Here is a 139,328-nt window from a genome sequence, read left to right as displayed (position 1 = left end):
CATCCCTGCTGAGTGAGAGCTGCAGGAGCCCTGGCTGTGCTCACAGGGCACGGACCACGTCAGTGATGTACACCCAACTGCTTTCACCTTAATTCCCAAGTGATGTACACCCAACTGCTTTCACCTTCATCCCCAAAACATGTTCACCCAACTGCTTTCACCTTCATCCCCAAAACATGTTTCAGCCTGACTGACCTATTTCTTCAAACCCTCTGAGAAAAAGGACAGAACCGGGCTCCTTCCACACAGTAGCCACTGGAATTCACCATCCAACAGCTGTTGTGTACATTGCTGGTGCAGGTGAGGAGGTTGCTGTGTCCATTGGGCTGCTCATCGAGGCCTCTGCCCTTCTCTCAAGCCCCACCAGCCTCATTTACAAGATTACAGATGCCCTGATTGATACCAGTGGGTCCAGTGGGAGAAGGAAGGGTGACAGCCCTCAGCCAGGGCAGGGGCTGCCAGAACAGGGGCAGTTTGCTGGGGTAACACACTGGTGATAACACCACTGCACTGCCCTACTGAAATATTTCCTGGAATTGCTCCTGTGAGTCCTGCTGTGCTTCCTTGGAGATGTTTTTCCTGGGCAGGCCTCTCTGATTAAACTTCAGTGTCTGGAAGTGAAGGGCAGCACAGCAGCACACACTGAGCAGGTAATTACGAAGCCGACTCTGTAGGTTTCATAAAAGCACAGAGGAAGTTTCAGGTCCATTTACTCCCCCGGGTTTCATTCCAGGCATTGCAATGTGCCTCCCTCACCTGTCACCATCTTGCTTTAGCAGATGTAGCCCGGGGGGATTTCAGAGCCTGCATCCTCAGCCGGGGTTGAAGTGGCTGCTGCTGACAGACGGAGCCGAACCTCAGCTCGCAGGCGAGGATCATGGAGTTAACTTTGCCAAATTAATTCAGAAAAGCCCTGGTTGAAAGGGCTCTTCATTGTAAAATGGTGAAAGACATAAGCACAGGTAGAAACCCCTGAAGCGCAGGGGCAGAAGGCAGGAAGCAGCCTGGGGTTTCTGACTCTCATGGATCTGCTCATGTTCAGCTGATGGCTGCCTGGGATTAAGGCATTGCAGAGAAAATGCCCTTCACACACAATCCTACCCAAGGCCAGCCTAATTTCCACTGTAGTTAAAGGGCTGGAGACCCCTTTAGAGCTGGGAGGAGCTTAGGTTTGCTGAAATCCATGCCAGCAGGATCCTTGGAATTCCATCAAATCAGTTTTGATCTCCTATATTTTCTCCTGTCTAAGCACAACTGCTGAACAGAGATTCACTCATCAGGTTTCTTGTAACTCTGGCTGCCTAAAGATTTCCCCTTTCCTGCTTCATACCATCCTCATCATGGGACACTTCTCCTGGAGATGCCCTGGGGATGTAGCTGACAAAAAAAATAAATAATTCACACGTCTCCCCAGCCCAGCTCCAGCACGGACAGCAGAGCTCTCCTCAGGGCACTGGCAGGCTGGGGGCTGTGGCATCTCCCTGCTCTTCCAGTAGCCACAGCAACCACTAAACATTTTGTAAGAGATTCACACTCCTGCCTCTGTCAAGTGCAGATCCAGGTGCCTTTTCCACTGTGATTCCAGCATCCCTGCTGAGTGAGAGCTGCAGGAGCCCTGGCTGTGCTCACAGGGCACGGACCACATCAGTGATGTACACCCAACTGCTTTCACCTTAATTCCCAAGTGATGTACACCCAACTGCTTTCACCTTCATCCCCAAAACATGTTTCAGCCTGACTGACCTATTTCTTCAAACCCTCTGAGAAAAAGGACAGAACCGGGCTCCTTCCACACAGTAGCCACTGGAATTCACCATCCAACAGCTCTCTTTTGTAATGCAAGAGCTGTAACCACCGACAGCAACCACGATTTAGGATACACAGCATTCACCAACCATTTCATTGAATTGAGTGTGTACAAGCAGCAAAAGGAAACATCAACAAATTCCAGATGCAGAATGTAATTATGTTTGGATGGCAGAATGTTTCATATTGTTTTCTATAGGAAAAAAAAAAAAAGTCATCATTAAAGCAGTGGAATTTCAGTAAACTATTTTTTGGGTTACAGCCCAGAATAGTTCCACTTGGCAGTTCAGAGGCTTGGGTAAAATATTCCAAGGTTCATAAATCCTTGACTTTAATTTGTAGATATAGGTTACAGCTTTAGTATCACTGCAAGGGGGTAAATCATGCTCCCACCTCAGCAGCTGCCAAAGGGCACCAGCCCAAGCCTTTGGCTCGATTGGGCAGCGTTTAGGAAAACCACTCATCAATGTCTGTCCCGTTCCCATGGCACTCAGATCCTCTGCGCTCCCAGAAGGTTCCTTGGCTAGAACAGGCTCTGCAGCACCTACTTTTAACTCACACTTTAGATGGTGGTGTCCTGTGAGGGAAAATGATACCTGGAGGTGGGCTAGACATGGACAAGGTGATTCCTCTCTCACATCAGCTTATACCAAGTGTCTCAGTCCTGCAGGCAGTTTGGGACTCGGAGGGATTAATTCATAAACCCAAAAATCCAGCAGCATTCCACAGCCAATAAATAATTGCATTTACCTTGCATTCTCTGAAACAGGTTAAAGAGTTCCAGCAGTATTGGTTTCTTCAAAACATTCAAAGTGACACGTGTGTTAACCTGGCTCTCACACAGCACCAAATTTCTGCAGAAAGGGAGTCTCTTATGATCTGGCCAGACTTGCTTTGTTCTTTCCATTCCTGCTCACCCACAGCAGCTCTGCAAATACAGTCTGAGGCTGAGCCAGACTCCTCCAAGCCACCAGTCCTGCCATTGTCCCAAAGAGCACCAGGAATTTGGGTGGCTCACCCAGGGACTTTGTCTCCTTGCTGCTTGTTTTCCCTGGCAGCCTCCTATTAAACTACAGCAACATGTCCACACAGCAAACATCCAATAACCAGGTCACCATCTAACATGCAGAAATTAGAGAGCAGCTCCACTTCCACTGCTGAGCCAAACCCCAAAATGAAGTGCTGGCCCAGATTAAAAATTCTCCCAGAAAGGGAGAAAATTGTGGCCTTGTGTCTCAGAGTCTTGCTGTGGCTCTGTTCTGGAGGCTTGTACTGGGCTGTGCCAGACTGTAAATCTACAGTGGAGACAATCCTGCTTCTCTAGAGAGATCTCCTAAAAGCAAACCCCAGTTGTCCTGCATCCCAGCCTTGCCTCTCAGGCCAAATGCATCTTCTCCAATAAATGTCCCAAAAGAAGTTGAAAAATAAGTAAAGACATTTCCTATAAATCCAGATTTATATATAATATATATTAAACTGCAGATGGCAGAGGAATGTAAAATGCTTTGCTAATGGAAGAATTCAAGGAAAAAGCCAGAGTTTTAACATGCAAAGAATGCAAATACCCAGCAAAGTGTGCAGATCCATGGCCTGAGGAGTGGACAACCCCAGCTGGGTGTGCAAAGAACGTGTGGAAACCCATGAGCTGTTTGTACTTTTATGTTACTGACTCCCTCAGTGACTATAATGTCTCACTCTTTGGGTTCTCCCAGACCCAGATTCTCCAACATATTCAAATCTGGGAGGCTGGGGACTCATCTTGATGATGCACAGCACTGCTGGTCATAAACCAGGCACTGAAACTGTGCTTTTCAAAATGACAGGTCTGGCTCCAAAGCCTGTGTTTGGAACAGGAAAAGAGATGGATACATACAAACAGGCAGGAAAAGGCAAGGAAATGTTTCCATTTCAGGAGGATGGGCAATACTGGCAACTCAACTTCATAAACCCAAGCCAAACAAGTCCACAAGCCAACAGGAGCTGGGCCAGGGACCTCTGAGATCACCCAGAGCACCATCCTGAGAAGGTGGCTCAGCTTCAGCCATCCTGATGATATTCCCAGAATTCCAGACTGCTTTGGGTTGGCAGGGACCTTACAGATCACGTCACTCCTCCTCCTGCCATGGGCAGGGACATCTTCCATCATCCCAGGGTGCTCCAAGCCCTGTCCCACCTGGTCCTGGACACTCCCAGGGATGGGACAGCCACAGCTCTCTGGATATTCAACAACCATGAGGAGCCAAGCAAAAATTGTACATGGCACAACGAGGGAGTTTGAGTGACTGTGCCTGCAAATCCAGGCAGGCATTGGTACAAGCAAAGGTCAAAAGCAGGACACAAAGCATTGGAAAAGGTTTTTGCATCTCAGTTCACATCCGGCCTACAACAATTTCTTTTTTGTATCTTATTTACATCTTCATCTGAATAGAAACACAGTAAATGAGGTGAAGTTAAAATGGTAAACAAGAATTTCAGCTTTAAGCTTTGATTTTGATGATCTGCTTTCTGATAGTGCTGATGTGAATTGTACCCCTCAGTTATTTCTGGAGGCAGAGTTTATAAACAGGTAATGTACAACAATGTTTCTTAATCCCCCCACCCACTTAATAAAGTGAAGGATCACCTAAATTTAAAACAATATATTTAAAACACCAAGAACCATTTCCTGGAGTGTTGCCTAGTTTGTTTTAATTTTTTTTTAACAAAAATAAAAGAGAAGTCCAAGCTGTGAATGTTAGTTTACTGCTTTTATGTTTCAATTGTACTTATTTCTGTGCTCGTACAAGTGGAAGCACATAACTTTTATTTTTATAACAGCCTTTTTAAAAAGGGAAGTCACTTCTCCTCCCAATTGTGTGTGTTTTCAACTAAGGACCATAAGATATGAGAAAGTGGACCACAGAATGGTAACAAAGATTAGTTTTAAAGGTTTTTCTGATATATCCTAATGAGTAACTTGCAGTCATGTTTAGATATGCTTGATTATGTGAAGCACATGATGCCCATTCCAATTAAAAAAAAAAAAATTCAGACTTCCCTAAATTCTTAAATTCCCTAATCAAAACGTCTGGAGAGTTTAGAGTCTACCTCCCACTGCTTCCCCAGGGATATTTCCTAAAGCACTGAGAATGGAAAGATAAGCATTCCTCAGTGCTCACACTGTTTGCTGCATTGTTTCATTTCCCCCCAATTTTCAAAGAAATCTATATGATAATGGCAGTGCCGGTCTCTCATCAGGGAGAACCCCTGTTCCCATGGACATGGATGGTAAAGCAAGCAAGGAAATGATTCCTGGGGTATCTGTGCAGGGCCAAGGATCTGACAATCCTTGTGGGTCCCTTTCAGCTCAGGACATTCCATGTATAACACCCAAACCACACCACTCCCAAACTGTGTTCAGGGTGCAATCCTGAGTGTTATGATTTCCAAAGTATTTACAGTTTGCTGCCTAAAATGGAACCCCAAAAATCAAACTCAGTTTCTGCCATACCTTCACCTAAGACCAAAATTATTTTTTAAAGGTTTTTCTTTGGGATTTAAAGGCAACAGATGTAAAGCTGTGCTGTGGAATAAGGAAGAGATCAGCAGGGATCGTCTCTCCCTTATGATTCCTTCAGCAGATGTTCCTTCCCTGGCATGGAGGACTCTGTGCTAAGCTCCATGAAGACCCTCCTTCCTCTAAAAGCTGTTGAAAAGCAGCTGTGGTTGGGCCACCTCTGCCATGAGATTGACCCCTGCCCTGCCTGCTCTATCCAGGCCCCGTTCCCCAGGGACACGCGGCGCAGGGTTGAGTTTCCCGGCTGCCATTCCAAAGCAAAAGCCAGAAATCCAAGAGTCTTTGCTCAATAAATAAAATTCCAGCACTATTCAGGACGCTGGTGGCTCAGTTTACAGGGAGAGTTGACAGTTTGCTTCTTGCTCGGGCTCGAGTGAGTTACGGCGATGAAGGAAGACCCAAGAATGTTGATTAATAGATATTGCAATCTCCAAAAAGGAGGCCCAAAAGCCAGGGCTGGAAAAGCACAAGGGCAGGGCTAAGAGGCAACCAGAGCTGCAGCAATGTGGGGTAGCAGTGACACTGTGGCCAGATCAAGTAACACTTTGTTCTTTGCAAATCCAGGAACGACTCATGGTAGAAAAATTCTAAATATCAGCACTTCCAACTGCACTGAGACAACTTCCAACTTCATGAGCTGCCAGGCACGTGCCAACTTTGAGGCACTGACCAGAAGCAAGATGGAAATTACTTATTGTTCCATATTTTTTCTCTCAAACCCATTAGCAGAAGCATTAGTGAGGATTCTCGTGGGTTTGGTCCCAGAGTCACAGAGCTAAAATAGGAAAAAACAAAATTCTGCCAGGAAGCTGCTGGAGCCCTTGGGACACTGGGTGAAACTGTGGTTTGATCCAGCTGGGGAGACCATGAACTGTAACCATGGGAGGTTTGAGAACGGACAAACAGCTGTCAAGAGTGATGTTGGTGAAGGTGATCATTGCAAAGGACTGGGAGATCTTGTGAGGAACTCCCCAAGCTTCTCTTCCTGCCCCTGAGCACTTTCACATCACCAGTCCTTTTGTAAAGCATTGGAACAAACTGCCCAGGGACGTGGTGGATGTGGCATGTGAGGACCTGGTTCCTCATGGACATAGGGGTGGTGCAGGTGACAGTCAGACCCAATGATCTTAAAGATCATTTCCAACCTCAATGACTCTGTGATTAATTTGATTGTTATTCCTATGTAACTAATTTAACAACAAATTTATATCCAGCATCCACAAGTTCACTGATTATGACACACTTGCTAATAAATCTTCTAAAATCCAGGTTTCTCTCAGCTGACACTGGCAGTGAAGGAGGAGCAGGACACATCTAAGCCTGTCAGAAATCAGCTGTCAGCCTCAGGCAGCCCAGCAGAGCATCCAGCTCTCAGCGAGCGCAGATCGCTGTGCAGAATCTCAGACACGAGTATGAGGAGCAGTTTTACAAATTCCAGACAAATGCTCCTTCTGGCACCATGACAATGCAATAAACACACATTTCAAAGCCACTTTTGTCAGGTTCCTCTGTTGTTCACTGGACAGCTGCCAGGAGAAATGAAAATGTTACCCAGGGGTGAGCTCTCTGAAGGCATTGGAGCTGAGGCTGAACTGTGCTGATGGATCTTACAGAATCTCAGTGAGGAGCATGCTGGATATTCTGAATTCCATGTTAGATTTATGGAAAACAAGGTGATACTTTAAAAAAAATATATTACTAGATAAAGAAAAACATAATTAATGCTCCAATACTGTGATAGGAGATTTCTCAAAAGGGGGGGGGCTGGATATTCTGAATTCCATGTTAGATTTAAGGAAAACAAGGTGATACTTAAAAAAAAAATATATTACTAGATAAAGCAAAACATAATTAATGCTCCAATACTCTGATAGGAGATTTCTCAAAACGGGGGGGAAAAAAGGAGCCAGAACTAAACCAAACCCCAAGGAAGAAGTAACCATCAGTCAGCTGTTAAATAAAACCTGTTCTTTCTTTCAGATTAGCTACTGTCTAGTGGTCCATAATTAATATTGATTTGAAGGCAGCCTGCCCAAGGGATCCAGAACAAGTGAGTGCAGCAGATGCTGACAAATGAAATATCATAATGGTCACTTTGCAGCACGCCTTGAATGAGTATCTATCAGTAGGAGGGGGTTTTCCCCCTCAGACTTCCAAAAGGCAACATTCTAATTTGACCAGATTTCAGACACTGGAAAATGGAACTGATACTTGAGGAAACTGGAAAGTACTGCTCTATTTTTTTACCTACTTTAATCAGTTTTTCATGTCAAGCCCAGACTGCGTGTCTCGGGGAAGGAATTCCTGAGTGAAAGTCCATGGACTAAAGGATGGCATTAAAACTTGAATTCCTGGGTGGGTTTTGTGTGAGTGCTCCATGAGCAGGGACCTCCCCTCCCTGGGACTTTCCCCAGGGCAAGAGGTCAGGGTCTAACCCAGGGTTTTAGCAACCTGAATTTAATTTCTTGGCCTGCCACAGACTTTCTCTGAAACGGGGGCAATTCTCTATCTTTTTGGGGCTTACTTTCCCACCTGTGATAAGGGAGTAACAGGATCACCTCATGGAGGCAGAGAAAGGATAAAAACCAAAGAGCTGAGAAAAGTTAGGCCTCTGATCAAAGTGTGATTGGCTAAAGGTTTAGAAGACCACAACCTTCTGCAGCCAACATTGCCTGACACTGAGAAATGCGGTGGAGGGACCAACACTCAACACACTGAGAGGTTTCAAGCAGTGTTTTGATTCATAGATTCATAAATGCAAACATTAATCTCCTCAAAGGTAAAACATGAGCGGGGAGAAAGGGTTTTGAAGTCTTCTCCCCCAGAGCCACACCAAGGGGCCTCTGGTGGGAAAAAGCAGCGAGTCCTCCTTGCTGCCTTCTGTCCCTCTGCAAGGGGAGGGTTCAGGGAAAGGGTAGGAACGTGCTTGGGTTGAGAGCAGCCTCAAGTGACAATTAAAAGGATAAACCAAAACTTGATTGCACAAGGAAAGCAGCTGCTGTGTGAGAGACCTCTTTCCACTCTGCACTGGGCTTTCTTTCATCTCTCTAATGACTCGTGCAAGCACCAGAGTTCAGTGCAGTTCCTCCCCACAGCAGAAAATCAACTCCTGACGTGCAGCTACTCGGAGGATGCAAGACACAGTAAACATTACATCATTCAGTAAAAGCTGTGCTCATGACCAGGACAGGAGCTGGAAAGATTTCCTATGTTTCCATAAAACATCCCATTTCCCTCTATACAATCCTATCTCAGGAAATAAACACAACAAAACAAAATCTATTAATTCTAGGTTCTAAAGAAGGAAATGACAAGTTATATTAAGAAAAAGTTGTGTGGCACTTTAAAAGAAAAACCAAAATGTCCCCAGTTACTAAAAGCAGTTTTGTGTGTCCCCTTTGGTACTGAAGGAAAACTGAAACAATTTTAGAATTACTCCTTTTTCTTCAATTTATTTTGAAACAAGAATGCTGGATGATAGATAAAACTTAACGAAAAAAATAATGAATCATCCCAGAAATCATTAATATATTTCAGTAAGATTATTTAAACTCCTTAAACTGTTTGTTTCCAAGTCCAAAACAGTTAAAGTTCACTGTGTAAATACTGGGCTTCTGAGCATCCTGCTGAACTCAACAGCACAGAAAACCTTCGGCATCATTAGAAATAACACATTGTTTGCATTTTTCATAAAGACATCAAGTGTATTTCATCCCCCTGAAACACGATCTCCCCCGGGGAATTATGGATGAGCAAAGCCAGGACAAGTGGAAGTTTAATTTTTTTTAAATGCCAAGAAGCCAATGGGTTAAGCTCTCAATTTATCTTTGTTTCTCCAAAGATACAACACTCTCACAGAGACATTAAGAGCGAGACCACACCTGTGTTTCTTTAGCGGTGGCCTGCTGAAAATATTTGTCAGGCATTGTGTCAGGAGCCAGAGCACATTCCTTCACTTTATGATTAACCATTGGAGAGATTACGTTGGGAAAAGGCTCAAAGTGACATTCAGAGTGAATTAACGGCGCTCAGGCTCAAGGCTCTGCCCTTGAAGCTGCCGGTGTGTTTCAAACAAAGCCCAAGTCAGACGTGGGGTGAGTGTCCAGAGGAAACAGAACCCACAGTCAAGTGCTGAAAACGAGCCAGGAGCATTGTGATATTTGGGCAGTGGTAAATTCAATACTCCAAAGGAAAAAAAAAATTTTAAAAAGACAGATGAGAGAAATCTGAGCCTTCTAATCAGATCTGGTCACAGGGACGAGCAGAGCAGCTTCAGTGGAGTCAAACCTGACCAGAAGCGGGGCTCACACTGCGAGCAGATCCACATCCCAGCACCCCAACCATCTGTGACAGGTTCTGCCATCTCTGCTGGGCTTGGCACTGCTCCCAGCCGTTCCTCCTGACAGGGTTTGCTCCCTGGATCCGTGTCAGCTGGGGCAGCTCCAGCCTTGTTTCATTGAGAGTTTATCTCGAGACTAAAGCAAAAGTCAGAGGCTGCCTGAGTCTGGGCACTCGGCCAAATCTCCAAAGACAAAGAACTTTGTCCAGCACAATGCTAATAAATGATTACACCCTCCTTCTACAAAACATTAATTCACTTGACTCGGGGCACAGGATCCCTTTTCCAAGTGTACAGTAAGGGTTTAAAAAAAAAAAAACAAACCCATGGCAAAGCAACAGCAACAAGTCCTGACCAAAGAGATTTTCCTGCTGTACACTGCCCAGACACCCTCGTCCCACACCAGCGATTCCAGGCAGAAATGGAGTGGCAGGAGAGACACAGGAGTGAGGGTGACCCGGGTGTTTCAGTGCCAGGAGCAAAGCTGGGTGTGTTCCCCATCCCAGCGGGATCCCTCACTCAGCCAGCTTCATGGCTGTGCTCGGCTGTCCTCTCTCAGCGCTCTGCCTCGGGCCTTTGCCCACGCCACGCGCTTTTCCCTCCGAGCCTGGATGCAGAATAACTCCAGGAGAGCCAGGCCAGCTCCCAGTGCCCGGGGTGACAGGGCTGGAAGCAGCGGCCCTGCAGAGCTCCGGGAGGAGAACATTCCGTGTTGTTGAGCACCATCTGCTGGTGCCCTGGCCAAGGACACACGTGCGGCCATCTCCACCTGAGGCTCCTCTTCCAAGGAGGACAGGAGCTCCATCACCCCACCAACTGCTCGTCTTGCTATCTTCCCTTTCAATGTTTTGTTATTCTTACAGCAGTGCTGCAATGCCAGAGCCTGACACGGTTTTTCAGGGTGGCTGGGGTAGGTAAAAGTCTTTCTGCGTTGGTCAGTACCTGTCTGAATCCAGCTTCACCTTTATTTGAAATTTATTCCATCAGCTAAAAGTCCATCACTTGAGGATGAATACTTAGCAGCCTAATCTCACACAAAAACCAGACAATGCCCCTCCTGAGAACAAGGACTGCTCTAAAATCTCCTGGCAAAGGACTTCAGGACAACCAGAGGATGTGTAGTTTCATCCCCATCCCTCTGTATAATTCCTGTTGCTTCCTCATGAAAGGCATGAGGAGGACAAGGGAAATTATACAGTTCACTACAGTAAATTTTCAATACTACTTTGATACAAGCTTTCTTCATGTGATTGAAAATAATTCCTTGTCTTCATTATTAAAAGACCTGTGACAGGGATTGGCTTGAGAGCTCCAGCCTCTGCAGTCTCAGTCCCTCCCAATGTGCTCCCATTTTCCATAGTGCTCCACAGCAGTTTGCTTCTGCCCCTGGAATGCAGCGAGCTGGCAGCTACATCCCTGCATTTATCAGGAGTCTGTGAGCTCCAGATGGGAGCACAGGATTAATCCCTGCGTGTTCCTAAAGCATCAGATATTCAGGAACATCTGGGATTCCTGCAGTGTCCCACAGTGCAGATCTTTCCTACCACCAAAGCATTAAACTCAGCTTTCCCAGGTGGAAGAGAAGCATCCAGGACACTGGGACTGTCCCCAAAACCCAGGGATGAGGCTGGAAGCCGTGGGGTTTGGGAGAGTTGTGGGGTTTTGGTTAATCAGAAAGACTTGATACCAAGTAAATAATAGAATTTACAGGCATTCTTTCCTTGTTAAGGGACTTCTCAATTCTTGGACTTTGAGGTTGTTTCTGTCAACATCAAGGATTTCTGGGGTTTTTTTTTTCTTTTTTTTTAATAAATTCCAAAAATCCTTGAAAAACACTAAGACAAAGGCATGACTCATATTCAGAATTTCCTGTTGATTTTTTTTTTAATAACCAGGATGTCATTGGACAGATTGTCCTAAAATAAACTGATTACAATGGTTTTAAGAGACATGGGATATAGAAAATTTAAAGCAGCAATTCTGCCTTATGAGCCCCTCTCACCAGCAGTGCTGTGAGTGAAACCTCCAGGGCAATCTCTGGGACTTTTGCAGGTACAACATTCCCAGCAATTAGAGGTCCAGTTCTCACCAAAAACTGACAAAGCTGTTCCTGTAAACCGAGACTCAGCAGAAACAAAACCCAAAGCCATGTCCAAAACCAGAACTGCACTTCCAGGTTTGTCCTCCTGTGGGATACCAGCACAGCTGGGAGGCTGATAGGGGCACCAAGGGCTGGGTAAGTTCCTCTTGCCCTGGACCAGGCACGCTGGGAATGGGGAGGAATGGCCAGCCTGGATCACTTTTCCCATGCAGCAGGGCACAGACAGCTCTGCCACGCAGCACCACGGCCCTGTCTCCATGAGCAGCATGAGCTGCTTTCTCTCCTGGGCTGCCAGAGGCAGGGAGATGAAGACAAATGGGAGGGAAGCACACTAGGAAAACATTAAACAGAGAGGAAGTGGTTTGGGATGGCACCTGGCAGTGGCCCAGGAGCACAAGGCTGGCCTGGGTCCTGCTGGAGCCCTGTGGAAGTTGATCACGTTCCTTACAGGCATATTGATCAGAAAAGGCAATTTTGGGGTTTTTCTCAGGCTCTCACCTTCATCCAAAGCATTCCTCTCTTGGAAATGCATTCTATTTGTTCATTAGATGAGGGAGATGTCTGCTGACCAGAAAGCCTGAATTTGAGTGCCACATGCTCCATAAACCCAGCCGGATAACGCTGATGAGCTGTGAGTTATTTCATTAGCATCATGCAGCTCTAAAGGGGGAGAGGCCACAGTTAAACTCCATGAAACTTTTTGAATCCTCTGGAGGAAGGGTGATGGGGAGAGAAGGAGACTCTCCTAATCCAAATAACACATTATGAAACTCGGTTTTGGTCAGGCTGACAGGGTTTGCTGGTGAGAAAAGCTTTCACACACGCAGATTTTGCAACTGCAGAGGAAAGCCTTGGTACAAATTACAGAAGGTTAAAAGGCAAGAGAGCCTGTTCCTTGATCCATTCTGAAGTGGGGCTGATCCCAGAGCATGAATCACAGAGCCAGCTGAACACAGGATGCTCAAAGGCAGGAGGAGGCTCTGGCTTTGCACCGCTCTTGATGTGAGAGCAGCAACAAACCGGGGTGGGAGGTGGTAAAGCCTGGCTTGGGAGCACAGCCTGCATGACTCATTCCCCAAAAAGCATCTCCCAAAGTCTCACAGCTGAGGAGCAGCCAGCCAAGAGACTTCTTGCTATTCAGAAATTTAGTATACAAGGAATAAAAATTTGTTATGGACTTACATATGGCACTACATCTGCAAATATTTTACATTTTCAAATGTTTAGAGAACTGCAGAAATACTAACTTCTCCAGCCTCCTGTAAATGTTCTGAACACATTTTATAGGAGCAGCAGAGGCAGGAAAGTAGCTTTCTCCAAACCAGACAGTTGGTAGCAGTTTTGAGGAGATCCAGAGCTAAAAAATACTGCAGAATATTTAAGAATGCTCATTTCATGGAACACACAGATTTACTACAACAGCATCCACCCCCACTTTTATTTTTACAGTTTGGGATCATGATAAAGTTTTAATTAAAATTCCATCAGATATTTATGGAAAGGAGGTTGGTGGCACCACCACCCTTAATAAAGCAAATAAAAGAGAACCCTTTACTTAATTTTAGGTCCTTATCTCTGCATACATTTCATGACCCACCCTTACACCAGCTATGATAAAGCAAATAAAAGAGAACCCTTTAGTTAATTTTAGGTCCTTATTATCTCTGCATACATTTCATGATATTAATGAATATTGACAGTGAATGTTGTGTTGACAAAAGCAAGGACTATGTGGAAGATTGATAATGAAACATCCAAGCAAAGGCTCCTTTTGGATCCTGATTTAACTCTTTCTACTTATAAATTCCCAGACAGCCTTCCAGGATGCAGAATTTAGTTGCTCAGTCAAGTACTGCACGTACAAAACGATGGAAGAAACAGAAAGCAAAAAGTTTGGGAACATCTTACAGGCTTAAATCTGCTCCCAGGAAAACAGTCCTGCACAGATGACACAAGTGAACCAAGAAAAATGAAATTCTGCTAAAAAACAATCTATAAAGAGGAGAAAAAGTCAATAAATTACTGAGTGCAGGCTGTGCTCAGGAGGGGCTGGCTCCCATTCCCCAGCTCTCACTGGTTTGTGCCACACGAACTGCAGCTGGAAGAGGCTCAGCTTTGGGTGTCCTGGTTCAACAAAAGGCTGCAGAGCCCGGGACTGGCACGGTCCCAGCCAGGCTTTGGCATCCTCAGCCTGCAGCTCTCCCCTCCCTGTGCACACCCCCATTAATAAACACGGGCTGTGCCCTCCAGGGAACGGGCAGAAAACTCCAGAGGTGACCTGCTGTTATTGCAGTGAGCTGGGATGGACCTTTCCTCCTCCTCCTCCTCCTCCCTTTGACTCTCCTCACGCACTCTGAGCCCAGATGGCCAAACCCAGGCGTGGTTTTAGGGACTTCCACTGCTGCACTCCCATGTAAGCCAGTGTTTGTCTGTTTGCAAAGGACACAGGAACTGATACAACACATCTGCTCCCACAACACTATTTCTTTCATCTGTTGGAGTTTTGGCTTCTCGGAGAGGAAGTAATTGGCTGTTAATTATGGGGGCTGAGAACTGGTCACATCACAGAACTGTGTTTGTAAGCATGATTCATGACAGCATCATTTCTCAGCAGCTGTCAGCAGTAAAGGCTCAGCACTTACAAGAAACTATTATAATATTATACCAGCAAAGGATGAAGACAAATGCTGTGCACAGCTGAGAAAGCAGCAAACAAAATATTTTTCTTAAACCTTTATTCGATAGAGAATCAACTTGAAGCATGCTGTTTCTCAGGAGAGATAAACAACAATGCTGCCAGCACGGCTTCCCAGACCGTGAAACTGAAATCCAAACTCTTCAGATGTCCTCCCCAGAGCTGGATGAAAAATGAAAGACCTTTTCTCATTAATAGCTGGAAATTTTAAACTTGTTCTTAATACTCCCCAGACTGTCTCTGTTCCTGTGTCTTTCTTGTCTTGTGCTTAAATTGTTTGCTCCTTGGGGAAGACATTTTGATTTGTTATCTTCATATAGGCCCCAGGAGATCTGGCCAAAATCCAGCCCTAAAGTATTTAAAAGCAGGAAAACAATCAACCTGCATCAGATCAGAAGTCCATATAGAACAGCATCCTGTCTCCAGTGGCTCCCAGCAGCAAACGCTTTGGGGCAGAAAATGCAAATATCAGAGCATTGTGGACTGAACTTCTTCCTGACTGCATTTTCCCTGCTCCCTGCAGCTCAGTAAGAAACAAACAATAAGAAATAAAATGGGCATTATGGCTCTGGTGCATAACAGAGAGATCTAAATGCCATTTATTGTTGCTGTCTCTGTGGATTCTTCCTTTGGCAAGCCAGGGGAAGGTTGTCCTGTCCAGTGTCACCTCATCCCTGCAGATCCCATCACCTGAGGCAGCTCCAGAGCCTGGGAGAGGTGGGCTGTACCCACTCCATTTTACAGCCTGAGCAGTGATGAAGTGCAGTCAGTGGCAGCTCAGGTGAAACTGCTGGGCTGCAGACTCAGGTGATCAAGGAATGCCTTCCGCAGGGTCCCACCAGCCATCCCTGCTGAAGTTGCCCACACATAGCACACTAACACTTTTATCCCTTTAAACAAAGCCCAGGCTTGAGAAATTTCTTCCTAGAAACCAAACTTTAGTGCGCTGGTCACTGGAAGGAGGAGTTGCACACAACCAGTTTGTTATAATCTCAGTTCTAGGTTGGGTTTCTACGGCAGAAATAAAAATGAGAAATTCTACAGAAGCTGTGGAGTGCTCTTTTCTCCCCAGCAAAAACCATGAAGATGGCAAAATGGGCATCACCTCTGCCATGGTGAAAAACAAGGTGGCCCAAAGACAACACACACTGAGGAACAGGGGCTTGTACAAGAAACTCAAATACTTTTGTATGGGCTTCAAACTTTTTGGTGTGGTTTTACATCCGCAGCTCCCTTCCGGATAATTGATGCTGGGGAAAAGTCTGGTTTGCAGTAGGCAGGAGAAATTAAGGCTTCATGTTGTTTGTGGGCTAAACCAAAATACCAGGACTTGTATGTAAAACACAAATGAGAAGAAAGGAAAAACAATGTTATAAAAATCCCTCAAAGGAATTTAAAGAGAGCTGACAGATAACGACATCTCCACAAAGCCCTGAGCCTTTCTCCCCACTGAATTCCTGAGACTCTGGAGGAGAAACTGAGCAAAATGTTTGTTTCTTAATAGTCAGGAAGCTTTCATTTCAGGACTACTTATATCAGGAAAAGGGGAGCCCTAGGAATTTGAAGATAATGATATACTGCCCTCGAAAGTCTGATTTTTCACATCAGAGAAAAGCAAGACGTTTCCTTAATTTCATGAAAACCGGCTCTCCCTGGGATTAGATACAAAATACTGCAGCTTTATTGATGGGCAAGTGACTGCCAGAGAAGAAATCCTTTGTGCAAGGACCAGATAGTGAGTATCAGTAAGAAATTCTTCAATAACTTTTAAGGTTCCATGAGGGCAGAGCTGTGGTTTCACAGTGCCATGTAATGGCTATAGGGACAACACCCAGAGCATGAGCAGGTCTGTAGTTCAGGCTTTGTCTCTTGGTGAGTATGAGCTAGAAAAACTGAAGGTGCTCTCAGCCCTAAAGAGTCAGGGTTCACTCTCTAATACCATCTGACTGAATTTAATCCAACAGTGACCAGTTCCTGATTCATAAATCTCTGTGTAACTCCTCAGGTCAAATTACTCAACTCCAAACCCAATCCCTCTGCACCATCCTTGAGTCTGGCCAAACCACTGAGCACAGACACAAAAAGAAATAAAAAAACCACCTCAGACATCCCTGTCCTCACACCTGTTCAACATTCCCAGTCCCAAGATAAATTAACCCAGGCCCTGTTGCCAATGTTAACAAAAGTTACTCAAAGAAAAACAGTAAGTCCTGAATCTAGAGGTTTGGAGGGCACCAGCCTCTGTTTCTGCAAATTTTGCAGAACAGACAAATAGTTCTGATGATAGTTGAGAATTTAGTCTGCAACAAATGTGCCACAGACCATAGAGCACAAGCCCCCCAAGAGTTAAAGGCAGCATTACCTGACTGACCAAAAGCTGAGTGGTGAAGCTTTTCAAAAGCATCTTCATAATTCCTGGCCCTTAGAGACATCCAGAGCAGGGTGAGCTACCCAAAATTTATCACCCACAAAAAGATTTCCAAGCTACTTCTGCCCCCTGATAAAAGCTCGTCAGCTCTGTAAGGGTTTTCAGCTGGCACCTATAGACTAATAACGATTCTGCCCAAATTGGCATCACCTGTGAGGATTTGCCCCCCAGCCTGCCCCTCACTGGTGCCACTCAGAGCCATGTGCTCCAAACAGGCTGGTGTGAGAGCTGAGCAGGAGCTGGAGCTGCCCAGCCGAGAGCTCACAGCTGTGCGTGGCTGCTGCTGTTCTCACAAGCTCCCTCCCAGCACTGGGACAGTTGGTGGCTTTTGTTCCACAGCCACAACTGGAGCCATGCACCCTCATGTGACTGCAGTCAGGGAGCCAAAAATCTGCCTGGGAACGGCCCTGTCTCACAGAGCTGGCAATGCTGGCCAAAATCCCACACGGATGGTCTGTGCCAAGGGGTTCTGATCCAGTGGGAGCTGCACCAGCCAGCCCCAGCAACAGAGGGTGACACACAGGCAGAGCAGCTGATTGCCCAAGTCATTCCTGGGGTGTTCTCCCAGGGACACCCTGAGCTGGCTTTGCCATCCAGGATGAGGATTTTGGGTTGCACTCAGTCTCTGGACAGCCCTGGAGGCACTGCCTGCCCACCCAAGGTCCATTTCCAATCCACTCCTGGAGTCATGCTGAAGATTCACCTCAAATCCAAACATCTCAGCTGGGGAATCTTTAACCAATTCATCACAAAGAAAAACAGCATCTTTTGCAGGACTCGGAGGAAATGTGGACAGTTCCCTTCTGCACAGATTTATTGGAAAGGTTTTCATAAACACAGATGTTGGGAACGGATGGCTACTGTGTAATCATGTGCAGAAAAAGCCAAAGGACAAAATATCCCTTAATGAAGACCCACATACCATGCAATGTTACAAAACAAGGGAGGAAGAAATATGGGTGGTGTTACAAATACACAAATTGCAAGAATCCAGATGCCAATATTTTTCTTTAATTATTTATTCTCCCACTCTATTTGTAAGCAAAAGAGCCCAAAAAGACCTTGCTCTGAGCACACACAAGGCAGCTCAAGAGACCTACGTGGCATTTGGGTCAGTTTTTAGAGAATTATGCCCAGTTTAAAACAACAGCATTGAGATGGGAGATAACTCTCACTATTTCTGATATCCTGATTTAATGCTTGCAAGGACTGCACACACATTTTAATTGGCATTTTAATGTCACAGTTTATTTGAAGAGCTTTTACTGGATTTTATAGAATCACAGAATGCCCTGGGTTGGGACTTTTTTGGGCAATTTAAAGTTTTAGTCTGTTTTGTTTCAGTTTTTAGAGGTATAAAATAGATTAAAAATCTTGATGAAAATAGTTGAGGCAATGAACCCTTGCCCTCTGCAATTCCCAGTAGCAGCACTGATTCTGCTGTGACCAGAAATAATCCTGCATTAGCACAGAAGTGTTCACCTTTCCCAAAGAAGAGAAAAAAAATAATTGGACACTGAAGCAAATAGAAAGTCCAAATTTCTGGCTTTTAGCAGTTATTAGTGCAAAAACATGTATTTTAATTTTTACAGAATATCTCCATAGCATTTTTAGGGAATTTCACTCTCCCTTCCCCCTCCTTCATTTGTGACTTTCATTCACTAATCACAGCAAAATAGTATCCAAGGAGAGAAACTTATTTTTGCCAGTCCAATATTCCTGTTATGCCAGTGAACTTTGCAGAAGAACCCCAAACTCAGGCAACTTAAGAATATATTTGTAATATTCAACAAAATAATAAATTCTGCACATGACACAGGAAATAATAATCAGATGATCTCAGCCCCAGAAGTATTTCACTGCTGTGGAAATGCCAGGTTGGAGAGTTCATGTGGAAAAGGAAAAGCCTTGTAACTTCTCCAAACATCAGTCATCACTTCCAGATACCTCTAAATACAGCCATTCATTTCACACTGCAGGATATTGTATTGAAAAGCAAGGCAGGGCCAACACAGCACCTTCCACCACTAAATATGCACTGCACAAACCTTAGCTAAGTGTGTTTTTCCTATTTGGAATAGGGCTCTTTCATTTCCAAAAAAGAGCTTCATGCTTCTCGCAGAGAAAAATATTTATAGCCACATGCAAAAAAGAAAAAGAAAAAAAAAAAAAAGAAAAATACAAAAGAGGTTGAAAAGGCAAATCCAGAGGTATTCCAAGATAGCTCCGTGTCAAATATAGTGACTCATCCACCTCTTTCAATGAAAATGTTCATCCCAGATAGATCAAAGGCCCTGAGTACACCAAGCCCATTTTGCTAAACCTGGCAGGAGAGTAAAAAGGGTTTCAATCAGCAGCCACTTGGTGGGAGGTCTGGGAACAAATGAAAGCCAGAAGACGCTGGCATTTGACAGAGACCATCCCCTACAATGCACAATAGGGACAATGTATATAATGTAAGCACAGTTTGTAAGGAAGAGAGGGAAGCCTGGCTGGATGTTTTGTGCAGATGGATCTGATATGAGCAGTTCTGCCTTATTTTTGCATGGACTTTTAAAGATCCTCCCCAGTGCCTATGACCCACGTGCTTTCACAGCCACGGCTTTGAAGGCTGGGCTCTTTCTTGAGGGTTTCTTTGGAGCCCGGGCGGATCCTGCCCGCCTGCCCAGCTCTGGGGATGCTGTGCAGTAAAGGAGCCTCTGCAAACCGCGATATTCCCGCGAGCTCCCATCTCACCGCTTGGGCTTCCACCTCTTCCACCGCCCCCACAAAGGCTGGGCTGCGGGGGAAGGGAAACCACGAAACACAGGAAAGCAAAATGTCAAAGTCTCGTTTAAAATAACCCTGACCTGCTGCAGCGGCTGCTCGCAGGGGGAGGACGCGAGGCTAAAGATGATCTGCACAGCGGCGTTTTGTGTCGCGCTGCTGCTGCGGCAGGGCAGCGGCTCCCCCGGCCCCGGGATGGCCCCGGGATGCTCCCGGTCCCTCGGCAGTCCCGGGATGCTCCTGGCTCTCCCCGATCCTCGGGATTCAGCGGTCCCGGGATGGTCCTGGCTCTCCCGATCCCGGTGGTTCCCGGTCCCCTCGGGAGCTCCCGGATCCCCGGTCCCGGTGGTTCCCGGTCCCCCCGGGGCGCTCCCGGCTCCCGCGGCCGCAGCGCCGATCCCACGCTGCCATCGTGCGGTCGCTGCCGGCTCCTGGCACCGCTCGCTCGTCCGAGCCGGAATTCCGGGATGGTTTGCTTTGCAAGGGACATTAGAGATCATCTCGTTCCATCCCACGGCAGCGACACCTTTCCCTATCCCAGGCTGCTCCAAGCCCCGTCCAGCCTGGCCCTGGGCACTCCCAGGGATCCAGGGGCAGACACAACTTCTCTGGGCACCTGTGCCTGGGTCTGTCCACTCTCCCAGCCCGGAATTCCTTCCCAATATCCCATCTGCCCCTGCCCTCTGGCAGTTTAAAACCATGATCCCCTCTGTCAAGCACTGCTGGGGGTTGGACAGACCCGATTTCCTCAGGACTGATTTTGGGGACTGTGAGCTCTCACAGGCAGGACTCAAGTGGCCGCTCCTGCGAGGGTTAAATAGGAATGAACGTTTCTGGCTGTGTTCCATGCCCAAATTTCAGCATTTCTGTGCAGTAAAGCCATCACCCCATGCTCCTGTCACTGAGCACTTTACCTCGCTGTTTATGGGAAATTGAGAGAAGTCTGTTCTGTAAATGCTCCTTAACTCCTTCCCAATTTCCTCTGTCCTCCTGCTTTGCTGGCTTTGTTACCATTCCAGCAGCACACACAGCAGGCCAGGAGCTCTATTTCCATCCTGCAGCGTGGCTCATCCATGCCCAGAGGAAGCAGGAATACACAGAGTGCCCAAATCACCCCCGGGGAAGCAGCACTGCCAGACCACAGGGCACAAACTCCAGCTCACTCCACTCTGGGATACTCCAAACACGACTGGTGTTGACACCACTCTGACCAGGGCACGGGTTACTGCAGCTGCCTCAACTTTCCACACACAGGAATCGTCTGGGCCACGATGCTCCAGCCCTGCCCCTGCAGCTGAACAGTTTTTAGGAAGCCATTACAGTGAGAAAAACTGAATTGCAAGTTCCTTGAGTTTTTCTGCTATATTTTTGTAGCTCTTTTTAAATATTAACTGTGCAGAATTGACGATTCCTACAGAAGGGAAAATCTTGACACTAATATGCTTCTTAGTCATAAAGAATTCATGCATTTTACCCTGTTTTGAAACTCATTAACCAAGCTTCTGGAAGCAATTTTTCCATGACCCAAAGTAACAAACAGTTTGAAAATTTCTCTGGGTAACAGTTGCCTACAGAGCACTTAAAATTTATAAACTTCTCGTCCAGTTTGTGCCATTTATCATTGCTAAAGTAAATGGAAGCAGTGGAATCGACTATGCATCATGAGTAATATAATGCAATATTAAAGGACACCCAGTGGAGCACTTGGGAGGCTGAAGGATCTAAATCATACACTCGGTGCTGGGAAACCAGAAGGAAAATGTGCAGCACCATTTGTTGGTGACTGGAGCTGTCAGTGCTCAGCACTCTGTGAGCACAGGGGTGCAGGACTGACAGCAGGGAGTTACTGTGTGTGTGGATGAGGAGAGGAAGGAACACAGGAAAGAATTCCTAAGGAGTGATCACAGGCGTTCCCACACCGTCCAAGCTACACAAAAACTTGCAGGGAGACAAGGAGATGGGTTCAGGGAAAGGAAAAGCCCAGCTCTTCCCAGCTTCCTCCCCACTCCTTCACTACTTCTTACCTGTATCTCAGGAAAATATATAGATTTATCTTAGCATAATAATCAGCCTTTGGAATTATTTTATTTCATCCTCTGTTTTTAAATATATTTTGGTTTTTAATCTTTTGCTGAAGGATGTGGGACAGGGATGGAGCAGGGCAGACAGAGAGGCACAGACAGAAATCCTGCCTGGTGCAGGGCTGTGCTGATACTGGGGAAGAGTTTTAGCAGAAGGATCAGGACAAACCCTCATCATGTTACAGAAATTGTGAGATGAAAATGAAAGTTTAAATTCCTTGAGTGTTTATCTTCATTTGTCCATTTTTGGCTCTTAAGATGGACACGTAGACATTACCATCCCCAGTCAAATGATGAGAGGATTTATGAAAGATGAAGCAATACAAACTTCATCTCAAAACTCTCAAAATGCTATTTAATTCATGTTTGTGTCTTTAATATCAAAATATACATTATTTTTCTGGTATGACAGTTAAACAGTTCTATTGCTCTTTTGAGATAATTACTTGTATTATTAGCAAATGAAAAGCTTCTGAAATCATAAAAGCAATTTTCAGAGTGCTCTGTTTTCAGAGTTTTTAATAAGAAGCTTCTCTCCATCACAATTACAGAATAAAAGTTTGGAAGAAAATAGATACAAATATTCCAATGACTCTAAAACACCCAGGAAACAACGAATTTTGAAAGCATACGTATCTGCTTTAAGCTTATGGTCTTTAACAAAATCTCCTGACTTTAGAGAGAATTTTTGGCTTTTGAAAGCTACCACTTGGATCTCTAAAGCTGCTCTTCACAGCCACTTCCTCCAAATCTTTGCAGAAAACATCTGGGGCTGACACAAGGAGCAAACAAGGCAGTAGGAGTCACATCAGCACGAGTGCTTCGTGCTCCCCTGGCTCGGTTTTTATGGAAAAAGTACCTTTATTTGTAAAAGCAGCAATGTTTGATCAGTTACACAGTAACAGGGATCACAGGGAGCAGCCAGTGAACAAACCTGCCCCAGGAAAACCTGGAGATTCCACGTGGAATCCCAACAGGGATCACAGGGTGCAGCCAGTGAGCAAACCTGCCCCAGGAAAACCTGGAGATTCCACGTGGCTGGAATGATTTTCCATACTCAGGAGCCCATGGAATCTTGGCCTCCAGTGACAGCTGGGCCTGGCTGGCCTGGGGGCTCCAGTGAGAACTTCCCAGGAAGGATCAATGTGCCAAGAGGATATCTCCCCTTCCAAGACATTTTCAGGTCTCCCACCTATCCAGAATGAGTAAACTTGAGCTGGGGGCATGTGGCCCTAACCCTCACCAACATGCCCAGTTTAGTCTGGAAGGAAAGATTTCCCATTCCCAGCTCTACCTGCCATCCTGGTCAGCTCATCTCCACCTCCAGATTCAAGAAAGCACCACTGCATTGTCCTCCCATAAAACCCCAGCCTGTCCTACACAGAGAGCTCATGGAATAGTAAATTAGGCCCTGAGCCTCTTGAGGATCCTTTGGAAAAGCATTAAGAGGGAGGCCATATTCATATTCTACTATTCCAGCTACATTCAGTGCAATATCAAAGTCTAGTCCCCATGGCTCTGATTTCCAAAATGCCAAGTCCCTGCAGGACACACACACACACTTCAGAAACAAAACACCATAAAAAGATCAAAGATCCCTCTGGGAATACATTCTCTGCACTCTTCAAAGCCAAATGTCCCCTCACTTGCCCCCTTGTAAACTGATTAATTTCAGTGGGAAGAGTGCTCCCAAAACCAGCAGATCCATGCAGTGAGGAGAAGTGTTTGTACATGTTAACTCCCCAAGCCAAACCCTCTGTATTTTTCCCTGCTCGACAGAAACAACAGGATTTACACTAATTCTCATTTCCAAGCTGCAGTTGGTGTTTAATCTGTTAGCAGGCAGCTTTTCCTTGAGTGCTTTTGCACACGGATGGGATGCAGCCCCTTTCTTTCCCTGGATTCAGGAATAAATGAGAGCACCATCTGGCCAGCCCTCCTGCTCCAGCCCAGCGCCTGCGGTGCAATTCCAAAATGTGAGGAATGCTCACCCAGCAGCCTCCGTTCACATCCTCCCTCCTATTGACTAAAGCTGCTCTGTCCCTTCTGGGCTGCTTTAGAGAAGAATTTGGTGGGAAGATGAGGGCTCTGAAATCCAAACCATCTTCAAATGGTGCCTGTGTGTGGTCTGAGCAGGCAGCTTATGCAATGAGAAATGGGAAGCCACTAAAACGATTCTGCTTCTAAATATTTTGACCTTTATTGACATTTATAAGTAGCAGGCAGCTTAATTACCAATTAAAGGAAGTTATTAGCTACAAAAGGAGCCTGTTCTTTTTTTTCCCTCATGGCTCCTTTCCCAAACCAGGGCTGTTGGATGAGATGTCTGTGGCAGGACAAGGCAGAGGAGCCCAGGAGACCTCGGTTACTTTATGGCAAATCTGTGCAGAAATCCTTATAGAAGTCAAAAACCTTCATAAAGGGGATAACCAGGGACAGCCCATGCAGAACAACACACTCTCCATTGCTGCTGGGGTTCAAGCCTTGTTTTACAGAACTGTCCCATTTTCCTACATGGAATTTCTTGATGGACATTATTTCTGGCTGATTTTCTTTCAAGCACACCCATAAAAGGCCTTCCCAAACTGGTTTTGTGAGTTTTTTTCCCTCTTTTATTTTTTTTTCTTCACAATATGCATTTAGAGGTTGGCCTGAGCAGCTGAGAATATTCAGGACTTGGCTGCTAATCCTGACACACACTGTTAAAGCAACTGGAAGTTCTGCCCCAGAGATGGATGAATTCCTAGAGCAAACAAAGCAGCTCCTTTAAAATCACCCAGCTCTTCATACTGGATTGCAAGGGCTGGGAGCTCTACACATATTTATTGTCTCACTGGAGCATTGGGATTATTTGCTGAGTGATGGCACTCATGAGAACATCTTAATTAAAAAATATGTATTGGAATGACCAACGCTCTCCCATAATTTTAGAGTATCTTTAAATAAAAATTAAGTACAACACTGCAAGATGAGCAGAGCTCTGATAATGACAGATGCAGGTATGACTTTTTAAACTAAATTAGTGCTAATATGAATCAAAAAATAGCCTCATGAAAGAATTACCCTACACTTCTATTATTTTCAGTTCTGTAACACACATTAATGTTGTTTTAAGAGTCTTTATGTATGAAGGGAGACACAAAGTAGAGAAGACATGGAAACCCAAAGATACTTAAAACATTATTTCCTCCCTGGGTGAATAACCCCAAGGTATGATTTCCCTAGCAGCTGGGAAGGTGGATGAGTGATCCAAACCTCATTTTGGAGTATGGTATGGAAGATATGAAAGTTCCAGGCACACTGATTTAGCTTTTCCTCAATTCTTCTGCTTTTATCCAAAGAAGTCCCACAATCCTTTTCACCAAGCTCAGCTTCTGATTTTCTGGCAAACTTCTGGGCTCCCAAGCAAGACTTTTAATGCTATTTTTTTCTTTCCCTGAATTTTTACCCCAGATCTTCATGGCTTTTTCTGCTCTGTATTCTTTACACCTTTTTTACTGAGTTGGTTATTCACCCTCACTTTCAGAGGGAAAAGAAATTTTACTTTCAACATGTTTGAAACTCAGAGTTTGATCCTACAATCACTAAAGTCTAAAGCAACAAAGGTGTTCTGTTCAGAGGGAGCAGAACAGCCCCAGGTGCCTGGACTTGGCATTTTCAACCAGGGAGCCTTCACATTTAAAAAGAAATTATTATGTTCATATTCATTGTCCACACACACAGGATGGGGAATTTGCTGGACAAAAAGGTGAAATGTGCTGATGGCAGAGCTGCTCTCAGCTCAGGGGAACCAGACCTGGTTCTTGGGACGTGGAAGCTCAGCTGGGATCCCTCTGTGGGGATTTCAGCCCAGGAACTAAACCAGAACTAAAGCTCCAGGGAAAGAAGGCACCACAGGGAAGCTGCTGCAGCCTGACACAGACATCCAGTTATCAAATGTCTGAGAAGAAATTCTGTTCAGATCTATTTTCCTGCAGTTTAATAACAAGGAAAGCTTGTGCAAATATCAGCTGCAAAGACTTGGGAAAGCAAATCAAACCCAAGCTTGCAACAGTGAACAGGTATCAGTGACAATGAAATATTTGCCTGGATTTTGACAACCTTGAACAATTCAGTAAATCCCAGCACTACATGTGCACAGCCTGATAATAATAATTATTATTATCAGACAGCTGCACTGCCCTTGAGAACTGGGCAGTGGGTTCTGGGAGGAAGGAAATTGCTGCCACATGCAGTAAATAAAAAGAAGTTTAAAAAAAAGAAATACACACAGAGTTGTACTGCAGAATCATTCCATTGAGCCTGGCTAGAAACACAGGCAGCTACAAACCAATCATTCATCTCCAACATAAACACAGATTGGGTTCGACTTGCAGTAACATAGGTTGAGATTTTTAGTAGATGACATAAATAAATGTATTTTTATATTTCCTGACCACATTAAGCTTGAAATCAAGAGTTCTAAAATGTGAGCCATACACTGTAAGGCTTCTAATAGCCAATAAATTCAGAGAGTCACACTGAAGCAATGTTTTCTCCTTAAAGGTACATTTTGCTGCAGTGTATACAAATACAAGGGGACTTGTTTTTTTATGGATTTGTAATTATATGTAGCTGAACACGATCATTCAATAAAGGTTAAAGTTCTCTTAGGAGGACAGCAAGATGGAAACCACTTCACAAGGCACAATCTCAGATCCCAAATATTATTTCTACATGGAAAGACATTAGTAAGGAGATGCGGGAAGGTTGAGCAAAATTACTTTCTCCAAAAAAAAAGACCAGTCAAGGAAAGGTAAAACATTCTGGCTCAAGAACCTCAATGCATTCCTCTGTTCCTGCCCCACTTCTGCTGCACCAAGAAAGCATAAAACCAGTTCTTATCCTGTCCAGTGCATCTACTTCCCACGTGTAAAGCAGGGCTCAGAGTGCTGGATTGCCTTCAGGTGGTGTCAAAGGAATGAACCATCCTGGAGAATCACCAGTGATACTCAAGAGCTAAAACATTCCCTCATCAAAGGTTGTGTTTCATCTCCAGCTCTTACAGCACTTCAGAGTGGAGCTCAGCATTATCCCCACGCTGGGAAATGGAATAAAACAGAGCAAGGAATTTTTCAGCTTCTCAGGGGGGCCAGCAGCAATGTCAGGAGGGATTTCAGGTGGCAGAAGAGGTGCCTGAGATGCACGAAGGCAGAAGCCCAGCAGTCAGAGAGCTCAGGGATCACAAAGCTGAATTCCAGCTTTGCTCCCCACACAAGCCCTGGCTGAAGCACACAGTCACTGCCAGGCTTGGAAGGCAAATCCCTCAGCACAGACTGAGCCTGTTTGTGTTTTGGACCCAGCACTTGCAGTGGGTCTCTGACAGAGCCGTGTTCCCAGTGGGGGAGCCATAAAGAGTCAGTGTGTGCTGGCTCCAGAGCCCCTGATTGCCTGGATGTGCTGGAAAAGCCAACTGGAAATGTCTGAGTGCTGATGTCAGTGCAGTTCCACAGCTCTGCAGGCTGCTCAGCTTTCCTTGGGGCACCCATTCCTTGCAGGAGCCTCGCTGAGCTTTGTGCCCTGGCTGGAGGTTTGTGAGCAGAGAGAAGTGAAGGTGGCAGCTGAGAGCCTCACTTCACAACGAGGCAAATCATCCTTTTCAGGGAGAATTTGTCATTCCTAGCCCAGTTTAAAAACCAGCAGTTGGGACTGAGTAAATGAAATGGAATTTATTTTCAAAATAAATTTGAAATCACCAACGCTTTCAAGGGGAATTGAGCTGCATGTGACAGAATCAATAAGAACCTCCCCACACACCTAAGTTAAGGTTGAAAAGTCAAGTGTTCAAGGGCTGGAAACACCAGAGTTAAGGCTGCCTAATTCACATCTCCTGTGTGATACAATTAAAAGCTATTTTTCCCCATGGCCTCACCCCATTTAGTGGGCAGGATGAACAGAGCTATTCAGTATTTCTGGTTGGGTTTTTTTTTTACCTTTTCGAGTCAATGTGTGGCCTTGGCTTTATTTATAGCATGCCATTTAAACTCTTCACTGAAAACACGATTATTCACATCCTTGTGGGTTTTAATATAACACTTATCACAGAAATATTTCCTTCAAAAACATAACAAATGTCTCATGACAAAACCCCTGCCAGTGAGGTAGGATGGTAGCACAGTCCCTGGAGCCCAAATGCTTAATCAGAATCAGAGGTCCCACAAGCTTGTTTTGCTTAGGATGAGATCATCTGAATGTAATACAGTGTATAATATATTCTTGGGTTTTAGCAAACCAATGGTAACAAAAACTCATTTCTCTGGGACAGAGCTCCAAACCTTGCAGTGCCCTGAGTTGTGGCTTTGGGAAAGCATCTGTTTCCTTTCAGCAGTGGCCACAGCATCTGCAAACCTTGTTCTCTGTGGTTTAAAGCACATCCTTCTAAGACCATGGGGCAAACAAGCTAGGCCTGATCTGAAGCAAAGTAACATAGCAAAGTAAGGATGGAGTGAAATTATTCCGGGCTCATATGATTCTGGAGGATACACACTGAAATTTGCAATATAAAGGCAAAATAATTACTCCTACCTCTGTTTGCAAGCCTCTGTACATGCATGTGGTTATGTAATACACCTAAACCCAAAATGTTGTCATATTTGATTACAAAAAAACCTGAAACTTCTTTGAATGTGCAGCACACAACAGTGCAAGTGTCGTTTTTCAGCAGTTAATCAACCACCAGCAAAGGTTTAACAGACTTTAGCTCAGGCACTACACAATTGTTCCTCTCACAGACAATTCACATTTACCCTTTCAATTTGGATCTGGGTTACAAATCAAGTAAATTTTCTTTTGAGACATTGTAGAAAAAAAAATGTTGCTTCAGGTTCTTCCACAAGTATGAAACCATTTGATAAATAGAATTTTCATGTTTATACAAGCCTGCAGTCCCACCTGCACACCCTGTCAGGGAAATCAATCCATGATTGCCTGTCAGGCTGCTTGTTTTACAGCACAGGCTCAGAGAAAAGTGCTTGTTAGAAACATTTTTAGAACATTTACTCACTGTTCTGACAGCCCTTAGGATCTCTTTTCCTTCTTGTGGTCTGTGTTGCTTATCTCCCACTGCTCCTCTCTGATGCTGTCTTCAGAAGCCAGCTGAAAGAAAAATGCACAATGCCAACAGTTTATATCCACCAGACTGGAAACCTGGCATGTCTGCAGCATTATTATTATTATTATTACAAATATGTTTTGGAATTTGTACTTTTTGGCATAATGGGAAGATTCATTCTAAAGAATGTAGCTTAGCTTATTAAAAATGTGCTAAATCAGTTTGGATCATATCAAACTGGAGTATTTCAGAAATGACTGGGACTAAGATTCTTTCTTGATTTGAGGTAGCAAAAAGAAATTTCACAAACATAATCTCAAGTACCACTTAGCAGCACCTTAAATACTTAAATTCTTCTATTAATAATACTGCTATTATTATTGTGTTTAGACTGTATTTAACCCTTCCCATGGCAAAGTGACAGAGGCTCTCAGAACTCACTAAGCCAGGCTGCAATTTGCCACACTTTTAAGTGATTTACCTTTTAAAAAATAAGGAGGCTGTGATGGAGCAAAGTGCAATATCTGCACAGGGGCAGATATTTCACTTTAAGAACATATTAAATCTCCAGGGGCATCACTTGGTCTTGAACTTGAGCTGAAGTTGCTAAGGAGTAGTAGTGAGGTCTTGTCTCTGAATTTATCCCTGAAAAAGCAAAAGTAAAAGATTTTTTTCATTTTTCTTCTTGCTGGTTTTGTTTGTTTGATTTGATAAATAAGCTACAAGGTCAGGCCATGGCACCAAACAACTGTCACTGTGAGAGAATTTAGATTATCCCAGTTCATATTCTGTTTCTCCATGAAATTTAAAAATTTATTTAGGAAATAAGGAGCCTGAAAGTTTAGACAGGAGCTTTCTCAGGCTGTGCTTATGTGAGCAAAGCCCTCCTGTCCCTGGCAGCCCTGACAGCTCCTGAGGCTGCACAGAACCTTCTGCTCCCTTTGCTGCCCTTCCCCACCTGCCCTGGCCAGGCAGACAGAGATCCCTGAGTGTTCAGGCAGAAAGCAGAGTTTGCAGCTCCCTGGGGCCCTGTGCAGAACCTCTCCCTGGTGCTTTTCAAAGCTGCTCCCAGCTGAAGGGCTGAGGAGGCCAGGGCAGCCCAGGCTGGCAGTGCCCAGGCTGTCCCCAGGCTCCAAACTCTCCTCTCTAGCCTCAACCTCCAGCCCTGGGCAGAAGCAAAATTAGTCTGGATGTCTTTAGTTATTAAAGTGTTTTATCTGTCCACTCTCTGACAATTTGTGCCTGTCTGGTGCATGAGAAAGGGCCCTTCTGGGGCAAAACCACAGATAAAATGTGTTTTAAAACTGAATTTAAAGCACTGAATGTGGATATTTCATAATCTAAGCTGAATATCCATAGAAAGAACAACTGTATGGTTTTAGTAATGGCCTAATTCAACTAATTCAATAATGAACTAATTCAACCCCTTCCAAAACAATTCATGAACTCTTACTCATTATCAACTGACAGTGCTTGGGGACCTTCACTAATTACCACTATTCTTTGGCGCTGGATGTATTTATGTCATGGGTGCAGGGTAAAGATGGACATGGAAAGAAAATATAACTGTTTCTTTTTATTCCTACTCACAAACAGTGATGGGAAAACCTCCAAAAGCTTTCTTGCTGTTTTGTGGTTGTCAGGACACTTCATTTTCTCTCATTCCCAAGCTTCAGAAGCTTCCTCTTTGTGATTGCAAACAGATGATGGCAGAGGCAGCAATTAGACTAATCCAAGTAAATTCCAATCACTGGTAGCCTGCAGCAGCTTGCAGGGCTCACATCAAATGGAGGCCCACCCTTAGCACCAAGCTGTCAGCAGGAAAAGAGAAATTAAAATTGATTTTTAGAAGCAAATTTCTGTGACCTTCCTCATTGCACCCAGGAGTATCTGTAACATCTGTCATTTATTATATATCATGGCTGGGGTTTTTAACCAACCACTGAGCTTGGCCATTCCAAATCCAGTGTGCACCTCTGACTGTATCAGTGCCAAGTCTCAGGAGTTTTGACCATCTGGGAGATCCACAAAAGGAGGAAGTCTCTGCACCTCTCTGCACACACCAAGAAACATTAAAAATATACAGTTCAGGAGCTGGTTTGAAAATGACACCTTTAAAATTGGAGTTTTAGTACAACCAGAATAGATTCTGCAGATTTATCCTGTCCTTGCCAACCTTTACAATCTTTCTTTGCAAAACAGAGGTGGCAGGTTCTCAAAGAGTTTAATTTTTTAAAATAATGACCCCAGTAAAGCCAGTGGCTAGTGACAGCAGCTCCTCAGTGAGCTCAATGGGCACAAAATATGAGAGCAGTGTCTTTCATCATAGTGCAGGAGCTGCTAAGGAAATTTAGTGCAAGTTTCAGAGTCACTCCTCTCCATCTTCTCTCAGGAATCCCAGTTCAAACACAAGCTCTCCCACACTCTGGAGGTTTTCTTGCAGTGGAGACTGTCTCCAGAAGGTGCCCACAGATTTCCCAGGATACCAGACTGGTGTTCCCCACAGTAAAGCAAACCATCCTTCTCTTCCTTCCAATATTCTTCCATAATTCCAGTGTTTTTCTCTGAAAAACAAAACCAGGTCATAAACCCAGTTGAGCTTTGGACAAAAAGTTTCCAAAAGCAGCAAATATAATGCAAGGAAAGTCATTTTGTAACACAGAAAAATACAAGCACAGTTACACAAGTGTTCTTGTTCCAAGAACAATTGTAAGTGGGTTTTGTTTTGATTTGGAAAAAACTCCAATATCTCAGTGTAGTTGCAGCAGACCACACACTGGAAAAATTACATGGTTTTCTGGTGGCTGTACAATAAGAAAGGATTTTTCTGTCTGAGATAGAAAAGGCCTATTCAAGGCTGGAAAGGGAGTGTAGCTCAGAAGAATGAAGAATCAGGAAGCTGAGGAGATAGGTCAGAATTGTGTGAGGCTGATGTGGTCTCATTGTCTGAACAGCTGCCAGGGAATTAGGAAAGACAGTTTCTCCTTTTTCATCAAAACACAGGGCCTAAAAGCAAAAATCCAATAAATAGCAGGTTTAGGTGTTTGCTGTTAGGGGTGGCTCCATCCCTGGTGTCTAGCTGGAGATATGAGGTTTTGCAACACAAAGTGGCACAGATAGCAAATAAAGTGGGAGGATAAGCACAATGGCTCTGTGCCAAAGGTTTTGTGATGTGCTCACACAGAATCCTTCAGCAAGAGAAGCTGTAAATATCTGCAGAATTTATGGATGAAGATCCACTCCAGGCTGGAGACAAGTGAAGCACTCTCAGAGTCAGTCCCTGAATTCACACTCATGGAGTGAGCCTGTTGCAGAAGCTGCTTTCCAGGTTATTTTACTGCATTTTACTTCATTGGGCAATTTTGGATGGACTCCAATGAGTAGATTTTTTTAAAAACATTCTTTTTACCAATAAAACACAATAAAAGATTTTATAGCCTTGATGTGTTTCTGGCATGGTTTAAAAACTGCTGCTAATAAAACTTTTCCAAGAGGAAAAAATGACCAAGCTGTCACAATGTAAATATGATTTTTTTTTTAAATTTGGGGTTTTATGCAGGAAACTGGGAAACAACATCACAGGAAAAGATTATGTTAAGAGAAGAAAACCTATGCAAACACAACTTAGAGTGGAACAGTGTCATGTTCCTGGCAGCCCATGTTAAATGCAGTTGGAAAGAATTGTGTTTTCATGCACACCAAGGGCTGGCTCCCCCTGCCCACTGAGTCAGTGACCATTCACCAAGTGACTTCAGTGATGCCCTAAAGCAGCAGCCTGGCTTGTGAATGTGGCACCAGGCAGCCAGAGCAGAGCTCTGAGCTCAGCCCTGGCCTGATCCAAGCTCCCTGTGGGAGATCCACGCAGCTTCTCACATGGAGAGAGGGGTGAGCTGTCAGTCTGCTCCCCTGCCAGCTCTCAGAACAGTCCCAGCCTCTCCTGGCGTGCCAAAGCCTTTGTTCTTGAGGTGTTCTTAGGTGCAATTATGATTTAATAAGGAGTGAGTAATGCCCACCCTTAATCACCACACCTCTGGCATCGTTCAGCGCTGTGGTGACTCTGGTTCACTGCCCTACCTGGTTCTGCAGGAGATAAAATGTGCCAAGTGCCAAAAAAAGTGATAAAAATGTGCCTTCAGCACCCATGTCCCCTGCAGCAGGAGCTGTGTAAACAGCACTGCTCTTTGTGTGCAGAAGCTGCTGGATTTTCAGGGATCATCACCTCTGTCCCTGAAAATGGCCCCTCCTGAGGAGCAGGAGGGCAGGCAGAGTACAGAGAGACTGCAGGGCTGAACAAGGAGCTCCTGGTAATATTCCTGCTCTCATTCCAGTGCACATTTTACTCTGAGATCTCTCTTCTGAGTGGGTTCTGTAAGTACTGCAATGTTGATATTTATTTTACCCTACCAGGTAACATTCTCAGCCATGAAATTGGCCACGCGAGGGCACCAGCACTGCTCAGGAAAAACAAACCAAAAAAAGGCTAAAAAAGACAAAACTGGGTAAGCAAAGGAATAAAAAGGAGTTTGTTTACAAACTGTACAGCTGCAAAAGCACAGGAGAGCAGGTTCCAGGCAGGAGCCACCCAGCCTGAGCATCCAGCAGATCCTGGGTGCAGAGCAGGGAGGAGGAAATCCCCCCCCCTCAAAAGGAGCTGAGCTGCTCCTGCTGCCCCTGCCAGGCTCCCCTTGCCCAGAGATCCCTTTCCTCAGGGTGGGTGTGGGAAAAGCTCCCAGAGCTTTGTTGTGCTCAGTGCCCAGAGCCTCCTTCTGCCCTGGCTCAGGCACAGGGCAGCAGTGACCTCCAGGCTCTGCCCCCTCTCCCTCAGCACAGAGAGGTTTTCTCACCTGAGAGCCAGGTGAGCAGAGATGTCTGAAATCACATTTTCAGCCCAGCAGTGGTTTCCTGATTTTGTGCCTTTTCAATGGACATCATGTGTGAGAGGGACTGAATGTAACTCCAGAAGTAAAAGAAATGCATTTTAGCTTGAGCTGAACATCCAGACTGGAGAGTTGTTTTTTCCACAAAGACATCACCATAAGGAATTCCTTTAGAAAGAAAAGAAAAAGCATGTGATTTTTCAAGCCTGAATCTTAATTATCTGATTTTAAACGATGCCATGTATAAACAAATCCTTTGGCCTCCCCAAATCTGTCACTGAGCCCTGTCAAACACCATCCAGGACACAGACATTTGCACCAAGAGAAAATCATTGAATTCTGAATCCCAGAATGCTCCGAGTTGGAAGGGACATTAAAGATTACCTGATTCCACCCCTGCCATGGCAGGGACACCTCCCACTGTCCCAGGCTGCTCCCAGCCCCATCCAGCCTGGCCTGGGGACACTGCCAGCGATCCAGGGGCAGCCACAGCTTCTGCACCCGGGCCTCCCCACCCTCACAGGGAAGAATTTCTTCCAAATATCTCACCTAAATTTCCCCTTTCAGTTTGAACCCATCCTTGGGCCATCACTGCAATTCCTGATGCAAAACATCTACAAACCCCCTGTTCAAGAGGCAGTCCTGTATGAATGTATAGATGAGTGCAAAGCTAATTTTGCTTACAAAGGAAAATCCTCATTGCTAACAGATTCCTGTGGTTAAGCTAAAGCTTGTCCTGCAGCATTGGCTGTGGATACAAAAGGATTGTTCTTTTTTGTTGTGACTGTAAGTGAACAAAATGCTGTTTGCCACTAGATGTTTCTCCCGAGGTTTTGTGATAGCCTGGATTAATTCCATGCAAATATTCTGGGCAAGTAAATTTATTCTGAACGCGCTGGTAGGTTTGTGGCAGTTCAGAGGAATCTCCCAGATAGGACACATCTGTTGTGAGAACACCAGGTAAGGCAGGGATGGGGGAAATGGAAATAACTCCAGCTGCAATCAGGGCAGAAGGGAACCCAGCTGCCAGACAGCAAGGGGCTGAAAAGGGTTTTACAGGATCATCCTTACAGTCTGAACTTATTAAACCTTTCTGTGCTGTTTGAAAAGCTGTTTCTTCTACTGTCTTTGTAGAGATACATGCCAGAAAACCAGAGCAATGAAGAGTTCCAAAATGCACGTTTGATTGAATATTCCACAGCAAACTGTGCATAGATTGTTTTATTCAATACAGAGTGCTGTAAAATCCTGAAGTGTTTTATTGTGCTTGAGGTACCGAAATTATTTCTAATTCTACTACTAAGATCAAGCCAAAAGTGAAAAATATATTGATTTTTTTTTGTTATCCCTAACTCCAAATGAGTTCCTAGCTCCTAGCAGCTCAGTAAAAGCACAGAGCCCTGCTGCCCTGGGGCAGTGCCCCAGCTGCAGAAACATGCACAGAGCCCTGGAACATTTCCTGCTCTCCTGGCTCCTTTTCCTGGGACTGTTGGTCAGTGCTAATGAGAAGATGAAGGGCAATGCTAAATTTAAATTTACTGACTAAACCAGAGAGCTACTGGCAACGTCTAAGTTAAAATCACATGTATTTGCAACCTTTTATATTCAAAATAAAAGCAATTCTAGCATATCTAGACCTGATTTAAAATGTTTATAGTCTGCTACAAGCTTTTTTTAACCCTGTAATCTAAATACTCCCATTTGGAATGCCAAGGTGGAGATGTTTTTAATCCAGGACTAAAGCCTTTAGTGCTGAAGTAGTTCCATTTTCCCAAGCCAGCTGTGCAGTTGCTGTGTTAATTAGCAGACATGGGATGATCATTAATAAAGAGAGGAACAGGAGGTCTCTGAGATTGTACATTTATTACATGTTCTGAAAAGGGGGTCAGTCCTTTGCCTCTTTTTGGCACATTCAGGGGTTCATTTTGGTCAGGAGCCAGCCTGCAAAGCAGCTCAGGTACTCCAATGCAAAACATGATTATTTTAAATATTTGTTCTGCTTTTTCTCATGGCCCAGCCCCATCTTCAGATTTACCAGCAGATGCTCAGGAATGTAAAACATGCTTTGGGGACTGTATCAATTTAGGGAAAACAGTGCTTTTCTAAAAAGCCCTTCTGAAACTTTATTTAACTCAGCTAAAATGTGTCTCTCTAATAATTTAAATCGATGTCACATTTTAAAATTGATGCTGGGATTGGATAAAAAGGACAACATCAAGATAAAAGCTGCAATTAATTAAAACTGCAATAATTGCAAGTATTAGTTTTCCTTTTCAACTTCCACAGGGATTGTTGCCATGACAGGTGGGAAGATGCTACCAGCATAATTGTTTCTTTTTGTCCTGGTTAGAGGGTTTTACTTACTGATATTTGTGGGACAGTTTGAAATTCAGAACAAAATAGGTACCAACAAAGAGACCTTTAGAATAAAGATAAGTAACATTAAAGAAAAGATGAGGCTTCTAATAATTATAACTTTGATTGAGCAGATCAATCTTCCCTCATTTTCCCCACCCTGCCAGAAGTTTAACTGCTCCTTCCACTCAGCCCAAACTTTCAGCCTTCAATTATATCTCCCATCCAGCAGAAAAAAAAAATCAACTTTTCCCTTTTGACCTCCTAAATCTGTGGAGCAGCAGCACCTGACAGAGCTGTCGTGTTTTCCTGGCAGGGAGCAGCTGGTGAGGATGAGGAGGGACACCCTGAGGTGCTGGGCTGTGCTGGTGGCAGCGATGGCACTGAGCGTGGCCGAGGATTTCCCGTGGACCAAGAACAACCCAGGCTCCTTCTACTACGGCACCTTTCCAGCTGGTACTGCCCACACCTGGAATGTTCCAGATCTGCTCCTGTGCTTGCACAAGGAAGTGACCCAGAGGTTTTCTGGGTGCTTCCAGGGAAACGGCAGGAACAGAAATGGAGGTGGCTGCAGGATGCACAACGCTGGGATCTGCTCCTGGGAATACAGGGATGCACATGACCCTGCATTCCAGAGATCCACTTCAACAGGAAAGCCAGAGGAAAGGCTCACAGATAACAGTTCACATCCAAGTCTAACAAGGCATACCTGAGAACTCTTCTCCTTTTTTATAAATTACCTACTATTAATGAAATAAACTAAAATACCCTTTGTTATGCACCTAATTGTAAAAATTACTGAAATAACTGTGCTGGGTTTGTTTCAAGCTGTTCAGTATTACCCAATCCACTCTTCAGTATGGATTTATGAACCTTATCCTTTCTTCAACTCATATTTAAACACATTTCATCAGGCAAAAGCAAAACTAGAAATATACAGGCACTGATTGGTTTTTATGCTCAAGTTTTTAAAGTCATTTATGATATGGTATTTTGTGTAACAATAGGGAAAAAATCCAGAATATTTCTGTATATTTTACATAACACCTAAACTTACAGTTGCTAAAACTACCATGAAAACCAGCAGGGAGAAATGATGTAGGAACCCAATTTTTTACAGTAAGACATTTCTGCCATGCTACCAATACCCTTCCTCATCACTGTAAAATACAGATTTTACATGTTTAATACGTTATAGGATTCCATTTCTTTTTCAGTGCACCAGAACAGGACACCTTCATTTATTCCCCACTTTCAGACCTATTTAGGCACGGACACAATTTGAAATGTAGAAATCTCAGCTCTCTCCAGCAGTGCTCACTTCCAGTTCCTTTCTGCTATGAACATTTAGCACCAAGACCAACCAGCAAGAACACGTTCCAGTAACTCCCCTGTTTCTACCTGCAGGTTTCTTGTGGGGAGTGGGAAGTTCTGCCTACCAGACCGAGGGGGCCTGGGACAAGGATGGGAAAGGGCCCAGCATCTGGGATGCCTTCACTCACAGGAAAGGGAAGGTGCTCAGGAATGAGACGGGAGATTCCGCCTGCGATGGCTACTACAAAGTCAAGGTATTGCTCAACAGGAATTAACTGCAAATGGTCTGGGGCCACTCCTTGATCCTGGTGTCCCATTTTAGCTGCTCTAAAGTTTTACTCAACTTAGGAATCCAAGGGTTGATATGTTTAATCAGTTCAGTAAAAATCTTCTTCTTTATAATCTCATAAAACTAAGAATCCCACAGTGTTTCCCAAATATATCTCAGCTTTTCAGGATTTTTGTGTCCAAGAAATATTCTAGATGTTGCAGGAAGTCCAAATGCTTAGTTTGAAATACAATAAACATATTTGAGCTCTAAATAAGATTAACTTTTTGTATGTATGTGCATGTATGACGTTTTCCATGTATTTTTCAGAGGCTTTAAAATTCAGTCTGGATGTTGCCCATTTTTTTGAAAGGATAACAAACAAATAATCAATGCAGGTCTGTTCACAACATGTTTCCAAGGCTAATACCATCAAAACCAATTTTGAAATTACTGTGCTGGAGGAAAGACAGATACACAGCAAGAGGAATCCAAATGACTGTGAGAAGCCAGGGTTATGTAATTGGAATTGCAACTAATTTAATAAAAGTTATATTCCACTGAGGTTTCTCCACATAGATGAAGTCCAAGGGAGAACCAGAGGTCTCAGCCAGAACTAAGAGAAAAGAAACTAATTATGCCTTACTCTCCTAAAATGGGAAAAGCAGGAGAAGTTTCATCTGAGGTCTCAAACCAGAAGTTTGAAAGAACAGTTAAAAAAGTATCTCAGAGAAGCTGGGGCTCTGAGCCTCACTGGGCTGTGGCACCAGGAGAGATTGACACAGAGATGATTTGGATTTGGATTCAGAAATACTTTCTAAAACTTGCTTATATCTGTCCACTTACCTGGTCCTCTTTGTATCAGAGCACTTTTTGCTTTCATCATCAGAATTGTCTTTGCATTGGCACAAACACCACCAATTTCTAATTTCACTGAACACTGAATATGTACAATTTCTTAGCAAGAGAACATATATTCATATGGGATTTAGGGGGTTTTCTCATTCCAGTATAAGACAGTAAAGGAAAATCCAAGTAATTATGTTTTTGCGCCTGAACTGAAATGTTTGAAGTAAAGATTTACAGGCCTCTATTATTTTCTAATACAAATTCTGACATAAATATAATAGTATTGCAAAACCTCAGCTCATTTTCCTGTAGTGCAAACATTCAGCCTCCACAGTTGCACATTACAGGACTTCTTTGGCCTGTCAAAAAAAAGTGGTTAAAGAGGAAGGCTTCATGTAGAGCGAGCCATCACCTCAAAGATCAGAAAAAACCAGATTGAATCCTCTTTTGTGCAAATCTTCCATAGATTTTCTGCATTCAGAATTAGCTAAAACGGATGAGGGATTGAAGTTATTCTGCTTGGCCTCAGGATGTGTTAATTAGACTTTCTTCTCGCAGGATGACATTCAGTTACTGAAGGAGCTGAAGGTGAATCACTACCTCTTGTCTATCTCATGGCCAAGGATTATGCCCACAGGCATCAAAGGTAAGCACAATTTCACCACATTTTCCCCAATATTGTCAGTAAGGAATTTTACTCCTGAGTAACCCACAGTTGTTCAACATTCCTGTTGGTCTGCATTTTACCATTACAGAGTTCCCAGCACTGTAATGTAAAATTCCTTGGTTAATATTTTTAGATTTCTGTTATTCCAGTCATTTGGGAACCAATGCAGGTAATTCCTTGTCTGTGCTTTTCATCAGCTGAGCAACTGAATGAGAAGGGAATACAATTCTACAATGACACAATTAACAGTCTTCTGGAAAACAACATCACTCCTATTGTGAGCCTCTACCACTGGGATCTGCCACAGGTCAGACAATATTTAAATTAGTTTAACAACTCAAAACCTTCTGACAGAAATAATTTCCTAAGGTTAAGAACTAAGAGGACCTAAAAAAATTAGAGAGGCCTGCATGATTTTAAGAATTTGTAAATATTTCCTACTCATTTGGATTTTATGTGCATTGAAGTTTTGAAAAATCTTTCTGAGCTAGAAACAGAATTAAATAGAAATAAAAGTATTTTTAAGCAGCAGCTGACCTGCAAGTACAATTATTGAATCTTTAAATTCTTATTTCCAAAGGTTCTCCAAGAAAAGTATGGTGGCTGGCAGAACATTAGCATGATTAATTATTTTAATGATTATGCAAATCTGTGTTTTGAGAAGTTTGGTGACCGTGTGAAACACTGGATTACATTCAGCAATCCTTGGGTAAGCTATCAATGCTTTCCTTCCAGATTTTCCCATTGCACTGTTCTGTTCCCAAAATTCTGTGGGAGTGACACTAGAGGAGAGAGGTGAAAAAAATGGAGAGGGAAGGGGAAACATTTAAACCATTAATCTTCCCGGCCAAAAAATCTCAGCAGGCAGCTTTTGCACAAGAGGAGAGTTTCAAGACATGAAATTCCAGGAAAATTTTGAAAACTCCTCAGCTGGAGAGACTGAAATTAGAACTTAGGAAATGAAAAGGCAGTTGTTATTTACCCGTCCCCATTCCTCAGCTCACCCCTCTAACCCTCCTCACCAAGACCCTGCTCAGTACCAAGCAGGCAGGAAATTTGAGCCAAGGAAGGGAAGAGGGGATTGGAGATGGCCAGCCCAGGCAGGGGAGCACAGGATCCAGAGGATGGAGCACATCCCTGGCTCTGGAGGCTGGAGCAGGACTGACTCTGCCTCTGTGTCTGCAGGCAGTGGCTGAGAAGGGCTATGAAACAGGAGAGCACGCGCCAGGACTGAAGCTCGGCGGCTGCGGCGCCTACAAGGCTGCTCATCACATCATCAAAGTAAAAAACCTCCTGAAACTGTGCCTCAGATTATGTATCAATCCAGGACTTTTATCAGATTTCACTCTTTAAACTGAAATGTACTTTCACAGCCCTGTAATTTCCACGTAGGACACTGAAATTATCATCTGGGTTTAAGCATCCAGTGCAGAATCCAAGGCAGTACCAATGTTTGGTGCTTGATGTAACACTTGCAACAATTTTCATTTCCTTATATTATAAATGTCTCTTCTAGTTTGTTTCAAGATGGTTGAAAAAGAAAACATCCAGGTTAGTCTAGAAACAAACATTCTGGCCTGTTGAAATGAACCTGAATGTTGCAAGTGACCTCAGGAAGTCCCTGCTAAAAATTAACTTTCATCTGCCTGAATAAATTAGGGAAATTCATCCAGAGCCATGGGACAGAACCCTGTCCTGAGGTCTGTGTGTCAGCTCCATGTGGAAGTCCTGGAATTTAGGGAAGGAATTTTGCATAAAGGATTTTGCTATGCCTTATATGAAATCAAAGTTTCTATAATAAAGACAGAATAAATTCTGTGGTATTTTCAGACAAACCTCAGTGCAAAAAGAGCTCACCAGCTTTCCATGCCATAAGAGATGAAAATGTGCACCATGTATTTAATTTTTCCATTATTTTTACAGACTCATGCCAAGGTTTGGCACTCCTACAACAGCACCTGGCGCAGGGAGCAGAGAGGTAACGAGGATTCATTCTGTGATTGTGCTGCTGTTTCTGGTAAGAGCTCCAAGAACTGCAGAAGTGTCCCTTTGTTTTAAGGGATGGTTGGAATTTCCCTGACGAGTGGCTGGGGGGAACCTGTTGATCCACACAGCCAGACAGACAGAGATGCTGCTGAGAGGTACATCCAGTTCCACCTGGGGTGGTTTGCAAACCCCATTTACAGAGGGGACTACCCAGAAGTTATGAAGAATTATGTAGGTAAGTCCCAGTAGCTGTGACATGAATAGATCCACACTTCCAGCACATTGCAGGGGAATAACTCCTGGCCAATGTGTGCTTTAGTCAAGTGAGGGCACAGGGGAGACACAGCAAAGCAAAGGCCCCGGGCTGGACACGGCTCCTAAAGCACTTTGGGGACACACCAGGACACTTAAAATCACAGTTTCTCCATGTAGTGTACCCAACTTAATTCTCCAAACCAAGAGGATGAAAGATGATCTCATCTTTAAAAACCAATTAAGCTCAGGTGTCCTTGACATTAACACTAAATTCAGGAAAATCATATTTGGCTGCCCCTGGGTCCCTGAAGTGTCCCAGGCCAGGCTGGACAGGGCTTGGAGCAGCCTGGGACAGTGGAAGATGTCCCTGCTCATGGCAGGGGGTGAGGTGATTTTAAAGTCCCTTCCAACCCAAGCCACCCAGGATTTTATGATCCCATGATTTATTGCTGGTGAGATAAAGAAAACCAATTTCTATGCTCCTCAGAAGTTGTCTCCTATAATTATTTTGCTAGGTAGGAAGAGTGCCCAGCAGGGCCTGGGGACATCAAGATTACCAACTTTCTCAGTGCAAGAGAAAACCTACATTAAAGGCACCTCGGATTTCCTGGGAATTGGTCATTTCACCACTCGTTATGTTCTGCAGAAGAGCTTTCCCTTCCTCCAGGTGTCCAGTTACCACACTGACCCTGACCTGGCTGAACTGGTGGACCCCAGCTGGCCAGCTCCAGGCCCTAAGTGGCTCTACTCTGTGCCCTGGGGGTTCAGAAGGTTGCTCAACTTCATTAAGGTGAGTAGAGCAGATCTTTAATTATAAAGGAAGCAAACAAAATGCCTGGTTTAGATTGAGATTTTCAACAGTTCCAGCCATTGGTCTTGTCCTAATGTGAATTTTCTTTGTTAAAAACCTTTTAATTTCAGCTCAGAAAACTACAGAATTCAGTCATTTTAAAATAAGCCCCACAGTTAACTTAAATTCCTACTATACATTTTTCTTATTTAGGTAAGTAAATGTAGAAAATTGCTTTTAATGCACTTTGCAAATTCACATCTTCTGCCAAAATGAAATGATTTTATGTGAAGCAATTTAAACATTTCTGTTTGCAGACCCAGTATGGAAACCCCTTGATTTATGTGACAGAGAATGGAGTGTCTGAAACCATGCAGTGCCCTCAGCTGTGTGATGAGTGGAGAATCCAGTACCTGAAGGGATACATCAATGAGATACTCAAAGGTCACTTAAAAACAGCTTTACAGGATTTGACTTTTGGAGAATTTTCACCTTCTGCTTATTTTTCACTTTGTTCTTTCCATCACAGAGAAATAACTATTCACAAGTCAAAATGGACAGTAAACCAGACTCAAATTTTCACCAAAATGTCAACCTAAGCAAATATATCAATACTAATAACTACAATAACCTACCTGAGATTTAATACTGCAATAAATCATCAGTTTCCACTCTCAGAAAGGAGAAACTACCATGGCCATAGAGCTCTAGTACCTCTAAGCTAAAGACAATGATTTCAAAGAATCTGAATTAATTAGTACTTCCTTTTTGTGTCCTCCTCCCCATCTCTTCCTGCTATAAACCAAAACATTTACAGACCCGTATTTTAAGGACAAACCCCACCTTTATCAGTGATTTGTGTTCTGTTTCCAGCTCTAAATGATGGAGTAAATGTCAAAGGTTACACTGCCTGGTCACTGCTGGATAAATTTGAATGGAACAAAGGCTTCTCTGAAAGATTTGGGCTTTACCACATTGACTTCAAAAACAAGAACAAACCACGGTACCCAAAGGCATCTGTTGACTACTACAGAAAGATTATCAGTGCAAATGGATTCCCAAATCCAAGAGAGGTGATGTCAGCTGCTAATTTTGATTTTTTTTTTCCTTTTTCTTTGATTTATGTGCAAATATCACATTGAATTTCAGGAAACAACTTGTATGAATATGGTACAGAAGTGACACTTTGGTTCTGTAAAATGGGGATCTGTTTAATACAGAGACATTCAGATACTGAAAGTGGGAACAGCCTCAATTACTGTTTCTAAAGCATTCTAACTGGACTTACTGATGAAGTCAAAGAATCTCCATTAGAAGTTATTTAGCAGTGCTGTCAGATTTTTATGCAGAAAATTCCACATACGTACTACCCTACTGGAAAATAACCTAGAATGTATTACGTGCTGTTAAAATACTTATTAAACAATTAACTTGGAGAAATAAAATAAAAACCACAAAGAAGCTTTCAGAAACCCACGTGTTGGTAGAATTAAGTGGTTTCAGGTTAATTGTAGGGACAAGGAGGGAGCTGTGGGAGTGAGGAGGATGCTCAGTCTCACAGAAGTGTCACCCTTCCCAGGTGGAAAACTGGCACCAGAAGGCCATGGACACCTGCTCTGCCACACACCAACACCTTGCTGCAGGTAAGGATGGCTCTGGTTTGTTCTAAAAAGCAGATTCTGTAAAGTTCAGATATTAAATTGCTCTCTGAATGCTGCTATAAGGTATTTTCTCCCCAAAAGCACTACAAGCTCCTAAAGAAAAATGTTTTTATTTATTGTCTCCAACTAAAACCACTGTAGCTAAATGGATCAGCTGTGGATGTTACTGAAATACAGGAACTGGAAGAGCTACTAGTTAAAACTGAGGTTGGGGATGACAGCATTCTCCTTAAAATAAAACTCCTGAATCCTTTTTCAAACACAAACCAAACCCAGAAAAATCAAGACAACCACACAGACAGGAAAACTCTAAATGTTTGACTTTTACATAAAGTGGAACTATAAAAAGAAATGAAAGGGCTAAGGACTGGCCTAAGATTAAATTGGGGCTCTGATGCCCCAACACAACTGATCCAGAACACCTAAAAAACCTCCTGGTGTAATTCAGGACCTTTCAGAATTCCTGATGTAGGAATTTTAGTAAGATCAAATAACTACTACAGCTTTTTACAAGAGGATGAGCTAAACTCCACATGGTAGGAAACATCCCAGCAGTCAGCCCAAATTAATCCTGCTCAGCCTCCACTTCCAAGTCATGTTCAGTGTGAATGAACTGGGTTCACTGAACTCTTCCAGGCTTCTTTGTGGAATAAATTTCTACAAAATAAAACCCACTTAATTTTTCAAACAGATACAGAACAATCATAAAAAGGCCAAAGCTTCCCAAGGATTTCTCTTTGACAATTTTCTTTCACCTTCAGGTGAAGGAAATAAATATCAGAGGACCAGTAAAATATTGTTAATGCACTGCTGCTAATTCACAGCAAGGACAATTTTGCAGCCCTTGGAGCACTGACATGTCTTCAGAAATAAAAAGAGAGGGAAAACTATCATGGATTGGCTCCAGCTTTCACAGGCTTAGGAAATCCTGTTTGCTTTGTTTACTGTTTATGCCAATTTTTATGTTAAAAAAATAAAATCTTTATGTTAACTCTAAGTTAGGTATTACTGTACTCCAGGGGATTAAATCTCTTACATATTCCTCATTTCTCAAATTTTAGATTCCCTGATTACTCACATGGAAATGGTGACAGAGATTGTTCTTCCTACAGTTTTCACACTCTGCATTCTCATCAGTATTGTCCTCCTCATATTCTACCTTCGAAACCACAGCTAAATTTGATGTTTGCACACATCTTCATTTGCCAAAAGGACTAAGCTGCAACTGGTTTATTTGAGTAGTTAAAATTTACCACAGATGCTTCTTTTTATGCCCCTGTAATGAAATATTATTTACCAATCCACCTAGGGCTTTTATAGTTTTTCTATTCAATTCCCAAAACATCTTTTGGTTTTTACCAAAATACCTTCTCTTTCCACTGATTCCAAGTAGTACATTTTACAAATCCTTATTATTTTGGAAACTATTACACATTTTGTTAATCAGAAAAATAGTTAAGAGTAAAGTGATTCAAATCTTGCCAGTAGAAATTTAAAGTGATTAAAAGCTGCTTGAAAATTCTGATTTCAGTCTGTTCATCAACAGCAATTTGATTACCATGTAATTGCTATTTGAATACACATGATTTTAAAATATAAAAGGACTTAAATATTCCCAAAGCACTGCTTAAACATGAATTTATTAATGTCTAAAAGTTAGGATAATATATAACTTGCTATTCAGGTGTGGAGAAGAGTTGTTTGAAGTGAGTAATCCAAGGTGACAACTCCTGAATCAGATTTAAACTGCATCCCTGCAGTTTAAACTTACCTTATACAACTTCACAATATGTTATACATGAAAATGTGGATTTTAAGTAATCCAAGTACTTCCAAAATTAATATTCCACCTTAAATTCCCTTCTACTGCAGGTAGAAACAAGTACTAGGAAAACTTGGATCAGATTTAAACTGCATCCCTGCAGTTTAAACTTACCTTATACAACTTCACAATATGTTATACATGAAAATGTGGATTTTAAGTAATCCAAGTACTTCCAAAATTAATATTCCACTTTAAATTCCCTTCTACTAGGAAGAAACAAGTACTAGGAATTCCACAATTCAGCTGGCTGTACTTGAAATACAACTTTGCTTGAAACCAGAAGTTGTAGAAATCTACAATAGTAATCTATAATTTATATTTTTATATTTTCAAAAAGCATGAATATTGGGAGATTTCCTTATTCTTACTTACCCATAGTTAAGTTTTTAATACAAAATATTTCTGTCTCAGATTATTTAGTCAGCACGTACAGAACTATGGAATTGTTTAAATTAGACCACCAAAATGTTACCTCAGTGATTAATCAACATAACACATGCAACTGCCAACATATTTAAATTATGATGTCCAGCCAATTATACTGATTTCGTTTTTCAAAAAATTATGCAAAACATACAAGACAACACTGCTAAAATAACTCACTTCACATTGAAGGAATAAAATCATTTGAAGAGGAGAGAAGTATTTTCAAGAATACTCCAAAATACAAATACAGGGACAAAGAAACCCAAGCTGGCTGAAGATTCCAAGGCCCTGGATGAAGAGCTTTCCAAACCCTTCAGGATGATGAAGCATCACTTGATCCCAGGAGAACATAACAACATTGCTTGGTTTGTTGGTTAAAATAATCTACACTTTAAACAGTATCTGATTGCATTTTTAATGATCAAAAATAAAATATGAAACCCCAAAGTGCACAACTTTGTTGAATGCCTGTAAATATATGAAAAATATCCACCATATTTACAAAATATTTAAACTGTACAGTCATAATTGCACTGCATTTTTAACAAATGAGGTGCCTACAGGTGAATTGTGGCTGTGAAGGTCCCACTTAAGTGTAATAAAGCAAATAAATCAGTGAAGATGAACTGTTTGAAGCCCAGAGTTTCTAAAAGTTCTGTTGGGACAGAAAACACTGAATTTTCCCCCTTTCTGTACCTTTCCAGTCCTGTTTGCTCAGTAATATCACTTAAGTGAACTGCACCTGACTGCACTGAGTCATGGTAGTAAAATACAGCCTTCCTTCACTGCTTCCATTTACTGTGGAGTCAGACATGAAACCTGCAAGGACAAAGGGAAAAGTGGGGATTAGCCACTCTTGTTAGAAGGTAGAGATTAGTTCATGGAGCAGCTTCCAGAACTGTTTTCAAAGTGCAGTTTTACTGAAGTACTTCAAGACAAAAATCAATAATGACAGGAAAGATTTACCAAACCCTCACATCAAACCTCAGACCAAAAAGGCAAATCATTTCTGTACCAGTCTCTCTGCTTAATTCTTCCCCATCTGATGCTTTTCCACTTGTTCTGCATTTGCTTGCAGCAAGGCAGATCTTCTCCCCTTTGCATCTTCCCTGACTTGAGACCAGCATTAATAACAGGGAAATTTCTCTTCAAAACTCTTCTCAGATTCATTGGCAAACATTTTAGAAATAAGGTGCAAGATTTTCTGGGTATCAATCATCTCCTATTTAGAAATATTCTGTCACTTTAAAAATATAACTCAGACAAGGTGAGAAGGCAACTCACCACTTTGAGTATCCTTCATTTTTTAAGTACCACCTCACTCTTTTAGTAGAAGGCAAAATAGCATTTTGCTTTTGCTGAAAAGCAAATATAAAGCTCAGACCCACTGAACTCAGGATAAAAACTGCATTTGTTTCAAGTTTGTGCTTTGATGATTTCATTTCAGCACAGACATTCCCCACCTGAATTGTCTGATGTCCCATGTTCAACAGGAGCATTGGTGCTGACTTGCCACGTTGTTTTAACCTCCTTCTGTCCACGCCCACTGCTTATCTCCACCTTCCAGACTTCAGGGTTATCACTGAGAGAATAATCAAAAAACATCAAAATTGAGTCAGGTCACCCAGTCACATCTGAATTTTATGCTGCAAGTGCTGAAGTTTCTCTTACTCTTGATAGAATTTCTTCACAAGAGCTGGTCTGATGGGCAGCTGGAACACATGCTTCTCATTCAGAGGGTTTTCCTTGTAATACTTCATGCAAATCCTACAAGAGATATCAGGTTACTTTCTTTAAAGAAATGCTTGTACAACAGAGCAAAAAACTTGTGCAAAATTAACTGTACTCTCACATTTTATTATTTCTTTTAGTTATCAGTTTTAGTTTTTCAGTTTTAGTCCCAAAGCAAAATTTGGCAGGAAGATCCAGCTGCTCCTTCTGCAGTCTCACTATCACCAACATTAAAGTGTTTCTTTAAAACTGCCAAACAAACTCTATTTGTGATTGTCATTTAAAGAGCAGAAGTAGAAATTAAACAATTACTGTGTCAAAGGGAAGAGGTTCTCATGTTTGAACTGCAGTAAGGCTGTACAGCTGACAATTATTTCCAGCATATGGTGAAGCTTTTGAACACGGTGGACTTGTTCCTGGAGCTCCACTGATGTGGAAATGAAGTAATCCTGGAAGAGAAAAGACTTCTGCTCTTACCTGAGCACTCCATTGCTACAGACACACAACACACCCACAGCAAATAAAATCATCTTCCTGCTTCTTTGGAGAAGCCAAGATTTTGGAAGTGGCCCAGCAGACTCAGAACCAAGTCCCATCAAAGTGTGACAAAGGTTCACTGCCTTGACAGCAACCCAGATCATTTATCAAGGGAATTATCTGGGAATTAGGAAATAAAGCAATGACATTTCTGCATCTCTGACATTTCCAGCCTCATGATCTGCAGTTCAGTTTCTCAGCTTATATGATTTGCATCCCACCATCAGCTAAGCTTTATAAAATAAAAATAAAGCATCTCACCAAGTAGGTTACTGTTGCAAGTTCCTGGCCTGCAAAAGGAACAGCAGGGAAAAAAATTAAATTTAATACATGGTATCAGATGAAATATAAGCAACATTCAGGTGATTAAACAGGAAATTCTACTAAAGGACAAAGTCAGCAGGAGTGTGATGTTATTTATTGACAGGACCATTCATTCCAAACAAGAAAACCCCTCTGAAGTGGTATGGTCAAGGCATCCTTTTATTGAGGCACAAAGAAGAAACCCACCATGAACTGGGACACAACCACCCTCCTCAGGACACACAAGTTTACAAAAGTAGTGAAAATACAAAAGCAAATAAACAAAGAATGAGAACAGGATGACAGATGCAAAAAAGAAATCAAGGGCTAACAACAATGGTAAAACACAAAGCTCTTTTGAAACAAATAAGTTTTTAAAATTTTGAAATTTAAAAGCTGAAAAGTCCCATTATTAAGGAAGCTGGAAACTGCACTTCAGCAGATGGGAAGGAAGAGATAGAGGTTACCCAAAAATTCATTATTTCCTGCATGGAACACCTTTTCTCTTGAATTCCTAATGCTGTCACCCAGTGTCAGGCTCACCTATGAAAAAATGGACATAATCCTTCTTCATCTTCTCCAAGCCAACCTCCAGGAGCATCTGAATGGGAGTGATGTCACTGAGGGAAACTTCCTCCATCTTTCCATGGTAGGACTGTTGGATCAACTGACTTAGGAAACTGCTACTCCCCTGATGAATCTAAAAATAAACAAGTCTTTTTGTGACGTGCATGAAACACCATCAACAGTGTTCAGAAGTTCAACACCAGGGAAACACACCATTTAAAAACAACACAAATGAGGGGCACTGAATGGACAAGAACTGCATTTTACTCTAAACTATCCCAAATTTTAACATCTATGTGAAACACAAATACATACCCATGGCTGTATCTCACCATGTTCCAGGGATTTTATGACCAGTTTGAAACAGTCTATTAACTCCTGATAAGAACTGACACCTGGAAAGAAAACCACAATATTTTACTTATCAATCCAAGCTCTTTCTCTGGCTGTTAAGTCAATAACAACCAGTCAAGACACCCTTGCATGAACAAAACCCCTCAGTTAAAGAATGAGAGCTGAAATTACAGACTGCACAGCTCTTTGGCAGCTTTGTCACATGGTGAGTAAAAAAGATTACTCTAAAAACACAATGATCAACAGAGACCAGTGAATTCTATATACACTGAAAATTGTCCTTCAGATCTAGAGAAAAAGGAATGATGAAGTTTTCAGTTTCAGAGCAGATGGGATTTAGCTTTAGAGCAACTATCAATGGTTTAGTACCTTTTGCAGTCAAATAAAATGAAATTATCTCCTGCTAGGTGCTGGTCTGCCATTGGAAGGTTGTAAGAAAACAGATCACCCTACACCCCTAAAATGGGCTCCTTTAGGAAGAGAGTAATTGGTATGGCTGATACCAATTTTCTGAAGAGCTCATGAATCCTTGAAACTCAGAAATGGACAGGAATTTCACTGAAAAAGCAACAGTGTCTAGCAGATAGAGAAGAAAATGAAAGGAAAACAGATAGGTCACAATACACTTACTTTTCATTTTGCACCATAATTGCTCAGTAAAATCCAGATCTCCTCGCTCCCCAAAGATTGATTTTATGCAACTGTCCACAGCAGCTGTGTCACATTTGATTTTCTGGAAGAATTTATGGGTCTTCAGTGAAAAATGGTGCCTTGGAGTCAAAAACTTTCCACATCTGAATTTCTCCAGAGATCAAAACTGGCTGCATCACTGATTTCCCCCCTTTTCCAGGGAAACTACCACACAGTAATTTGGCAGCATACTTTTATTTAACAGTCAGTCTGATTCTTTACAGAATTATCACACTGGATAACTGCTAGCCTTGGACCAGGAAACAAAAGCCACTGTCAGAGACTTCAGATCTCTGCCAGGTACTGTCTGTGTACCCAGCAGTGCCTGGGAGGCCAAAATCCAGACACACAAGTTCTCAGAGCAGAGAACTACTGCCCTGTAATCCTGACCCAGCATAGTTCTGCTGACACAGAAATCAATGTATTCTTAGATTATCAACAAAATGCTACTTCTCTCTTAATAGAAAATAAAATCTTTCCTTGTAGGCTGAGAGGGAAAAAAATCTTAATATAACCAAACACACTTTTTATAATTTGAATTTGCCCTTTGCTTCACAATACCATAAAGCTCTAGATAAGTAAGAGACATATTCAATTGATACTATTAAATTGACATCAAATAACTAAATTAGGCAGAAAAAGCAAATTAATGATAGAATGCAATGGCAGAAAGGTCAGGATTCCTGGAAAAAATCAGACCTTTTCCCATTATTTTTACACAGAAGAGACAGAAAGCAAGAGATCCATATTCCTTTACATCACTATTTACACATATAAACCATATACAAGATTTAGTCAAAATCTGAAATAACTGCAGTTAAAATGGAAGCAAAATGACAAAGCAGCTGTTAGGAAATTGCACACACCTCTGTTTCATTCTTGTCTTCAAATATATAATCTCCATCCAGCTTCTTCTTTAAATCTAGTCGAGTTTAAAAAATCCACCACTATGAAAAGTGTCATCAAATCAATGAATACATTATAACTAACAAATACACTGAATAATAGAATTTAGTCATTTGAAAATGGTTTTATTGGGTAAGGATATAGTCTGAAAATACCTTGAAAAATGTTTTTTGTTATTATTATTATTTGATCTATGATATTAGGACAAAGAAAAATGACAAATATGTATTAACCTATTCAATTACTCTGTGCAGTGGTTACACACAGAAATGAACGTTCCCAGTTCTAATTCTTTAAAAGTTGTATGTGGAATTCCCTTTTATTCCTGTGAAGTGCCACACCCCTCCCTCCCCATGGAACAAGCAGCAGTTACCAGTCAGAAATTCCTGGACCAGTTGAAGAGCTGATTCAGACTCTGATGGCTCAGGCCACTCAGTCACTCCTGTCTTCAGACATTCAGCCAAAGCCTAAAAGCAGGAAAATCCCAACAGAAATCAGATTTTCTTGGGAGTCCTGCATGTGTCATCTTTCACACACAACTTCACCAAGAATCACAAATCTCTGCACAGCTAACCAGGAGCAACAAATTTTCAGAATTTCCTGGATGACTTGTCCTCTTTGTATTCAAGATTTCTAAAACTGAACTCAAAAATTCAGCTAAAATAAATGCTTGAAGTTATCTTTGAAACATCTGATGAAGTTTTCAATAAAGCAAATTATTAGCACATAAAATCCCCATTCCATGCAAATGTGAAATTGGAATTTGTTCCCTGCACTCACCAAGAGGAGCTGCAGCTCCTGGTACAGCTGGAACACAGGACTTCTGGGGTTCCCCAACTCCAGGGCAATATTCTGAAAGTTCCACAAGGTTATCTCAGTTTCAAACTTTAGAAATCAAGTGTCTTAAAATTTTCATCAGTGAGAAGTATGTCAGCACAATTTACAATTCTGCTTTTATCTTCTATCCTTCACCCTACTCATGATGTGAATTGTGCCAAGAGCTTGGGTTTCTTTGTTTTTTTCCATCCTGACTTACCAGCGTGGCAGCAGAGATCACTGGGGGAGTCTCCAGAATCTTTTCCACACCATTCCATGTGATATCCACAGAGATGTTGCTTCCAGATTCTGCCATGGTGTCCTCCATTTCAGCAGCTGCAATCAGCTCATAGCGAGCAAATCCTTTTGTTGTCACCTAAAACGAACAGATTTCAAAAATAAAAACAACAAAACTAGCACACACAAAGTAATTTTAAAAGTATTTCACATACATGCAAAAAAGGGTTAATACCAGACAAATGCATCTTAAACATGACCTGAAATCAGACTATTATACTATGGAATTATACTAAAGTGGTTTCCACAGAGGATCTAAAAAAGCTTCCTCAAACCAGCATGATAAATCCCAAAATAGAGTTTTTACACCTCAATTGAAGCCATGACAGAACATAAAAACCTACACTAGATGAATGATGTCTTATTTTGTGTTCCATTTTCAGCTCTTCCAGGTTTGGAAAATGGGTTTTATCAGCTGTAGGACCTAGGAAAGGAAAAAAGTGAGAATCAAAAAACCCATTTAATACAATTCAAATCTGGCACTTCAAATTCATTCCCAAATACTCCACTTGGTGAAGCATGACTCGTGCTGTCCTTTAGAAAGCTAGAATTCTCCTTGCATTTCTCTACTGGTGATAAGAGCTGATATGAAGCTCTATCAATGTTTAGAATGAGTCAGAGGTTGTGTAAGATGCTGAATGGCAGCAGTTTAAAAGCTTAAAAATGAGTTGAGGCAGGCCTGCACAGCTACAGGTGCATCAAGTAGATTAAAAAGCCATTTCCCCCCACAGCATTGGTTAAAAAGATATTTTCTCTTATTTAACTCCCTTCTTGCTCATTAAAACCAGGAATACAGAGCATTTCCAAGCCAGTATCACACAAAGAACAAAGCCAGCTTTCTGACATCAGCATTCCCACATTTTTTAGCCTTCCTCACTTAATTTTCTGTGCACCACGACCACCTTACCATCACAAGAAACCACGTAAATATTGAGCCCTGTGACTTTGCTATCAGCCTTGAGAGGCTCAGCTCCAATCCAGCAGGTGTGCTGAGGGTCAGAACCATCACACCTGGCCCAGAGGGGAGGAAGCACAGCCAGGTCACTCATCCCCAGCGAGGCCACGTTTGGGTTTTGCACCATCGTGTACAAGGAAATCAGCTGCCTGGAAACAGGAGCAGGGAGAAGGTAAGATGCCAGCAAATAACACAATATATTCATGTAGACTGAAGATTCTAAAATTGTAATTGAATATTACCTTCTAAGCTAATTAAAGGAATACATTAATTAGGTAAACAACATTTTGGTACCATGCAGTGGTATTTTAATAACACCAAAGATGTAAATCAGATTTTTTTTAACAGGAGCTTTACCAAAACAAAAAGCACTGAAGTCTTAGTGAGCTTTTTTTTGCTCATCTACACCCAGTGAATCCCATTAACCCAACAGCCCAGCTCACAAGAGCTTTCCCAATACCTGCAGGATGGAAAACAGTCACAACTCCTCATAAACTAAGGAGTAATATTATTTTAGGAGATTGAAAACACGGATTCTGAATATTAGAAAAACGCACAAAATTACAAAAGAAAACTCCCTCAAAAAGGGAGGGAAAGCTTTCAAACTTACTTTGCTCTTCCAACAGAAAGAGCCAGGGCTCCAGGACTCTCCTTTGGCAAAACCTCAGAGGCACAAACAGCATCATCTGCTCTTGATTCCTCCATGGAGTCGCTTTCTTCATTGTGTGTCTTGAAGAGAATGTGCATGTAAGGTGTGTGAAAAAAATCTGATGGGAATTCAAAAGTCTGGATTGCATTTTACATCCACCATGCACACTTACAGCTTTCTGCAAAATATACATTGCACTGCTTCCATTCCAAAATTTTTCAACGGGACTTTTGCAACTGCCATCAACCAATGAGATCTCTACATCAGTCTGAAAAAAAAAATTAAAAACTTTTTGATACACTGTATAGAGACACTGCATTTCAGCTTTTTTTAATACCAGAAATTGCAAAATTAAATAATCCCACAGATTGTTTTTCAATCCTATTGCATCCATTTGTGACCCACTTGCAGCCGATGGAGAGCAGATCCATTTAAGAGGATGGAGTGACAGGACAAGATGGAACAGCTTCACACTGACAGAGTAGGTGTAAATTAGAAATTCGGAAGAAATCCTTCCTGTGAGGCTGGGCAGGCCCTGGCACAGGTGCCCAGAGCAGCTGTGGCTGCCCCTGGATCCCTGGCAGTGCCCAAGGCCAGGTTGGATGGGGCTTGGAGCAATCTGGGACAGTTGGAAGGACAGATGGACAGATCTGGGACAGATGGAAGGTGTCCCTGCCATGGCCGGGGAGGAAATGGGATGATCTTCAAGTTCTCTTCCAACCCAAACCACGCTATGATTTTACCTCATAGAGACAGGGATGTTCGGGAATACTGTCCTTTGCTTCTTCAAGTACCCTGAAAGAAAAGAGAACGTTGAGATACACGACCTTTCCCCTCAGCATTCCTCGTAGAACAGCAGCATTACCCCCATACATTAAACAAGCGGATCCTCAGCAGCCTCCCCACAAGCGGGGCCAGACCTCCCTCAGCAGAGCAGGGGAGATCCCCAGGCAGTGACTCCGAATCCGCATCGGTTCAAGAGCCCGGACAGCCCCAGGAACAGCCCCGCTCAGGCCCGGGAACAGCCCCGATCCCCACCGGAGCAGGAGCCCGCTCAGCCCCGGGAACAGCCCCGATCCTCACCGGAGCAGGAGCCCGCTCAGGCCGCCGCCCGCCCGGCGCCGCCGCTCCGCCGCCATCGCCGCCCGCCACAATCGAAGCTCCCGCCCGCCGGCGCTACGCGACGTCTGTGAGGGGAGGGTGACGCGTCACGCTGGATCCCTCCGCCGCAACAGAGTCCCCTGCTTTGGCGGGGAAATGAGCTGGGCAGGGGCGCCCAGAGAGCTCGGGATGTGCGTATCGGGGCCGAGGAGACTTGGATAGGGACTGGGACCCGGGCTGGAGCTCGGTCCGGCACTGGGACTGGGTGTCGGGGGTTGAACGGCCGGCGCGGCAGAAGCGGCTGTCAGGAGGCGGAGGGACATAGACGTAGTGACGGGAGAGTGACGAGTCCTTCCTTTTCCGGTCGGGGCGCGGCGCAGGCGGGCGGCCGCACGAGCAGCTCCGCCGCCATGGTGAGGGGAGCGCCGGGCCCGGCCCGGGGGAGCGGGGGCCGGTGGGGGAGCGGGGAGGGCATCGGGGCCGGCCCGGGGGAGCCGGGCCCAGCGGGCAGGGCCGAGCCCCGGGCAGCTCGGGGCCCGCGCTGGCGGCGTGGGGCGCGCGGCCGCCATTTTGGGCCCGGCAGTGCTCGGCGGCCGCGTGGAGCCCGTGAGCGACCGAGCGGGGCTGGGCCGGGGAGGCCGCGGGCGGGAGCTCGGCGTGGTCAGCCCAAAGTTCTCCTTTCCATGGGCACGGAAAGTGATGGGATGGGTCCCCACCGCCATCTAGCAGCGTTTTGTAGTTTTCCTGATGTGTTTATCTAAACGCTCCACGGGAGCGTTTTGGCCTATCTAGAGTCGGAAGAATGGCTCGTATATAACTTTTTTTAACCTATTTTTCTTGTAAAACAGGTTTTAAGAGGCCTTGGTCTAGAATAAGATAACAAATGAACAACTTTTCTTGCCAGTACAGCTCAGATTGTGCTCTGATGCCTTCACCCTGGTCAAGTTTGTTGCTGGGATCTCTGGGCTAACATCAGGGGCCAGAGCCTTGCTTGTGACCAGTGTCACATGCAGAGATGGCCCTTCTATTGCTATTAGCTGGTTAGTTTGGAGTTCTGGAGTATTTTAATACCTCTGAAATAAACTGCAGATGGTAAGGGGAAGCAAAATGCTTTGCTTGTACTGTTCCCACCAGATTAATTAATGACTGATACAATATAATGCTAAAACATTGTTTTTAAAGGGTGCTGTTCATCCTCTGGCTATTTTTGGGCATCCTTTCACCCTTTTGACAGGCAGCTGGTGCTGAGAGCAGCTTGATTTTCCAGTACACAAATTCTAAAGCACCAGAGGTTGTTCAGAGAGTCCAGACTTCCTCTGACACTGATGAGCTGGTTACATTTCGTAATTAAAATTACAAATGCCCGGTTAACACAGGTGAGTTTTTTAGTAGCAGATGGAAACTAAAGGGGTTTATTGCAGAGGCTGGATTGTATAAATGCCTTGGGAATTCAGGTGTAGCTCTGAGGTGAGCCGTGCAGCACAGCTGCAGGACAATATTGCTGTGATGGCATAATTTGTGTCTTATCCGGTGCTCAGTGACAGTTGCCTGCTTCTGAGCAATGTCTGGGACAATATTGCTGTGATGGCATAATTTGTGTCTTATCCGGTGCTCAGACAGTTGCCTGCTTCTGAGCAACATCCAAGGAGCTCAGCATTGAAATACTCAGGAGTTTCACTGGGCTTGCACTTCAAGGCTTTGTGCCTCCCCAGGCTTGCGCTCGGCCGCTGATCTCCGTGTACTCCGAGAAGGGCGAGGCGTCGGGCAAGAACGTGACGCTGCCCGCCGTGTTCAAGGCGCCCATCCGGCCCGACGTGGTGAACTTCGTGCACACCAACCTGCGCAAGAACAACCGGCAGCCCTACGCCGTCAGCGAGCTCGCGGGTACGCCTGGCCCGCTGCCTCGGGGGCTTTGTGTTCTGCACGTTCTGCCTTTGGTGTGTGCTCTGCTGCAGTCTGAGCTTCCTGTTTTAGGGGGTGGGGAGCTCTCTGCGCAGAGTAGGACACAAAATTCCTTCTCTAGCTGGGGAACGGGGCAAATGAGCCAAATCTCAGCCCAAGAGCACAAACAAGGCGGGCTGAAGAGAGAAAAACGAGCAGGATGGGACTTGATAACCTAAAGCTGTAATTGGGCAATTAACTCCAATGTGCAAATGGGCCAAAACTTACAAAAGTGTGAGACCCCATGACCGGGCGTCCATTTTTGTGACCATTTTGGTTCATCTTGGGTGTAGCCCTGGCTGGGTTCTTTTGCTGCCCAAGGTGTATCTGCTGTGGCCTTTGAATAAATCCCTACTTCAACTTTGTCTAGGTCAGCCTTCACAAGGCATCAGGGCTGTATTGCAGCGGGGTTCACATGAAAATAAAGCTGGAGTTGGGATAAGAGAAAATGCTTATCCGTGGGGCGTAGAAGGCAAGGCCAGTTGTTAACAGCATGGTTTGAAATGCAGCAGTTTTATCATTCTGAGGGGCATCAAGGTGTTGTTTTGGGGTACTCTGTGGTCTTGCTTGAAGTGTGTCTTGCTGGAAGTATCACAGACCTCAGATGGAATCATTCTTTGCAGGAAAAACATAAAACAGCTGAAAGTGTTCCAGGTGAAATCCCTGCTCCACATTGACCTCGTGAGACTTGCTTGAGGCATTTGCCAAGAAAAACCTCAAATGGACATTTGTTAGATTTGCTTCTGTTGTTTGTGCAGATAACTTGTGCTTCCCAAGCAGTCTCTGCTAGGAACATGCCTTTTTAACCTTATTTCTAAGTTTCACACAAACATCCTAACTTGCTAGTTATAGCAGTGCCAAGTCAGACGTCCAGATTGAGAATCAAGCTTAAACCAAGTGTCTTATTAAAGATCTTAGGTCAGAATCAGGTACGTTAATAGATTAGGATGAAGTTTTCTTGATTGATTCGTTATGCTGAAATGATGAGATTCCACTTCATTGGTCCGTGTTTCTGAAACACATGATTGTGTGGAAGTTCTGATCGGTGCCCCGAGTTCAGCATCCCTCTGGATGCAGGACATGGCAGTGATGGCACCTGGGGACCCTCACGATGTCTCTCTCTGTTGCAGGTCACCAGACCAGTGCTGAATCATGGGGTACTGGGAGAGCTGTTGCCCGAATCCCGCGCGTCCGGGGTGGTGGCACTCACCGCTCTGGCCAGGGTGCCTTTGGCAACGTATCCTTCCACGGCTGTGCTGGCTTTGGGGGCACTGAACTCAGCCAGCAGAAACGTTTTTAATTATCTAAATGTGTGATGGAATCTTTTTCTTGAGGTAATGGCTGCAGCTCAGACTTGATTTGATGAGATTCCCGCTCTCGAGCCACATGACCCATTCTGTCTTGCCATGATGTCGTAATTTGCGCCTTACCCTGTGCCCAGGGACAGTTGCCTGCTGTCAGAATCCTGGCACAGGTGGTTGACGACCCATTAAAGCTGAGCAAGCAGTAAAAAGTCACTTTGGGATAGGAAAACTCCAAAAAGTTGTTCTTAACCGCAGCTCCCAGATGTGTCGTGGCGGCCGCATGTTCGCCCCGACCAAGACCTGGCGGCGCTGGCACCGCAGGGTGAACGTCATGCAGAAGCGTTACGCCATCTGCTCTGCTCTGGCTGCCTCTGCCCTGCCAGCTCTGGTCATGTCTAAAGGTGAGAATTCTGCCTCTGGAATTGTTTGTCTGAGCCAGCATTGGGTACTTTGTGGTGGCTTAAATGGAGTCTTGCAGAGCAATTTGATTTCTGTTCATGGAGGCAAAGACTTACTCAACACTCGGGTACACAAAGTCCTGTGTGAGACCTGCAAGACACCACTGGAACTTCACTGCTCTGGTTACTGTGCCTGGCTTCATTTCACTAATTTCTATCATGAATTGATTTTTATCATGTATCATTTATGAATATATATAAAGCAGTAACCTAGGAATGGTCCAGCCAGGGTCAGTGAGCAACACTGAATGTCTTGTGAAATCCTGTCTAGGCCACCGCATTGAGGAGATTCCAGAACTTCCTCTGGTTGTTGAGGACAAGGTTGAGGGCTACAAGAAAACCAAGGAAGCTGTTCTCCTCCTGAAGAAGCTTAAAGCTTGGAATGACATCAAAAAGGTGAGCTGGGAAGGTGTGATCTGCAGGGCAGAACACAGGTGATTCATCTGTGCAGTTCTTAGAGTAGGAATTCCAAATAGTTCTGTATTTTGACTGGAGAATGATGAACATCTCACCGGTCCGTGTTGCAGATGCGCAGTGATGATGGTGAAGTTCTGACTGGAGCAGTGTGTTGGGCCCTTGGGATATTCACTTTCTGGGCCCTTGGGATATTCACTTTCTGGGCCCTTGGGATATTCACTTTCTGGGCTCTCGGGATATTCACTTTCTGCCTTTGCCAGGTTTACGCCTCCCAGCGCATGCGGGCCGGGAAGGGCAAGATGAGGAATCGCCGCCGCATCCAGCGCAGGGGACCCTGCATCATCTACAACGAGGACAACGGCATCATCAGAGCTTTCCGGAATATCCCAGGTGATGAACCTGGCACACGCTCGCCCTTCTGTTGGGACACTGCCTGGAATGATGAGATTCCACTTCATTGGTCCGTGTTTCTGAAACACATGATTGAGTGGAAGTTCTGACTGGCTGCAGTAGTTGATATGCTCTTTGTAAGAACCTGTCAGGGGTGGTGTTTAGGGTGTTTGTGACAAATGTTGCAGCTGTTCTCAACCCTCAACTGGGCAGTTAAAAATGAGGCTGGTTACTTTGCCACTGGAAAAAAGGCTTATTAATTTAAAATTCAGTAGATGTTCATACAGAGGTATGTGTAGCTATAGAGACCCCCAGTCTCTTTCTGCAATGTTCATACAGAGGTATGTGTAGCTATGTAATACCAAAGCCAGACACCCCCGGTCTTGTCTACTGCTGAGCCTCACATTCCTCGATTTGAATCACAAACTGAAGGGGTTGCTGTGCCTGGTCTCGTGCAGGAATCACTCTGCTGAACGTGAACAAGCTGAACCTGCTGCGCCTCGCTCCCGGGGGCCACGTGGGGCGTTTCTGCATCTGGACCGAGAGCGCCTTCCGCAAGCTGGACGATCTGTACGGCACCTGGCGCAAGGCGGCCACGCTCAAGAGCGACTACAAGTGAGTGCAGCCAGGGGGCAGCTTTCCCCTTCTTATCAGGAAAAGGGATACTGGGACTTGCTCCTGAGTGCCTGGTTGTGGTGAATTAGCCATGGTTTTATCACCCACTCACACTCTGAACCTTGGTTTCGCAGCCTGCCAATGCACAAGATGACCAATACTGATATTGGAAGAATCATGAGAAGCCAGGAAATCCAGAAGGCCCTGCGTGCTCCAAAGTGAGTGATTTTATTTAGCAGGGAGGTTTGAAATTGCTTTCAGGCTGGGATTTCCTAATTTCTGGGTACAAAGGCAAGGAATTGCAGCTGCCCAGATTCCAGGGAGAATTCAGCAGAAGTGGCATTGTGAAATACCCTGATGATACAACATGGCTGTGCTTTGCAGGAAGAAGATTCAGCGCAGGGTCCTGAAGAAGAACCCGCTGAAGAACCTGAGAATCATGATCAAGTTGAACCCGTACGCCAAAACCATGCGGCGCAACACCATCCTGCGGCACGCGCAGAACGTGAGTGCCGGGGCCGGGGCTCGGGGCGCAGCTGCTGCCCTCACTGACCGTCTCTCTGTCTGTTGCAGCACAAACTCAAGGAAGAGAAGAAAGCCAAGGCCCAGGAGAAGCTGGCAGCCAAGGCCCCGGCTGCACCCAAGGCAGAGCCCGCTGCCAAGAAGGCCAAGACAGCCAAGGCGGCCAAGCCCGCGGCGAAGGCCAAGGCCGAGGCGTGACCGCGGCCGTGCTGCCCCGGGGTGCCCGCGGGGGCTGTGCCCGCGGTCTGTCCCTAATAAAGGCTGTTGGAACATAGAGCCGCGTGGCGTGTGCGTGTCCGAGCGGCCGCTCAAACGGGAGTTTCGGGGGCGGGACGGAGGCGGGCGGGGCCCGCGGAGCTGCAGTGCCCGGCGGTGGCCGCGCGGTGGCGCGCGCCGCCGCCGCGGTGTGACGTCACGCGGGCGGCCCGTGACGTGGCGGGGCGCGCCCGGCGGGGACGATGCTGAGCCGGCTGCAGGAGCTGCGCAGGGAGGAGGAGACGCTGCTGCGGGTCAAGGCGGCGCTGCACGACCAGCTCCGCCGGCTGCGGGTGCGGGGGGACACCCCGGGGCTGGGGGGCGGCCGCGGGGACGGGAGCGGGAGCGGCGGCGGGGCCGGGCCTGCCGCTCAGCCCCGCGCGGCCGCGCTCCGCCACGGGCCGGGCCCTGCGCCCGATCGGTGCTGGAGAGGGAGCAGGGAATTGCTCACAGGTCTGGGAAGGGGGATCCATCTCTGGGAAAGGGGGATCCATCTCTGGGAAAGGGGGATCCATCTGCGGTGCTCTGAGGGGTAGATGTAACTGTGTGCGGGGCACATCTCAAAGAGGTAAATGTAATTGAGTGTGTGTGGGGCACATCTGTAATAAGTACCTGTAGTTGTGAGTGTATATGTACATTAAGAGGTAAATGTAAGTGTGAGTGTGTGCAGGATATGTCTGTAATTGGTAAATGTGAGTGTGATGCATGTGGGATACATTAGGTGATAAATGTGAGTGTACATAGGATGCCTCTCTAAGAGGTAAATGTGAGTGTATGCAGGATACATCAAGAGATAAATTTAATTGTGAGTATGAGCAGGATACACCTCTAAGAGGTAAATGTGAGTGTATGCAGGATACATCAAGAGATAAATGTAATTGTGAGTGTGAGCAGGATGCATCCCTAAGAGGTAAATGTGAATGTATGCAGGATACATCAAGAGATAAATGTGAGTATGTAGGCTACATCTCTATGAGGTAAATGTGAATGTATGCAGGGCACATTAAGAGATAAATGTAATTGTGAGTGTGAGCAGGATGCATCCCTAAGAGGTAAATGTGAATGTATGCAGGGTACATTAAGAGATAAATGTAATTGTGTGAGCAGGATACATCCCTAAGAGGTAAATGTGAGTGCATGGTTTGCTGTAGCTGATGGATGGAGAAGGGCTAGTTGGAGGTAGTGGAGCTGGTTGGAGGTAGTGGAACTGAAGACTGCTCCACATTAAGAGATAAATGTAATTGTGTGAGCAGGATACATCCCTAAGAGGTAAACGTGAGTGCATGGTTTGCCGTAGCTGATGGATGGAGAAGGGCTAGCTGGAGGTAGTGGAGCTGGAGACTGCTTGGGTTTAGAGACTCATGCATACCATAGTGAAGGAGCTTAGCACAGAAGGGCAGGATATTTTCCAGAGGTTAACAGCTGAAGGCAGAGCCGTGGGGAGGCAGCGCCGGGCGGGCTGTGCGCGCTGCCGGCAGTGCTCAGTGCGGTCCCTGCAGGTGGAGGAGCTGGCGCTGCAGTCCATGATCAGGGCCGGCGAGGAGAACGTCCCCGTGGCCCTGCCAGCCCTGGCCGAGGACACCCAGCAGGTAAGGGGGTCCCTGGGCTCGGAGGGGGCCCCACGGCCGGCTGGCACGTTGGCTGGGCTGGGTTGTGCAGCTCCTCGTGTCACCTCATTGATGCTTCTCCTCACTGCCGAGCTCAGCTGTAGTGTCAGCTTTGCTGCTGGTTTCTTTCCAGGGTTTCACCTTTTCCCATCCCCAAAAGCATGGCGTTTCCAGGGGATTGGGAAATAGCTGTGTGCTGTAGCTTCAGTTCACCACGTGTTAAATATTTTGTTCAATGCTTGTGACCCGGGGGTGGCACCGGTGCTGGGGATGGAGGCACAGGTGCTGCAGGTTTCACTCAATGCCTGCCAGCCTGACCCAGGTGCAGCTTTTCCATGGAGATCAGGGCCTTGTTGCTGTGATGGGCTCTCAGTTGTAGCTCTGAGAGCTTTAATTAACAGTGACTGCACAGCTCTGACAGTGATTTGAGAAGTGTTTGGTGTCTGTGCTGGCTTTGGTAATCAGCCCTTTTCTCTGACAGACTCTTGGGCAGATGGACAATGAGGCTGCCATCAATCAAACTGAGTTACACCTCAGTCTTCGGGATGATAAGGAGGAGGAGGAGGAAGAGGAGGAAGAATCCGATTCTTGAGAGAAAAAAATCAGAGATGGTTTTTAATACAGACTCAGGAATTTCTTCTTCATTCACCTGAAACTCACCAAGTGGTTTCCATTTTGTGCTGTGTGTGGGTATGAACTGTGTGACACACCAGAGTGGAGGGCAGTGACACTGAACACGTGAACTTCCCAGGCTGGGCACATCTTGACTCAGATGTTGAATGAAAGAATGAAAATCTGCTGCACAAATATGTAGCACAATCCATTCCACATTTCAAACCTAATGTAGCTCTTACAACATCTTTGTACGTGGAAGGGAGAAGCAATTGATCATCCAGACCAATTAACACTTGCACTGAAAGCAATAACTTGTCTGTTCTCACTTCCTGATGTGAGAAACAAACGCAGGTCCTGGAGGCTGCTGCTGCCCCAGTGATTACATTCTAACCTCATTTGCCTAAACTGGCAATTTCGGATACAGGTGAGAAAAGATGTGTCCAAGGCTGTCTCCAGCCTTCAGCTGCTGTGTTCTCAGTTCCATGGAAAGCTGGAGTTACTCCCAGAGTCTTCCCAGAGTCAGCCCAGTTCTGAGCACAGCAGGGAGGTCTCTCTGTCCCCCTGGTGCTCTTCAGTTCTATCAGTCTGTCCCACAGAAGGACTTTCTACTTCTGCTCCTTCAGAGCAGCAGCCAAAGGAGCCTTTTATTTGTCCACAAATTGTAGACTAAGAACTGATCTGTGGTGCTTGTACTAAGCTAATACTCTTAAATTGGTGTTACTTTATTTTTCTCTCATTGTAACCTCATAAATCAAGGCCAGGTTGCCTGCTTTCCTGTGATTCTCAAGGAGCAGCATGAGGAGTTTAAGAACTTAGTTATAAATGGAAAGTGATGTGAAATCTCCACAATTTTTGCATTTGGAAAAGTGTCTGGTGTCCTGGGGGTGGTCAGAGCTGACATTCAGCCTCCAGTGAATCCCTGCCCTGTTAATGAGTGTTAATTTGGCTCTTGTTTGGTTTGTACCATTGGAAACTGCTGGGATGTAAATGTGGCTTCATCGTGTACTAAAGGCTATTTGGGTTTTGAGGATCCTGGATGTCTTAATGAAGGAGTTCAGAACAGGACTGAAGATTGTTTAACAAAGCTTTCCCAAGCCTGACAGGTAAAAAACCCCCAAAAGTCTGAGCCAAAACTGCTATGGACAAATAAGCCCTTGCAGTGATGTGTGTGAAGAGCTGGTTTGGGAGGAGCCCAGGAGCCACCCAGGCCTTTCTTAGCACATTTCAACTCCAGAGGGTAATTCTGACTGTTGAAAAATGTTATTTGTGCCCAGCATGGTCCAGAGTAGTTTTCATGGATAGAATTCCTGCTGCTTTTGTGAATGAGTGCTTTTGGATTTTAACAGCCCAGTTCTAGTGCATGTTGCAATAAAGTTCTTTTCCTGCTGTCCTTACAACTGTGCTTGCAGTGCCCAAATTATTGCTGTCTGGGGGGACAACCCGAAGTGGGAGTTAAACCTCCCAAACCTTGCTGTGCATTTCTTTTAGCAAACAGTAAAAGGCTCTGTTTGCTGGGTGTAGGTAAAGCTCAGGAAAGAGTTTAATTTACACCCTCCCAGCTGTCCCTTCAGGTCTCTTCCAGCCAGGACAGGCTCGAGGAAGGCCTGGATTGCCAGTGAGTCATTTCCTGCCTCTGCTGGCCCGGGCTGTGCCAGCCCTTTGATACCTGATCCTTTGGCCATGTGGAAGTTCACTCCCGCTGATGGGGATTCCTTCTGGGGAACAATTTCAGGCATTTCCTCATCCAAAGTCCTTTCAAAGAGCTAGAATTTATAGTGCAGTGACTAGGTTAAAAGCCTTGGTCAAGTTTTAAAAAAAGCTTCAAGAAGTTACTTGATAATATATTTATTAAGAGAACCCATTGCTAAACATCTGAGAGAATAAAACAATAAAGGATTTTCATACACTTTTAGACACTAAACACAGTTGTCATGACTCTTTAGGTTAAAAGAAAGCAAAGTGCTTGGATCATTGTCTTGATTCCATAGGACACTTCCAAGAACTAACTTTTAAAAATCAATTAGAAAGACATACATCACTAAATCCAAGGATGATGATATGTTCGAAAAATAAATATAGAAATATGAACAAGTCTACAATTAGAATATTGCCCTGTGCATTCTGAGAAATGCAGAGCTCTTGCCTTCTTCACCTGCAAAGAGAGAGATCTCTAGACAACAGCAAAATTGGAGCCTAACTTTTGGGAACAGCTGGGCAGCAGCAAAGCATGCTCACAGACAGGCTCGGAGCATCCCGATCCCGAGCCCGGGGAGCTCAGGGAAAGCATGATTGAAGTACCAACGATTTACAAAGAGTCTTGATAAAGTTCAAACAAGCCAGGGGCCAACCCCCCTGCCCCAGTGATATTTTCATTAAGAAAGAATATCCATAATCACCTAAAATCAGCAAGCACTGGAACTTACACAGCTTACATTTGGTCAGTGAACGACGGAACCCGGTACAATACCAATTAGTTTAGGACGAGATTTAAAACCGTTTTGGCACATGCTATCAAGACATTCTTCCTTAAGAGGTGAAATACATGTTTGAACAGGTACAAGCTGAGGAGAGAGGACCAGGAGAGCGTGGTTGTCACCAGAGGTACAGTCCAGGAGCTGGCCCCGGGCTCAGACGCCGGCGGCGTGCGTGGGGGTGCTGGGCTGGTTAAGGCCGATGGTGGAGCAGAGCCACCCTGCAAAATCCACCTCCTCCGCCTCGGATCTCTTGATGAAAGCATGGATCTGGGCACAGGAGAACAGGGTCAGGGTGGCAGCCCTCAGGCTGCTCAGGAGCAGCCCTCAGGAGCAGCCCTAAATCCACTTGGAGCCATCGAGCTGTGAAGCTTTACAGACCACGTGGAGAAATCCCCGTGGAAATGCAGAACAGCCAGCACCAGGCAAAGCATCCCAGAGGAATCCTGCCAGTGCCTGCTGCAGCACAGAAACGATGGGCATGTGGCTCAGCCACTCGAGGTAATCCTCTGGAAAATGTCTGCCTGGGCACTAAAAGGCTTTTTGTAATAAAAAGAGTCTCTTGCATTTTGCACCATTATTGTGCAGCAGGGTCAGGGCAGGGAAAACCTGATTTCCTGCAGTGCAAATGAAGTGCTGACATTACACTTAAAACCATAAAAAGATGCACTGAGACTGATATGGTTATTTCACACAGACAAAAATGCAGGATGTGTGTTGAGTTCTACAGATTTTGCCAGACAAAGCTGGTAAAAAAGTGACAAATCTTGTGTTTCACAAGATTAAATACCTTAAAAATGCATTTAATTAGTCCATATGGCATATGAAGTTTTGTTCTTTTGTCCTCCTAAAAGTATTAATCAATGCTTTATTATTAACTAATAAACTCAAGAGAGAATTCTTTTGTTAATTAATTTAAGCCACCCATTGTGATTATCAAGTGGCAGACTCCACAACCCACCAGACTTTTGGTCTGCTTGACAGTCCCTATTGTAGGAGGTGTGAAACCTGCAGCCCCTTGATCTCTAGCTCAGAAAAGCTGTTCCTGCTCAAGCTGAGCTCCTCATGGGCCACCAGCCACCCTCGAGGCCACTGCTCAGCTGAGGAATCCAACCTGCCTGGGAAGGGGCTTTTAGATCAAATTTAAAACCTTCACTCACCATCAGCTGCTTCAAGTCGGCTCTCTCAGCAGGATTTTTAATTAAACTGGGAAAACACAAAGTGGTGCACAAGTTACACTCCATTACCATTTAAAGTAAGGCTCCTGTTGGCTGCACTGCTCTGCTCTGATGACACCACTCAATAAAAGCACCAGGTGCCTCTCAGACAGAGATGGGAGCCTGCAGTTCCCTTCTGTGGGTTCCACAGCTCCAGGTAAGAAATCCTGAGTTGTCTGAGACTGCTGAGTGTCTAAACCAAGCTGGAGAGATAAATCCCATTTCAACTAAAACAACATGAGCCCCTTTATCCCTCATATTTCTTTGCCCCAAGTCTCTTCAAGCTCAGGATCAAGTAGAGCTATTGATTGTCCTTCCTTTTGGAAGCTGTAAATAGAGATATTTGATAAATAAACAAACTTTTGAACTGCAGTGAGCTGCCCCCCTTGGTTCAGTGCTGGCACCACTGAGGTGCAGCTGGGGAAGTGAGGAGATGGGGGAATGGCTGCTGGGATAAAGGTGTTGGCTCATGGGCAAGGAAAACCACCTGGAGCCTGCAGGATTGTGCTCCCCACGGCACAGCCATTGCAGGAGGAGGTGCCTGAGCCTTGCTGGCCCTGCTGGGGTCACTCCCTAAGGGCTGCTCTGAGCTGCACACAGCAGCAGAAATTCAGGGCTAAAGAGGGGAATCTCCCTGAGCCTTGGGGCTCCTCTGGATGCACCTGTTGCCTGTGAGATGAACTGGAAATTAACACCCAGAGGATTGATTATGCTGATTGCAGTGCTTACATTTGCCCTGGCCTGGAGCAGGGACTCTGATTGCCAAGTGCCTGATAGACAAAGGTGAGCACAGCGTGTCCCTCTGCCACTCAGCCACAGAGAAAACAGAGAAAATACTCACCATTTGTTAACAAAATCTTGAAATTCAGAACCAAAGACACCATTGGGCAGTTTTGGAGGTGGCTGTAAATAAATAAATAAATACATTTTTAAATCAGCAATCATTCAGCATAATGTTACAGTGTGGACATGTCCCACATCTCAGCAAAGCTGTACAGCCCTGGCTGATCTGGGTTATTACTCCCAGCTGCAAGACTTCAGGTGTTTCAGTTCTAAACCAGACTTTCCCTGCTATGGGGTGGGTTTTGTTGGGTTTTGTTTGGTTGGTTGTTCTGTTTTCTCCACACACACCTGGATGGGGTGAGCACAGCCTCAGCTCTCATTAAAGAAGGCTCAGAGCACTAATTAGCACCCTGTCATTCTCCACAGTGCTGAGGGAAGGTGCCTTGCACATCATTAGTTCCATAATCCTTTTGATGTCACTTTTCTGTCCCTGGGAATGAGTTTGTTCAGGCTCTGAATTCAGACACAATTCTGACAAATAAAGAAGGGGGCTGCATAAACCTGCACGTTACTGCCTCGTCCTCCAGGACTTGGCCACAGGATCAGGGTTGAGTTCCCATCCTCACACTGAGTTACATTTATGCACAGGGCAGGGCAAGACCTGCACCCCTCCCTCACTGGAGCACAGCCTGTGTTGGGCTCCTGCTGAAGAAGTTTGTGCTAAATCAGAGGTGGCACAAGAAAATCTTGCCAAACTCTGAGCTGCTGCAGCTTTTCAGCCCAATCTGGCCCCCTCAGGGATGCTGCAGTACAGGACCACAGCAGCTGAAGTGATTCAATGCTCACTCCATTCCCAGAGTTAGTGCTGCCAGATTGGGGTGTTATATAATATGCAAAACAGATTTGTAATCTGAGAGAATTGTGCAAGCAGATGAGTTACAGGAGCAATTTATCAATTTATCAGTGGCACAGGCAATGCAGGGACCCAGACACCAACTGTGCCTTTCAAATGGGTGAGCTGGACAGTTTTCAATAATTCATCCAGCTGGAACCATTGTTATCCAGCTGCTACAAATGACAGCTAACATGAGCATGCTTTTTTCTTTTTCTGAAGAACACAAGCAGTGGAGTCCCACAAGTTTCAGTGGTACTTGTGAAAATACTGGAAACAAGCCATTCTAAAATATGAATCTCTAACTAGCCTTGAAGCTTAGCTGTTTGAAAGAGAATTGTGACTCAGTCATAAGGCTAAACCAGACTAAACAGCACTAACCCCAAATTCCAGGATGCTTTCAAAGTTTACAGTTGTGAAGTGCAGATTTTTAAGTTTATAAATTACCTCATTGACAATGTAATCCAGAAGTTCAAAGATTGCCATTGGGGGTCTGCTGTCTGATCCATAGGCTGGGAAAAAATGGGAGAGAAATTGGAGAAATTGGGATCAGTGTCTCCCTCCATGGCTTCAGGGGTGCTTTGGGAAGCCCAAGTCTGACACTTCTGGCACCCAGCAGATTTACAGGGAAAAGGAGCAAGAGCAGCAGGGAAATGCTTTCATGCAAGGAGACATTTCCAGGTCTGACCCAAAGCATTCACTTCACTGGGATCATCCTGCTGCACTGGGATCAGCATCTTGGAGAAAACCAGAGCACCAGACTAGGATCTCAGAGTGGTTTTTGGTTTTTTATCAGTTTTTTTATCAGATTGTGAAATCTGAAGGTTTTGAGTTCAATCCTCACACAGGGCACCACTTTGTGGAATTTCTGGGGTTTTTTTGTTAAGGTCAGGATTAAATGTGTGAGATGGTATTTCTTGTTTAGGCTCAGATGTTCATTGGTTCTTATTTAAATTATAGTCTCACAAATTGTGAGTTTTACAGCACTGTAAAAAACTAAAAATGGAGTTGTATCTTTCTCTCTAGAAGGCATTTTAAGGACAACTATCTAATTAAGAAATGATACTTAAATTATTTTTACTTTTAACCTAATAACTAACTACTTGTGGCTTGCAATGGGGACACAAAACCACCCAAAGCCATGGAGAAGAAAGTGAGGAATAAGGACTAGCTTCTGCCCTAAAACTTCTATCTTGTTTTATATACATCTTTTATATCTTGTTTTATATATATTACTATATTCTAAAACCTTAAACTCTAAGTTTTTTACTATGTGATATTACACATTTCTATTCAAACTACACCCCGTTCTATTATTCAATTTTGGAAGCCTTCTGCACAGTTCTATTTTTCAATTTTGGAAGCTTTTTCCACTGCCTCAGATCAAATGCAGTGTTCTTTTGGGGGTCAGTGCCTGTCAGCACAGAGTCTGAAATTCCCAGCATCCAGGGTTCCAACACCTCAGTTCTGGGGCTGCTCACAAGAACCACCAACAAAAGGTCTCTGGTGCTCTGCTCCCTCAGGGCTCCTCTCAGTGAATCTGAGCCAGGTGCCAAACACAACGCTGGTTTTTGAGAAGTTGAACTCCCCTCTGTGCAGAGCAGGATCAGCTCAGAGGCCCCTGAAGCTGGCAGGAGAACCAGGGTGAGGGTTGTGACTCACAGCTCATGGGCCGGCCGGGCGCTCTCTGCCTGGGCGAGGTCTCTGTGACTGGAGAATCCCCCTCCACGGGGCAGCCAAACATCAGCTCCAGCTCCTTGGAGTCAGGAGGGGGAATGGGGTACCTGCCAATGGCCATCTCCACCAGGGACAGCCCCATGCTCCAGATGTCTGACTGCACAGAGTAGTGGGTGCCCTGCAGCCTCTCGGGCTGCAAAACACAGGGGAGGGGAGGAGAGGCAGCTTTGTGACAAGGAGTTACCAAAAAATGACATTCTGCAATAACCTGGATCAATTAAAGCATGAAATCCCAACTTATTAGCACAGCATGCTCAAATGAGTGACTTGTAGGTATTTTCCTGGAAATCTGTCCTCTGGGTTTCCTGAAGTTCTCCAAACATTCCAGCACTGCAAACAAGTATGAGACTCTTCAGAAATTATTCTCTTGTGTGCTGTTTTACTTCTTTAGCACACATCTAATGGAACTCTTACACAAGGCTCTGCAGGCAAGATCAGACTCAGCCAAAAATCTATTTTGTATTGTCTTTAGGAGATTCACACACTGTACAGATATTTAGGTATGGGATTTTTTTGGTCAGTTGAATCATGATCAGAAGTGTATCTGACTATTCCAGTCCCACTGCTTCACAGATCCTCAGTTTTGAGCAGTGTTTCCACCTCCTGCTTGTGCCAAAACCAGCAGGTGAGTGCTGCACCAACTCCTTTTGCCCCATTTTTGCACCTGCTTTGTCAGTCTATGTTCAGTGCTGAATATAGTTCCTGAAATTATTAATACATTGATCTACTTCACCCTTAAATCCATTTTTACTAAGAGTTCTCAAAGAAAACATTCACTTTTCTGTACTCTTTTTAAAATCAAGCTCATATTTTACCAAAATGGTGCAGATACATGTGATTGCATGCACATATTGGAAAAATACATATGCAATTTGAAACTCCCTCTCAGAGAATGTGAGAATGCAGTCAAGCCTCTTCCTTCTGCCATAAGGGGGTGATAGTTTTGTTTAATTTTTGTAGCATTTTCTGAGATGATATTTGAGTTTTCTCCAGTGTCCCACCTCAGTCAGTTCCAAAGCCATCTGGACAAACTACACAACTGCTGGACAGCAAAAGAAATGTCCAAATCCCAAGATTTTCATAAAATGTAAGTGTAGAGGAAGGTGGGTGGATGAAAAAGAGCAGGAAACATAGAGAGCACTTGCTACATAAATATAAATATAAATATAAATATAAATATAAATATAAATATAAATATAAATATAAATATAAATATAATTACAATCTAGAAATCTGTTCAAATTAAACAGTGTTGTTTTTCCACACCTCCATGTGGTAAAAAGGGACGTTTGCATGTAATAATTCTGTATGGTTTTGTGTGTATAGAAGTGTGCAAAGGGAGCTACTGCAAGAGAAGATCCTTCAGACACTACCAGGACAAAATCCCCCTCGTGGCTTGGTCTGTGATGCCAGAGAGCAAAGTAAAAACTCCCCAGGTAAAACCCTCAGCCTGTAAAAAGAACAAATTGAAGGAAACTGAAGGCAGACAGCACTTGGCTCTCATCCCTGCTCCTGGAGGAGCCAGGGCAAGGCAGGAGCATGGATGAGCTGAGCTGTGGATTTGGTTTTGCTCATTAGCAACAGCCCCCAGAGGTGAGAACTTCAACTCCAGCCTGGTTTCAGGTGTGTCACCAAGGAGAAATGACACAGAGACAATACAGGGCTCCTGCTGAACAGAGGCAGCACCAAAGCTTTTGCCTGTAAAGCTAAACCCACACAGCTCTAATCCTCCAGCCAGAGCTGGGACCAGGAGCACCAGTTCATGGTGTGCTGCACAAGGTGTGTGAGAATGAAAGAGCTGCTGCTGCCATGAGCTGGGGCCTGCACATCACTCATCTGGAAAGAAGTTCCAAGGTGCTCCTCATCCCCAGGGACACGGAGCACCCTGGAACAGCCCCAGATTAACTCCCTGCCCACTGCCAGGATTTCTCCTGTGGCTGCACTTTGCCTGCAGAGCCAGCCCAGCAAAGGCTGGAGTGGGAAGAGAAGCACACTCCCCAAGGAAAGCAAACCATAAACACTGGGATTTTGTGGGAGACAACGTGTGCAACCCCCAAAGGCAACAACTGACAGGGTTCTGCACTGTAGACACAGCCCCAGCTCTGCTTTAGAAATATTCATTTTTGGGTTTTCCTGCAACAGCTCTTCCCCCACACACACAATCTGATGTGACACCAGAATATTCCTAGAATGCAGGAAGAGCTGAACCAGGAAGAGCAACAGTTGGTTCTTGTTTGATCACCAGAACTGGGACAACTTAATCCTAACAAACTCAGAGCTGTGTAATCTGGATTTAAATCTGTACTTACAGACATGTAGGAGCGTGTGCCAACAAAGGAGTTTGCCATGGAATCTATCAGCTGCCCACTGACACCAAAGTCACAAAGCTTGATTTCACCTCTAGAGTTTACCAAAATGTTGGATGGTTTAACATCTGGGAAAAAAAAAAAAAAGAATGGATGATTTAGGAGACAAAACAGGAAATCTGACAATGCAAGGTGAGAATTTTCATGTGCCTCCCCTTTGCTTCCCTCCTGTGACACAATTCTGGCCCTCCTCTGGCAATAATCAGAGATTTGGGTCCCTCCCAGGTTCACCTCACAGACTCTCTATTTAACTACAGATAAATAAAAAGAAATATTCAAAATTACACATGCAAAAAAGCTTGTCAGCTTTTTGATTTCACCCTATTTGATTTCACCCTATTTCCTGGCTTTTAAGCATTAGGTTTGGGCATCCACATCCTCCCTGCAGATAAATGGTCTCCTTTGAGATAAATAAGTGTAGAACAGTGTAACTCCTCCTGAATGATGATACTTTGCCTAGAAATGATCAATAAAGGGGCCCTACATATTTATTTTACAAAGGTCAATGAATTACAGCAGCCACACTATCATTCCTTCATATCTACATAGGCATAAATCATCCTGTGGCCAAACACTCCCTGCAGTGGGATCTTGCTTCCTGGATTTGGGTTTTTTGGGGTTTTTTAAAATGTTGGATGGTTTAACATCTGGGAAAAAAAAAAAAAAGAATGGATGATTTAGGAGACAAACCAGGAAATCTGACAATGCAAGGTGAGAATTTTCATGTGCCTCCCCTTTGCTTCCCTCCTGTGACACAATTCTGGCCCTCCTCTGGCAATAATCAGAGATTTGGGTCCCTCCCAGGTTCACCTCACAGACTCTCTATTTAACTACAGATAAATAAAAAGAAATATTCAAAATTACACATGCAAAAAAGGTTGTCAGCTTTTTGATTTCACCCTATTTGATTTCACCCTATTTCCTGGCTTTTAAGCATTAGGTTTGGGCATCCACATCCTCCCTGCAGATAAATGGTCTCCTTTGAGATAAATAAGTGTAGAACAGTGTAACTCCTCCTGAATGATGATACTTTGCCTAGAAATGATCAATAAAGGGGCCCTACATATTTATTTTACAAAGGTCAATGAATTACAGCAGCCACACTATCATTCCTTCATATCTACATAGGCATAAATCATCCTATGGCCAGACACTCCCTGCAGTGGGATCTTGCTTCCTGGATGTGGGTTTTTTGGGGTGGTGGTCTTGGGTTTGTTGGTTGGTTTAGATTTGGGGATTTTTGTTGTTTTCTTCTTTTTTTAAAAGCTCTGAAAAATAATTTTATTCTTATTGAAAATGTGTATTTAAAATAATTGGAGGTTGTTTTTTTCCTGTGACAGAGCCCCCTCATGATTTTGAATTCATAATTTTTCCTAAATGGAAATTTAATAAGGGTCACTGGTAGCTTAGCAACTAATAACAGCTCTTGGTGAATGCAAAGGTACAGGGAAAAAGTGTTTAGTGTTTCTTTTATAGCTGCAAGGAGGTTTTTCACTGTATCTCACTGCTTAGCTGGCCATTACCACTCCATTATCAAAATAAGCAACCAACAGCCCACACTGGCAGAGTAATGCTGCAGAAAAAAGGGAACTGGAAAATTGTTTTGAAGAAAGAGAATCATGATTTCACTTCAGAGCAGACTCAGAAGTCTACAGGCTGTCACATTTTCATTTGCTTTTCACTTTGAAGTACAGATCTATTCCAGGAGCTGCCCTTTGGTTGGGATGTCCCTGGGAGGAGGACACTGATGTGACAAAGATCTCCATGCATGCAGGAGGTTTACTGCCTCACAGAGCAAGATCCATGGGGAGGGGAAAATAAAACAATTCCAGCTGTCCTCCCACCAGCTCCTTTTGAGGAGTAACACCAAGTTTGGATAATTATCTACTTAGGGAAATTGTGGCTCCATGTTTTTGTCCCTGCCATCCCTTTCCAGGCAACTGAAACTGTCCAGGCACAGTTTCCTGCTCTGATTTGTGGATGGAAAAATGCAGGCAGGTATTTTGTGTGTGCTGCTTTCAATTCCCCACCCCTGGGGAGGATCTGGCTTGCTGGGCTCACAGCTGCACCTTCTGCAAGCTCAGCCTGCTGAGACCTCACTAAAGGACCCTTCACTATGGAAAGGATGGATCCAGGCTGGGAGCTCGACCTACCAGTTTAAAACTCCAGCAGGAGCTAAAAACAACCCCACCCAGAGCCCAGAGCTGGAGCAGGGAAGCAGCAGGCAGAGATTAAAGAATCTGCACCCAAAGCTCTGTGCAAAAGCAAGGTGGAAAATCTGTTTGCAAAACACACTGGGAGCACAGCAGAGGCTGCACAAACCACAGCCAGGTCTGTGCTGCTCACCAATGCACAGCTACAAACCCAAAACAAAGATGTAAATCCTCACTTTCATCTCTAGAGTTCATTGATTCTTCATAATTAAATGGCAAAGAAAAAAATCATTACCCTTCCATTCTCAGTGCCAAACAGAATTCTCTTTATGAGGATCCTGAAGTCTCAGAATCCCCCTGGTCTCCTGAAGGTTTCCCCTTTCCCCTCAGTGTTTTTGCAGGTGGCAATGCCACACTGCAGCTCTCAGACCAGCACAGCCCCATCTCCTCTCTGGATTTCTGCACAAAGCTTCTCCTCCCTGGAGTATTTTCATTTTCCACACAAGGCACCCCATGTGATCAGTGTGATGTTTGGAAGGCTGCTGCATTTCCACCCCTCTAAATGTAGCACCTATTCTATTTTCACTCCAGAGCCTCTGAGCACTTGAGCAGTTTCTCTGGAAACCAGAGATTTGTATTGCCAGAGGAACAGGAATGCCAAGGCATTCTGCAAAATGTATGCTGGAACTTGCAAGGAACAGACAAAAGGAACACAAAATGTGTTATGTAAGCACTTCAGCTCTAAAGAAAGTGGAAGATATTTTATATACCATCCCAGACAAGCCAGGAAGAGAATTCCAGAGAAGTCCTTTGCCAGGGGGATGGATTTATGGCACTGCAAAGGGAGCTGGTAACACAGAGAAGTTTCCAGAATGCCTGATAATCTCTGTGAGAGGTTCCTTCCTCTGCTCTGCCCCACAGGCTCGTTCTGAAAGGTGGCCCTGGATGTTGTCATAACACCTTCAGTCAGAATTCACTCTGTACCAGCTACAGAGCAGGCATGTGAGCAGACACAGACCAGAGCATGTGTCTTGCAGCACATTTTTGGGATCTTCCAATCAGTTCCCATTTGCCAAGGCAGGATTTCATGAGAACCTTCTGGAACTGCAGCCCTGGAACAGCCCAGTGACACCTCCCTGCTGCCTTCAGCTGGGGTTCAAAACCTTACAAAGCAGCTTCACTGCAAGGAGAGCCTTTCCAGAGAGGATTAAAGTCCAGACAGCACCACAGATATCTTTATTTAACAGAACAGAAGATATTATTAAAATATCCAGCACAGTCATGCTCCTCACCCCTTCCTTTGCTGTGCCTGCCTCGGATCCCACCAGCTGAACTTCCAGAGGTTTTGTGATTTCATTCCTGTCTGCTCAGAGAGGACCAGAGCACAAAGCAGTGCTCCACATGAGCAAACCCTCTAGAAAAGAACTGTATTTTCCTCTATAAAAGGACTGTATTTTCCTCTATAAAAAGACTGTATTTTCCATTCCTGCTCTAAGCTCCAAAACTTTCCTCCTGGAGCTGTCTGGAATGACAAGTGAACACTTCTCCTCAGTTAGTCCAGGACTCAGCTGTGCATGGAAGCAGTTTGGGTTAAATATTCCAAATTTGCTGATACTGCCATACAACTAATAAAACATAGCAGTGGAATAAATTCCTTCCTGTAAATGAGTTCTCACAAGCCTGGCTGTCTTCAGATTTAAGAACAGATTTTTTGGCCCTTTGTTGCTACGTTCTCATGTTTAACAGGGATTTTTAAGTCACCCACTCTCCCCACAGCACAACTCCAATAAATCCTGCTGAAAACAAGCCCACCAAGTGCACACATTTTCCCCAGGGATGGATGAGTGAGAACAAACAGCCTATGTGAGATGCTGTTCTCACCTTGTCAGTGCAGGAGAGAAAGCAAAGCACAGAAATCTCCAATTATTAGAGCTGTGTATAAAATAATGCTACACAGTTACAGGAAAAGTGCTTTTACCAGCACTGTTTATCTCAGTTGGGATTCAAGGAAGAGGCAGTTTGGAAAAACTGCCAGAAGCAGCTTCATGAGGGGAGTGCAAAGAATGCACAAGGTCTGTGGCACAGACAGACCCATGGACAGCACTGAGGAGAGAAGCTGCAAGTTTGGCTCTGGCTGTCCAGAGAAGGGAGAACCACTCACTGCTCTGACTGATTCTCCTTTCAGCTGCCAGCACTGGCCATGATCAACTCCCAAAATGTCATTTTGGCTCCCTCTTTATCAGACACCACAGATGTGATGTGATCACAGAGCAGCTTCTGCAAGGAGTGCACAAGGTCACGAATTCCTGCTGCAGTCAGAGCACACAGGAGGGAAACTGAGCTGAAAAACAAAAACCACCACATGGACATGGAGTTTTACACTCCAGGGCACACTCAATCCAGTACTGGAAGCAATGCAGAAGAGGAATTTCTGATTTGTGTTGGTCCATGAACCTGCAGTGTAACCTCTGACGTAGCAAACACTGTGAGGTTAAGCTGCACTTAAACAAGATCAGGAGGGCTTCACTTTGGATTTATCAGATTTACAGATGGTAAAACTGAAAATAAATAAATAAAAACTGCTGTCTCAGCTGAGCAAGATCAACCTAAAAAAAAACCCCAAGCAACCAACATAGTAACAACCCACTGCTGTGGCTGACTTGAGGACAAGATGCAGCAGTAACTCTACCAGGATGCCCTAAAATAAGGTGATCTCTTTCCCTGGAGTCCTTATGCTCTGAACAGAGACAAATGACTTTGAAACTGTCACCAGGAATGTTTAGAGTCTCCCTCCAACCTCCCTGCTCCACAAGAGAGCTATATTTGTTTAAAAAAACCCCACAAACCAGGAATGTGTGATAAACACAACTTCATGTGTAAGGTGATCCTACAACAGCTTGTGCAAGCTGGGATTGCTGATTCCTCTTTTTGGTCTGAGCAACAAATGTAAATTCAGACATGCATTAATGTCTGCTGCAGATATTTTATAATCTGAATATTCTCCTGTGGTCCAAAGCTGCCCAGCAGCTGCTGTGGGTTGCACACAGGGCCCAGCACTGCTCCAGCTCCACCTTCACAGCACACCCACAGCAGCAAAAATGGATTTATTACTGTACCAAGGCTCATTCTTCTTTAATGGAACATGCAACAGATAATGGAGGAGCTGGATTTTAAAAAGGGCAACTAAAAGCAGAAAATAATTTAATATATTTATTCTAAAGTAAGTAAGGACCCAGGAGAAGCAAGACTCCCAGTTTACACAGCTTCACCATGGTTTTTAATTGTTTTAAAGTATGAAAAGGATGCAGTTCTGCATGACAGCTCTCAATAAACAGCATGTGCATGTAAGACACATGGGGAAAAAGTGACTTTCTTTTAAAAGTCTTCATGGCAATGACTATTGAATAGTCAAATGAAATTTAGCTCAGAGGTTTTAACTGCAATCAGTCAAACAGAGACAAGTTCTGTGTGGACATAAAATGCAAGAACAGCAGTTCAAGCATGGATTACAAACCCAGATAAACTGCAGGAAGACAGAAGTTGAAGACACCTGATACTCATGGTAAAACATTTGGATTTAAAACAGAAAGTTTGCCTTGCACTGCCCAAGAAAAACCCTTTGAACCAAAGTCATATGGAACCATAAAGAACCAAGCATAGAAAAAAGGGGCATTTTAATGTGAATAAAATTATATTCAAGGAAAGTTACAACAAAAACTTTTACCTCACCTCTGTGCATTATTTTATGCTTTTCTCTCAGATATGTGAGTCCTTTTATTACCTAGAGACAAATGAAAACGAAATTAATTTAGGAAGCAGAAGAGTTAAATGTATTGTCTGCACAAGAATTCCAAATGCATGCAGCTGAACAGAAATCCCAAAATGCAATCACTGCCAATCAACACTGAGTTTTCATTTGTCCCTCCAGCTCTGACTAGGAAAATGAACAACAAGCTCAACCCCTTCCTGGAAGTTCTGTCTACAGAGAGTTCTGTACACATTCTTGCTGCAGAATGGAGAGGGAAAGGTAAAACTGAAAAATAAGGAAGTGTTAATTCAGCTCTCATCCAGAAGCACCAACTGATCCAAAAGCAGCGACTCCAAGCACACAGCCCAGAATGTGTTACTCATTCCAGTGCCCACAGCTACAAAAAGAAACTGAAAAATGAAAAACCACTGAAAATCCTGGGAATATTCCCTTCTCCCTCATCCCCCATCCCCCTGGATGTGGCAGTGCCCACCCAAGGCCCAGAGGTGCCATCCCCATGCCCCACTCACCGCAATGCTAACTTTGCCCAGGATCTGCTCTGGAATCCTTCCAGCCTTTTTCAGCACTTGATCCAAGGAGCCACCATCCTAACAAGAAATATTTGAATAGTCAAACTTGAATCAAATTGCTCGAAAATATTTTAAGCAGGGCTGTAAATTGAAGCCTTAATTTGTTTAAAAAAAAACCCCAAGCTGCTCTTCATGTTTGCTTTAACATTGTTGTGGTGCAAATCTGAAATAAATAAATCACTGCTCAGGAGGAATCAGTCGGGTTTGTGTTTATTTTAAATAAACACTTGGTCACTAACAACATCCACTCAAATAAACACTGCACACAATGCTCTTCCAGAGCAGCACTTCCATGGTTTGGATCTCCTTAAGGAAGCACTGTCCACAAACAGTGACAAGCAAGCAGGAAGGATTTCACAGGTTTCTGTCATTTTCAGTCTAATGCATTTTTTTCTTGTCACAGCCATCCATGACAATCCTCCTCCTCCAAAGACAGTAAGAAAAGATTTTATTGATCCTGATTATGGGCTGAAAACTCATCATACTGAGAGAGACAAAGAATTCTGCTTGAAAATGGAGAATGATGGGGCTGGAAAGGAACTCCACACCCGAGGCAGGGACACTTCCCACTGTCCCAAGGTGCTCCAAGCCCATCCAGCCTGGCCTTGGGCACTGCCAGGGATCCAGGGGCAGCCCCAGCTGGCAGTGGCACCCCAGGATGATGAGAGAACCCAGACCCCTGTCCCAGAGCAGGTCCTGCCCAGGAGGAGCTGCCTCTGTCAGTTCTGCAGGTCCAGGGTGACTCTTCCAAGGATGGTTTGGCACAGAAAGAACCAAAATAGAGAGAAAATGTTTTGAAGGTTCGCTGGTAAGCCATGGCCTTGTTTATTAGATTAAATAAACTGCCTGCATGCACACACACCCCCAGCAAAGGCAAATATATCCCACTGTTGCTAAGAGCTTTTCAAAAGGAAAACTGGGAAAAAATGCTGTTTATTTTTAGCAACTGATTCAACAATAGACTTGTGCATAAGGTCTGGATTCTCTGGAGCAGAGAATATATAACCTAAGGAGAAATTGAAAAGTTATTTTTCCAATTTAAAACCATATCCTGTTGTCTGGATCAGCACTGGATAACTCCCAATACTTGCCATAAAGATCCAACTGGAGTAATTAATTGTCTTTGCCTTAACCTCCCCTTTGGAAGTTTCCATCAACATTTACACTTGGTGAAAGCAAAAAAACGGAACACAAAGGTTTATTATTTGAGGACTAAAATCTACAACTCTTATGAGAAGTATATAAATACTTATCTAATCACGTATTTTTGTAAAAAACACACCCACATGCTCCACACTTGATTAAAAATATACCAGCAGAAAAAAAAAAATCTCTAGAAATCTCTTGTTAAACCAGTCTGAATTTCTGGACAGCTGTCTCTGCTGAGACACTGGTATATTAACCATAATTTTGTTACAGAAAAAACCCTTTTTTCCCCTTCCTTGAGGAGCAGCTCTGATCCTAGACAAGGCTGAACACAATTCAGCTGCCTCGTCTTGGCTGCAGCCTTCAGTGTCTTGCAGGAGCTGCCTCCAACCCTTTTGCCTGTTAAATACCTGCTGCTAAGCAAAGTTAGGCATTGATCTTGAATTCAGGTACCTAAAAATATCAAACACTCAAGTTCCATTCCCGTTCCACCTCCAACTTTTTGTTCATAATCCGACTTAGGTTTTGTAACCCACCGCTAAAAATAAGATTTCTGAGTGGTAACAACTGAAAAAAAAAGACCACAGTGGAGATTTTCATCCAATCTTTTATCCAAAAGGAGACCAAAAACTTCTATCAGTGATCTGCATTAAGCTTAATGCTAAATTAAGACTATAATAATAAATTAAGACTATAATAATAGTATAATAATGATATTATAATGGCATAATAATAATATAAATTAAGACTATGATAATCCACCTATCTTTTGATTTCATAATTTATTGATCAGATGTTCTATGTGTAAAATGTTGTATCCAGTCTGGCTTGGAACAGATTCAGCACTGAGCCACCAGATTTCACCCTGCCTTCCCTTAAATTGAAAATGTTTGCTGTCAGACATAATATTCCCTGTCACATATATTATTCCCTGCTTAGGAACCTACAAACCCTGACTGCTGCTGGTGATTTTCTCATTGACAAATAAATTGAGACTCTTTAGGCCTTTTATTTCTCCTCTGGAATGTGCTAACACACAGGCTGCTTCAGCAGCTGCAGCTGTGCACATCTGTGACATTTAACATACTCTCCAGCAATGTTTTTTTAACACACTTTCCTATTTTTCACTCTTCTTTTCAATGCTGAGAGCTGAACTTTCCCATTCCCTGCAGGAATTTGTATTTTGGGGTGCACACCTTCCCCTGGGCTCCCACATCCTGGAGCCTGCACGGTGAGTGCTTGTTCCTAAGCAACCATCGATTCCTTCTCAAAATTCTGAGGGACCACAGAGGCATTACAACAATCACATGCACTTTCCAGAAAAAATACAGCTTCTCTCCAAAGAAACAGCTCTTTTCAGGGGAAAAAATAAAGAGGTCTTTGGCTGTATTGTGTTTTGTGTCGTTAAAAACCTCCACCAAGTGAGGCAACGAATTCGACTGTCCCTTAATTACAGAAAATTTACTTTTCATGTTTTGAGTCCATATGGCTGGAGAAAGGCAAACAGATGTCGAGAAGAATGTGTACTTTGTATTAAAATGAAACACGGTTAAAAATATTTTTTTGGCGTTAAAGAAGTTGGGTAAGATCCCTCTGGGCTTGCTCACTATTGTTCATGTTTGCATTTTCTGTAAAAATTTAAAAAGGGACAAAATATGGATTCATATAAATAAGAAAAAAAATAGAATCTGCACAGCTGCAGTATCAGTGATCTAGTCCATTCTGCAGAAAAAACAAAGCTGAACCCCAGTCAGAACAAGTGTTTAAGTAGCAGGTCTGGGTAAATATTTTTAAATACAACAAAAGGATAAAAAAGAAGCAACTGGGAAGCTACATTTGTGCAGGGCAGACACTGGAGAAGGGGATAAAACATTTCCTATCAATGCCAACCTTGGATTTGCAGAGTAAATCCAAACCACATCTTCAGAGGAGCAGAGAACTTCTGTAACTGCAGTGCTGGTGGCACTGAGGGTTTGCAGGAAGGCTCAGGGAATAACCTCAGGGGAAAACTCTCAGGAAATAAATGTTCTGAGCACCCACCATGTGCTCCGTGCAAATGGAGATGATACCTGAGGTTTATCTTTTATGTATTTCAGGTTCTGTGCTGCTTTAGTATGTGGGTCTGAGCTTCACAGTGGGGATGGTGAGCTCTCTGCACAGAGCAGGGAGACAAAACAATTCCTGCTCCAGCTGGGCACCAAGGACAAATGATCCAAATCTCAGCCCAGGAGCACAAACCCCGTGGAATGAAGAGAGGAAAACAAGGATGGGACTGCAGGGGCTGCAGCTGGAACTGGACACTGAACTGCAATGTGCACATGGAGCAGAGCTGATCCCAGTGACAGACCCCGTGACCATCGTGCATTTTGGGACCATTTGGGTTCATCTTGGGGGCAGCCCTGGCTGGGCTCTTGTGCTGCCCAAGGTGGATCCATGGAGGAGACCCTTGTAATAAATCCCTGCTTTATTCTGTAACTCTGCCCAGCCTCTGCTCTAGATCAGCCTTCACAAGGCATCAGAGATCTGCCATCAGTGATAACCAATTCCTGAGCACTCACCATGTGCTCCATGCAGATGGAGATCTCCCATCAGTGACACCCCACTGCTGGCACTCACCATGTGCTCCATGCAGATGGAGATCTCCCCATCACTGTAGAAGGCTCCATAGAAGCCCACGATGTAGGGGGAGTTGCACTCGTGCAGCACCTGCAGCTCCCGGATGATCTGGTTGCGGATGGCTGGCTTGATCTCCAGGTGGATTAACTGCAAGAGAAGCCCACTCAGTGAAACCAAATCCACTCTTCAGGAGTGATCTGTGCCATTCAGAGAGGTTTTCAATACAGGCAGGCCCTGAGTATGCTCTGATCTCTGACTCTGCTTTGAGCATCTCATCACCTCCAGAGGCCCTTTCCAAACCAAATTATTTTACAATTCAACTGTAAAATAATCCATACCTGCTTTCCTAGTGTGTGGGAAATGGATTTGTAGAGAATTCTTCAAGCTTGACAGAAGGTTTACACAGTATGTATTTGTATGTAAACTGATGTATGTCATTTGTATGTAAAAGCTGATAGGTTAAGAAACACTTATAATGTATTATAATTAAGAAATAATTATAATAATGTAAGGTATTCTAATCGAGAAATGGTTAGTTATAATGCATTGCAATTAGGAAATAGTTGGCTTCTGATTGTGATGGTGTGAATTATAACATCTGTGTTGTCTCACCCTTCACATGAGACTGAAAATGGAATAAAAGTTTTAAAACACCTCTCAGTTGCCCCATCTCTGGGTCAGAAAAGGGCAAAATCCAACAACAGTGGCCAAGGGAAAACACTACAACACAGCACCAGGAAAAGGCAGGAATTCCATCCTCTTTTCACAAAGTATTTCTCCAGCAGAAACTTTTTGTTGCAGCACATTTCCTGAGGGAAATGTGTCAAAGATGCTCTGAGTCAGAGGCAGCTGCTGAAAAATACCTGTTCAGGTGTTTGTAAAGCATTGGAGGAAGGAATGAGCTGAAGCTCCCATTAAAAACTCCCCAGTACCTTTTCCCCACCAGACTGTTTATCCCATACAATGGGATAAATGTTCCCTAGGTGAAAGGAAAGATTATGGAAAGAGAATTATGGAAATGAAATTTTGGTGAATAAATGGAGGAAAAATCACAATTCAGCAAACATCTCAGTTGCATCAAATATTAATGAATTGGGGCAAAACTTCCTGTTAAACCCACAGCAGGTGAAAAAACAAAAATCAATTAAATTGATTTAGTTCAAGAAAACTTCAGTGACTTGTGCATTTTGTAATTCTCACATATCAGAATTGAGCATTTTCCTTTGCTTCTCCCCAAACTGTCCTCAGCATAGTTTATTCTTAGCACATGCACATTTTCCTTTAGTTTTGCTGAAGATGACGCTGTCCCCTTCTTAAAAAGAAATACCTTAAAAAGAAAATTATTTGTCAACTATCTTTTAAAGAAGTCTTCAACTTCTCAATCAAAAAAAGGGAAGTTCCCAGTGTAGTAAAACAATGGGACCTGGGATGAGTGCTCTGTTCCCAGGGATATTGACAGGAAGTGAAAGCTTCTCATGTAAACTAAATGAGAATTAAAACATCAAGCTATTTCAGTCACAAAAAAAAAAATAATCTCAGTTCTCTTGCAAACTAGGTCACAACTGCTCCATGTTGTAAAGCATAAAAAATACTTCCAGAGAAGGAAAAAATCCCTTCCTGCCCAGAAACTGCATCCCAGGATGGAACTACAGAACAGGAGATGTCACTGAACTCAATGCATTCCCTCATTCCCATTTTTTTGAGTTCTCTTCTCCAGTCTCATCCAGAGCTCTTTTCTGCTGTGTGCCTGTGAAGGAAGATCTTAAGACAGGTGATACCTTTTCCATTCCTCTAAATTTACTGCCCAGAATACAGAATGTTGCCACTTTTGTCTAACTGATCATTTCCAGTAATTTTTTAGGCCTCCTACTCCTGAATGAGAGGGGAAAAGGAGGAACAAATGCCAATCCTTTAATTACTAACACGTGTGACACTGCTTCTGAAAAACTAGGATGTTTTCCTCATCATGTAGGATGAGGAAGTGCAACCTTTCCTACTTATGGAAACACATCCCCTTCTCTGAAATCTGGCATTAAATACTAATTTTTGTGTGTCACCACCAATTCTTTCTCTAAATAAATTCACTGTATTTCAGAGACAATGCCCTCTATAAACACCACCCCCAGGCTGTTCTTTCTGACCCCCTCACCTTTCTTGCCATTATGAGGCCGGAGGGTTTGTGAGACACTTTGAAGACCACACCACCATTCCCTGCTCCCAGCTCACTGATCTTCTCAAAGTCATCATCCTTCAGCTCCCCAACCTTCTGTTTCTGGGTGAGGAACGCCTCCAGGCGCTTCCGCTGCTGCTCATCCAGCTCCAGCTCCTCCAGCTTCTTCTGAAGCGCCTCCAAGTTTGTCCTGCACGAGAAGGAAGGGCAGCATTGAGCAGAGCTGTGAGGGTCAGAGTGACACCGCTCCCTTTCTGCACCCGCACACGTTGTTCAGAAGGACCCAGGCTGCGCAGTCGCCCCCCTGAGATGTGTTGCTGCACCTCTGATTTAAGTAAACTGTGTTTTATCCCAGATAAAACAATGACAAACACAAGACAGCCACCTTCCCCACCGCTGAGGTCCTGCCCCCATCCAGGCATGCTGAGTTTCACCACCTCCAGGAGTGGCTTCATGACTCTGCACTTCTGGTCAGAGAGAGCTCCTGAATCACAGCACAGCCCTCCATGCTATTTTTAGATGTGTGTTTTCAAGGTTGTGTTGTAATTTCCTCCTGAGTTTGCCTAAATGTTTTATTGACTGATTTCCACAGGACTGTATAACCAACAATTCATTCAGAAGTTTCTCATTTAGTTATCAGTAAAAAGTCATCAAGCCCAGCCAAACACAGTCAAAATCCAATCACTGGAAAAGTGAAAGCCTGTGGCCCAGAGGTTTTAAGCTTATTTTAATTTTGTTTAAGGACACATCTGCTGGAAACCTCATTTTAACATGAGGATTTATGTTTTTAAGCAACACAAAATAGAAAACCAAAACTTTATGCAGGAGTTAAGTTTGGAACCACAGACACAAGTTCAGTGTTCCAGGAACATTTTAACAACTTCAGTTCCTATGGAAATGCTTCATTCCAATATGACAACTTAAAGGCTCCTTTAAAATTTCCTGCTTTCAACTGCAACAGTAAGTTACTGCAAGATAAATATTTAACAGCAAGAACCTGTTTTGCTTCCCCAAATTTAATGCAATGTTCCCTGGGAATACAGTGTTGCTAGGATGAAGAATTTGAGGAAGAGAATTTATTTCTTCAGAAGTATGAAAAACGTAACTACTTTCATTTAAAAAAATAATTAAATTTCACCAATAATCAAAATTATTTCTATTCATCACTTCATAAAATGTTCACTCTGAAAATCTGTTGCACAAAGGGACATTCTCACAGCCAGTGAGGAGCTGGTCAGCTGAGAGGATGCATGACTACTACCACAACTGTCTCTATCTTACCTTAAAAATCAAGTATCTGCACAAAAAAAAAAAAAAAAAATTATACTATGTTTTTAAAGATAAACCCTATTTTTGTCCTCATACCATGTTTTATACCTGTATAATCACACACCAATAATCCTGGAGTATCCCCACTGAAAAATCCCCCAGGTAGATAAATGTGGCTTACAAGAACATCCAAGTTAATCTGTTTTACTGACTCTGCTTTAAAGAGGAATCATCAAGAAACACATTTTTTGAAATTCAGAAATGCATAACTGAATGATTAACCCCTGGATTATTTTTTTTCCCCATCAAATGTGCCCAGTGAAGCAAACAAATTCCAGGCTGAAGTCAACAGTGTGTCTTTCCTGGAATACACCTGAACCAGCTCTCCTTACACCGTGAGCACAAACAAGAGAAAAGCTGAGGCAAAGTCAAGCACCCCTCACTTTCCTGCAATAAACTCCAGAGCAACAAATGCTGGACACAAACTCCATGTTTTACCCTGGAAAATTACTGCTGTGAGAAGACAGAACTCAAGTCTTCATTGTAATTTAGAAGCTTTGAGAAGAAACTTGCTGTCATTTTAAGGATTACTGAATAAGGCAGGGCTGTCCATCTGGAATTAAAAAAAACACAAAAAAAACAACTAGAGACACAGAGACAGGATGCAACAAGGCTTTCCTTGCTGTGCTTTGAAGAAAACAACTATTCAGTTTTTCTCTCAGGCAGAAGGGGGTTTTTGGCTTTGGAGACAACACAGAGATGCTTGAGCACATGACCTGGAGCAGACAGACTGCTGGTGTGAGGGAACAAACAACTGTCCTGCTATGCTTTAGGAACAAAAATATTTGCTAGGATAGCACTTATCACATCTATTTAGTCTAATGTTTTTCTGGATAAAGCTATTTTTTAATAAGTTGCCTGCTTCAATCTAAATGAACCTGGCATTCACTTAAAACAGGCATTTCCTTGCTTGAAATTATGAATTATTGCTGGGGTCCCTGCTTGAATACAAGTCAAGAGGTTCCAAAGGCTCTCCCAGATGGGAAAGTATTGATCTCATGAATTTCACCACCTCAGGTTTCCCCACCAAGTGTGACCACCAGTAAAATCACCAGAATTTTCTAAGCTCTAATTTCATTACTTGCAGTGACAAGCAATGAAGTTCTCAGATTTTCAGGACCAATTCTCTAACTGTAAAGTGAATTAATCTGAAAGATATGAACCCAACAAATGCATTGTCAGAATCACTATTCAGAGTGTAACTACCAGCATCTCCAGTTAGTTTTATGACAAGAACAGAACTATTAATAACTGAATGTCAGGCATCAGGAAAGAATTCTTTTTTTCATTCTGCCTCTTTGCTCGAAGGACTGGGCATTAATCAATTTAAAATGCAGCTAGGTAAATAGAAGGTGTAATTTTGTCATCTAAATTGGTGGTGTAACCTACTCAGAGTGTTTCCAGGAAGCAGGACTTTGGAAGTTTCAGTTTTTAACTCCAGCTACAGTAAGAACACTCCCCTGACTGGTAGCTGGGAGTGTCCCCTGGCCCCTCCCCAGGAAAAAGAAAGTTCCAAAGCACAGAGAAACAGGTGGAAAAGTAAATCATTACACAGGAAGTTTTACAAACTGAATGAATCCAGCACATCCAGAATACAGAAGAGAAAATACTTTAGACAGTTCATCACCAGGCACCACAAAAATGTTCAGGAACTTTGGCAGCTGAAACAGCAACATGCTACTGTGCAACTGTCTGCCTCCAGAAAGAGCACTGGGAGTCACTTAATCTTGTATAAAACTTTTACTCAGAGACAAAGATTCCTATTAAAATTCATCTCCATTACCTGCTGCAGTCTTGGGGTTGTGTTTTTCACTGTCAAGGCACCATGGCTTTGCCAGGGATCCATCAAAGCAGGAAATCATCAAATCAGCTCAGGGCTCCACGGTGCCAAGCACTTCTCTGAAGCAATAGGTTATCATTTCATTTATTGATAGCAGTTTGGGAGCCAAGCACACACTAAACTGCACCAGGGATGGGATCCAGCTCTCCCAGAGTGATCCTTGGGATGAAGCCACGGGGAGGTCAGAGCTGCTTCCTCCATTTGGGAAGGAAACATTGGAATCCCACAGAGCACCACCAGTAAACACCTTCCTGCTCTGCTGGCAGAAGGATGAGCACCCTGCACAGCCAGCAGACAACACCTCTGCACTCAGTGATGTGTCTTCACAGTTATTGTGAGAACTCTCTCTTCCTGACTAAATGGAAAGCTCAAAAAAATACACATTCAGGGCAAGTTTTTGGGAAAGCTGATTGTTTCTTTCTCTCTCCCAAGGGCAGCATGAGGTACCAGGTGCCCTAGAGGAGGAATTCTCTCCACCCACATTTGATCAGGGAGGATCTTTCCCATCAGCTCCCATTGTTTCTTCCTTTCTGTGCTCATGGGAGTGTTCTGACAGTGCAGCATCCCCCCGTGGCACTTCTGTGACCTCCCAAGGTGGAAAAGAATGCAGAAAGAACAGAACACAGCCCACCTTCCCCAAACAGGGACCCCTGATGGGTGTGGAGAACCTCACCTCTATCCCTGTCCCTCTGAGACCTTGGGGGAATCCACACCCAGCCCTTCTGCTGCCACCTTGTGCAGTGAGAAAGGTTTGTGGGAATGTGGGAGCTTTTCACACCCAGGGACATCTCACCCCAGGCAGGCTCACCTGGGACCTTGAAATTCCCACCTGCCCCCAGTCCCTCACCTTCTGCCAATGGCCAAAAGGGGGTGCTTAGGCAAAAGAACCCTGGGTGGGCACAACAAGCCCAAATAAATGCCCAGCAGCACCCTGAGTCACTGCTGCTCTGACATCCTGTGCTCTGCTCCCCAGACAGGCACATGGTGCTGCCCACAGAGCCCTGGACTGACAAGGTGTGTCACCAACACCATCCCATCCCTTTCTGAGCCCATCACACTGCTCCTTTAAGGGCTGGCTGTAGATTGTTTTCAGATTTTCTTTTTAAACATCCAGCCACCGATTTCTAACCATGAAACGTGTGCACATCACACACAGCTGGGCCCTGCAGGGACAGAGCAGTGAGGCTGGGGACAAGGAGCAAACCTTTCCTGCTGCAGCTTGGGCAGGGAGGAGCCACAGACCGGGCAGTGGGAGCACTCAGCACCCACAGATGTACAGAAGGCAAGGGCAGATGCTCAGCTCCTGGCTTTGGGGACAGCCACCTCAGCACTGAGGAAAGCACTCCTGGAGGAGATGCATGAACATTTCAGAACACACTTGTTCTTCTGGAAGTAGAAAGAGGAAGAGGAATGCTGCTTGTAGGCTGCTAGCACATAATGGCATAACAAAAACCAGAAAATAAGTCCTTAATTAATACTAGTACTCCAAATCCCTGGGAGCTTTATTTTTTTAAATTCATGTTAGTGCTAAGTTAATCATACACTCAACCCTAAAGGCTACAGTAAAGCTGTTACTCAACTCTAAAGTCTACTTCAGAGAGAGAAGGAAAAAATGTGGCAGGGGAAAAAGGAAAAAAATCTGAGAGCCTTTACCAGTAATTTGTCAAATATCTGTTCAAAGGCATTACTATCAGTGCTGCAAGCTGAACAATTAGCATGAGTGAAAGCATCAAGAAGTACTTTCACTTTCAGATCTCCTGTCGCATGAGGATACAAAGCTTGGGGGTTGTTTTCCAGAACAGTGACATTAATGCTTTCCCCAAGCCCACACAACTGTCAATTTGGAGAAGAAAGTAGGCAGTTCACTACATAATTTCCATGAACAACCTCAATCAAGGAGCTGAAATTAAGTGTTAGGAACATGAAGACATTCTGTGGTTTTGAGAAGACAGACTACTATGTTGTGTGACTCTGCCAAACCCGGGCAACAAGACAAATTCTTATTAAACTTTTCCTTTAGCAAAGAGCAGTTCACAGAATAACATGGAAGATAAACTTAATTCCAGAAGTCTCCCAGCTTAGAGCACAGGTGTCTGTCTGGGTTAACTCCAGTGCAGCCTCATAAAACTTGCAGTCAGAGCATCAACTCAAAAAAATCCAAATTCCCTATAGATGCAATGAGTCTGTTTTGGAAAAATACACTGGTTTTCAACCCTCATTTGCAATGTGTTAGAGGATCTTAAAATTTTTCCCTTGTACTTAGGTGGGATTTGTAGGTGAATTTCCCCTCTGAATATCACAGACTGGTTCCTTAGAGCCCATCTTGTCCCAGCCCTGCCATGGCAGGGACACCTTCCACTGTCCCAGGCTGCTCCAAGCCCTGTCCAGCCTGGCCTGGGCACTGCCAGGGATCCAGGGGCAGCCACAGCTGCTCTGGGCACCTGTGCCAGGGCCTGCCCACCCTCACAGTAAGGAAGTTTTCCCTAATATCTAACATACCATCCACTTCCACATCACAGTGGCATTGCATGGCGTAGAGTGAGGTTTAATACTGCCAGAAAAAAAAGAGGCCAATATTTGATTAAAATCTATTTCTCAGCAAAAGGCATGCAAAACAAAACCATTAGAAAAGCACTGCTCTGTCCAAAAGAGTATCCTGCTAGCCCTAATTTAATGTAAATTCTCATTTTTCTAAGGCTGAAAGGCATGAGTTTTAAAGAAGAAAACAGACACAGCTTCAAATCTCCTGTTGAGTCTCCAACCAGCTGGATAGCTAAACTTTCAAAACTCCCTCTAGGCTGGGAATCTCTGCTTTAAGCCTCCTCCTCTTTCTCTTGAGCTCACCACCATCCCACCAAACATCCCATTGTCCTCCCCTGAGCCAAAGCCCATCACACAGCACGTGTGGAAGGCAGAGCCCAGCAGGCAGAGCAGCCAGTGCTGCCAGCAGGGGCACAGAGGGTCCAGATTCGTGCCCTGGGTGCCTCTTCCCACCAGGGTTTCTGCAGCTGTTCCCATCTCCTGGGGTTCCAGCCCCTCATCCTGAGTGGCAGCAGGAGCTGCCAGCAAGGCTCAGGCATCCCTTTGGCATTTGAGCTCTCCAACCAATGCCACAGAGAGGGAGCTTGGGGTTTTTCTGAGTTAAGAGGCTTCCTCAGGACTGACTGTACCACTGCATTCAGAATTTGCCCTATATCAACTCTGTAATCTCAAGTAAGAAATTCTACAGCCAAACCTCCAGAAATCCAAGCTCTCCATCTCTCTTTCATGTCTGTGCACCACGGATTTTTCCCAGCCAACACTACACATTACCAGGATAAAAGAACCACAGGACAATTAAAACTTCCTTATGGACAGAAAAATGAACTTATTTATTGGATATTTAAAGCACAACGCAGAGGATACACAGAATTATGAATTCTGATCATCAGCTGACACATATATTTATCCCAGGCTTGCATTCCCATTGTTTTATGTCTCTGAAGTAGGAGTTAAATATACTGACAAAACCAAAGGATGAACAAATGCAATAGTTACAGTAACAGTACCTTCCCAACTCTCCCATGTGGCAGCTACACAGCCTTTGAGGGCCACTACAATAACAAAAAAGATGAAGTTACAGGATCAGCTTACAAGGCCCCTGAATTAGGCCAGGATTAGAATTGAGACTCCTCTGTGCAAGGGCTGAGCCCAGAGCACAGCAGGACAAACTCCATCCAGAGCCACAGCAACCACACCAGGGACCAGGAAAAGAAACTGCCAGAAACTGTCTGAAAACAGACCAAAAACCCCATAACTGGGATTCTGAGAAAGCCAGGGATGGAAGGCTTGCCTGTACTTCAAATGGAGGGATTGCACAACACTGAACATTTGTCAGCACGGCCATTTAGCAAAGAAATTAATAACTTTTACCTAATATATGAATGGAGTGTACCAATACATACAGAAATATTCACATATCTATATCCAAAAAGAACTTTTTTTTTCCCCAAAAGAATGTGTTCTGCAATCTGCTGACTCATCTTCCCACCACACTGAAAAAAAAAGTTCTGGAAAAGCACAGAACAATGCTGAGTTGTACAAAACCCTGCAAGAAAGGGGGAAGAGCTGCCAGGAACTTTCAAGGGTCTGTTATAAAAACCCATAAGGAGGTTTTTAAGAAGATTCTTGTTCATCCAGAGAATCCCACACTGTTGGAATATCTCCACCCTGATGCTCAGGAAGCAAAGGAAAATAAATCTGCTTTTTTTGTATCCCTTGTTGTGGACTTCATTTGATGGATGAGGCTGGATCCAGGTGGAAATCCCATCCTGAGGTGTCAGCAGGGAGGAGTTCTGCTGGAATCCACCTTCCTCCTGCCCAGACAGGACTCAGGATGACAAAGGCTCCTCCACAGATGTTTGCCAAGAGATGCTGAGCACTGAATGAGCCTTTCCCAGTTGTGCCCTTGCACTTCTGTTCCAAAGTGTAACCAGGATTTTGTCTGAGTAATACAGAGCACGTAACAGAGCAGGAATCATCTGATTACTAATTTCTAGGGACAAAAGTGATTGGAAAAAGAAATCCACTGCTGCCTCAAAAAAACAAAAAATTGAAAATTAAGAAGTCTTCGGAAGAAAGAACACGATTCCCCAAAAATTCACTTTTGCCAGCTAATATTTCTTCCTCCAAGAGACACTCTTGGTTTTGGCAGTGGAATTTGCACACTTTCCACAGCCCAGGCAACCCCCAGGGTGGGAGAACAAATGCAGCTGGTTTGGCAGTGGAATTTGCACACTTTCCACAGCCCAGGCAACCCCCAGGGCAATGGTGGGAGAACAAATGCAGCTGTAAAAAAGGTAACACAGGCAAAAAGGGGGAGGAGCTTTTTTACTGGAAAATGTAGAACTCTGTAACTGAAAGGGAACAAACTAGCTAAAGGTGAGATGGAAAGGTTTATCAGACCTCATAGAAAATTCCTTCCTCAGCTCATTTCAGAATGTTTCTCCTGTTTACAGTGAAATACTTAAAAAGCCACTCTAGAAACTAGCTGGTGGATTTCCTGCCTCATGTAAATTCCCCACAATTTTCATGTTTGGGTTTTTTTAAGTAAGTGCTAACTCAAAACCCCTTTTCCCAGGTAACAACAGCACTGTTGTTATACCAATAAATAATAGAGTTACCCATTGGCTTTACCCAGACCCTCTCAATCCCTTTTTCTTGCTGTGAGATAACACTGGAAGGTCTGGCAGGAAATTTGTTCCTCCTGAGACAGACACCTGAGATTACTCCATTAAAATCTGTGCTACTCAGGAATTGCTGTAATTTCTGAATTCCAGCATCTCCCTGTGCTCTGTCACTCATCCTGCCAAGGCAGGAGGTGATGGTCTCATTCTGCCCCTCATTCCCAAGTAACCCATTTCCAAATTAAATCCCATTTTCAGTGGGATTATTTCCCTGGCTGAGCTGACCCCAGTGCTGGTGGGCAGAGCTCTGAGAACTCCTTGGGGCTCGTCTGGCAGGGTCTGAGCTCTCAGCCAGGAGAGGAGAGCCTCTGCAGAAGGAGCAGGATCTTGCACAAGCTGTGTTGTGAAATCACACCTCTGTGCCTGTCTGCAGCCTCCCTGTAAGGACAAGAAAAGCAGCTGGATCCAGAGCACAGCTGCACTTCCCTCACCACGTATCCTCCTCACATTTCCTCAGCAACGTTTATTTTTACATCCAGTTTTTAACTCCCCTAAACCAACTGAAGCTTTTTAAGCTCATACAAACTAAAGTATTCCTCCATTACCATCATTATGCTTAAACCTGACTGTCAGAACATAACAAGACAGTATTAAATGTCTTAAAATCCTTCCTACACCATAATTGTCAACAAAAAGCTGCCTTCAGCCAGCAAGAGCTGCACAGGTCAGTGTGCCCCTTAATTCATTAATTTCTGTGCTGCTGATGTACACTTAGTCAGAATTTTTTTCAGCACAAGTCCGTGAGGTGCTGCAGGCTCTGACTTTTCATTATTTCATTATAACAGATCACATGTTCTGTTAGAGTACTTAAGTAACATTAAAATGGTATTTCTAATTTGGTGAAGGACTATGCCAGGCTCCAGCACATTAAAAGAGAAAGCTGTGCATGAGTATATTTTAATTTAAAATGCACTCTCTCATATCACGTGTATTTGGAAGTTTGATTAATCCTTCATTAGTAGGGGATTAAAAAAAATGTTTCTCTTTTTTTCTTTTTTTAATATTTAAAAGCTTACAGTAATTCTACACGTGTATTGAATGCAACTGAAATCCAACCAGATCAGTCATAAAATTCCAGGGTCTAATCTTCCAGAACACTGCACACAGGCAAAAAAGCTCCCCTGAAGTCCAAGGAATTCCAAAGGGAAAAAAAAAATATTCCCCCAGGAAGCAAGGCAGAAATGACCCTGGCAGCGTAAAAGTGAACAACTCTGTGAAAATCTTCCTTTCCTTTTATTTAACCTCACATCCAAGAAACTGATAAGAAACCTATTCCAGGGAGGACAAATCCTCTTGGAACAGGATCCACTGGGAAAGAGCCCACAATGGGAACTTAAAGCCCACAAACCCACGGCCCCAAAACCCCATTTCTCTGATGGGACACACCTGCCCCTCTACTCCTCAAAAACCCAAATTGAAGCTCCCTTGAGAAAGTTGAGAAAGACCCTGAAAAACACAAAAATTGCAGGAAGCACAATAAGTAAGCAATGGTTTACTTTGCAAACTGTAATATATATTGAAGTGCAAACCATTTCTGCACAATCCCCAAACCTTTCTTTGCCAAGCAACCACAGGGAGTTGCAGCAGCCATTCAGGGACCTCCTTAAATGCAATTTAACCAGAATAAACAGCAGCAATAAGAAAAGGCTGATTAATTAATACTCAAACTATGACTGGAATTTGCAGTCAGCCGTTTTTACAAAATTGCTCTCTGGCTTGAACAGTTCTAAGGCCCAGGTTTGCTATAATTAAGGCTTTAAAAAGAAAACCCTGAAAAACCACATTGTGCCTGATGACTTGGTTCTACTCATGGTTTGCTTTGGATTTGCTTTCTTTTTTAAAAAGAAATACAGCTCCTAAGGTGGTAAAGACCTATGGACAGCACCTTTAATCCCTCTCAAGGGCCCATTTCTTTTCAGCACATCAGAGAAGATGCAAATTCTGTTGTCTACTTTTTTTTTTTTTTGCTCTCATTTTTATCTAATTAAACACAAACCTTCTATTGTAGCTGATACTTCACATCTGAGATTTGTAGAGGTTACAGCTCAGGCTTGATTTGGGAAACAGCAGTTGTTGGTAAAACTCATACAGAGTTATATTTTGAAAAGAACTGTATTTTGAATGATAAATACACTTCAATCCCATCATGTCAGAGCTCACAAAATACATAAAAGTCAGCGGCACTCGATTTTTAAAAGTAATTGTTTTCATTTTTGTATTTAATCAAATCCCAGGCACTTTTGGAAGGTTTATATTTTAACACCAGAACTGGGAAAGTTGTTTGGATTTATAGACAAGGTAAAAGGTAAGGCTTTAGAGCAGTTAGTTTGACCCTGTTTAACACCAGAACTGGGAAAGTTGTTTGGATTTATTTAGACAAGGTAAAAGGTAAGGCTTTGGAGCAGTTAGTTTGACCTTTCTCTCTGACTTTTTTTTTATTTCAAAGATGCAATCAAAGAACTTCATGAAGCACCTTTCTTTTCATGTCAACATAAAACTTATTCTAATACAGAAAGTGGCATTATCTCAAAATCTGTTTTTTTTTCTACTGCACATTCTGAGACTGGGTTGGCTTTAGAGAAACAAAAATTGGTTGAAAACTGCCAGATATTGAAAGCAAGAGAGAGTTAGAAGTTTGAAAGGAACACAACTCCATAAACTGGTGATGTGTTTTCGTTCCTTTTGGCTATTAAGACACTAAACATTCAGCCAGAACAGTTTTCCTTCAATTAATTTTCATTCAGGTTTGCTCGGCTGGCTCTTTTTCCTTTCCCTGCAGAAGCTTTGCACAATTATATCTGTGCAGCTCCAAGGAATGAAATTAAATCTGCAGCTGGCCAGTGTCATCTTGGTTTCAGCCTGAGGAGCAGAGGCAGCTCAGAGCAGCAGAAAGGTTCAGCCCTCGCCGCGCAACCGCGGCTCCGCGGGAAGTGTCAAAAGCAGAAGTGAAGCTCAGGGCACAGGAAAACCTCTTGTGAAGTTGTCTCTATTGTCCAGCTGGGCAGAGCCAGGGATCGGGAAGGCCCTCGAGAAAAATGATTGGTACAGGATGTTGTGGTTAAGTAATAGCTACAAGTAACAAAATCTGCTGTCGGAGAGAAACATTGTGAAATTTTCATTTAAATATTTGGGATGCACGTATTTCAATTTTAAGCGCACTAACTCCCCTTTACACTACCTTGCCTGGAAAAAGAGGGATAAAAAAGAGAAAAAGAAAGGAAAAAAGAGGAAAGAGGCAGGCACATGAGCCCCAGGCCTCCCGCATACTCCTGAAGCCCCACACCACGTGCTATAATAAGCTTTCCCTTGCTCCAGTCAATGAGCTCCCATCACCAAATAAGGATGAAGACAGAGGACAGGACACAAATGCAAAGCAGGACATCCTGAATCATCCAGCCCCTTCTTTCATTTCCTCCCTTTCCCCTTCCTTTCTGCCAGGAAGTCCCGGTGTCAGAAGTGCTCATTCCTAACAGCATTAATGAGTTACAGAACCTTCCCCCTGTGACAGCGAGAAAGTCTCGGAATTCCAGGACACAGCTCCCCAGGCCCTGCACGTCCGTTTGGGCTGCTGCCAAAACAGCCTCAAGAACTTCCTTCCCTCGGGATGTTCAGGTCCCTGGTGCACTCACAGACAGGAATTTCATCGCCTCGCTCGGAATCTTCCTTTTTGCCCTGCCAAGTCCTGGAGCTCCTTTGCCTTTTCCGTGTCTGGAGCAGGGAGGCGTTTGGAGAGGGACAACGAGTAACCAGAGCCTCACATAGCCAAAATTCCTGGAGTGCAGGCTCGGGGCTTTAGGAAGTGTTAATATGGCAGTGCAGGGATGCTCGGCATGCACAGCAGCCTCACAAACACCTGACTGAGGAATTCAGGCAGTGACCAAAGGGGGAAAAAACCCAGAGCAGGCTCAGGGAGGAAAATAAACAACCTTACAGATTAAGGAAATGAAAAACAAAACTGTTTCCAACTCAATTCCAAAAACATTTTTAAATTCTGATGCAACTGTTCTTTGCTATTTGAAATCTTTCACAATGAGGGCTTAAAATTAGCAGGATGAGGGGATATTTCCACGATTAATTAATCCTGGCTGTATATAGGACAACTGGTTGCTGAATTTACTTTCACTAAGCTACTTCTTTTAAAAATACCAGACACCCCTAAGCCTGGCAAAGGCTGGGTAACAGGTCCTGTGTGTGACACAGATCACAAGTCTGGGGACACACACACAAACCCCAGCCGAATCAACACACGGAGCAGAAAATGAAGCAAGGCAGTTCATCAGTGCAGAAAAGACCCAGCACTCCCAGGAGTCTCCAAAGGCTTCCAACAAGTAAATGAGTACCTTACATGTAAAAGCAATTTAAAATTAATGACACTTCTTGCGGGAAGAGATACGATATTGAGTATATTGGGAGCGAGGTGATTTACATCAGGTACTACAAGCAGCAAGTGATTGGTGTATCAGATTTATTCTGTAGAACAAGACTAAAATGTACAGAGATCCCTGAAGACTAAATCAACATATTCCAAACTGCCTTGAGAAAATCGACTGGAAAGTGCTACCCGAGCAAATATAAAAACACAGTATTTTCCCCCCTGTCAATCCAGAACAAAAGCTCTGTAATATTTAGATCATAATGCTTAGATACAATCAGTAACTCCTGCCAAAGAACAGTTTTTAAACAGCTCATCGCTCAGTTAATCATCAAAAGAGTTTGCTAGAAATGTCACAGCTGGAGCTGCTAGATGCTGAATTTTTTATTTTTCGGGAGGTATTTGCTTGGTTTCAGGGTTACATTTCTTTTGCGGTCGATTTGGTTTTGGTCGTTTGATTTTTTTTTTTTTTTAGATTTGGGTGGTTAAAGCAGATCTGAGCCTGTGTGAAAACGTGGCACTGATGAACACAGAGCACTTTAAAGCCCAAGACTCGCACATGTCACTGCAAGGCTGCCTCACATCCTCTGTGTCACCGCGGCACAGCAGCACATCGCAGCTCGGTTTACATCTCCCGGAGAGGACCGAACTGACCATACAGGGGCAGGAATCTGCTCCTCCAAGACACACCTAATTGTTTCAAGGCTCACTGAAGGGCTAGCCCGACAGCACTGCCTAAAAATCAAGGCGTGAACATCGACCCGTGAACCTCAAATGAAAACCTGCTGTAACATTTCATCACTCGGCGGTGCCGGTGCCGCGTGTGCCTGACCGAGGCCACCCTGCCCACCCACATCCGTGAGAAACGTGCAGCAGAGGCTTCAGCAGCACCACCATGCAACCATCCAATATTCAGTATTTTTTTCCCCCCAGAAGTGTCCCCGTGATTAGCTGAGCCCTTCCCACATTTACAGTGTCATGTTTGTGTTGCCCACGGAGGAGCTCCGAGGCTGTTTCTCCACACACACTCCCTGCCGTAGCCAGCACAACATGTCAATTAGTGACAAACAGATCTGCTCACACTAACGATTGTTTGGGCTAAAGCCAAGGACGAGGCAAAACAAAACAAAACACCTTTTCTACAAATCTGCGGGTTCCAGTATAAATTCTCCCACACACAACGCTCACGAAATATGCCATCGCAAGCGTGTAATTTGGCATTACTAGCTAATTATATAAGCTAAGAACCCAGAAGACACCATTACGGACTAGGAGAAAGGAGTTATACAAGTTTCCCCCGATTTTTTCACCAGGGCTTTTTTCCCTCGCCTCTGTGACAGAAGTTTGTTTATCGCCGAAGGCAGCATCCCCTTACTCCGCGGAGGGCTCTGCGGGCATCCCCCGCCCCGGGGAGCCCGGGAGTCCCGCCCGCGGTGCTCGCGGCAGCCGGGCCGGGGCGTGAGGGGCAGGGCGGGCTCGGGAGCACCGCACCCCGCGGACAGCGCCCGGCCCGGGCCGGCCCGCACCCGCCCCGCCAGCACTCACTCCGCAGAGCTGGTCCCGTTCACGGCGGATCCATCCGGAGCGGGGTTCAGCTGGATCGGCCCGGGCTTCTTCTTCGGCATCTTCGCCCGCACACGGCGCGCAGGGGAGCGGACGGAGCGGCCGCGGCCCCACTTCGGACAGGTCCGAGGGACTTCCTGCGGTGCGGCAAACTGGGCGGGGAGCTGCCCTTGGCGGCGGTGCCTCCGCGGGCTGCGGGCAGGTGGCCGTGCGGCTGCCGGACCCCGCTCCGAGCGCTCCGAGCTCCGGCGGGCACTGCCCGGGATCGGGATGTGCCCGCCCGCCGCGCGCATGCGCGGGGAGCGCGCGCACGCGCGCGGCGGGCAGCGAGGCCGCGGGAAGCGCTGCCCTCAGAGCGCTCCTGCCCTCAGCCTGCCCTGAGCCGCCCCTGCCCCGGGATCGGCGGCGACAGCGGCAATAATCCTGCCCTGGCAGGGTGGGCAGGCCTGGCACAGGCTGCTCAGAGCAGCTGGGGCTGCCCCGTCCCTTGGAAGTGTCCAAGGCCAGGCTGGACGGGGCTTAGAGCGCCCTGGGATAGTGGAAGGTGTCCCTGCCCATGGCAGGGGGTGGCACTGGATGGGCTTCAAGGTCCCTTCTAACCCAACCTATTCTATGACGACTTAAACAGAACCTTGCTTTAACATCAACTTGCTTCCACAAATCGATAAGCGACTGATATTTTTTTTTGAGAGTCTGCCACATAACACTGAAGGACGTGCGAAGTGCAGAAACAGAACCTTGCTTTAACATCAACTTGCTTCCACAAATCGATAAGCGACTGATTTTTTTTAAGAGTCTCCCACTTAATACTGAAGGACGTGCGAAGTGCATTATCACAGGCAGTGGGAGCTGAGGGATCCAGAGAAGCGAGGCAGAGAAGCAGGAGGACAAAGGTGTCCTGTGCCATCGGCTGGACCTGGGACAGCGCGGGTCACTCAGCCCAGGACGCGTGGGGCTGTCACCAGCCACGGGCCAGTGGGGCACGTCACCCCCAGGCAGGACAGCTGGGTGGCCGTGCTCCAGTGGGCCCTTCTGGGGTGGAAAAGTTGCTGTGAGAGCAATATAAGTATCCTTGCTGTGGTCAGTGGAACGTGCTCTTCCACAGCAGCTCTCTCTCCACCAGGGAGAACTGGAATGTAAAGGTTCTGTTGGTTCGCTATGGGTCTCACAGGGGCAGGATATGGAATGCAATATAAGTATCCTTGCTGTGGTCAGTGGAACGTGCTCTTCCACAGCAGCTCTCTCTCCACCAGGGAGAACTGGAATGTAAAGGTTCTGTTGGTTCGCTATGGGTCTCACAGGATATGGAATATTAAAGCACCCAAAGCCCTGTTTGGATAGCAGAGCCAGCCTGGACACGCGTGTGCAGTTAACTGTGACACATACACTAATCGTATGAGAAGATTCAGGAGATAAAAGGAGTTCCATACATTTGACTTCCGTGAACAGAGTGACACTACAATCCTGCCTCTACTGCTGAGATCTGTAAAGAGCTTTGCTGAAGTTTGGGTTGCTTTATAAGATTAATTTCTCATTGTCTGAATCCAGCAGAAGTCAGCTGAAAACTCTTTTAAGGCCTGTGGGAGTCACACAGTGAGAAGGGCTTACAGATTTCTTCTGATTTCTGACACAGCTGAGAAATTCTTTCTGTTGCTGCTGTACATCTCTGTACCACACAGCGCTCCATCTGTCAACAAACACGACACATGGAGCAGAAAAGACTCTGCAGTTACTCATAATTTTGCTTAAGTGATAAATGAAACCTCTCACAGGCACACGTGAGCCAAGAAGTGAAGCAGCACCAAGGAACTCTGCCATGAGGTGGAGGTAGTGCCTTGGAACTGGTAAAAGAGGGAAAAACCAGTTCAATTTTTTCCTGAGATTCCCTAATTGTCCTTTTCATAGACAAGGCATGTGAATACACCACCTGAATGAATAACATCTTTCCAGCAGTGGACAGGTTTTATACTCCAGTGAATTGATTCAGACACGAGAAGAAGTGCAGAGTTAATTCCATAACAAAATTTCTACTGTGAATACTGTGGATAAAGAACCAGCCTCAATTCTGTATGGTTCAAATTTTTGTGGTTTGCAAAAGTACAATTATATTTTCATCAAAGTAATCATTAATGTTTTTACAGAAACTGAAATTATGAACAAAGTTCCCCATATATAATGCAAAAATGCTGAAGAGTTCCTATCACCTTATCCATTTCTATAGTAAAAATAAAAACATTAATTTTTTTTTCCACAGCTTTGCCATTAAAGTCATATTCCCTCCATCTAATTCTAGATATTAAGGGACAGCTCCCTCCTCTGGAGTGTTTTATCCTTGCACTCACAACACTGGACTGTGAAATTACTGATTTCATCAATCTCTTTTCAAATCCCTTTGACCAAAGCACAAAGCCCAAAAATATCTTGGATTCACTGTATCTAGAAATAAATTCAGGGAATATGGATTGATGCCACTGCAGAAATAATTTCTGCACTGCTGTCCTATAAAACAAAGAGGTTTAACTTAAGGGCATTAGTTACTAAAAATTAAGTACATTTCCCCAGCCAAAACAGTACACGTTGTGGAAATTTCAATATTCTCCGTGGAAGGAACTGCATTTTGCTGTACAAACAGGTGTTCCTGGAGGTGAATCACAAAGGAAAAGATGAAGAAAAAAAGAGAAGGCACTGTCATTTCACAGAGAGGCTTCTGAGCAGGGAGGTTTTCTGATTTATTGATTTTACCACTGCTTGGAAAAATAGAAATAATTTGTCGCTGAAAATAGAAGTGGAACAAAGAAGCTTGTCTTCATTACCACTTTTTTCCCCCTTATGGAAACAAAATTTTGCCTAATTTCTTGCATGAAAAGAAAACCACAATTACTATATAGAGCAATTGCATCTAAATTAAGCCAACTTTTCAAACTCGATTGCCACATAGAGCTGCATATTTTACTGCCAAAACATGTGCACACAAACTTCTATTTGCAAGATTTAATACTTCTTAATCTGCTTAGTGGTTAGCAAAGCAAGTTAGGGAAATAATTAGTCCCATAAAGCAATGGAATTTAAGAAGTCTGGTTTGAATTTGAATAAAATTGGCCAAGAGGATCAAAAATTATTTGAAGGGAGCTGACAGAGATCACAACCTACCTTGCACCTTATTTTCCTCAAGAAACACAGATTTAAAAGAGCCTCGTGGATCACAGCACAAATTGAATGCTTTGTGATATACTAAAAGCTTAGAAATTAACCTTTACGGTGGCTGCATAATATCAAATTTAGATTAGATCAGCAAGGCATAAATGTAGATAAGTATAAATTACAAATAACTGAAATTTGCTTAATCCTTAGGATGTGACTTCCCATTAATACAATGGGAGCAGTTGTGCTGAGGGTTTGTGGCATGAACAGCTTTGCCAACACAATATTTGAAGGTTTTCTTTGCCGAGCAAATTCTGCTCCCTTAGGAATAAACCCCTTCAAGCGTGGAAGAAGGCAATTATCCATTTGACAGATTTGCTTTGCTGTATATTACGTGTAACAAAGCAGGAAATGAGACTGAAATATAAAATAAGGTGCTAATTTGCTGCAGTTTTTCTAATGAAATTACAGTAATCACACAGAAACAAGCAGTAATATTTCCTTTTCACCTAGACTGGAAACCAGAAGTGTTTTCTAGAATGGAGGCAACCTGTGGGGGGTGTTTTGTTTGTTTTTTCCTGACTTATTATTTTAGCAGCATGTGGCTGGTTATTCATTTCCTGAGGAAAAACCAATAATCAATGCCTGTCAGCATTTGCTTTTTATTTAATTAGGAACATAGGACTGGAAAGAACCACCTAGGTCATCAAGTCCAGTTTCTAATTAAACACTCTTCAAAAATATTGATTAATCAAAGTCACATAAATATGGAGGGTTTTATAACCCTGTGTCCTCTGCAGAGATTGTAAGTGATCTTCTGCTTTTTTGTTGTTGTTGTTTGTAAGGACAAGGATCTTTCAGTACAAAGAGCCACTGTTATTTTCAATGCAAAGAGCTCATCATGTAGATATTTGATTTTCAGTAATTTTATATGACAATTGCAATATTTTGTGCTGGAAATTAGCAGCACTTGATCTATGGTTATTATTAAACCTCTGTGTTAATTTTCATACTTCAGCTGTCTCAATCGATTGAAGAAATTGGCCATATCTAAAAAGATAAGATTAATTGATTCAGTGCTAAAAAATCCATTAGTGTGTTCTCCCTATATTTAATATATTCTTGATTATAAAAGATGCTGCAGCGATTGTGAATACACATTTTAAACATTAACTGTTAAAAGAATTTTAACCAGAAAGTAACTGCAATTGATTTTGTTGTACTAGAAGGAATACATTAAATTACCAGAAACATTGTATGTCAAATTTGAATTTATAGAGAAATAAGGGGAAACCAATTCCTTTAATGGATTAATATTTTACATTAATTTATATAGTTTTGTTTAAACAAAGAGACCATAATTTAACTCAGATATGCTTCTGTAGACTGAGCTGTAAAAATATGAGAACAATTCACAGCTCCAGCTGCTTTGGAGACAGGAGCGTGGAGCCTCTCCTGTTGTCCCTGCAGCCCAAATCCTTACATGGCATTTTGTGTGCACAGCTGCCAAACCTCTGAGGGCTCAGCAGATTTATTCCAGCCTGGACAACTGCAAACTGTTCAGTTGTCAATTCCCAGAAGGCTTTGTCTGGAGAACATCTCAGGATGGCTTGCTGTCCTGGTCCTGGGCTGAGCCAGGATGGGAATCCCTGGCCTGCACTGGGACCAGTGCGGCCTCAGGAGCAGGGCAGTGTTTTTTGCGTTACTGCATTTTTATTTTCATTTTCCCTAAAAAAAACCTGTTATTCCTACTCCCATATCTTTGCCCCTTAAAATTCTGATAATTCGAAGGGAGGGGGTTTGCATTTTCCATTTCAAGAGAGGCTCCTGCCTTCCTTAGCAGACCCCTGTCTGTTCAAACCAAGACACCAGGGAAGGGAATGGAACTGGGAAGGGGCTGGAGCCCCGGGAGAGGCTGAGGGAGCTGGGAAGGGGCTCAGCCTGGAGCAAAGGAGGCTCAGGGGGGACCTTGTGGCTCTGCACAGCTCCTGACAGCAGGGGACAGCTGGGAGGTCGGGCTGGGAACAGGGACAGGAGGAGGACATCGTCTTAAGCTGCACCAGGCTGGACAGCAGCAGGAATTTCCCCATGGAAAAGGCAGTCAGGCCTTGGAAAGGGCTGCCCAGGGAGGTTTGGAGTGCCCATCCCTGGAGGTGTCCCAGGAGTCCCTGGAGGTGGCACTCAGTGCTCCAGGCTGGTGACCAAGGTGGGAATTGGTCACAGGTGGGACTCGATGGTCTTGGAGGTCTTTTCCAACCTCAGGGATTCTATGATTCTGTGAAGTGACAGGCGGTCAAGAACTTTCAATCCCATTCCTGGAGGTAACTCATCGTGGGGCTTTGCAACATTGGATATTTCAAATTAAACACTAATCCCCAGCACGGTTTCCCTGACAAGGTGACACTACAGGCAGCTGGAGGAGGTGATGGGTGGCACATTGGACGTGCCCCGGCCACGTGCAGTGGCAGCCCAGAAAGCCAAGTGTGTCCTGGGCTGATCCCAGGTGGGATCAGCATGGGCAGCAGGTTCAGGGGAATTCTGCCACTCTGCCCTGCCCAGGTGAGAGGGGAGAGAGTCCAGAGGAGGCACCAGGATGATGGAGGGGATGGAGCACGTCTCCTGTGGGGAAAGGCTGAGAGAGCTGGGATTGTTCAGCCTGGAGGAGCTTTGGGGTGACCTGTGTCCTTCCAGTTCATGAGGGGACCTTCCAGGAAGGATGGAGAGGGACAATTTACAAGGATCCGGAGAGACAGGACAAGGGGCAATGGCTTCAAACTGACACAGTAGGTTTAGATGGGGTATTGGGATGAAATTCTGGGATATTAGGATGAAATTCTGGAATATTGGGATGACATTATGGAATATTGGGATGAAATTCCTCGTTGCAATGCTGGTGCAGCCACGCAGCCAGGTTGCCCAGAACAGCTGTTCCATCCCTGAGTGTCCAAAGCCAAGTTGGACAGGCTTCGAGAAAGCCGGGATAGCGGAAGGTGCCTGCCGAGAGCAAGGGGGTTGGAATGAGATGATCTGTAGTGCCCTCTCCCACCCCGAGCATTCCAGGACTCTCCATAGTTCTGGGATCGCCTCAGCCGCCTCGCCCCGCCCTCTCCGTTTTGGCGCCAAAACCCCTGAGCCGCCGCCTGCGGGACCTCGCGAGACTCGGGGCTCTCGCGGGACCCGGCTCGCGTGGGGGCGGCCGCGGCCCCTCAGCCCGGCCCCGCTCCGGCCGGAGCCGCACCGGAGAGCGCTCCTGAAACAGAGGAACAGAGAGAGAAATAGAGCCATTCCTGCCACCGCCTCGGCCCGGGGCCGCTCCGGAGAGCGCTCCTGAAACAGAGAACCAGAGAACCAGAGCCATTTCTGCCACCGCCTCAGCCCGGGGCCGCTCCGGAGAGCGCTCCTGACACAGAGAAACAGAAACAGAGCCTTGGCTGCCTCAGCCCGGCCCCGCTCCCGGAGAGCGCTCCTGAAACAGAGCAACAGAGACCCAGAGCCTTTCCTGCCTCCGCCTCAGCCCAGCCCGCTCCAGGGCGCGCTCCTGAAGCAGGGAGTCAGAGCCGTTCCTGCCTCCGCCTCAGCCCGGGGCCGCTCCAGGGAGCGCTCCTGAAGCAGGGAATCAGAGCCGTTCCTGCCTCCTCCTGAGCCCAGCCCGCTCCAGGGAGCGCTCCTGAAGCAGGGAATCAGAGCCATTCCTGCCTCCCCCTCAGCCCAGCCCGCTCCAGGGAGCGCTCCTGAAGCAGGGGATCAGAGCCGTTCCTGCCTCGCCTCAGCCCAGCCCGCTCCGGCCGGGGGCTCTGGGCTCAGCTCCGCCGGAGGAGCCGGAAAAGGGAACTCGTCCTCCAGACCGCGTTTCGAAGTGGGTGAGCTGTGAATTTGGGGAATGGCCACTCCACCCCCAAAAGGCTTTGGTCGGGGATGCGAGTGGCACGCGGCTCCACGGATAAGCGCTGTGGGCAGGAATCGACTTATTTTGGTTAATTCCTGCCACTCCCAAGTAACTTTGACGAGTTGGAACATCACAAACCCTTATTTCATTCGGCTCAGCGAGGCGGGATTGTGTTATCCTGTGTATGGTATCTGCTGTTTAATTTGTATGATGACCTGGTTGGCAGATCTTTTCCTGAAAAAGCTGTAAATATTGTATATAATTGGCGTTTATCCGCTTCTATGGCAGCCTCGCTGCTTCTCTAAATGCTTTTGTTGTTTTCTGCAGGAGGGGAAAAGAGGCTTCTTTGTGGCAATGCTAGATCCTTTAGAGAACAACTTGTTTGATCTTCCTGATTATGAGAACACAGAAGACGAAACATTCCCACCTCTTCCACCTCCTGCCTCTCCAGGAAGAGACGATGCAGAATGGGCTCAGGCTAATGGAGGTGAGCACCCGGGACCCCTAAAAATCCCATTTTAATGCTGTGCAATCGAAATTAGTGGTGGTGGACTTCAGTGCATAAAAATAGGCAGAAAACAAACTGTAAATTTAAATTGTTAATCACGCAATGCTCTCCGGTTTGTGGGAAAAGTTTGCTTTTGTAGATTCCATGAAAATAATGTGCACAAAGGAACTTTGTAAAACTGAAGCTCTTCTGACAAAATGTTGCTACAAATAATTATACAGCAATGATCTATAGTTACTCTTTATGAACTTGGCTTTTAGAAGAGATAACAGTGTTGGATGCCCTCTCAATGCACTTATCAGAAATACAAGTAGAAACTTAAAATGTACAGCAACTGCTTTGAATGCTTAAATGATGCTGTTTTCTTCCCCAGATCCAGATGGAAACCAGCAGTCCCAAACAAAGGATTCTGCTGTGACCACACAGAAGACAGTAAAAAGACCAAGGCCTAGATTAGATGCCCAAAGGTAACTTTATACAGAATATTTCTTTGTGTGCTGAGTTTGGTGTAGGGCTGTGGGAGAAAATGATTAAGGCCCCTCTAAAACTGCTGTGAGTTCTTTATAATCAACAGAAAGAATCCAAGCTTTAGGCTGTTTCAAGCAATGTGAGAGTTTTTTCTTTGTTTGTGTTTTTTTCACTTGTTAATTGAAAGAAGGAAGTGAGTTTCAAGTAACTCCCCATTTCCTATTCCCAGGTTAACTTCGGAAAGAGGGCTCCCAGCTCTGAGACACATGTTTGACAACGTCAAGTTCAAGGGCAAAGGGCACGAGGTAAGAGCTGGTGAGCTTTGGTTTTGTTTCCTGGGAGGTGAATGTAGTTTTGCTAGAGTGCTGCCATCTGATATGGGGAGCATTGCTGGAATTCTGGTCAGCCAGCTTCCCAGCAGTACCTGACAAGCCCTGATGGCCTTTGGAGCTGCAGACTTTAAGATAAACACAAAATGCTTTAACAAAATCCATCTTTTGATCATAAAATTCTTTTCCTGAACTCTAAAAGCAGAATATCCCATCTGTGACTCTTGTATCATCCACACAAGCAGGGTTTTGGATCCCAAGGTTTTTTTAAAAAGTGTGACATAGCACTTGAGCAAAGAGAAAGCAAGACTTTCTCCACAAGCTTTCTTATTGTTTTGGGTGCACTTCAACATGCAGAGCCTGTTTTCCTTTACATACATTATAGAGTTGGTTGTAGACAGGGGAGGGTCAGTCTTTTCTCCCAAGTAACAAACAAGACCAAACAGCCTCAAGTTGTGCCAGGGGAGGGTTGGGTTGGTTATTAGGGGAAATTCCTTCACCAGGAGTGTTGTCCAGCCCTGGGCAGCCTGTGCTGTGGAGCCGTTGTTCCCAGAGGGATTTAAAAGACATTCAGATGTGACACTTGGGGACATGTTTTAGTGATGGCCTTGGCAGTGCTGGGGGAGTGGCTGGACTCGGTGCTCTTCAAGGACTTTTCCAACCCAAACAATTCCATGATTCCCCTGGCACACTGGCAAGGACAGCTGTGCACCTCTGGTTTGTGTTCTCATTGCCACTGGAGCACAAAGGAACTGGGCAGTAGTGCTGAAAGGTGCAAAAACCTTTCCTAGATCAGCTTAATTTGATGTATCTTCATTCTAAACATCAGGATCAATGCCAGCTGTGCCCCTGTGGGTTTATTTCAGCCTGAGTTGAGGCCTGGTTGTTTAAGGACAGTGCTTCAGGACCTGCAGATGTTCCCCTGAACTTGTGTCAGTGCTGTTCTCACAGCCTGAGCTTACACTGCCACTGGATTGTGGAGGGGGAAGGAAAATTTCGCTTCAGGACCTGCAGATGTTCCCCTGAACTTGTGTCAGTGTGTTCTCACAGCCTGAGCTTACACTGACACTGGATTGTGGAGGGGGAAGGAAAAGTTACCCACACATTGGCACTGCTGACATTTTGCAGAGACTGGCAGGCTGCAGGTGCTCCCTGTGTTCAGGAATTACTGTCCCATTTCCCTCTGCAGTCTCCCTCCTCTGTCAGCTTTAGCAGCTGGGTGTTGTCTTTCCTGCTCCAGGCAGAGGACCTGAAGACACTGATCCACCATATGGAGCACTGGGCTCACAGACTGTTCCCACAACTGCAGTTTGAGGATTTTATTGATGTAGTGGAGTCTTTGGGAAACAAAAAGGAAGTTCAGGTATGTATTTCTGTCAGCTCCTCTTCATGGTGTTTGTAGTAGTGCAAGAATTAGGTTTAGGGGATCAGTTATGCAGCAAAAGAAGACTTAGGTTGTGCATACTGCTGAGAAGCATAATTTTATTTAAATCAATTTCTCTCAATTTAGAGCTTTGTCTGGTATTTATGTTTGTATTTAGATACAACCTTTCTTTGTTTGAAATAATCCTCCAGACAATTGGCTTCAGCATTTTCAGGACATCTTTAACCACACCAAGTTGCTTAACCAGCTGGAACTGGTTGGGGGTTTGGGTTTTGTTTGGTTGATTTTTAATGTTTGAACCTGCAAAAGAAGACTGATAAAGAATTCAGCTTCACCTGGCTGGGTGGTGATGGAGGACTGGGAAGATGATCACAGCACTGAAGGTCTGTATGTCAAATGGACATGAAGTGAGAGTATTTTTTCAGAGTAATAAAGTGTAAAATTGCTGTGGTTTTCCCGTGCTCCCAAAGTTGAACATAAAAACTTGCTGCAGATGAAACACCAGTCTTTCACTGTCCCACCTGCAGACCTGCCTCAAGCGGATTAGACTCGATCTTCCTATTTTACATGAAGACTTCAAAAATAATGAAGGTATGCTCTCTCTGCTATTTGTTCAGTACTTCAGTGCTTAAGATTATTTATTTCCCTTCTACTGACCAGAAGTGAATGATCATGATAGGCTTTCCTAGTGTAGAAGAAGTTGTTGAGAGATCTCTGCTTTCAAACCAGGCTTCTGTGAGTCTTATGATGACAGAACTGAACTGATACTTGCACATGTGTGTGTAAAAATGAATAAAATTGCAAGGTCTGCTGAAAGGACATGGAAAAATGGGTATTAATCAGCATTGTTAGAAATATTCTTCCAAGAAAACTCCTAAAACTGCAATTATTGAGCACAGGTTTGTGTTGCACTCTGACATGAGTGCAGCCTGGAGAGCTCTTGGATCCTCTTACAGCAGGAATCACAAAGTCATGCTGATTATTCTGTGGGGAGTCGCAGTGCAGTCAGGGGGTGCTGTCCCTCACAGGCAGAGTGCCTGCTCGTGCTGGGGACACTGTTGTGTCTGTCAGAGCTGGCACACAGCTCCGGGAGAATTCCCTCTGCCAGGATCAAAACCCAGCACTGAGGATGTAAGTCAAGAGTCTCTTCCGGTCAGATAGATAGAAATTAGACATAAGCAGTTTCTTAATTAAAGAGGAAGTAGAGGCCCTGTGGTAGTTTGTAAGAAATTTTAGCAGCAGAAAGGAGGGAATTTCATTGTCATTCCTAAGGACCTGTGCAGGGTTTTGTATTCCTACTGTCAGCCTCTATTGAAAGCATTATCTGCCCATTGTCCCATTCGTCTCCACCTGAACCTCAGCCTCCAGCCCAGCCAGTGCTTGGGAATGGTGTTGTGGATGGGTCAATGAGTGGAAACAGCTGGCCTGGGCTTTGGGGTGCCCTTGGGACAGCTGGGGACACGTGGCTGCCTTCACTGCTGCTGCAGTGTGAGAGCTGCACTGCAGCCAGAAGCAGCCTCGGACAGCAACACGAGTGGTTCCTGCCGACAGCGTCCGCAGAGCGATGGGATTGTTCTGTGCGATGGTTCCACACACTGCCCGGGACCAGCTCTGGGACCGAGGGCACTGCTGCAGCCACCAGGGGAGGAACTGGGGTAGGCATCTCACAGGTGTGAAGTAAAACCTCAGGCTGGGGTGTTGTATTAACAACCCAACCTTTTTGTCAGCTCATGTTTCTGTTCACAGGCTTAAAGTGGTGCAGAGGCCTTGGGCGCTCTGCGGCTCTCTGGGTGGGTGAAGGTGTCTAGCTGAGCTGCCTCCACTTTGCACGTTTCAGTGCTGGCAGATGAGTAAATATCCCTGTAATAGAGCACACTGAATTCAGAACTGAGTACTCAATGTATGTGTTCAGACTTCTGATTCACAGAATCCTGGATTGGCTTGGGTAGGAAGGGACCTTAAAACCCATCCTGTTCCATCCCCTGCCATGGGCAGGGACACCTTCAACTACTGTCACACAGCCTAGCCTTGAAAGGTTGGAATTCCTGTAGGACTTGGGCCATTTCCTAAAGGACAGTGTTTTATTAGCAGTGTTGGGAGGAAAATTACCTGGCCCTAAGGGTTGTTGGATTTCCTGTCCCTTTTGAGCCTTTCAAGCACAGCTGCTGTTGCTAACTCAGTACACAGAGCTGTGCCTCTGCACTCAGGCATTGATTGTTGTGTGTTTGAGCTCTGAGCACTTGTGCCCTTTGAATATTGGGGATGTGGGCCTAGGCAGAAAATTTCCCATTAAAATTAAATGGTGGAATGAGCTTCAGCTGTCAATACAAAATGTAAAACACAGAAATGCTTTCAGAATATTCTCTTGACTGATGTGCTGTGGATCTCTGTGGGTTTGAAGCGTTGATGCTGCCCCTCTTCCCTCTGTCCCCCATCCTTTTTAACCAGAAGGGGAAAGCAATGGGCTGGATGCAGCTGCTGAAGATGCACATTCCCACTGTGGCAGTGCAGAAGAGCAGAATTCCCTGCCTGGGCCAAGTCTGACGGAGGAGCAGCAGGAGCGGATGAAGAAGAACCGGCAGCTGGCCCTGGAGCGGAGGCAGGCACGGCTGCAGGGCCTCAGCCAGTCCCAGCACCAGGGTAAGGACCTGATTTCTGTGGCAGCAGGGAGGGCAGGGGCCTGAGCTGCTGGCTCACGGCCCTGATGGTTTTCCTAGTAAATGCTGCAGTGTGCAACTCCCACGTTTTCACAGTTTTCCTGTAGCTGAACTCCCCGGTGGTTGTACCAAGCTCTGTCTCTGGTGCAATGCAACTCAGCAGCCTCTTAGTGTGCAACTCCCACGTTTTCACAGTTTTCCTGTAGCTGAATTCCCCGGTGGTTGTACCAAGCTGTGACAGCTTTGTCTCTGGTGAAATGCAACTCAGCCTCTTCTCTCTGAGCTGCCTTTGCCACAGCCTGGGATTCTGGTGATGGAAGCATCACTTAAACACAGCAATGGTGTCTGCTCATGGGTTTTCTTTTCTCAACAGAGCTCCCCAGCAGTTACTCAGAAGAGGAGTTTGACAGCCCAGCTGCTCAGGATCCCCCTGACCTTACTGAAGACACTGAGGTTCCTGCAGCCAAGGATGCTCCCACAGAAGATGGAGATGATGAATTGGGATGTGCCAGGGAAGAGCAGTAGCTCCCCCACACCATGAATGCCTTTCTTGACCAAAGGACCCTCCTGCTTTAAGTACTGTCATTGTACTGAAATGTTGCTGGCTCTTGGCACTGCAGAAGCTTCAGGGAAGTCTCTCCCATGGCGTCAGTGAAGGACAGAACTCTTCCCTGGAAGCTGCAGGGGAGCAGCTCTGTACACCAGGAAACAGAACAAAGTTCTTCAGCTGCACTTGAGCCATCTTTTCCACCTCCCAAAAGGTTTTCTAGGAAATGTTTATGACTTTTTGGACCTACTTTGAATATAGTTTATCATTTGTGTTAAACCAAATGAACTGGGATATTGATGGATTAAGTTGCTATTAAAGGTGTGTTTGGGCTTTTTTAATAGGTCTACTGGATTTTTTTTTAACTGCTTATCCATTACTTACATATTTTTCATATGAAATGGAAGCTATTAAATTTCAGAAGTCAAACCTGAAATTCTGGTACAAGGGCAGGGCTCCCACACTTCCCCATCCCTTGGGTCAGACATCTCTCCCCAGACAAGCACCTCCCCTCAGGGAAGGAGACCTTGCTTCTGATCCTGCTCTGCCTGAGCCTCTGCTTCATCCTCCTCTTAGAGTCCTGGTTTTCCTTACACAACAGTTTTCTGTTTCTGAACAGGAATCATCCCCTCTAATAAAGGGGTAAAAAGTACTGAATTTCTGCACACTGAATTGAGCCACTACCCCCAGGGCAACAGCTGTTACTTTATGAATGAATTTGCTTTTTATATCCTTGTAGGGAAGAAGGAAGGATTTAGGTTTTAAGAACTTAATTTATGGACAATATAAGCAAAGTAATTTTTTGAATGATTTTTGAAAGAATTCACAGCACACTTTCTTTAGCCTGAAACATGAGCTTTATCAGGTATAAAATATTTTCATAACTCATCCATACTCATAATCTGATAAAAATAATTCTTATTTAAAATAGACATTTAGCTTCTTATTGCAAGGACTCTTGAATATTTAAATAAACTGCTTTTTTAAAGATCCCCCAAGCACTCGTGCACAGTGAACAGGAGTGGGACAGCCCCAGCAGCTGGTGGCAGGTCCCGGTTCACGTCCTGACGTCCTCTGTCACGTCCAGCAGTGCCAGCTCCCGGATCTCCTCCAGCAGCTGGTACAGGCTGGGCCCCTTGGTCTGGCAGAACTCCCGGGACTCCTCATCCATCACTTCCACCCTGGCTCTCTCCTGGGCACGCTGGGCCTCCTCTGCAGACTGGCTGACTTCTTTCACCAGGTCAGACTTCACGGCGTGGGAGCTCCTCTGGGCAGCCTCGGCGTCCGCGGTGTGGTGCGGCGCGTTCCTGACGATCTCCAGCCTGATGGTTTCAGCGTGGCAGCGGGAACTCTGCACAAGGATTCCCACCTGCAAAGCAACACTGCGTTCAAATTGCTGCTGCTGCTGTCTCCTCTTCCTCCCCTCGCATGAGATACTCACTGTGATGTGATCAAAAAGGCTCAAGGTCATTGAGTCTCCAGCAGTTGTAGTGGAGGTGATTTTATGCTGAGAGCGATGGAGGGATCCAGGCTTCCACTGGCAGCTCCCAGCCCCTTGACAGGAGATGACTAAGCCCTCTTTGTTTTTCATGTAGGCTGCACCTTTGATTCCATACCTACAAAAGAGCAGAGAGAAGCTGTTCTAACCATTTCCAGGTCTCTTAGTTTCAAAACCCGCAGGCTGGCTGGGATTGTAGAAAAGCAACAGGAAGGGGCAGGCAGGGCAGCCTGATAATCCTGCCTCAGGAACAGGATAGGTGTTGTTAAAGAAACCCAGATGTGAAAACAGCGTGGAGACAGTGACTGAAGTGTTTTGAGAGCAGTGAAGCAAAAGTGAAATAGTCAGTGATCCATTATCTTAGTGCTGGGTGGGGCCTGGAATGGATCAGTGATGGGAGAAGAGCAGCTTTACAGGTTTTTCCAGACAGACAGTGAGAAGACAGTTCTCCATTTTAAAAAAAAGCTCCTTGAAGAGCAGCAGCATGTTTGCCCTGCATTCTGTGTAAGGCAGCAGCCTTTTCTGGCTCAGGCTCTTGAGCCAACCCCGTGGAATGCTGGAGATGCCAGATGTGAACTGAGCTGTGCCAGGCTGTGGCCCTCCCAGCATTCCAGCAGCACCAGGTGTCCCTCGCAGCCCGTCCCAGCCCCGGGCTCACCGTGGCACGAAGACGAGCACGCCGTTGGTGCGGATGGAGTAGATGACCCCGTCGGCCACGCAGCGCTCGGCGCTCTCGGCGCTCCTGTCTCGGAAGTACATGCACTGGAAGAGCTCTGTGGACTGCTTCTGAGCACGCTGGGCTGCCTGTGAGCACCCACCACACACACAGAGACAAAAACATATGTAAATATTCCAACAAGTATCTCTGGCTTTGATTTCCACAGCTGCTTTTTCCCATTATTTGCTCTCTTACCTGTCCCCAAGAAAAAATGACATCTAAAACAAAATCCTACATGCAGTACAAGTGAAGTATGAACACTTTTACTACCACTCTCAGAACAAAACTGATATTTAAAAAGACCCTGAAGCACTACAAATAAAAGTAAAGTGATACTCTTAATTCCCAAAAGCCACAGTCAGGAGGGGTATCCCATTCCCTAGGGCACCATGGAGACTCCCAGAAGGACGCCCTTACCCGGTTCCTGTTATTGATGTGTCTGCACAGTTCCTCCAGATCCTTGTTGCTGATGATGTTATCCTTCACATCCCCCGTGGTTCCCCTCAGGGTTGCTGCCATCAGGAGCCTGTGCACAACGATGTCAGCGTATCTCCTGATGGGAGAAGTGAAGTGAGTGTACTTCTCCAGGGCCAGCCCTGCAAGAGAGAGGAACAGAGATGAGCAGTCAAAGCCTCCCCCAAGAGTTCAGAAACCACAGGAAAGGCAGGAAAGTGACCAGATACCATAATGATGAAACTGCTCCTCGGGACAAGAGCCAGTAGAGAAGTACAGGGCGTTGGACATGGCGTGGGTGGCCATGGAGCGCAGCAGTTTGTTCACAATGGGATCCGAGGGGTCGTTTGCTCTGTCCAGAGACTCGGCCAAAGCTTTGTTAGACCTGGCAAAAAGGTGTTAATTCCAAAGAAAGTTACACTATCCCTGGTTATAATGGCTCACAGTTAACAACAGCATAAAACCCACTTATTAGTTATTCATACAAAAATGGCAAGCAGCGTGATATTGAAACTTTCAATGCAGTTTAATAACAGCTCTGCTCTAAGAAAATGTTTAGAAAAATCCCAGTTTTCACTCAGTTCTCTGCTGCAACCTGGAGAATCAGGGACTGGAGCAAACTCCTTCCTGTGCAGTACAAAAGAGTGAGCTGGTCCAACCAAACCTTTGTGTCCAGCACAAATGGGACAAGGTGACACCCAGGTCACAGAGGCTCTACTGATGCCCTTCACCATGGCCTTCTCATGTTATCGTGCCCAAGTAATTATGAATTATTTCAAGTAATTTAAAATGACTTTATTGCACAGAATTCACCTAATTTAAACCAACACTCTGTTACCCAGGAAATACAGTGCAAACAAGGCCACTGCAGAGCTTGACCAATGCACAGTGACTGAACAAATGTTTTGTCTGGGTATGTCTGAAATTATTCAGCCACTGCCATTTGCAGTACAGCCAGAAGAATGCAGGCAGCTTCTCCTGGTCAGAACATCATCAGAAAGGTTCTGATAAAACTTTTTAAGAACTGCTATGCAGTGTCTCTTAGCATTGATTCTGAGAGCTGGAATTGTTTAATAAAAACATGGCCAAACAGTTAATTGCTTAACTTTCATTACAGAACTTTAGTAATAAAAGCTACCGTGTGTCTATTGAGAAGCCTTTGGCACTGGCACACTCCCGAAGCTCAGCGAAGAATTCCTGGCGCGGTGGAGGGTGCTGCCGCAGCAGAGCTTGGTGGGGAAAATCCTCGGAAATCCTTTTCGCCACCCAGTGGTTGGCCAGGATCATGCACTCCGCCACGGTCTCGTGCACTTCCAGCGGCTGCTTGGGGATGAGGTCGTGGATGTTCCGTTTGTCATCCAGCTGCACTCGGATCTCGATCCCCTCCAGCTCCAGCGCGCCGCAGCGGTCCCGCTTAGCCCGGACGTGTCGCGCTATGTCGGTGAGCTTGGATATGGCCCAAACCAGCTCAGCCAGCTTCTTCTGCCTCGTTCCTTCATCCAGGCCTTTCAGTTCCAGGATATCCCCCACCACACTGGTGTCCCCATCCAACAGACCCTGGGCTGTCTCGTACTCCAGCTTGTAGGCAGAGCGGATCAGGGTTTTGGTGTACTGAACCCTCAGCGTCTCGTACGATTCCTTCTCCAGCTCCCACAAGACGCTCACGGCGTATCTTAAACACAACAACACCACAGTTCTGGAAGAGTTCTGGTAGACCTGAACTCCCACTGCAAGCACGTTCAACTCTTAGAAATGTATAGATTTAATTCTGGTTGTGGAAGCATCTTTTTCTTTGTGAAATCAGTGCTCAGCAACACCACTAAATAACGCACTTGCCTTTCAGTCTCACGCATCACAACTGAAATGAGCTACACAGCAATATCTTCAATTCATCTGCTGAAGCAGAGTACCCCTAAGGTATAAGGTCTCCTTTATGTTAAAGCAGAGCTACACTGTGAGAGTTATTTTTACCCATTTTTATTTTATTAGTCAGATGCATCCACAATGAACATCTCTGTACCCTGAATATCCTCATGCCAGCCTTGCATATCCTCACACCAGCAGCCAGCTGAGCCCATAAATTGATATAAACTGGTCTACAAAATTTCACCCTACCTGTGGTAGAACGGAAAGGTCATTTTTAACGTACACAGTTCTCCCATTAATAATGCAAAATGACTTGTAGAAGTGCCCCTGCTGAGAACAGTTCCCAAGGCTTACCTGTCCACCCCACTGAGGAGGGAGCAGAGGTCAGCGCTGAGGACGGGGGGCAGCATGTCATAGCGCCGGTCCGCCAGGTAATACGTGGTAGCCCTGCAACAAAACACAGCTACTGCTCTTCCCACCAGGACTCCTGGGACCATAAACACTGCTCCACAGCCTGAATTGAAAAGGTTGCTCCCACAGACCAAAGTAAAATTATTTAAATAGCTATTTATACAGCGCAACCCTGATTTTGCCTTCCTTGGTATTTCAGCTGCCATTAAGGGCAGAACCAGGGCTGGACAAAATTTGCTCACTGAAGAAGAGGTGACTTAATCAAACATCTCTGCTGCCTACATGTTATACTTCTTTGAATCTGTGAAGAATACAGTTCATTAAGTGATTCAGCAGTTTAAGTTCAAGACACCAGCAATAAAAGAAATAAGAGAATGAAATATTTTCACATTAAAAGACAAGATTGATTATTAAAACATAAGCCTGACAAATACCTCTGGAGTTAAATTCACGTAAGACTTAATTCCATTTTGTGGGTGTTCATCTCCCTTGGAATGCAAACAAGTGGTTTTTAAAAGTACTTTAAGTCACAGATGTTAAATTAGACTATAAAGCAAAGAGGAATGATTAGGGAAAGATAAACTTGTACAGCTTTCTGGAAAATGTGTCCAAATAAAAGCAGAATGTCATTAGTTACCCAATCGTTTAATTAGCTTTAAGGAGTCTTTAGTAAGACATGAAAGGTGAAAGCATGTTTCTTTCCTTCCAAAATTTCCTTAAGGTAGCATCACAAACTTCTGAGCTCCATAAATTTTCTCATTTCCAGAAAATAACTCACCTTGCTCTGGCCTCAACATCAGTGTAGGAATTTGCTGCTACGAAGTGAGTCACATCTGCAATGTGCACCCCCAGCTCGAGGTTCCCGTTGGGCAGAGTCCTGACAGAGAGAGCATCATCCACATCCTCGCAGCCCTTGGGGTCAATGCTGAATATCAGGTGGGTATCTCTCAAGTCAAGGCGTTTTTTTGCCTCCTCTGGACTCACTTTCCATGGATTCTTTGGAGAACTCACTGGCATTTCACTCATCTATACAGAAATATTGTTGATGAACATAGATTTATGTATTTTCTACAAAAAGATGCTAACAATTCGATTTAATTAGTTTTTGAAATTCTTTTGTTTCAATTTACAAGTCCATTACATATACTTTACAGAAAGGGTGGAAAAATTTGAAAAGAATTCTATGTGTATTAGTAACCAATGCTATTACAATGGTGATACTGCAGCTCTGGCAAATATAACCACTACATATTGGTTTTTCAGTCTTCTTTCTATTAATTGTTGGTATAACAATCAAAATAGTTATCTATGAAAGCTGGTTCTTCTCCCAGTTGAATACAATGATTTCAGTAGGATGAAGCCTTTAGGATCAGCAGCATAACCGCATACTAAAGACAGAAAAATCTTAAAAGTCTACCTCAAATTTTAATTAAGAGCTTGTAATCTTCCCCTGACAGCAAAAGGATTATCTTAAAATCACTACTGACTTGAAAATCATAGTATCAATAGAACCACTGATCCAAGAGATTCCAGATAAATAAAGTAAAATAATAAATTTTCAGCTTTCAAAGTGGGCTTTCAAAAACCCACTGGCAACAAAGATGTTGAGCTGTAAGAGAGTCCCTTTCTTTGAGAAACAAGACCCTGGAAATGAACAGAAAAGACTGGATCTGATCAGAGACAAACCTGGATTTCTGAGAAAGGGGCAGCACAAATGCTGTTCTCCACCAGAATAGCTGCAATTTCCCCCTCGAGGTCTCCAATTCTCCCCAGCACTCTCACAAAGTGCCCGTTTGGGTACAGGGAGGTCGACTCCCAGGAATCGATGCGCACGACAACTCTGTACTCCTGCAGGGAGACAGCTCTGTTAGAACAGCTCTGTGCCCCTGAAAAGTACAATTTATACCCCTAACACAACCTTACATTTAGCAAAAAAACCCAAAGCAAGTGGTATGTAAGTGCTCAGGGCAGCTGGACTGCGGTCCAAATTCAGGCCTCAAGCTTTGTTACCTGAAGCTGAAATGGTTCTGACAGGAATTGAACAAAATCCTTCAAGGCAGAAATTGAACCCTCACAGATTTTGTTCTAATATGTTTTTGTCAAGGAAAACATCATTAGAGCTTGTAATGCCCACACAGCTTTATAGGAACACAGGACAGAGAAACACTTCAGTTATATTACCTGTAATGCTTCGGCCTGCTGAGTGCTGATCCTGATTTTGGGAATTCGGTAATCCCAAGGTGTTACAAGGACTTTCTGAGCGTTTCTGCCCTGGGACTGGCTCTCTTCTTTAGAGGGGAAAGTGACCACATAATCCCTCCAGTTCTTCTGGATGATTCCAACTACTTTACCTTTAAATCAGGAACATTGTGCATTAAAGAATTAAACAGAATCAAGAAAGCAAAATATGTGGGAGGTGCAGGAGATTCACTGCTTTGTAAAATCAAATGATGTGTCCCCAAATCTGTTACAACTGCCAACAACATATGGTGTGCAGACAATACAAGTGTGTCATCTACTGTTGGCACAGGCAGATTTTAATGAGCTTTTATTTATGTGGAGACTAACTCATTGTATAGATTTCAACTGATACACAACATAAATTATTCAGAGATTCCCACTGCTGCTGAAATGTGGCCAATTCTAGTAATACAGAGAATTTTTAATAGCAAAGAGCAAAACAAAACATGATTTCCCTACAGAAAGAGAATTAACCTCTTGAAACCTTTAGCTCTGACCTCAACAAACTTCTAAGATGCAGCTACAGCTGCTGAGCAATCATTTCAAACAAGACTCTACGTTCCCATGGTACCCAAGCACGTCACACAGGGATACTTTTTCACCTAACTTTTTTTTCCCCCAATATTTATCAGCAGGGAATTAAAAGGATGCTTCTCCTTACCTGTGGGCATAGGGTCACCCGTGGTGTCTGCAGGTGCTTTGTCCTCAGTCTCATTTTCACAGAGGGCAACAGTCCTTCCCTTCCATTCATGCACAGGGAGCAACTCAACCACAACCACATCCCCGTGGATTGCACGATTCCGAGCCTTGGTCCCATAAATAAGGATGTCACTTTGAAGTTCTGTATTTAAAATAAAAGGAAACAGAACTATAATCTGCTAAAAAAATTCAAATCCTTCAATTCTTGGCAGCATTCTGCTGAAATAACAGAAGATTACTTTTCCAATATTATTTCTTCCAAAAAGGACTAGTGGCAAGAAATTAATATTTCAAGGAAATTAAAACCTTTTCCTCTTTCTTTTTTTTTAAAGGATCTTTTAAGGAATTCTGTAAGTGAACTTTTGGATAAAAAGCAGCATAGGCTGGGATAGGTTCATTGTTGTTAGGTAGCAGCTATAAAAACAGAGAGCATAGTTAAATTGTGAAAGCCACTGCCACAGGATTCTGGGGAGGATTAAGAATAAAACAAGCTTTTCAAAAATAATGAGTATATTGAGCACTGGTTTGATTGCAGGGTCTGTCACAGGAACATCTGAAAGTAGTTATTAGTGAGAGCAACGTGTCTGTGCAAGGGCAATGGCCTTTCTTTGAGAAACAAGACCCTGGAAATGAACAGAGAAGACTGGATCTGATCAGAGACAAACCTGGATTTCTGAGAAAGGGGCAGCACAAATGCTGTTCTCCACCAGAATAGCTGCAATTTCCCCCTCGAGGTCTCCAATTCTCCCCAGCACTCTCACAAAGTGCCCGTTTGGGTACAGGGAGGTCGACTCCCAGGAATCGATGCGCACGACAACTCTGTACTCCTGCAGGGAGACAGCTCTGTTAGAACAGCTCTGTGCCCCTGAAAAGTACAATTTATACCCCTAACACAACCTTACATTTAGCAAAAAAACCCAAAGCAAGTGGTATGTAAGTGCTCAGGGCAGCTGGACTGCGGTCCAAATTCAGACCTCAAGCTTTGTTACCTGAAGCTGAAATGGTTCTGACAGGAATTGAACAAAATCCTTCAAGGCAGAAATTGAACCCTCACAGATTTTGTTCTAATATGTTTTTGTCAAGGAAAACATCATTAGAGCTTGTAATGCCCACACAGCTTTGTAGGAACACAGGACAGAGAAACACTTCAGTTATATTACCTGTAATGCTTCGGCCTGCTGAGTGCTGATCCTGATTTTGGGAATTCGGTAATCCCAAGGTGTTACAAGGACTTTCTGAGCGTTTCTGCCCTGGGACTGGCTCTCTTCTTTAGAGGGGAAAGTGACCACATAATCCCTCCAGTTCTTCTGGATGATTCCAACTACTTTACCTTTAAATCAGGAACATTGTGCATTAAAGAATTAAACAGAATCAAGAAAGCAAAATATGTGGGAGGTGCAGGAGATTCATTGCTTTGTAAAATCAAATGATGTGTCCCCAAATCTGTTACAACTGCCAACAACATATGGTGTGCAGACAATACAAGTGTGTCATCTACTGTTGGCACAGGCAGATTTTAATGAGCTTTTATTTATGTGGAGACTAACTCATTGTATAGATTTCAACTGATACACAACATAAATTATTCAGAGATTCCCACTGCTGCTGAAATGTGGCCAATTCTAGTAATACAGAGAATTTTTAATAGCAAAGAGCAAAACAAAACATGATTTCCCTACAGAAAGAGAATTAACCTCTTGAAACTTTTAGCTCTGACCTCAACAAACTTCTAAGATGCAGCTACAGCTGCTGAGCAATCATTTCAAACAAGACTCTACGTTCCCATGGTACCCAAGCACGTCACACAGGGATACTTTTTCACCTAACCTTTTTTTTTCCCCCCAATATTTATCAGCAGGGAATTTAAAGGATGCTTCTCCTTACCTGTGGGCATAGGGTCACCCGTGGTGTCTGCAGGTGCTTTGTCCTCAGTCTCATTTTCACAGAGGGCAACAGTCCTTCCCTTCCATTCATGCACAGGGAGCAACTCAACCACAACCACATCCCCGTGGATTGCACGATTCCGAGCCTTGGTCCCATAAATAAGGATGTCACTTTGAAGTTCTGTATTTAAAATAAAAGAAAACAGAACTATAATCTGCTAAAAAAATTCAAATCCTTCAATTCTTGGCAGCATTCTGCTGAAATAACAGAAGATTACTTTTCCAATATTATTTCTTCCAAAAAGGACTAGTGGCAAGAAATTAATATTTCAAGGAAATTAAAACCTTTTCCTCTTTCTTTTTTTTTAAAGGATCTTTTAAGGAATTATGTAAGTGAACTTTTGGATAAAAAGCAGCATAGGCTGGGATAAGTTCATTGTTATTAGGTAGCAGCTATAAAAACAGAGAGCATAGTTAAATTGTGAAAGCCACTGCCACAGGATTCTGGGGAGGATTAAGAATAAAACAAGCTTTTCAAAAATAATGAGTATATTGAGCACTGGTTTGATTGCAGGGTCTGTCACAGGAACATCTGAAAGTAGTTATTAGTGAGAGCAATGTGTCTGTGCAAGGGCAATGGACTGTTCCTTCAAAGGTGCTGATTAGTAACTCGTGCCGGAGAGACAATCCTGGATTTCTTTGGGTCAGCTTGATCGAGAAGGCAATTTTCCAATTTTGTTCACAAAGAACAGCTTCCTAATCCTGCCAACATCTCTGCACACTCTTATTGCAGTCAAAGGAGTGGTCACCTGAGGCTAGAGCAAAGCACAGGGACAATTTGCACCAGCACTTCCCTTCAGAGAGGTGCAAGCAAACAGGACAAGAGGCCAGAATTTGGCCAAAGGGGGTAAGAAAGAGGAAGGAGTTCTCCTCACAAGTTCCACCTCTGGTTATCTTCAGCTCCTCTATGGCCCAGGAAAACCACACAGGCACTGCAGTGTCTCATCTCCTTTGATAACTGAACACTTCTCACCTGTGTCTTTGCTGCCAAACCCCTGAAGCCGAACAAAAGCTTCCAGCTGTGCTCGGTGCTTATTGACATTCAGGGCACCCTGGAAGAGACCAAAAACCAACCAATGGATGGAACAGTCACCCTAAAAATAGACAACTTCAAAGGATAACGTTTTGGGGGTTTCAGTTGTTTTTTACATGAATTAGTTTTTATTGATCCATAGGTTATTTTGAACACAGCTGTTCTCTTTATAGGGGGGAATGCAGGTGTAGGATTTAAGTATTCACTTCTGGAAAAGTAAATTCTTTTGAATGTTGAATTTATTTGCAAGATGGTCAATGACATTTTACTCCAACCACAGACAGTGTAAGATTACCTTTGCTGCCTGTCTTAGCAGAGAATCTGGCATTATTTCAACAAGAAAGAAAAACCTCAGTCTTTCTGTTCATATTTTATTCCTGCCTCTGCTGAAATTGCCAAGAAAGGAAAAAAATCACTGCCTCTAATTCCTTAAATTATTTTTAAAAGAAGGACACTTGTCTAACAACAATCCATATTAAGGCCCTGAACAGCCATAAATCTGTAAATTAATTTTATTGACTGGGAAATCTCTGTGCAAATGAAGTTAGAACTGCTCCCTTTGTGCAGCACTGTTTATATTTAAGAACAAGACCTCACTGCTTCAAATCACACCTGGTCTCTCATCACATCACATGCCAACCTGAAGAAAAATGCATAGCAAATTTCAAATCTCCAATAGTCAATTCTTACTTTAGCTTCTCCAAGACCAAAAAAAAAAAAAATTAAAAAAAATATCCACGTCACAACACAGTGTAGGGCAAACATTTTGAGAATTCTCAGAATCCTCATCCCTTCCATCCTCTTGTTTTTTGTTTTATTTCCCTCTTCCCACCACAGCCATACTTCTTTCTCTAATCACTCCAATTCAGGCAACTCAAGGGATCAAGCACAAGACTGCATTGTTCTGTGTATGTTCTCTATGTAACAAATACCTGCAGGTATCTTCCAGACTTGATCCCAGCCTCCAACACTTCCACAGGTAAGTGCTCAGGATACTCTTTTCCGTGGTTCTCTTGGCTTTCGCTCTCCCGTTCACGCCGAGCTTGGACTATGGAGTCAAAAAGCTCATGGGCAGCCTTCAGGTCAGGCCAGAAGTTATCCAAGTAATTCTGTAGGCACAAACAGAAATAAACAGAAAAGTAATCTGAGATCTCTGTTCCTTTAATAATGCATTTGGAAAGCCCAAAATGGACAAGAGCTGTCCCACACTGTACCCAAATAACACAATGGTAATGATGAGTCTGCTCTAAACCCCACGGATCTGCCCCAGCTTCAGCCTAATTCTCTGCTAAATACAACAAAGGTCAATCAGTTTGGGGCAGTTTTTACTCAACATCCTTTCACAGCTGAACATGAACATCCCATCCCCAGATCCCACTGAGCACCAGTGGTATCAGAGATGGACACCAAAAAGAAGAAGGAATTATCTTCTCAGACATCACTGTATCCTCAGCAGTCCAGGCAAAGTAACTGGCAGAACACTGTTAATGGATATTCAGGCTACAGCTGCTTATGGACTGCTTGCTCTCCAGATTTAGGCAGCTGCCTGAGGGAACTGGTCACTGCTCATCAATGGCAAATTCCTTAAAAACAAGGAAAACAAGGAAAAGGTCTCCTAAGAAAGATGACCTTTATCCTCAGAGCTGCTGTTTATCTTTCCAGCTCCCTGCTTTTTTCTGAGATTCCCGTAAGTGACATATGTGCTTGCTTTGATAAATGGAGACAGGAGTTACCATCTCAGTTTTCTTGAATGTAAACTCTGACATGATTTGCAATATCTTTAATGTACTTGAGTCATCATTTTGATGCAGCATAAAGGAAACCTTTTATTTTTCTGGCATGTTACCTTGAAGGAAATCACAAACACTCCTTCTGTTTCATTTCCGTACTGCCTGATAACATCTTCATCTTCTGTTACCATAACAACTGGCATCTGACCCAGGCAGTGGTTGTGATACCAGGCTGCTGCATTGTAAATATTCCTAGAAAAGCAAAGTTTGAAATAAGACTTCTGGCACAACTCATTTGCTACTTGCAAGATTTTGCTGGCTTTGTATAAATGAGATTTTGATTTAACACTCAGAATTTTGAGAGATATACACCAAGCTACAGAAATGTTTTTCTGCAAAAATGTTCCTGTTCCCCCACAAGAAGAGAGGAGAATAGAAAGTTTCCTCCCCAGTACATCCACTTGTGCCCTGGCTGCAGCATAAGATGAAGTTCCTCAGAGTGATTGTAAAAATCAGACTGGAGGTGCTAAGACTGATGCTATGGTGTGACTTTAAGCTGATCCATCTTTTTCTTTAGCATTATTGCATTTGATTTGATTACATTTTGTCTATTTCCCTAAGAAAACAATGCTGATACTTTTAGAACAATAATTTATCTGCACAATGCAGACTTGCAGTGCCTGTGAACTGTTGCAGAGCTAAGCAGAGCAGGAGCATGAACTCTCAGCAGCTGGTGCATGCTCACATTCCTAAAATCGTGATGCTGTGCAGTGTGACACTGCAGAGGTTCAAACAAACCTGGTCTGCCACTTCTCCATGGATTCTCCCTTCTCCCTGGGCAGGTAGCAGTGCTGGTGGAATTCATTAGCAAACACAGTACAGTCGTGACGGGGATCCTTCAACAGATTCCGTAACTTGTTGTACTGTCTGCAATGAAAAAAATAAATATACTCTTGTGCTTTCTTTTGATAATGTTATTTTAACTCCATGAAAATACAACTGAAAAACTCCAGGAAAACTAGTGTCATGCACAGAGAAATGCACTCATTAAATTACACCACTGATGATAAATCCTAAACCACCATCTGCAAGCAAACTTTTTCAAGTTCCATTGTGAACACTTCTGATTTTAAATATACTTGTTTTCCACTGAGCCCCACAAAACATGCTAAGTGTTCAGGAACTTGTTTTGTTTGTCACTTTTGGGACAAGTGCTATTACTTTAAAAGCCTTTGTGCTTTAGAAATATGGGAAGGCCCTGAGAGCAAATTTTACTCTGAAATGCTGTGGCAAGGCCCAGGTTAATGTCTAGTGAGATAAGTACCACACAATAATATTAATTGCTCCCCAAAGACAACTGCTCAGGCATCAATACAGCAAACCAAAACCTGTCCATAATCTAGCTGTGGGCACATAATAGATCATTACTGCAAAGACTAATGAATTCCCGTCACCAGCCACTTGATTAGTTAATAATGCTGCAGGATTTATATTGCTCCTATCAAGTGAAAACTATGCCAGGCATTGATATCCATGGATCACAAAGGATCCCAGGCCTTTCCCCTTCTGTAAAACTACATTCAGATACTTGAAATGCCTAAAAACAAATTCTACATTTTACAAATCAGTATTTTTACTTCCATCTAAATTAAAAGTAAGTTCTTATGGGATAAATACCTTCGTCCTTTCTGATGTTGCACAGCCTGACAAGCTGTTTGCATGAAAATAATTCCTTTCAGCTCTGGAAACTCCAGAATCTCCAGGTACTCCTGAACAACCTTGCAGTCGGGGACAACGTAGTGTGTGACATCATCTGATAGCAATTTGCCATCTAGAAAATAATTCAGAGTTTCAAGGTTCAAGCTTGCAGTTGCAATAATGGTTTCTTGAAAATATTTCCCAATGTATGAAAATCAGAGCTGTGTCTCCTGAAATGGGTACATTTCTTTTTCTGATGAACAAAATGATGGATTTTATGGTTTACTTCTGTGGTACAGTCCATAAATTTGTGACAAAACCCTTTTGCATCCATTGATGCCAAACTTTTGCGTAAATTCTATCCAGAGGAGTGAAGATGATCCATTTTCATTGTGAAAAGGCTGTTAGAGCAAAGGTTACAGTTCTTTCTTCTCTGCTTCCATATGAAAAAGGAACTATACATCTGGCACAGAAAATCTTTTCATGGAATTTCTAAAGGCTGTAGAATTATGAGCTGTTCCTTTACCCTGGTCCCACAGCCCTCTCTGTTCAAACACACCATTTACAGCAGGTTCTTTACATAAAAGAGCACAGGTAAGGGTGCATGTAGAGAAAACCACTGCTACTGCTAAGAAAATATGTTTTTGAATCTAAACTATTAACCATCAGTGTTAATTCTCTTTGTAGAGACTCCACCCCTTAAGAATATACCACCAAAATATCAGACACAACACATCACAGATGACACCTTAAAAAGTACCTCAGAATTCAAGAGTTTAATTGCTTTTGGTATTTCAAAGATTACCCAAAAGCTTTCAGATGGGAGGGGATCTCCACTGTATTTTTTCTTAATACCTAATTACCATTTATTATAAACACTGAACTCCACAGTGCAGGCCAATTATACAGACTAAAGCATACAGATAGTGACACATCAAGTTATGTTCATGTGTTCCTTAGAAGCTGACAGGGGACAATCTTTGAGCTGTGACCATAAGAAGTGTGAATCCAGCCAGCAAAATTGTGCACGCAGTAATCTGGTCTCATCTCACACTGAAGGCTTATCATGGATGATGGCAGCAGGTATACAAGAAAGCTAATATTTATTAATAATTCAGAAGAGCATTAGAAGTGAAATGTCACTGGAAGATTTAAGAGCTGTGCCCATATGAAGCTACCCACACATTAGAGCAGAATGACTCCCAGGCAGGCACAGCTCACCCTTACAAGCACTGCTGATGTGATTTTTGCAGGCAGTCTCTCACAGGCCATGAAATAGATTTGCTCAGCACACTGTGTAGAGTCAGGAATGAAAACAAATATTTCCCTCACATCTGGGTTACCTTTAATAATCACACAGGGACATAGTCTGACAGTCACCTCCAGAACAATTCACATTTAAGTACAAAAGAGGGGGAGTTAGGCACAGCAGGAAAGGTTAGTTTTTTTCTGATGTGTGCCTTTAATTTATTCTTGAGGAATTCACAACCAAATGCATTATTTTAGGGAGCAGTAACCATCACTAGTCCTGATCTCCTAGACAGCAGTAATACACTATAATAATCTAAGTAATACACCTTCTGCCCTCGATTGCAACCTAAACCAAAAGTGAAAACATCTATGCCAATCAAAGTTCCAAAGGAAAAAAAAAAAAAGTGTCACAATTCTCAACCTTTTCTTTCAGGCAAGTAATTTGGTCGATTTCAACAGGTTGGATATTACGTTTGCTATTTACCCATCAGTTTCCTGCATCAAATAAATTGTGCTATTGAACAACTACAAACCCAACTGAAATATCAACCAGAGCTCTGGTGATGATCTACGATGCACATAACAGCACCACAGTACGTAAAAACAACAACAAATGCAGACATCAGAGCCTGGCAGCCTTCCCGTGTCTGAAATGCCCTGATATAACACAGGCAATTACATTTAATTACTGAACAGAAATAGCTGCTGATGCAGAATTACAATGGCTTCAAGATAATGGCTTGGCCCCATTGTAATACTTAACAGGTATGTATAGAATTTAACTCATGCTATAAACCACCACCCTGCAGAAATTAATTCATTTTAAAGGATCTTTTAAAACAAGAGAAGTGTAAAAAGTGAACAACCCTTTAGCCTTTTATCACTGCCAGTAAACTGTTCACACTTAAACCCTCTAACAATCAACTCCTCGATTCCTTCCGCTCTTACGCCTCGTTGATTTCTCAGGGACCTTGCTTTAAAGGAAAACTATTGCTACAGCCGTGATTTGTTCAGCACCATCCGGACACCCCAGGACGGGGATCACCCCTTCCCCACCAGGGATAACCCTTGCCCGAGGATCATTCTCTGTCCTCAGGGGTTCCCCCAGCTCAGAGATCACCCCTCGCTCAGGGGTTCCCCCAGCTCAGGGATCCCCCAGCTCAGGGATCACTCTGTCCCCAGCTCAGGGATCACCCCAGATCAGGGATCCCCCAGCTCAGGGATCACCCCAGCTCAGGGATCACTCTGTCCCCAGCTCAGGGATCACTCTGTCCCCAGCTCCGTCCCCCGCGGCCCCGCGGGACGCCGCCCACCGCCTCAGCCCAGCCCGCGGGCGATCCCGGCTCTGTCGGGGCTCACCCCCGGCTCCCCCCAGACCCCTCACGGCGGAGCCTCACCGCGGGCGAAGGCGGCGCGGCACTGGGCGCTGCGGCACAGGGCGCTGCGGCACGGCACGTCGGGGCGCAGGTAGTGCTCTCGCACCACCCGCACGGCGCGGCCCTGCTGGCCCCGCAGCTGCAGCACCTTCTCCGTGCGGAGCATCGGGGCGGCGGGGACCGACCGGGAATGGCGGGGACCGGCGGCCCCGAGGCCGCGACTGCCGGGGCGCCTGCGCGGGGCGGAGCGCGGGGTCACAGGGGCGGGAAGAGAGCGGGTGGGGCGGGCTGAGGGAAGCGGGCAGGATCGGACTGAAGGCACCGGGGCGGGCTGAGGGATAGCGGGCAGGATCGGACTGAAGGCACCGGGGCGGGCTGAGGGATAGCGGGCAGGATCGGACTGAAGGGAGCTCGGCGGTCTGAGGGAACCGGGCGGGATCGAGCTGAGGGGACGTGAGCTCAGGGACAGGTGGGAGCGAACTGAGGGAGCTAGAATGGAGCTGAGGGACGGCGGGAACGAGCTGAGGGGACTGGAACCGGAGCTGAGGGACAGCGGGAACAAGCAGAGGGACAGCGGGGACGAGGTGAGGGGACTGGAACCGGAGCTGAGGGACAGACGGGAGCAAGCAGAGGGACAGCGGGGACGAGCTGAGGAAACCGGCCGGCTGAGGGAACCGGGGCGGGCTGAGGGGGAGCCCGACCAGTGCAAGCCCTGAGGGGGCCCAGGCTTGTGTGGCTGGGCGAGCACAGAGGGCGGATTCCCTTCAAGTGAGGGATGAAGTTGTGTGAACCTCCATGGTCTTTCACGGCATCTTCCAGGAGAAGTTCCAGGTCCATTCCTCATCCCGATTTTGTGTGATCACATGCCAGAGCACTCCGGGAGGTGGGGATCAGGGCAGGGTGTGTGAGGAGAGCAGGCAAGCTCTAATGACAACTTATTTTACAGTAATCACCGATATTGCCCTTCACATTTACAGTGGGGAAGATAAAGGCACTGACAGATGAAATCTAGTCCAAGATGAAACAGAAAAGCAGTGGAAGGTCAGGAGTCCAAAACAGTGTCTCTGTGTCTGTAATGCCTCCAGTGTGGTATTTTGGGGATGGTTGTTTTGACTCTTAGAAAAGCATTCATATTTTCTCAAATGCTAATAGCTTACACCATAACTTCACTTGAACATAAATACATGGTGAGAGCTGTGTAGTGTTTGTCCTTAGGAGGGGAAAAAAACACTAGGAAAGAGCCAAGGCAGTATGCCACTGTATGTTCCTGTTTATTCTACTTCTTATTTTTCACATGTTTTATAAAATGTGTGTCTCCAATGACTAATACTTCTAAGTAACCAATTGTGCCAGTAAATGGAAGCACCATCTGTAAGAAGCTGATTTGCAGAAGCCAAGTTCTCAAACATCTGAGGAGGAGGAGGTGTTATAACTTAGTGAGAGACGACCAAAGTGTAGACTTGGGTTTGGGAGTGAGGATGATTTCAGATGTATTATGTAAGCAGGATGTGAGAGGAAAAGGGAAATGGAGAGCAAAATGATGGAGCTCTTGTTCAGCAGGAGCAAAGATGAAGTAACCCATGCTGATAGAAAGGGTAAGAAAAATACAACATTTGGGAAAAAAACCCATTTAGTTGAGTTTGAAATGTAGCAGATGCTGATTGCTGACACAGTGAGGAACACAGACCAGTGTGCTTACTCAGTGACATTCAATGACTGTAATAAAACAAAGGTTAATTAAACAGAAGTAGCTGAGATCACTGCTCCCATTTGTGCACTGTTTCACAGAGGAAAATGGAAGACCTTTGGGCAAAGTTCATGCTACTGTTGAGTAGCTGCATGTGTATTTGTAACATCCTAGTCTGAACAGTTTTATCGTTCTTGAGTTTCCTCACTTCCTTCCTCTCTTGAGGAAGAAACCTCAAATGATTGCAAAAGGCCAAGCTGGAGTCACTAGAGCCCAAGAGAACTCTTGACACTTTATCTGACAGCTGAATTTGTCCCTGTGAGATCAGAGATGAACTTTCATGCTCTGGTATTTCATGCTGATCTGCTAATTGTCTTTACACAGGGCAAGAAGTTAGTGCAGGGACAGCCAAAACTAGTAAGACAATATGTTCATGTTTAATTGTTTTAAAATACAAGTTGCAAAAATGTTGGTGTATCAGCATTAGAAGATCTTACCAAACGTTGAAGAATAAAGATTATGTGCAGTCTGCTTGCAGAACTACGGGATGTACATTGCTGCGTGCAGCTTAACTTCATAAAGTGCTTTGTAAAGCAAAATATCATGGTAGAATGTATTCCTCACTTTGTGCAATGCCCCTGTGGTAACACCAGCGAGTGCTAGATGAGTTTTTATTTTCACATGGGCAATAGAAGTCTTTCAGTTGTGCCTGCTTGGGATGGGAAGTGGGAGCCTCTTGGGAGCTCTCCCTGCCTGGAGAAGCCTGTCAGGAGATGCAGGACAGATTTCAGAGTTACCTTTCAACAGAAGTGTTTGGGGGGAGAAATTTGAGGCCACTGGAGAATACCAGCAATTGACTCAAGTTTCCCAAGCCTGACTCATCTGACAAATACAGACAAGAGGCAGAAAATAAATCTGGGATCCACACAGTCATGGAATCAATGGAAATTGTATCTTTCCATTTGAAAAAGGCCTTTTTATATATATATTTTTTTTTTCCTCTGAGTACTCTGTGACTGAGGTAGAGGATGCAAGATTTTATTATTATCTTATAGCATATTTTTGAAGTTGGTTTTCCCATTCTTAAAGCAATTGTGGAGCAATTGGCAATTCAGCATGTCCTTCTAACTCATCCTAAACTGGATAAATGCTCCCTTCTCTTGGAGATTCCTTCTGGATCGCTGGCTCAGTAAAAGCCGAGTATTGTAAAAATTGCACCCCCATCTAGAAAGGTCTCAGGATTAATATGCCATTCCTTGCACTCATTAAAAAGAAAGATATCAGATGATCTTAACAATGTCTGTTTTATGTAATCCCGTGTCCACTGGCATTAATTATGTCACCCTCCTTTAATTATTTTTGTCAGATCTCATGTTAATTAGACTCCGTTATTTTGCTTAGGATTGCACTTTGACTGATGATTATCTCATTTATCCTTTAAAATCATTTATACAGCGTTACAAAGAGAATGCTAATGTTCTTATTTTAGCGAAAAGAAAACGATTTTTTTATTCATTGCGTTTTTTGGGCTTCCCAATATTCTCCCTGGATTCCGTTCGTCCAATCCCCCCGTAGCCCTTTGCGTTCGCAGTGCCGGACACTCCCGCTGGGGGACGCTCTGTAATCGATTTTGGGCTGAAATCGGAACTTTCGCTTCCCTGCCCGTGTCTAATGGGCTAAAATTCCACCTTTCAGCTTCCGTGAACAAACTGCTTGGAGTTGTTTATAGCATAAAGAGACAATTTTCTCCACGAAATAAACTAGAAAGCGATGCTGCTCTATAATAAAATAAAAAAAAAGGCCTGCAGATCTCTTCAAGCATGTCAAGAATATGAAACTACACGATGTTTACAATTATTGGAAGCATAAAAGCAATTTATCACAATACCTGATATTTACTATAGCATGCATTTGGTCTTCTTTCCCCCACCCTTTTCTTCCGTGGATGCAGTTCAAAAGTTTACAGCACAGGAGTGTACTCTTGTAGTTTCACTTATTTTCTGTACCTTGGCTTAGTTTATCCCAGGGTTTCCCAGTGGATTTACTGATGAGAGATCCTAAGTATTATTTAAAGGGAAAAAAGGCTTTATGCTGAGATGATTACAGTGTTTGTTTCAGAGAGCTTTAGGTTGTTTGCAGCTGATATTAACTTGGTGTAGTCCAGAGTTTCTGCTTTCATAAAATATGCTTATATCTGCTGTGCTAGAAATTATGAAAACAATTTGGATCAAAGGAGAAGGCCACCATATCAATCATTTGTCATCAAAATGCATTTGATTCGGTGGGATCCTTGCACTGAGATGATGCTCAGGGTTGTGTCAGCCCCCAGAGCAGCTCCTGCAGGGTTCAGAGGATAATGGTGGTCAGAGATGGAAAGACCCAAGAGGTCAGACTTTCCAGCACTTCCAAATTGGGACTGCTCCCTCTGGTACATCTCGCTCAAGTCTGGGGTCAGTGCTGCACAATATCATGCTCTAAGGTTTATTTATTTATATACCCCAGTAAATAGAAAACACAATAGCAAGGGTGACTTTTTACCTCCCCGCTTTCAAAATAACAATAAGTTTCTAGGTGAAGCTGATTAATTCCCTCTTAGGCTCCTATCAGCAGAAATTAAATGGGGTTGACTCATGGGGAACTCTGCAGTTGTGATTTGCTCTACAAATGAGATATAAGAGGTTTTCCTTGAGAGCTCAATGATGTATAAAAGGAAACGAAAGGAAAATGTATTACACTGCATTTCTGGGCTGCAGCTGTGCATCTTAGGTGCCTTAAATTCTTCTTACTAAAAGCCCTTGAGCAAAGATTTTATGCCCATAACTGCTCTATCCTCTGGCAAATCATATTGCCTGGCAGGGCTGTGTAAATAACAGGTTACTCTTAAAAATTACAGAGGAAAGAATACAAGATTTCAAGATTTTTTTTTTTTCATAATTATTATCAAGAACTAAGTCTCAGTCAGCAAATAATTCAGGGATACCTAGCTGTACATAATAATCCTTTAACCTGTGCTGCCCTGTTCTGTATGTAGTGATATTATTTGGGTTTCCTTGATGTCCCTGAGTGATAACTGACCAACAGTGAATATTTTTAATTGAATGTAAAAGTCATAAAATGACATGTGTACTACTAACCACTTATTGTGCAATTGGAGGTTTTCATTTGGCAAATGTTCAAGCTTAAAATGTGTTTTTCATGATTATTCCCCTTATTAAAGCTCATTTGCTATTCATGGAAAGTGAGCACAAAAGAGATGTGAACAGTCAAAGAAACTCATTTAAAAATTCAAATGAATATCCAAGGGAAATGGATTTCAGTGTTTGCCCAACTCTACTGGGACACTCAGCTGCTGAACGTCTTCTTAATGGGTGCCTTTGTCATTGTCCTCAAGGCTTCCATCACAAATGCTCGATGGTTCCTTACCACTTCATATTGCAGTCATTATGCAAAATGCATTCTTGATATGGTTAAAGTGCTTCATTAGAGAGAGGCAAGGTGAGAGTGTGTTCACCACCTGCCTGCTGCTTTCACAAATGAGGCAAAAAATAATTTGTTGTGATACTGACTACCGAGTTTAGTGTGGAGTCAAAGGAACTCGGGTGTTTGGCCCTTGCTAAGAGCTGAGAAATCCAATGGCCTTGCTCATCCTGGCCTCAGGGACTCCAGTTATCCCTCTCTGTGTCTTAGTGATGGGAAGGATCTGATCATCAGCTGTGGGAACAAAAAACAGTAACTGATGTTTATTTTCTACTTAGGCCGAGCTCCTGCAAGCTAAATTACACTTTATTCTTCACTTGCTTTCCTGGCAGCAGGATCTGCATGCAAGGCTCCTTCCTCTCCACTGCTTTCACCCACAAGTCTAACTGAAGTAAGCCAGGTGGTCAAGAACTGTCCTCTAGGTCTGAAAACACTGGGCAGAGCCACCAAAGTGCTGCTTGTTACCACCTCACTTAATGGTGTAGTTCCTTATTCTGCTGAAAATACAAAGTGATGTGAGCAACCACATAGCTTCTAGGGATAGATTACTGAAAAAGCATGTTGCATCATTCAGCCTGAGACTTTGGAGGTGCATTTACTCATGCAAGCTGAGGTCAAAGGCTGATGCTTTTCAGAAAAGTCTTGTTTCTTAGCCAAATTTTTAACTGCTTCAATTAGAGGAGATCAGATTCTTTTCCTGGGGTCATGTGGCAACTCAGTGGCTCAGCCAGGGTTTGAGCCAAAGATCCATTCTCTTGGTTCATCACCCTTGAATATAAATAGGCAAATTTAATTCTGCTTTATGAAGATATTAGGCAGATTTTATACATTTTTATATTTCTGGATTGTATACAATTTATACTTCTGAAAGAGACTGAGCTGCCATTATAATGAGGAAATAGTCTAATGGGTAATAAAATTTAAGAAAAACAAGGTACGAAAATGTTTCCAGAGGAAGAAACTGGACCTTGAACTAGTAGTTTGTGACAGCTGATAAGATGTGGAACTTTCTGAGGATGTGAAGGACATTAGAATTCCAATCAAATACCAAAATGCTCATTTAACTTAGTGAAAGACTGCCTGAGTTTTTTACACTGATGCTTATTTTAGGTATTTTTCTATTCTTTCCCCAGCTGCACATTGCAGAATGCAGGGTGTGGAGGGAGTGCACAGCACCAGAGTGAGCAGGTGCCCCCACGATGGATGAGCTGGTGCAGCTGCAGGTAAGGCAAAGGTTTTCTGCTGGTGCAACAGGAAAGCCAAAGAGCAGCCCCAGCTGTGGGACAGAACTGTTCTGGACTTAGAGTCAGGTGCCAGCAATGCTCTTACAGATATAGCAGCCCATGCCTTCAAGAAGCGTGGAAGAAGAGGAGGGGCAGTCTCAGATTATTTCTGTCTAATAATTTTGCTTAAAATTGAGTTCACCATGTTATTTTCCAGCTTATCTCACCTCCTTTTTTTTTTTTTTCCCTTCTAGAATGGCCCATCCCTTCACCAAGTTCCATTTTTGGAATTTAATATCTCCTGTTGATGATTTCTGTTCCTTATCTACTCTTGATCCATTTCTGCTTCTCTTTTAGATTTTGTCTCCTTCAGTCTCCAACTAATGTCTCCCCATATGTCAGATTAAAAAAAAATAATTTACAAGATGCTGGGCTGTGAAAGGAACTAGGGAATGTTTATGTGGTTGCAGCAGGCTGACCATTAAAGTGACTTTATTTCTACAGCATTTCAGATGCTGGGCTTGACAGTTTCATTTCCGAAACTATTTATACTCACAAAAATCCATAACAGCATTTCCATTATTTCCTTATATGATTTTTTGCCTATATTTTATCAAGTCATCTTCTTCTATTCAGGCCTGATTTCAGACAATAGGAATACAAAGTGGAAAAATCCTTTCTAAAAGAGACTGTAGCTTTTTATCTATTAAAGCATCTTTCTGTGTCCCAACACATTTTTATCTCAGCCTACTTTTCAGCTTCTCCTGTTGATTTGATCCAATGGAATGACATGCAGGGGAGACTTAGATGAAAGTTACACCTGGAAAGAGTGTGTGCTCAGAGCTGAGGAGCCTTGCTGAAGCTGCCCTCCTCATTATCCAGCAAAGTCCTCTTGCAGCTCTGGATCCTGATTGCAGACCATGCTATATTAAAGCAAAGGCCAGCTACAGCTGTTGCCTCCCACTGAAAACACAGAAGGAGTAGGTATTTTACTATTCTATTGCCACTGGACATCACAACAGGCTAGGATGGATAAAAATGATAGATTTTACATTCTTGCTTTTCTAAATATCATGCTGTCCAAGCCTTTATATATGTGATGTTCTATTTTTTCATCACTGCAAGGAAAAAAACCAACCAAAGCATAATTTGTGATTTTGAAAAGGAAACTACAGCTAGCATTAAACATTCTTGAACAACATCTGTGTATTAAATTCTGGCACAGTTTGCATAAAGAGACTGTGTGGCAATTTGTAAGAACACGTGAAATAAACATGTTAAGAGTAGTCAGGTGTAGCTTGTTCCTTGCCACAGTAGTAAAATCAGTGATTCCCAGGCTTTCTCATCTGGCAAACCCTTGCCAACCCTCAGGACTCCTGCACAGAGCCCCAGAGGCCCTCAATGTCAGTGGCTGTTGCAAACAGAATAAAGACAACACTCATGATTTCACAAATAAAGTTTGGAAACCACAAAAAATAATGATGGCTTTGGCTCCCTGCAGCTCTGCACTCCTGAGGCTCTGGACTGTTGCTGTGACTCCAGGGAATGGTAGGGTAAGCTTGTGATGGAATATGATGATAACAACACTGAGCTACTGAGCCCCTTTTGCTTGCCTTGGAGAGTCACTGGCCCAGGAAGGTCAGCAGGTTGTTTGCTTCCTGCTGAGCTAATTGGCAGGGTGACAGCCACTGCCTGCCAAACACATGCATTTGTTTAATCTCTGCTGGTTGGGGATAAAAAACACCAATAGACAAAAGAGGCCTTCTTTAAAATAGCTGATTTAGAGCTGGCTGAAGATGGGTTCTCCCCTTAAACCCCCAGGTGTCAGTAGTACCTGCTCTGGATGTGCACAAATAACACAAACCCAAGCTCATTTTGGATCCCTTTTTCCCTTAGCAGTGCAGCAGGGGAGGGGTACTATTGATCTTGATACAATATGAAAAGTTACCAGGATCAGGTAGATTTGGCATCTGTAGTTCTGTATTTAAAAGCTGATGCCTCTCATAAGTGCAAGATTGAACGGATTGTAGGAGAGATGAGGAGCTTCCTGAGCTGATTTAAGATGCACGAAGCTGCTGTATAAAGGACATGTGCAAGGCCCAAGGGAGTCAGTGCAAAGAATCTTGTTAATGTTTATGGGCTTTTGATCAAGTCCTAAAGACAGACTCAAGAGCTGAGATGTTTTGACTTTGAAACAAAGGCCCTGGTGCAATTATATAATTTCTATTATTCTCTTTAAACTGGTGTGTGTTATTCATCATCCTGATCAGAAGATGCTTTGTATCTCTGTCCTATTTCCGGTTTGATGACTGTGATAAACTTGGTAACCTTTTGCAGGCTGTGAAGTACACTTCCTTCAGATCCTCTGTTTGGCTTGTGAAAGTGCTTTTTAAATTTTAAAGGACAAAATTTATGTTTGTTTTTGCCAATTAGGGATTACCAGGGGCTAATCATATTCTAAAACGATAGGAATGATTGTGATAAACTTAGTGACCCTTTTCAGCCTGAAAGCTGTACACTCCTTTATTTAGATTGTCAAAGTGCTTTTTAAGATTTAAAGGGCAAAATTTATGAGTTTTTTTTTTTATTTCACCAGTTTGAGATTATTAAGGTCTAGTGGTATTCTAAAAATACAACTTCTAGTACAGCTTCATCTTTGCCTCTTTCAGAGATTTGCATCCTCTCCATTTGTATGGAATGTACCTGTTGCTGCCATCTCCCTGTAACAGAGGGCTATCTCTTTGGTATCCTCAGGATTTGCAGGTTTTAATTAGAATGGATTTATGCTGATTAGAGTTGATGGGATTGAAATGCCATGTAGTTATTAATTTCCTAGTTTTAATTTTGCTACTTAGTCATACGTTACCAAAAATATCTTGGAAATATGTTTTTTTTCCCTTGTAAAGTGGCAAACCAGAGAAATAAATGCATCTCGGCAGGCTGTCATTTTGAGTACAACTCCTGCTAGATCCTGACTTAGAATTCTGTGAATGACTCTGGAGCTGGATGAAAATGAAAAGAAATACCTACAGCCAAGTTTTCTTAGATTTTCTTTGAAAACAGGAATGAACTTTCAGGAATGTCTGCTAGGATTTGCTTGGTTTCTTTTTTACATGTAAACGTCAATGAACATAATTCCTTGAAATTCCAAAATTTCAAAATGTCCGTTTTAATTTTCATCTCTGTAGCATATGCAGGATAAACAGTTTCTGGGCAGAAGTCAATATTATCCAGCACATGGAATGCTGTTTCCACGTTTGCAGGGAGGAAAGGAAGGCATGAAATAATGTGTGGTCCAGTCCAAGGGTCATTGCAATCAGTCTAAGGTGCATCCTCAGATCTCACTGCAACAGGATAAGGTGTTGTGCTGGTGAACTGGCTTTGCAGGCTGCTCATCTCTGCAGTGATGAATAAAAGCAGTAACAAAATTTCCAGAGCAGATAAAAATTCAAATGATCCTCTTTCCTAAAGTCTCATGCTGAGCCCATTGCAGATGAAGAGAGGAGACCACAGCACTGAGATACACAAGTGGCAGCATTTTGGACTGGGAATGAGGACTGTGGCTTTTGCAGAGAAGGGTTTCAGTGCAGAGAATGTTTATATTCAGTGCTGGCATTCAACTAGTTCCTAAAACTTCAGGGTAAAAATTTCTGCAGAAATCGATCCTAAAGATAAATTCACAGCTTCTTTCAGCTTCTCTCTTCTTTCTGTAATCAAACCC

General features: G+C 44.1%; 8 protein-coding genes and 4 non-coding genes across 21 annotated transcripts; 9 read left to right on the top strand and 3 right to left on the bottom strand.

Annotated features, from left to right (window-relative positions):
* The first annotated feature begins 36,471 nt into the window (after window positions 1–36,471).
* LOC121343365 (lactase-like protein) lies at window positions 36,472–39,520 on the top strand. Its single transcript, XM_041418452.1, has 4 exons — window positions 36,472–36,550; window positions 37,478–37,662; window positions 39,084–39,171; window positions 39,390–39,520. The coding sequence occupies exons 1-4, from the start codon at window positions 36,472–36,474 to the stop codon at window positions 39,518–39,520; spliced, it is 483 nt and encodes a 160-aa protein (XP_041274386.1).
* Window positions 39,521–39,811: 291 nt separating this feature from the next.
* LOC121343315 (lactase-like protein) lies at window positions 39,812–45,728 on the top strand. Of its 2 annotated transcripts, XM_041418318.1 has the most exons (7): window positions 39,812–39,901; window positions 40,378–40,473; window positions 41,116–41,170; window positions 41,252–41,413; window positions 41,949–42,223; window positions 42,541–42,667; window positions 44,946–45,728. In XM_041418318.1, exons 1-7 carry the CDS (start codon window positions 39,812–39,814, stop codon window positions 45,059–45,061), a joined length of 921 nt encoding a protein of 306 aa, XP_041274252.1. In that variant the 3' UTR covers window positions 45,062–45,728. The 2 variants fall into 2 exon arrangements, with proteins under 2 accessions (XP_041274252.1, XP_041274253.1); XM_041418319.1 differs by lacking the exon at window positions 40,378–40,473.
* Window positions 45,729–46,038: 310 nt separating this feature from the next.
* ZWILCH (zwilch kinetochore protein) lies at window positions 46,039–55,146 on the bottom strand. Of its 3 annotated transcripts, XM_041418315.1 has the most exons (18): window positions 55,024–55,146; window positions 54,684–54,735; window positions 54,113–54,208; window positions 53,902–54,020; window positions 53,244–53,440; window positions 52,681–52,760; window positions 52,260–52,415; window positions 52,004–52,075; window positions 51,597–51,690; window positions 51,184–51,239; window positions 50,258–50,360; window positions 49,589–49,668; window positions 49,250–49,406; window positions 48,665–48,693; window positions 48,179–48,315; window positions 47,807–47,902; window positions 47,599–47,717; window positions 46,039–46,954 (listed from the first exon to the last, which is right to left on the bottom strand). In XM_041418315.1, the coding sequence occupies exons 1-18, from the start codon at window positions 55,077–55,079 to the stop codon at window positions 46,863–46,865; spliced, it is 1,791 nt and encodes a 596-aa protein (XP_041274249.1). In that variant the 5' UTR covers window positions 55,080–55,146; the 3' UTR covers window positions 46,039–46,862. The 3 variants fall into 3 exon arrangements, 2 of the variants coding, with proteins under 2 accessions (XP_041274249.1, XP_041274250.1); XR_005953690.1 differs by lacking the exons at window positions 46,039–46,954; window positions 48,665–48,693 and having other exon boundaries at window positions 47,674–47,717; XM_041418316.1 differs by lacking the exons at window positions 46,039–46,954; window positions 47,599–47,717; window positions 47,807–47,902; window positions 48,665–48,693 and having other exon boundaries at window positions 47,919–48,315.
* Window positions 55,147–55,322: 176 nt separating this feature from the next.
* Window positions 55,323–60,962, top strand: RPL4 (ribosomal protein L4). Its single transcript, XM_041418317.1, has 10 exons — window positions 55,323–55,454; window positions 56,754–56,925; window positions 58,113–58,219; window positions 58,549–58,687; window positions 59,016–59,140; window positions 59,422–59,551; window positions 60,010–60,166; window positions 60,301–60,384; window positions 60,551–60,671; window positions 60,740–60,962. Exons 1-10 carry the CDS (start codon window positions 55,452–55,454, stop codon window positions 60,884–60,886), a joined length of 1,185 nt encoding a protein of 394 aa, XP_041274251.1. The 5' UTR covers window positions 55,323–55,451; the 3' UTR covers window positions 60,887–60,962.
* LOC121343713 lies at window positions 57,958–58,028 on the top strand. Its single transcript, XR_005953740.1, has one exon. It is a non-coding gene; the product is annotated as a small nucleolar RNA SNORD18 (small nucleolar RNA).
* LOC121343714 lies at window positions 58,385–58,484 on the top strand. Its single transcript, XR_005953741.1, has one exon. It is a non-coding gene; the product is annotated as a small nucleolar RNA SNORD16 (small nucleolar RNA).
* Window positions 59,595–59,665, top strand: LOC121343712. The gene has a single exon (XR_005953739.1). It is a non-coding gene; the product is annotated as a small nucleolar RNA SNORD18 (small nucleolar RNA).
* A 110-nt stretch (window positions 60,963–61,072) lies between the features above and the next one.
* On the top strand, window positions 61,073–64,562 carry SNAPC5 (small nuclear RNA activating complex polypeptide 5). 4 transcript variants are annotated; one of them, XM_041418322.1, is made up of 4 exons: window positions 61,073–61,236; window positions 62,344–62,532; window positions 63,032–63,190; window positions 63,227–64,562. In XM_041418322.1, the coding sequence occupies exons 1-3, from the start codon at window positions 61,147–61,149 to the stop codon at window positions 63,140–63,142; spliced, it is 390 nt and encodes a 129-aa protein (XP_041274256.1). In that variant the 5' UTR covers window positions 61,073–61,146; the 3' UTR covers window positions 63,143–63,190; window positions 63,227–64,562. The 4 variants fall into 4 exon arrangements, with proteins under 4 accessions (XP_041274256.1, XP_041274257.1, XP_041274254.1 ...); XM_041418323.1 differs by having other exon boundaries at window positions 62,356–62,532; window positions 63,032–64,562; XM_041418320.1 differs by having other exon boundaries at window positions 63,032–64,562.
* Window positions 64,563–64,994: 432 nt separating this feature from the next.
* Window positions 64,995–99,666, bottom strand: MAP2K1 (mitogen-activated protein kinase kinase 1). Its single transcript, XM_041418826.1, has 11 exons — window positions 99,366–99,666; window positions 85,034–85,244; window positions 82,885–83,031; window positions 79,063–79,140; window positions 78,514–78,565; window positions 72,575–72,699; window positions 70,191–70,398; window positions 68,976–69,040; window positions 67,695–67,756; window positions 66,797–66,842; window positions 64,995–65,906 (listed from the first exon to the last, which is right to left on the bottom strand). Exons 1-11 carry the CDS (start codon window positions 99,443–99,445, stop codon window positions 65,793–65,795), a joined length of 1,188 nt encoding a protein of 395 aa, XP_041274760.1. The 5' UTR covers window positions 99,446–99,666; the 3' UTR covers window positions 64,995–65,792.
* Window positions 99,667–105,718: 6,052 nt separating this feature from the next.
* On the top strand, window positions 105,719–112,726 carry TIPIN (TIMELESS interacting protein). Of its 3 annotated transcripts, none has more exons than XM_041419036.1 (8): window positions 105,719–106,380; window positions 106,738–106,897; window positions 107,292–107,385; window positions 107,616–107,691; window positions 108,956–109,078; window positions 109,627–109,690; window positions 111,548–111,739; window positions 112,130–112,726. In XM_041419036.1, the coding sequence occupies exons 2-8, from the start codon at window positions 106,765–106,767 to the stop codon at window positions 112,279–112,281; spliced, it is 834 nt and encodes a 277-aa protein (XP_041274970.1). In that variant the 5' UTR covers window positions 105,719–106,380; window positions 106,738–106,764; the 3' UTR covers window positions 112,282–112,726. The 3 variants fall into 3 exon arrangements, with proteins under 3 accessions (XP_041274970.1, XP_041274969.1, XP_041274971.1); XM_041419035.1 differs by having other exon boundaries at window positions 105,719–106,384; XM_041419037.1 differs by having other exon boundaries at window positions 106,318–106,384; window positions 106,741–106,897.
* On the top strand, window positions 110,562–110,696 carry LOC121343711. Its single transcript, XR_005953738.1, has one exon.
* A 228-nt stretch (window positions 112,727–112,954) lies between the features above and the next one.
* Window positions 112,955–129,437, bottom strand: DIS3L (DIS3 like exosome 3'-5' exoribonuclease). 2 transcript variants are annotated; one of them, XM_041418866.1, is made up of 17 exons: window positions 129,242–129,437; window positions 126,573–126,726; window positions 125,694–125,822; window positions 125,012–125,147; window positions 124,098–124,274; window positions 123,106–123,184; window positions 122,074–122,253; window positions 121,350–121,519; window positions 120,855–121,016; window positions 118,028–118,275; window positions 117,193–117,285; window positions 116,111–116,644; window positions 115,203–115,357; window positions 114,937–115,115; window positions 114,460–114,605; window positions 113,745–113,919; window positions 112,955–113,672 (listed from the first exon to the last, which is right to left on the bottom strand). In XM_041418866.1, the coding sequence occupies exons 1-17, from the start codon at window positions 129,384–129,386 to the stop codon at window positions 113,361–113,363; spliced, it is 3,174 nt and encodes a 1,057-aa protein (XP_041274800.1). In that variant the 5' UTR covers window positions 129,387–129,437; the 3' UTR covers window positions 112,955–113,360. The 2 variants fall into 2 exon arrangements, with proteins under 2 accessions (XP_041274800.1, XP_041274801.1); XM_041418867.1 differs by lacking the exons at window positions 120,855–121,016; window positions 121,350–121,519; window positions 122,074–122,253; ... (4 more) ...; window positions 126,573–126,726; window positions 129,242–129,437 and adding exons at window positions 118,936–119,097; window positions 120,152–120,329 and having other exon boundaries at window positions 112,958–113,672.
* Between the last annotated feature and the right edge of the window lie 9,891 nt (window positions 129,438–139,328).

Source organism: Onychostruthus taczanowskii, unplaced genomic scaffold (assembly GCF_017590055.1).
Source record: "Onychostruthus taczanowskii isolate IOZ18803 unplaced genomic scaffold, ASM1759005v1 scaffold6, whole genome shotgun sequence".
In the NCBI taxonomy this organism is placed as follows: Eukaryota; Metazoa; Chordata; class Aves; order Passeriformes; family Passeridae; genus Onychostruthus; species Onychostruthus taczanowskii.
Note: the sequence above shows the minus strand (reverse complement) of the source record. Positions and strands in the feature narration are given on the sequence as shown.

Coding starts and splice junctions, on each gene's coding strand:
- DIS3L (XM_041418866.1), bottom strand. CDS start 129,386: ATGCTCCGCACGGAGAAGGTGCTGCAGCTGCGGGGCCAGCAGGGCCGC. Junction 122,254..123,105: donor GTTTGGCAGCAAAGACACAG/GTGAGAAGTGTT, acceptor TTTTAAATACAG/AACTTCAAAGTGACATCCTT. Junction 115,116..115,202: donor GGAGCAGTTTCATCATTATG/GTATCTGGTCAC, acceptor TCTCTCTTGCAG/GGCTGGCCCTGGAGAAGTAC.
- MAP2K1 (XM_041418826.1), bottom strand. CDS start 99,445: ATGCCGAAGAAGAAGCCCGGGCCGATCCAGCTGAACCCCGCTCCGGAT. Junction 83,032..85,033: donor GCCTCATAATGGCAAGAAAG/GTGAGGGGGTCA, acceptor CTTCTCTTGCAG/TTAATCCACCTGGAGATCAA. Junction 69,041..70,190: donor GCCCGGCCGGCCCATGAGCT/GTGAGTCACAAC, acceptor ATTTTTTCCCAG/CCTATGGATCAGACAGCAGA.
- RPL4 (XM_041418317.1), top strand. Junction 60,167..60,300: donor ACGCTCAAGAGCGACTACAA/GTGAGTGCAGCC, acceptor TTGGTTTCGCAG/CCTGCCAATGCACAAGATGA. Junction 60,385..60,550: donor AAGGCCCTGCGTGCTCCAAA/GTGAGTGATTTT, acceptor TGTGCTTTGCAG/GAAGAAGATTCAGCGCAGGG.
- SNAPC5 (XM_041418322.1), top strand. CDS start 61,147: ATGCTGAGCCGGCTGCAGGAGCTGCGCAGGGAGGAGGAGACGCTGCTG. Junction 61,237..62,343: donor ACCAGCTCCGCCGGCTGCGG/GTGCGGGGGGAC, acceptor ACAGAAGGGCAG/GATATTTTCCAGAGGTTAAC. Junction 62,533..63,031: donor TGGCCGAGGACACCCAGCAG/GTAAGGGGGTCC, acceptor TTTCTCTGACAG/ACTCTTGGGCAGATGGACAA.
- LOC121343315 (XM_041418318.1), top strand. CDS start 39,812: ATGATTAATTATTTTAATGATTATGCAAATCTGTGTTTTGAGAAGTTT. Junction 39,902..40,377: donor TTACATTCAGCAATCCTTGG/GTAAGCTATCAA, acceptor CTGTGTCTGCAG/GCAGTGGCTGAGAAGGGCTA. Junction 40,474..41,115: donor CTGCTCATCACATCATCAAA/GTAAAAAACCTC, acceptor TTATTTTTACAG/ACTCATGCCAAGGTTTGGCA.
- TIPIN (XM_041419036.1), top strand. CDS start 106,765: ATGCTAGATCCTTTAGAGAACAACTTGTTTGATCTTCCTGATTATGAG. Junction 107,692..108,955: donor TCAAGGGCAAAGGGCACGAG/GTAAGAGCTGGT, acceptor TTCCTGCTCCAG/GCAGAGGACCTGAAGACACT. Junction 109,691..111,547: donor AGACTTCAAAAATAATGAAG/GTATGCTCTCTC, acceptor CTTTTTAACCAG/AAGGGGAAAGCAATGGGCTG.
- ZWILCH (XM_041418315.1), bottom strand. CDS start 55,079: ATGGCGGCGGAGCGGCGGCGCCGGGCGGGCGGCGGCCTGAGCGGGCTC. Junction 52,416..52,680: donor TAAGACATCATTCATCTAGT/GTAGGTTTTTAT, acceptor TGTTCGTTTTAG/GTGACAACAAAAGGATTTGC. Junction 48,694..49,249: donor TTATGTCCATTTTTTCATAG/GTGAGCCTGACA, acceptor TTCCTTTTGCAG/GCCAGGAACTTGCAACAGTA.
- LOC121343365 (XM_041418452.1), top strand. CDS start 36,472: ATGGCACTGAGCGTGGCCGAGGATTTCCCGTGGACCAAGAACAACCCA. Junction 36,551..37,477: donor CTACGGCACCTTTCCAGCTG/GTACTGCCCACA, acceptor AACACGTTCCAG/TAACTCCCCTGTTTCTACCT. Junction 37,663..39,083: donor ATGGCTACTACAAAGTCAAG/GTATTGCTCAAC, acceptor TTCTTCTCGCAG/GATGACATTCAGTTACTGAA.